Source organism: Condylostylus longicornis, unplaced genomic scaffold, assembly GCF_029603195.1.
Source record: "Condylostylus longicornis isolate FDR11 unplaced genomic scaffold, ASM2960319v2 ptg000194l, whole genome shotgun sequence".
Lineage (NCBI taxonomy): Eukaryota > Metazoa > Arthropoda > Insecta > Diptera > Dolichopodidae > Condylostylus > Condylostylus longicornis.
Genome location: NW_026578162.1, coordinates 332,522 through 476,700, shown reverse-complemented (window position 1 = coordinate 476,700; position 144,179 = coordinate 332,522). Strand labels below are relative to the sequence as shown.

At 25.0% G+C, this 144,179-nt stretch overlaps 2 protein-coding genes across 3 annotated transcripts; one reads left to right on the top strand and one right to left on the bottom strand.

Moving 5' to 3' along the window:
- Positions 1–3,545: 3,545 nt before the first annotated feature.
- LOC129616392 (uncharacterized) lies at positions 3,546–4,335 on the bottom strand. The gene is made up of 3 exons (XM_055532015.1): positions 4,319–4,335; positions 3,879–4,004; positions 3,546–3,795 (listed from the first exon to the last, which is right to left on the bottom strand). The coding sequence occupies exons 1-3, from the start codon at positions 4,333–4,335 to the stop codon at positions 3,546–3,548; spliced, it is 393 nt and encodes a 130-aa protein (XP_055387990.1).
- A 25,973-nt stretch (positions 4,336–30,308) lies between these two features.
- On the top strand, positions 30,309–119,168 carry LOC129616382 (homeotic protein antennapedia). 2 transcript variants are annotated; one of them, XM_055532005.1, is made up of 6 exons: positions 30,309–30,369; positions 36,517–36,547; positions 94,819–95,043; positions 95,120–95,770; positions 95,858–96,053; positions 118,675–119,168. In XM_055532005.1, the coding sequence occupies exons 4-6, from the start codon at positions 95,219–95,221 to the stop codon at positions 118,923–118,925; spliced, it is 999 nt and encodes a 332-aa protein (XP_055387980.1). In that variant the 5' UTR covers positions 30,309–30,369; positions 36,517–36,547; positions 94,819–95,043; positions 95,120–95,218; the 3' UTR covers positions 118,926–119,168. The 2 variants fall into 2 exon arrangements, with proteins under 2 accessions (XP_055387980.1, XP_055387979.1); XM_055532004.1 differs by having other exon boundaries at positions 95,858–96,068.
- The last annotated feature ends 25,011 nt before the right edge of the window (positions 119,169–144,179 follow it).

Genomic DNA, 144,179 nt, shown 5'->3' with positions numbered 1-144,179 from the left:
TAAAATATAGAAAAATGCGCACTTTAATTTTGCATTTAAAACTTAATACCTACAAAAATTGGATTTTCGTTCAAATAAATTATAATCTCGAATTAAAAATACCAAAAATTAAATAAAACAAATTTTATATAACTTTGAACTACAAAACGAAATACCAAGTTGTCTCTCTTCTATGGCTTTGTACTTAGTACAAAATTGATTCGTTTGAAATTGCTGAAAATAATTAAAACAAAATATTAATACTTCACGATTGCATTACCCTTTTTCGATTAATTCTGATATTTTTTTCCTAAAATATTGAAAAACAAATTTTTTAAGGACGGACAATTTAAAATTTCACAACATAATAAAAATATTCAATTTTGTTTTTATTAATTCATTAATAACAAAAGCTAAGTTAAATTCAGTTCAGTTTTCTTCATCTGTTTTGTCCTTAAGTTTATGGTGTGACAGCAGATAATACGAGTACCATGTATTTAGATTTTAGAAAATTTTTCTCTTGTCCTCTTTAATCCATAATGCAATGTTTTAACGTTTTAATTTTTATACCCGCTGATATGTATATGATACAAGAGGCATGTTCAGTTTGTCACAACGTATGGAACACTATCAGAGAAACATTTACGTTCCTATGAAATATATTATATTTTCTTACTTATAGTCAAATTTTAAGTTGATGTGTAGCTATATGTCCATTCGTCTCTCCGTGTTCTGTACATCTGTTATTCGGATTCTCATTCGGTTATCCAAATTCATGACATTGACCCACTGGAATTAGACTTAATATCAATTCATCAAAAATAATGATTCATATTGTTGAAACGGTCTGCGAAATCTGTTCAATGTTTTTTTCTCTTCAAAATTTTGTTTGGCATTTTTTTTCAACGCCGGTTCTCAAGGATCCAAAAAAATTTCTTTGAAAAAATAAAACTACGGCAGTCCAGTTTTAAGTTTTGAACTTTAAGTTAAAAAAAATAACTTAAAATAGGCGGGTATTCAATTTTGGTGAAGTACAAAATTAACTTTTTTACTTCTTTTTATTCTTTTTGCATTTAAAGTGTGCAATTTACAGTGGAAAAAATAAAAAATAAGATAAAAAAATGCGAACATAATAAAAGAAAAAACACGATTAAAATGCGCTGCGCATTTATGTGTACATTTGTTCGTACATGCAACTTGCTTAAACTATAGTACAATTTACATCATGTCATCACGCAAATAAAGTGGACGTAGAATATCAACACAGATTTGAGGGAACAGAATTCCAAAAAATTAAAACAAAAGGCAAAATAGCTGTATAAAAGTTAAAGGAATTAAAAGAATTTTGCATGCGCGTTTAGTTGAAGGCAAGAAGAATTACCATATTTAGTTTATATATGAAAATCTATTTAAAAAGTAAATCGTACCATTAAAAATAAAAGAATTTTAGACCCTACAGTATATTTCTCGTGGAATAGGTTTGTCGACAGAAAATAAGATGCAAACTTTATGCATAACCTTAGTAGTCAGTTCAACTTGTATATTATTTTAAAATTTCTGTAAAGAAAACTATACAGAGCATCTCAGTAGCGTACCGCGCAAATTTTTAACGAAGAACACATTTTTATTTGAATTTTTTGCTAAATTTATTTAAAGATTTAGAAAAACAAACTTTTATTTCAATTTAGGATAGTGAAGAAAAAAATGTCAAAATAGCTTTTATTGTTATAGTTATAGCTTTTAGCTTTTATTATTTTATTATTTATTTTATATGTATGTATATCAAATTATAAATTTTCTTCATAAAAGAATAATTATAGTAGCTGAAATTGGAAAAATTCATTTTGTAACATGACTTGTGAATAATTCCTCGCAACGCTCAAAAATTCGGATTTAGAAAAAAATTGTCTAGCACCGTGTAAAATATCGTTTTTCTAATTATTGTTTTGAATGAAACTTAGCTGTTCAATCTATAACATAAAGACTTTCAAAAACAAGATGAAAAAATTCGTTTTTCTTAACGAAAAACTTAAATAATTTCTTAACGAAACTATAAAGTGATTAGAACTAAAGTAAAGTAATCGTAGTTATAAGTGGAAGAAGATATCATAAACACAGGTAGCTCTCCTAAAAATTCGTAGATTTAGATTTTCGATACTTATAATTGAAGGCATAAAGTTGTAAAATTTACAACACATAAAATTGAAAATAGAACGAGGGCTGCTAGAAAACAAAAAATGCTCTTAGTAATCATGGTTACAACCTGTATATGTTTCATGCATGTAATCTTACCTGTTTTTTATTAACATCTTAAAATGCTATAAATGTACATTTAGGAAATTCAAAAGTCTAATGAAGGTAAATTAAATGGCATGTTGAATTTTATTTTGAATGTTTTCCATTTTGTTTTATTTTTGTTCTTTATTATTTGTTTTGCATTATAAAGGATTACCCATTAAATTGTGTTCTGGGGTATAATGTGTGAGCTTTTTCACAAGTTGCAAATCATTGAAATTGTATTTTCTTTTAAATAATTCATATGCTTATATATCTATATAGTATAATAAATGTGTCTATTTACATGGACACATGTTTATGGATTATATACTAAATCTTATAACGTATATATGCAGTAAAACGAAAGTAAAGCAGGAAAAAAATAATTTTAATAAAAGTTATCTGCACTAAAAAAAGATGTCAGATTGTAATGCATACGTAATGCATACTTATTATCATATTGCATAAATGTTAATTTAAATTTACGTTTAAATTTTTTTTGTTCGTAATTTTTATTCTAAAAATTTGAGATTTAGTTAGACATTAAAAGCATTCTCTTCAATTATTTGAGGATGTAAAGATTGAGAACAAAGTAATTAATACGAAAAAGGTATACATAAAAACGTTGTACAACTTCAAGCAGTTTGTAAATTCAATTATTGCCAAATAAGTAGAAAAAAATTTTTACTTCAACATAGTGTTTTTGAAACGTCAGTTATTTTTATTAAAAATGACACCGAAATCTAACACTTGTATTCTTCAGTTTATTTATTAAACTCATTCTTTGTTGATCCTATTCAGAGACAAAGAATAATTCATCAGATCCCGTCAGCTTAGACAGAATTCAGTTCAGTTATTTTAACTAAGGTTTTGAACTTTGGTACTTAAACATTTTTTGGGACAAAAAGCAGTCAGAGGAACAACGGATATTATTTTAAATTTGAAACTAGCGAGTGAAACATTGTGAACGCATGAATCGTACAAGTTGAATCTACCGCAACCAGGTGAGTGATGTGTCACGGGAAAATGCTACACAAAAGGTCCAGTTATATTAAATAACATGTATTTAGTTTTTTCGTTAATCTTTAAACCATGAAAATGTAACCAACGACGAAGAATGTGTAGATAATAGTTCAAGTCTGCAAAAAGATTGAAGTAATTCGTAGATGAGTAAGTAATCGCAGTATCATCTGCAAGCACAGTAATTTTTCCCCTGAAAGGCTGTCTGAATAAAGAATTTACATAAACCAAAAATAAGATAGGTCCCAGTACAGACCCATGAAACACACTCATATGAACAGAACACTCTGTACCCAAAATAACTCTCTGCTGCGACGGGCCAAGTATGACGAGAACCAATAATGTATAGGACCCCTGAAACCAATATTATGCAATTTATCTAATAATACGTTATGGTCTACCATATCGAAGGCCCTTTTGATGTCAATAAATAGAGCAACAGTAACTTTGCTAAAATTTAAAGATCTATATAATTCACCACAAAACTTAAGAAGCACATTTTCAGTACTCATATCATTCCTAAAAACAAAATATTGATTCTCACTAAAAGATCATTTTGACTCAAAAAAGATAAAATCCTATGCTTAATTCCTCTCTCAAACAATTTTGAAAAAATAGATAAAAGAGAAATGGGTCTATAATTATTTAAATCCTTTGCAGCGCTTTTCTTATGAAGTGGTACAACAATAGCCATTTTTAATACCTCAGGAGAAATTCCTTTTTCGATACTAAAATTAAACAAAAACATAACACATCTACAATATAAAAAGAAATATTTCTAAGGATCGAGGTACATATACCATCAAATGAACAAGAATTTGATAAACGAAGTGAATATAAAATTTTCTGAATTTCAAATGCCGTAAAAGATTAAAAAACAATATAAATTTGAAAAAACTATTCAATTGGAAACAATCTCCAGTGAATCAGAGCAATCAAAAAGAACGGTAATAACTGTATCTACCTGCTTCGAAATATAAGAAAAAAAATCATTAAATAATTCAGCCACATCTAGAGGATCAGAATAAATCACTTCATTTACTGTTCATGCCATATCATGATATTCTTACATTTTAGATTTTGCAAAAACAGCGAAAATTCATCTAAAAACTCTGTGAAACTATGACCATGCAATCTATACAGGGTGTCCGTGACTCAATGGTATTCCCGAAGCAGGGTGATAGAATACATGCAGATGAACAAAAAACACCTAGTGACATTTTCCTTTTTGGGCCCTTGGTCTCGAGTTATGGGCCCTCAAAGTTGGAACATCCAAAAACCGGCTTATTTTCACATTTTTATTTATAACTCGGGAAATGTGACAGGTAAATCCAATCTTGTACACTCGTTTTAAAGCTAATGAAATCCTCATTCTAACGGTTTACCAGCGGTTGCAAATACTTTTTTAGTTTCAGAGATATTCAAGTGCAAAGTCAAAATTTGTTAAAAAATTTTTTTTTAAATTTTCGTTTAACCGTCATTTATTCATAATTCCACGTTATCAACCTATCATTTTTTTTACAGGAAGACGAGCCCTATATTCTGACCTTCATTTTGATATGACATAATGTGGGAAAATTTTTAGAAATAACATGTCTATCAGGCGAAAACTGAGGCCAAAACCTTAGAAAATTAACTAAAACAACGTATTTTTCAAACAAAAACAAATTTTTTTAATCTTTATTAGGCAGTATATGCATTATTAACTTTTTCTTTTCCAAAACGAAAGACATTTGCATTACTTTTTTTTCTCCACAAAATATTTCCAAAAGTTTCAGGAATATCGTGTCTACGGGGATTAAATTTATAAAAAAATTAGTTATAATCGGTAAATTAGTTATAATCCAAGTAATGTTCACCCTCTGATCTTCTGCGTATTTTGATATTATTCTAAAAATCTAATTGTTGATCTTCAGGTATAGTTAATGTGGAAATTTTTAATTTTCATATTAATTACAAGAACGTTTTTTTGTAAGTAAACTTCTTTTTTTTATATCCATATATCCTTATAATAATACTATTACTAATACTTTTAATTGGTACTTTTAATATTCTTATTCACATGAAAGTAGAGTTATCAAAAAAATATTAAATACTTTTTATCATAACTACATTGGACCCTATTGCTCCAACCACTTTTCGCTTTTGTTTAAATCAACTTAAGTATCAAAGAAATTGCAAAATTTCTGTTGCATCAAGATTTAAAACACTAATGAATTTCACCTAAAAAAAGTACTTTTAATTTTGATTCATATTATTTAAACTATTAAGGGTATGACATAGAAAAATTTGTATAAATATAGCATTTTAGTTAATTTTGATTACTTTTGCTTTAATCACTTTAATTTGGCTTTCCTAATAAAAAACACTCTTGTAAGTAATAAGAAAATTAAAATTTTCTATATTACCTACAGGTGAAAATCACTAATTACATTTTTCGAATAATAATAAAACACAAAGAAGATTAAAGGGTGAACATTTCTTGAATTATTATTGATTTCATTAGCTTTAAAACGAGTGTACAAGATTGGATTTACCTGTCACATTTCCCGAGTTATAAATAAAAGGGTGAAAATAAGCCGGTTTTTGGATGTTCCAACTTTGAGGCCCCATAACTCGAGAACAAGGGCTCAAAAAGGAAAATGTCACTAGGCCTTTTTTGCTCTTCTACATGCATACTATCACCCTGCTTCGGGAATACCATTGAGTCTCGGACACCCTGTATACACCAATAAAATTCTAAGAAACTCCAGCAATACTACAGTCAACATGAATCAAATCAGAAGTAATAAAATTTAATTTCTTGACACATTGCGAGATATCACCACAATCCAAATCAGATTTGCAAAAAACAGCAACACCACCTGCAGCATACGTATTATTACACAGGCACAAAACTGTAATTAGAATTTTGTAGTTACACGCTTTAAAATCGTATATCCAAATGTCAGATAAGAAATTAAATAAGACAAATGATACAGAGCGGATATATTTTGATGCAAAACTAAAAAACCAGTACATGAATCCAAATTCAAGTGATCTATGCAAAAACATTTGGCGTCAGATAGTAAATCCTCACTATCCAAAACAAAATCATAAGTACACTTAGTATAACTAAAAACTTTATAATAATAAAATAAAAATAATTTTTATTTAAAAAAAAAAATAAACTAATTGAAAATTACGTATTAATTTAAATGCAAAACAATTTAAAATTAATTTTTGAATGAAATGCGCTGTATAGGCTATGTAGACAAAAATGTCAATAATAAAAATAAAATCATTTTTGTTCTGTCATAATATATAACAACAAAGAAAACCAAAAAAATACTATTAAATCACTTAAGTAGTTAATTTTAAACAAATTAATGAAAATTTAATAATACAAAATTATAAAGTGAAAATTTTGCTTCTAGTTATATTATTTATTAAAAATATTGAGAATCAAGATAAAAATAATGAATTTCTATTTGTTGCAACAACGATTTAATTATTTATTATCTAATTTTAATTGAATCTTTGACAGATCCTCAAAATTATTTATTTTTATTGCGTTTTCTCCTTCTTTCACTCTAATTAATATAGATGCATTTTTTTACCTAAGCGTATTTGAGTAGCTTATTATATTTCAACAACAATGCTTCCCTCAACAATCTCCTATTGTAAGATGTGAGACAGATTATCTCCTCGTAGAGTATGTAGAGCACTTTTTAAAGGTTTGTGATTTACTTTATTTTTTCCATAAAATTCTATTTCTTGCTTCTCTAATTTTGCACATTTGCCATGATAAAATTTCTTGCAGCTAGCACATTGAACTTTTAAATCAATTCGTTTTATTTCAATCAAACAGGTAAGGCACTTCATTATAATATAAATTTATATGAAAAAAGAAAGAATTTATAAATTTGTTAAGATGAAAAAATTTCTCCAATGCGTACCCATCAACGACAGAAAGAGAAGATCGGCCGATTACAAAAAAAAATATGCCTCATTTATCAATGCAATATAAAAGATATAAAAATGTAATTTTTACAGCTGATACTAATATATGATGTAATAATGATGTAATTTCGTGTACTAATAACTCGTTAGTACACGAAATTACATCGATATAATCAACATGTCTGCTGCACAAATTATTAATACAGTCGTTATTAACAATGTGACTATAAGGTTACCAGCTCCTCAGCTACGTTAATTTATAATAAAAAATTGCAGAATAACCAACTCTGACCTAACTAAAATGAGCTTCAACATATAAATGGAAGATATAACAGTTTTTGATCACAAGATAATCAAAGTTGAAATCAATAACCAAATAACATGAATAAAAATATCATAAGCTTTGTAAATTATAACAATAAATTATAAATATTTCAAAATCGTATAGTTGATGACATGAGTAGTTTTCTTCGAGACGACATCGAAGATCTTATCCATATTTTAAAAGACGCTAAAAGTAAAAGTACTGAATGTGAAATAGTAAAATCGCAAGGACATTCATTGATTAAAGATGAAATGCTGAACTACATTAAAATAAGAGATAATAAAAAAAAATAAAGGAAAAACTAAAAGCCCGATTTAAAAACGTAAAATATAAAACAACTGCATTTCATCTAGGCAGATTCATCTAAATATGGAAAATCGAAAAGCCTGTGGTAACAACAAAAAGATATAGAAGGTGATAAATCGTGATGTACTAAGTAAATAAGCAACTCAAAGAAGATAGTGACATTGAAGCACTTCAACAATTACTTCTTGACCGTTGGAAATAAACTGACAGCAAAAAGTCCACATCAGACAAATGAAATACGTGTAGCTCTGAATCCTAACTCATTATTTTGGTTTCCGATTGACTACTTAGAAGTAGAGGAGATTATTAGCAGTCTGAAAGTAGGCGTATCACCAGGCCAGGCAACTTTTTTGCAAAGGAAATAAAATTTGTGTCGAGTTGCATATCAACCATATTAACAAAGCTTAAATTAAAAAAGCTACGGTGGTATCCATTAGTAAAAGTGGTGAACAATTTCTATCCTCAGTGTTTCCAGTAAGATTTTTGAAAAGCAACAAATAACAGAATTGTTACATACATCGCTAACACATGTGGCTTTTATAAACATCAATTTTAATTCCAGAGCAACAGTAATACACAACTAGCCTTGCCCAAAGCCCTTAAATATATAAATGGCTCACTGTATCAAAATAAGTACGTTGCATTAGTATTTGTAGACCTAAAAAAGACATTTAATACTGTTGATCACAAAATACTGCTTGATATATTATACGATTTTGGTATCCGTGTCTGCTCTAATTATAGATGTTACCTCAGTAAAAAAGAAGTTGACACAAGGTTATTTAAACTGGTGTTTTGGAATGTAGTATACCACAAGGATCAACTTTGGGACTAACTCTGTACATACAAAACCATACGCAAAAAAATCAAACGGCTAAATAAAAATGTATCTTTGATGATGACACTTTCTTTTGTACAATGGACTCGCACATTATGACAACATTGTGGAACAAATAAAAACACTGTCAACAAATACCATTTATTATTTAATACATTGTATAAAAATTTCCTTGTATATGGAATTGAATAAAAATTGAAATGTAAATAAATAAAATAAATGCCTAAGATTGCATATTGCAAAATTTCTTCTTTAAACTGCCAAATATTGAAACACTCATTCAAGTCTAAATGTATGTACATACGTGTACATACATTTATGTACTCGTATGTACATGCGAGTATCTCCAACAGAATTAGATCAATGATTCACAACAAACTGATTTTTTGAAATCATAAGGGGAGAAAATGGAATTTCAACTCATCGTTACGTTACATTTACAGCTGCAAGTGCAGTTAATTAATATATACTTCTGCTTAATTTATTATTAATACATCAAAACATTAATATATACGGACATGTCAATCTATTTTATAAGCACATTTTATTATTTAAACGACAATTTCATAACTCCCATTTTTGGTTTAATTCCTGCTCTTGCATGTCTGACTCATCGTTTAAGTTTCATATATACTTCATATGCTTAAAATTTAGTTATCAAGTTGTATCTTAATATGTACTAAAACTTGTTTCAAGATCACTATATGGCATAGCGCGTCTGGTACAACGCGAAAGTATAATTTTTCATTAATACTCTCCTTACAACGCTGATTTATGACAATATTCGTAAATTCTACAAAACTATTCGTATATTATAATTTACTACTTTTGCATATATATTTATCCATATAGAATAGTTTTGCTCAACTATAATGCATCTGCAATTTTTGGTAGAAGAATGTTCTTATTATATAATATTGTATTATAAACTATCAAATATCTTAGAATGAAGTGGTTTACCGCTCTCATGCAGATTTTCATGAAACTTTTGTAATTCGTTTTTCGAGAAATAGCTTACTACTTAGCGCAAAACATAAAAAATTTCAAAATGTTATAGAGATTTCTTTAAGAAGTCATAAACATTTAATTGTAATACCTTTTAAACAAAATATATATTACATTTCAATACAAATTATTTGTTTAAAATTTTAACACCCAGATTTAAAGATATTTAAAAATATTTAACAAAAATAACAGATATAATTCGAAATTATCTTTATCTAACCAATGTCGTCGATGGGTAATTTAGGAACTGAATTTAAGAGAAAATTTATATTTAATTTTATATAGTTAATTTTTATAATGCTATGAAGTTGTATACTTCTGAATAAATGTGCCAAACCTGCCTTTATACTCCAATCGGAGTATTCACACTCCTATTTTGCGTCGTGCACTATACTTGTTTTTCAAATTTCCTAACATAACACAGTAACATTCGTTAACTCCTTTGAGTTAAAATGTTTGTTCATTTTGTTTTTGAAATTGGTAAATTTTTTGAATTTTTTCTTGTGAATATTTAAAAAATACTTTCACGCCAGATATCAGTTTAGTAATTTTTTTTGCATAATACTTTTCGCATGCAGTCTTTATTTTGTCAATCAAAATTACGGCGTTGCTGGTGTGGCATACCAATGTAGTAAACCGCTGGATGGGAATCCTAAATTTTAATCCAGTATTCGTTCCCGCCAGACTTTTAAAGGCTTTTTAAATGAGCTCCAATTTTTATTTTTTGGTGTGCCAGCCGCATACTGCGTCCATTGAGGTTGACCCCTCAAACCAGCTTCAATTTTTAATGAATGTCCAAGAGAGACGTCAAATTTAAAAATGTGTAATATAATGAAGAAGCCAGAAAAAAATAATAAAAATCAATATTAATGAAGTTGTATATTGAAAGCGAAATAGAGAAATCGACTTATTTCAGAAACTGTAAGTTCATACGATATATATTGTATAATTTATTTTGAAAAATATTAATTCCCATGTAATACATATTAATTAATGTTGCGAACTAATGAAAATTTTCTTTGGAGGGCAGGTTTTTTTCCTGACAAACTGTATGTAAATATATGTGTGTACTTCTTTCTACGCTGTATGATTTAAGTGTATTTTATGATTTAAGTTGAATTACTTCTTGACAACGGTCAAGAAGTAATTATTGAAGTGCTTCAATGTCATTTAAGTTGACTGTACTTTATGAACATTTCTAAAAATGGTTTGCATTTAAAAAAAATCTGATGTGATCAGCACATAACCGACCGCATTGTGTATTGTCTAGTTAAATGAAAGTGTTACAGAATATTATAAAAATGTCTGTTAAATACTTCTTTCCAATTTTTAGGACATTAGTAAGCTTATAGTTAACATACTTAGAAAAATTTAAATTTGGCTCTTAGTAGAGTTTCGCTTTGTGCTACCCGAATTCCCTGAAATGCTCGCCAGTTAGTTTTGGTAACAACCAGAACTCAAATATCAAATTTCAAGAAATTCCATCAATTTGTTCTGTGGATATGGTGAAAAATGTAAAATCGGCCCGCAAATCAGTTCTCGAGCCCTGATCTTTCCAAAAAAGTTATATGTTCAATGCTTTAATATGAGGAATTCATATATCAAATTTCAATGAAATCGGTTGATTATTTCTCTTTATATACACAAAAGTGTATGTTTGGCCCGTAGTAAACGTCTAGTTGCCGATGCCTGATCTTTCCAAAAAATTTACATGTTCATTGTTTTAATACAGGGAATTCATATATTAAATTTCAATGAAATCGGTTGATTATTTCTCTTTATATACACAAAAATGTATATTTGGCCCGTAGTAAACGCCCAGTTGCTGATGCCTGATTTCTTCCAATAGTTAGGAATTTTTGCGTATGATCGAGCAAAGCTTATATATGAAATTTCAAGTAAATCGGTTGAATACTTTCTTCAAAATGGTGAAAAATGTAAAATCGGCCCGCAAATCCGTTTTCGAGCCCTGATCTTTCCAAAAAATTTATATGTTCATTGTTTTAATACGAGGAGTTCATATATTAAATTTCAATGAAATCGGTTGATTATTTCTCTTTATATACACAAAAATGTATATTTGGCCCGTAGTAAACGTCTAGTTGCCGATGCCTGATTTCTTCCAAAACATACGAATTTTTGCTGACGGTCGAGCTGAGCTTATATATAAAATTTCAAGTAAATCGGTTGAATATTTTCTTCAAAATGTTCAAAAATGTAAAACAGGCCCGCTAAAAAGTGCAGTTCCCGAGGCCTGATATATACCAAAAGTTGATCGATCCGTGCCATGGTGGAAGCAAACTTACATATAAAATTTCATCAAAATCGGTTCAGCCGAACTTGAGATACACGCGTGCACACACAGACCGACAGACCGACAGACGGACAGACCGACAGACCGACAGACCGATAGACCGACAGACCGACAGGTTGCTAAAAATAGTTTATTTACACTTCCCTACTATGGAGAAGTATGTTCCCACCGAAAACTCGATATGCAAAATTTGTTGCCATCACATAACCTACCTATTGTTTACACAATACGGTCGGTAAAAAAAGCTTTTGTTATCCATGTACATATATTCCGAAGTGTTTTGTTGGCTAACAGTTTATACCTCTTTCTTTTCGAAAAAAACTCCATTTTTAATTGAAAAATTAACTCCTCTTCCAATAAATCAAATGGCAGCCCTGATATGCACTACATTAGGCAAAACAAAAACATGAAAATGAAAACAGTAAACGAGAATGAGAAAGAGATATAGTGTAAAAAACGAATTATTATCTCATTGTATAACAATAATACGTTGTCTTTGATTTTCTTTTAATCAAATTTTATGTATGTATGCAACCTGAAATACAATACACTTGCTTTAATATTTTAATCTTTAAACAATCAATAAAGTTTTAACGATTAATCTGTAGCAGCTCCAAAACAGTGGCCCGGTTTAAAGTTTCATTTGCTGTTCGTATTTGGCACTCTGTTTTTGACACAAAATTTCTTATTATACCTCTGAATTTTCATTTTAAGCTATGAACACCCTTTTACTCTAAGTTTTATGTAAGTGCATTAACAATATAAAGTGAAGCCCACATACAGCCCCCCTCTCTCATAACATAAATCAAGAATCAATTTTCAAAATCAATTTCCTCTAATGCGAATTAATTTTTTGCAAAAAATTATTTTGCAGTAGAGAAAATTCGTATTCTAAATCAACGAAAGAATTCGTGTTAAGGAGAATTTCGTCTTACGGAATTTAGTGTTACTATGTAGTACATATATAATTATACAACACTGGCTCCGTAGCAGGCTTACTTTCACCTTTTACTTTTATATTTTGTTTGAATTTCCTTAATGTTTGAGTAGCATAACGAATTATTAGTATTAAATAGTCCAATGTGATTATTTGAAATTTCGTCACTGTGCAAATTGAATTAAGTTTTATATACATATTTATGTATACATGTGTACATAATGATATATAGATTGAAATATTTAAATTTTGATTTTTAATAATTGAAGAAGTTATTCTAAATAATCTAATGTAAATCAAATTATTATATGAATAATAAAAATTAAAAGCTAGAAGATGAAAGGAAAAAGCAGAAATTTACAAAACAATAAATCACAAAAACCGTTTGACATATTTCCAAACACATAAATCATTCATATTGTGACACGATTTCCTTTGTCTTTCATAATTAAAAATGGAAAATATTTTTCAATCCGCCCTCAACAAGGACAAAAAATCGAATAATAAAATGTTGGTCTTTTCAATATTTTATAAAGGTCTATCCAAAAGTAGATCATTTCCATTTCTTTTGTAAAATGTTGCTTGCATTTTTTGACATTATTTACTTAAATCTACACATTTGAATAATTTTAAATAATAAAAAAATATGCAAAAAGAAAGCGTCCTTGACAAATTTTCTTGAAAAAAGGCTATTTTTTTTTAGTAAAAGAAAAGAGAAAATATTTGAAACCAAAATTTCAAAAAAAAATTTATTTTTGAAGGACAAATGTTTTTTTATTGACATATTTTTTTTTATTTGCAGAGCTCTTACAAAAAAGAAACTGATTTATACAATAAACCATAAGGATATATTTTTCTATAAAACAAAGAAGTCATTTTTAAAACAAAACTGTTCAAATAGTATTGTAAATAATTGAAAATATTTTACAGTCGCAACAATGGTAGTTAAAATTTATAAAAATTGGTGAAATTCAATAAATGACACATAACGGGAAAGTACATGTGTAGCCACATGTGGTTAAAAATGTTGCCAAAATTAGTTTATCTCGCATAAATTTATTTTATGATTGCATAAATTCATGATTGAACTTTATTTCACGAATTCTACCACATTTTTGAACTCATTTTGGGAACATGTTTTAAGGTCATATTTTCCTCTTTTAATTCAAATTTCGCAGAATATTTTTTAAATTAGAGACTTATATTTCAATTCTAAATTCAATTTTTAAGAAGTAAGTATTTTTTAACTAAATATTAGATTTGAAGCTTAAATAATTTTAATTTTGATATTATAACCATTATTAAATACGTGTTTTTATAATATTATGTAAGCGGGAAAACTCAAATTCTCTAATTGGAATTCTCTAATTGGATTGTCGAAGTATTATTACATCCTTATCAAAATGTGCTGTTATTATTTGCGACAGTTCAAAATAAGATTCTCGACGTTATTTTTTACTGGATGGAACTATTTAGGTTTATCTAACCAATATTGTGCTATGTATAGATTGTAGATTATATTGTAGATTTCAAGAGAACCCTAAGGGACCTAAGGGACAGCAGTTCCCCAAGTCCTGGGAACCCATGTCCACGACAATTGCTACGCCTTGAAGAAATTCGCAATGACGCGAAACCTGCTCCCGTTCATCCCAACAACTCTGCCGTGAATCCATCGGAACACGCCGAAAGAAAGACCTTTGCAATGACAACCTTTTGTGTCCCGCCAGTGAAGGCCGCATTCTCGACCATATGGCTAAGATCAAAGTGTATGCTATGTATAACTATTTTATAAGTTTTATATAAGCAACGTTTGCTTAATGGTTTTCAATTATTTTATATTACTTTGTCAATACTTAAGGGAACTTTTATTTTACGATGTAATCCATTTCAAATCACAAATTTGTATTACAAAATTTGATCTATTTATGAGTCTCACATCAATAAAATTTAAAATTTTAAAGTTATATTTAACATGTTGAAAATTTTAAATATTTTTTAACCACCTTTCGTTTGTTCCTTTCTCTTTCTCTGTTATTTTTTACTAATTTCCCATATAACATCCCTTTTTTATACAGTTGTATTCCAGTGGAATCATTTTTATTTCGTTTTCACTATCTTTTTGTTAAAAATGCTTTTTGTTCATTCTTACTTTTTGTTTTTTATTTTTGTTCTTTTTTGAGTTTTTGAGAAGGATAAACCCGTACCTTGGATATATTAAAAATATTTTACTAATGTCTGTCTATACAATTTCCTATGTGTGTCCAAAGCAAAAGCGCTATTTCTTTAATAACAAGAAAAACAAAGGAAAAAACAGCAATAAAATGAAAACATCAAAACCCGAAAGAAAACAAAAACTTTGCAAAGAAAATGTAAACCGTAAGATTTTTGGATCTTTTGGAAGTTGAATAAGAACGAATGGTGCCGATGTGGAGGTATTCGCTATTTCTTTAATAAGCAGCCGGAGCAATTGGATAGTGCGGTTGAAAATATTCTATAACATCTACGTAACAAAAATAATAATAACAAAAAAACAAAAAATGGAACAACACAAAGATATAATAAAAAAAAAACCTGAAAAGAAGAAACGAATTTTTGTTTCACTTTCTTACGAGGCTGTCATTTCCGTTTTTCAAAAAGGAACCGTCAAGACAACGAACAAGACAACCAGAACTGAAATGATAGTCTAAAACTGAAGCCCTATTGTAGAAGTTATATCCTATAAACATCCACATGCTTGTATATAAAAATATATATTTCAATATGCATACACATTAAATGTAACATATTTGCCTCTGAACAGTGCAAGACAAAAGAATAAGAACGAATTTGAATTATATAAAGTGGCAAAAATCGGTTCTGTAATATATCAACTATGTATTATCTTAGATAATTAATTAGTGAAGTAATATTGTCAGCTAAAATTTACCAGTGTTTCATCCATAAACGTATATAATGCATCACAATAATTTAAAATGTTGAAATCAAACATTTTGTTTAGGCAAACTTTTGTAAAAAAAATAAAAATTTAATATAAAAGAACCCTTGTTTCAACTAAATAAATCTTAAAAATTTAGGTTTGAAAAGCGATGGGCATCCTGACGAATTATTAAAAGAAATGATAAAAAAATTATGTTCAGATCTAACACTAAATTGTGTGGTATTATAAAGTGTTACTACAAAAGAATTATGGCATAGCTTTTAACTCAATGATCGACATTATGTGGTTTCAATAAAATAGTTGAAGCGTAGTTCCTATTTTATACAAACACCCAGGTGTCAAGCACGGTAGCTCAATGAGTTAACTGATTGTCGCACAGTCTATGTAACCAACATTTATGAATGAGATAATTTATAGAAACTCAACTTATAACTTAAATTCGTATTTTCATACGATTTGCAAATACATTTCTTTTCTATAATTAAACCTACTGTAATTGCGAAGTTGTTAAGCTAAAGTTTTTCAATATATTAAAATACCATAAACTCAGTTACATATTTAATTTCTGGTAAAATTGCAACAAAAATATGTAAAATTCAGTAAAATATTACATTATTTACTTCAGTTATAAAAGTGCATATTTCTGGGAAATGCTTAATATTTCACAGATTTGAAACTTTTTTCTAATATAATCTTAACTTTTTGGTGTGAAGTGTAGTTCTTCATGATATTTTATAGATTTATTCCATACATACCTATATATACACAAAAATAAAGAAGTATATATTCCTATAAATACAAACCTGTGTGTATCCTTGAAAAACATTGTGTTATTCTATACAAGAACAATAAGTCTGATATGCACATATATCAGTATATACATATATAAATGCAAGAAAATATTTTATTTTAATACTGTGTATTTCAAAGTTTAAATGCTTAGATACACATATAAACATTTGTTTCCATACCAATTTATCTATAACGAAATATTAGTAAAGAGAGTTTGTCTGCGTTTTCTGATTTGGATATCTTTAGATATTTTGAAAGCAAAATAAAAGAAAAATATGAAAACTACAAACGAATAAAAGAAACAAAATTTCCCTTGCCATTTCAAGCGTAACATAAAACTTGTTTTCAGAGTGACATACCCTCAAAGATGAGGGAAAGAAATTTTTATATGTTACACAATATAAACAAAAATATATTTGTGTTCACATGTAAACTATATGTGTGATATTGGGCTCTCATATACACATATTTCTGCATGCATAAATATCTATATACATACATATAGTATATTAATATACATATTATGTGTTCTTGTAAAATGTACATTCATATTAATAGTAACATGATGGTATTCTTTTTTGTAATATTTTTTTTTGCTTCAAATTGATGGTGGAGAATTCACTATTATTATTTGGTTGTTTTAAACTGAAAAAGCAGAAATAACAGCAACAAAAATAGCAGAAATAACAAAGTTGATGATTAATACAAAAACAATTGAAAAACAAAAAAAAACATCGACAGAATTTGTGCTCAAGATTAAAATCTAACACTAAAGCCGATTATTATTTTTCCTAGGGATTGAATAGTAGAAAAAAAACAACGTTAGAATTAAAATATAACAAGAAAAACAAAATTAAAATGTAAAAGCAATAAACGGAGCAAAAATTAAAATTTTCCGCGTGTTATAATTTTTAATTGGTATCTTTTGTAATTTTGAAACAATTTATGTAGGCTCGATAACCAAAAGGGGAAGAAAATGTAAGCTTCACTTTACCATCTCCCGTAAATAATCAAAAATTTCTAAATAAAACAAAATGATTGCAAAATTAAATCAAGTAATGTGCTTTCTCCCAATTTTTCGGAACACCACAGTTAAAATAAGTTATAGAGTCAAAAGAATTTGAATTTCAAAAATATGTAATTTAGACACACAAAATGTATATTTAATGCAAACTTAATATTAGTCATATTTCATCTCTAGGTGGGCTATTTTAAATTGTACAGATTTAAAATTATTTTAAATATATACAATGTTATTATAATATATGTTTGAGTTACAATCTCTTCAGAAGCCGGTTCATTATAAAATTTGCTTCTCTTAAAAGTTTGTTTTTGTTTTTTCCTTTAAAAGTTCCCTTGTCTTTTAACAATACATCTATAAAACTTGTACAGCAATCGAGAAAGAAAGATTAGACTTTGCATGCAAATAGATTTTAGTGAAAACATTATTTCAAAGTCGTAGCAATATACGGTCTTTCAAAATCGTAACAATACATTTTTTGACCAAATGGATTTTGCTGAGTAAATAAAGGCAAAAACACTACATAGGAAATGTTTCTTTTATCATAAGAAACTATCAACAAATATAATAAAGCATTAATTTTATTTCTAAAGTTAACTGCTATCTCAAATGCTTCTCAGAAATTCAAAATGTAATTTTTCGGGTCACTATTTCTTTCACATTAATAAATCAATTAAACTTCTTTAAAAAAGAATATTCTAGTAAATTTCCTATTACCCAAAAATACATTTGAACCACCAAAAAATATTGAATACAATTAAGTTTTTGATACTACATTTTAAATTGCAGAGCGTTTTTATTATTAAGTCTTAACATAAGCCTTCTTTACTTTCATTGCCTTCTTTTCCAAATTTTTGGTCATGAGTAATATGGTTAAAAATTTAAATTACATTATATTTGGGAAATTCTAACTTTTTCTCAGTTTCACTGACTAAAGCATTATTTTCTTTTGTTAAATTTTTACTTGAATTTCAAAGATGACTCTACCGCACTTTGGAAGAAAACTTCATTTTTATACGATAAGTATACATAATATTACATACGATAATTTCTGTGCGATTAGCACATAGTATTCTTTTAATATATGATACGATTTTAAAATTTTATTGAAAAAATTATAGGTTTTTTGGAAATTGAACTATTTCAAAAAAAAAAACCTTGTTTTTATAGATTTTTAAATAAATTTTAATACCGTTTTCTTTTTAATTTTCTTGCAAATTATATTTTTATTTAAGTTTTTACAATATCTGTTAAAATCTTTTCTATATGTATTCTGTTTCCTCATTCTCTAAAAACAGCCGTCATAATGTCGAAAAAGAATATTTTCTTGCCGTTGCGATATTTTCCGGTAGACAATGATATAATAAAACATGAATTAAAATATAATGTAAGAAGAACAAAAAGAAAAAAAAACTAAGGTAAAGAAAATCAAACAGCAATTATTACAAACAGCCAACAATATACTATCAAAACTACTTTCTTCTTTTAATTTAAAAATCCAAGAAAATTAAATGGGACATGGAAGTAAATAAATAATAAGATCCCCAACAAGATAATTGCCATATCAAGTTAGTAGAGAATTAATTGTTATGTGGTGCTAATGTAAATAATTGCAATATTTCAAATACACAAACTATGCGGTCTTACACCTTGCTCGTTTTGCTACTTTTGCTTACCTTTTATGTATAGGTAGGCATTTTGATTGCAGTTTCCTCTTTTTATTTATAAATGATTATTATAGCTGATACCAGATTATATGGGATATATTATATTATACAAGTATATACTTGTGGCAGTGATCTTTAATTCTATTGTTGTTTACTGTTGAACACTAATAAAAAACTAAAATGAAACTCTTCTTAAGGAAAAACAAAAAAAAATAAAGAATCGCATAAACATATACACTAACAGATTAACATAATAAACTGAGGAATGCATATTATAAAACTTATGCATATACATACATACATATGAAATGAGTTTAATATTGGTAACGTGTATATATATGTATTCAAAATCTTCATACCGAAATTAAAAATCCTAACACTTTATTATATAGTATAACCTATATAAGGTGTTTAGCAGACACTTTCATAACTACAAGAGCTTCGTTTATGAAAAGATTAAACAAGAAAACTAGTTTTGAAATTAACAAAGGCTATATAAGCAGCTCACAAATCAAAATTGTTATCGCGTCTTTAGACTTATTGAAAATTTTTTCATTCAATTTAATTGAAACTCTAAAAATCTAATTGTTAAATTGATTAAATTCTAGAAACTCAATCATTCAAATGACTTTTAAGAATTTAAGTTACACAACTCTTTATTATATAGCTACTGATTTCTTATAATGATTAATTCCTAATGCTAACTTGGGTTAGTTAATTCTCCGGTTTACAAAATATACTTTTTTGGCAAAAGATTTTTTTATTTTTGCAATTTAAAGTTAGTAGTTTTATAATTGTGCAAAAACAGACGTTTTAATAATTTCTTTCATTTTAAATTGTTATTCTGTAAAAATCAACAGTTCTAGATTTTGAAAGCAAAAAAAAGTGACGCAATGGAAACACTTCCAATGTTTCACTTATCTTGTTTTAACAGAATAATTGTATTCCGATACGTATATAAGTCACAAAAATTTATACCAATTGCTGTATAGATTTCAAGCTTTTACGTCAAATTTCTTCAACATCTTAAAGATAGTTTTGATTTTTATAAGATCTTTATAAGATTTCGAGTTTTAATACAACGTTACAATCCCTATTCCTCGTTTTTATCCAGAAAAATATTTCTATATCAACAATTTTTGCACGATTTATTCATGTGAATCGAATGTTTTCAGCTTGTTGCAAATTTGTTTTATATTTATAAGTTAAATGAATATGTGTACGTTGATATACACACATACGTGTGTCGTAAATATGGCATTATATGCATTTTGTTTTTTTGTTATTTTAAAAGCAGGGAGATAAAAAAATTTTTACTTTTTTGATCGAACAACAAAAAACAAATGTGCATACATATTTATCATAATATATTTCTTATATTATTTAATGTTATAATGCACATATGGGATCATTTATGTAACCGAAGATAACATGAAAATAAAAACATAATGGTTGTAAGTTTCACCTCTCGTGATCTTCTGGAAAATTGGTATGAATTTTTTATTTTTTGCTGTTCTGTGTAAAATTTTTTGTTTGTTTGTATTAACATCATAGAAAAGGAAATGAAAGCCGATCAAAAGCCGCGCTTCAAATTATAACGTTCTTTTAGCGCAAATTTTAATTACATTTAATTAAAAAAAATTTTAAATAATATTTTAATACCTATCGCAGTTTCTTGAATGTTTTGTAAGATAAATTAATGCTAAAAATTAATTGAACTTCTTTTATCTGCGTGTTACCTTTCCAATCTAGGTATAATAATTAACCGTTTAAAATTTCAAAATATATTAATTTTGTACATGTTTATGAAGCGAAAAATTAACCTTCATATGTGATTAACATAATGTAGGTACATGTATATATTTTGTCAAGCAAAGTGAAGCTACTAATATTTTTATTAGACAAATTCTAACGAACTATGTAATTGTTTGTTATTAGTGCTGGGCCGCATTTTATAAATTAATTTATAAATGGATGTCGGAATCCATAAAGAAACGAGTTTTCATTCAAATAGTGTCACGTGGATGCCAAATCTCATTTCTTTGTCTGGCGTTTATAGTAATTTTTAATCCTTATAATAAATCATTTATTTAGTATTCATTCAATTAATAACAAAGATTAACGATTTTTACAAATAATATTAAGAAGTTTTTTTTATAATTTGGCAACTCTACTATTATGCATACTTTCATGTTACTCGAACTTGTGATTATGATTGCGTGAGTGAAACTAAACAATGTATGAAAACTGAAATCGTTCTTGTAAGCCGTATTTGTAAGTTATAAATGTGATTTGCCTAAGTTTGCAGACAAAAATGCATGTTATATTCTTCATATAAATGCATATGAAGCGTAAAAAATATATTCATTATTCAAAACTTAAGAATAAAATAAAATAGAAATGCGAGTATTTGTATCGAACCAAATTATCTTCTCTTGTAAGCTTTTTATTCTTTCTTTCTTAATTTAACTTAAAATTGCTGTTTTTATTCACGAATTGTTATGATAATAATTTTAAGAAGCTGGTTTAAATTTTTTAAATATTCGCAAAATAAAAGTTATAACATGTTGTTTTCTACAATTGTTCTGTGGATATTAATCCGAAATAATTTTGTTGTAAAAAGCTATAAACGTTTTGACAAACAAAATCAATTAATTTATCATTAGTTTTCATTTAAATTTTACCAATCAAAATAGCAAAAAGTATTCAAATATTCCATTTAAATCTACCTTAAAATCGAATACAGCTGAATTTAGTTGACCATTTTTTTGGTTTTGTTTTTTGCTTTTTGTACTATAATTCTGCCCTCATTTAGCTTTTAATCGTTTTAAATTACATAAACGCAGAAAGGAAGCGAAATACTACTTTTTTGCGGTACAGCACAATCGAATATTGGAAAGGCCAAATGGCCGCTAAAATTAACCGTTTCCTAAAACAGGTTTTCCCAACTCTAACCCTTAAGTTATCGCCTTATTCCACAACGACAAGCTTTACAAATTTCCATAAAAGCGAAAAGGTAACGGTAAACGACTTACCAACCAAAAGTAAAGTTACTTATCTTCACTCACTAACTTAACAATCCAATTCAACTATTATGTTAACGCTTCCTTTAATTTTTTTGCTGTTTATCCGAAATCTATGCAATAAATTGACATGTCTAAAATACGAATAAAAGTAACTATCATAATTTAGTAGACTGTTTTTAAGTTTTTTATTAGCTTTTAGCTTGTTCAAGGTAAAAAGGCTTCTTTATAAACAATTGGTTTAAAGCAACTTTAAATTTAAATATTTTTTGTCATATTATAATTATGGTAGAAATAATATATATACACTGAGTATTGTGTCCATGGGTATATATCACGCCATATAATAAATTAACGCTTTCTAAATATAAATAGTAAAAAATTCTAATTTAAGATTATAATGTAGATAGGTATCCTTGCTCTAAGGTTTGGAAACCATATTTGATAATGCGCATATCTGAAACAGGAACAGAGTTTTAAAATTTCAAAAAGCAAAAATAAGAGCAGTTGAGATGAGGTTCAATAAAACGGTATATATAGCAGTGTCCTTGATAGATTTTTCTTGTATATAAGAAAATGATTAGCAAATTTTTAGAAATTTTAGAAACTTTTCAAGAATTTCGAATTCGAGTTCTTCGCGGTATCCAACTAGACTCAAAGATAGCCGTATAAAAATTAAACGTGATTTATCAGAGAATACAGTTTGTAACAGTTTGAACGTATCGGATTAAGTGTGGAACATTGTAAGAAATAAATAGAATTAAAACTAACAGCTACATAAATTGAAGTAGATCAAAAGTCTACATTTCTGTAATAATATTGTGATTCTTATATTGTGTACATGGAAAATATATTACATACCAATATAACAATTTCTTTTATTTATATTTCCGACAAGTAATTATATTTTTATAATATATATTGTAATAATGCATAATAATTATATTTTATAATATATATAACAATGTATATAAGCATACATAATAGAGTATATGTTTATATACATTATTATCATTTACGTTAAATATTGTGTAGAAGCTAACTTTGCAAAAATGTTTTTTTAAATGCCAAATACTTGTTGTATGCATACTATAAAATTTATATTATTTGAAAGTACATAATAAATATTATAAATTCAACTCAAAAACTCAAAAAATAATATCATAATTAAATTTTAACCCTTGACTAAAATAATACTGATAATTGTTTTATGTGTAAAAAATTTGCTCAAAAGTGAACAAAAATGAATAATTTTCGTCCAGATACTCGTACATACATACATTCATATGAATATTTATAAAAAATATCATATTGATTTTTATTTATGTTAATACAATTACAGATATCTATGTAGACATACATATATAGATATATACATAACAAATCTGTAGATATTTATATTATAGACATAAATAACCAATATATAAAATGTGTGTTCTTATTTTGAATTCTCCGGGAAATAATTTAATATTCAAAATATTAACAATAAAGTGTTCAAACAATAGAACTCTCCCGCCATTTATATAATAATACCCATACTCTTGGATTTGTATAGCTTACACTCTTAGATATGAACATATTTCATGTTTAGCATATATAACATAGCATCTCATTTTTGAAAAGCCAAAAAAGAAGATTTCTTGGAAGAAAAATATCCGAAGAAAACACTAAAATTACACTAAAAACCATTTAGTCTTTACCGTTATTTGTTATATCATAATGTTACAGTTATGATTGTGATATATGTTTTCATATCTACAAGCACAAAGTATTAGAGTATGTTAGCATCGCACACATTTACACATACACGTTTATGTATGCACACACTTTCAATAAATTTTTTATAAAATCATTTAATTAATTTAAAACATTGTTCATCACACATTGCTTTAAATGTTTTCATTGAATAATTTGTATCTAAAAATTGAAAAGCGTTCTTTTGAACTTTAAAGAAAAGAATTGAAATCAAAAGAAGTGAACAGGAAAAAAAACACCGTTACTAAGGATATTAACATAGAACATAGTAATAAATTGAATCAACAAGCTTTGAAAATAAAAGTATAAAAAAACATCTTATAAAAAAAGCTAGAAAAAGTCCAGAAAAGAACAGCAAATAAAAACTTTAGGAAGGTCATAAATTATACATTTTTCATCGTCAGTTTTCATTCGCATATTATCGCAAAATAAAATCTGCCATCACCAATCTTTAATTTTTCCTTGTATCTATTCTCACAAAGTGTCACCCAGAACGGGGACTGTACACCAATATAATTTAATATTAGCGGCACTTGGCTGTATTATGTTGTAAATGTGTGATAACTGAAATTTGTTGATTTTGATTGGCTTAATACGTAAAAATTTAGAGATAAACGCAAAATATCTTGATAAAAATTAAAATTACCATTAATTTAGTTGTCAATTTTGCCTAGTTACATAATCCGAATTTCCGTTTAAAAACCACCTTTTAATAAATTTTGTAAAATGACCATTCATCCGGTTTTATCATTTAAATCCATAAAGCAATATAAAATAATAAAAATTTTACGAAACCGACTCTACAATTTTGAAAAAACTATGTTAATGCGAACATTAAATCAAATAAGCAATATTATTTAAATATACAAGTCCTTAAATGAAAAAAAAGGTTAACTGAATAAATATTTTCAAAATTTAAGGATAATTTTTTTTAAATTTTCAAGTTCCAATTCAAATAAACAACACAATGATAGAAAAAGCTTAAAACTTAAACTATTCTAAAAATATGATAATTTAATAGCAAAAGTATTAAAGCATCAATCGGTGATCTAATTCCGCCTTTTAAGGTTTTGTTCCATTTTTACAATTGCTTACAATTTTGTTACAATTTTACAATAATATTTTTCATAAGCTTTAGTTAAAAATTTGCTTATTGCCATTGACATTATGTACTTCTTATATGTATAATATAATATATAAATATTATGTATACATAGGTACGAAAATATTGTAAATATGTACATATAAAATTCAATATGAAATTCTGTCTTCAAAATTATAGCGAAAGATGCGCTATCCACAGGTATCCCATATATTTTTTTGCAACTAATACCATAATGATTTCTTAATGCATCAGGAGTATGAGAGAAACTTCTATATGAAAAAAGGTAAAAGAATGAAAATATGTATTTAAAAAAACAACAGAAAAAAATGTATTAACAATATAAAAATTTATAAAAGCATTTTATTAAATTGATTTGCGCATGAAAATTGAGAAATAGTATACGTATTTATGTATGAACCTCTATATATATGATTCTATATGCAACAAAATTACTATACAAACATATTTATACAATAAATATCCACATTGAAGTTAAAAAAGTAAAGTAGAAAACACACTAATACTTTAAAAATTATTTATTGTAAAAACATACATACATACATATGTACATATATTAACTTTGTAAAACAAAAATGCTAAAAAACCTAATAAGAAAATAACAGAACATCCTTCATAACTACAAACGCCTTTACAATTTCGATTTCATTGCAGACTTAATATTGTAACCAGATTTGTATTCAATGTCTATATTTGTACATACAAAAACATCTAAATATAATACAATGATATGTAAATGTTCAGTCTAATAGATTATATGCATATTATATACAAGTCTCTGGATATTAGTGTTTTGTTTTATAAGAAGCTATTTATATGTTGATTCTCACAAAAACTTGTAATATTTTATTACTACATAATGAAATAAAGTTAAAAATTGAGAGCTGCGAAAAAAATATTTGTGGAACAAAACAATAGTATGGGCACATATTGTATGTATTTTTACTGGAACGAAAACGTGCGCATTAAATATATTTATTGATATTTTTAAAATGATCATATTTTCTCATCGGTATTGCATAATTTTGTAAAAATGAAAGATTGCAAAACATTTTCAAAATTATCAATACTTGACGTTACAAATGCAAACAAAATTTTTTTACTGAAATGAAGTTACAAAAACTGTTATTCTTAATTTGTAAATATGTATGAAAAATTATAAAAACAATTAATTTTATTTTTCTTAATGATATTCCACCCATTCAATAAAGCTGTTGAATTTTTAATTAAAAAATATGAATAAATTAAAGATATTTTATAAATCCTGTTATATAAGTAGAATAAAAGCTGTTCCGAGCTTAATGCTCATTGTTAACTTTTTAAATTTTGCAATGGAAATCGAAGTTGAAGAAATGCTTCAATTTCGATGTCAAAATAAATAATGCGCATAATTATATGTTACACATTCAGCTTTTTTTTAATGAAAAATGTAGAAGAGACAAACATAATCAATGATCAGTGTTTGATGTAAAAGTCCTGCCTTATTTTCTCCTTTACGTATCTACATCTTAAATCTCACAGAATCTGAATGTCTTAAAATATACTAAAAATAAATTAAAATAATTTTAGTGAATAATTTTTTTATTAGCACACTGTGTAAAATTGCATGGCAGATTTTTTTTTTAAATGCTAATAATATTCTAAAAAGTGATACGTTAGCTAAAATGGTCTTAAATCTTCGAATATGAATTAAACTTTTTTTAAAAAAGTGACGTAAATTAACTAAAAACAATTTTACTGGAAATGAGCAGTCACACGTAAAGTTTTCGAAACAAAAATCAAACAAACCCGACAAATATTTCTAATTTCAAATAATTTTTAACTCATATGTGTTTCATATTCCAATTTTTCAATATATTTAAAACTACTCCATAAAAAATGATGTTATATGTAAAAGAAGTTCATTTTTTTATACCAAATAATGCTAACATGATGATGTAAAACTTTTATTATCAAACAGATGTTGTTTGTTTACTATACATACATACATATTAAAAAAACTGAACTTTTGTTTATTTATTTTTACATTTCAAATTAAAAACGCACACTCATAATTAGTAGAATGATCGTGTGTTGTTATAGTAGACACAAATGGCCTTTGTTGGATGTCTTAGGGTGGTTTTATTCTATTTTACAGCCAACAATAATCTACTTGACTTAATAAAAATAAGAACTGAATAAAAAATTCTTGGTAAAAAACAATTTATTTTAAACTTTGGAATAAGTTTTTTTATACACACGTATATAACAAATAATTATTAAATTAACAAACAAAAGAAATTATAACAAACATACAAAAAGCTATTCAAACAAACTATTTTTATATACTTAAAATTAAAAATCAACAGTTTACAGAACATTTCCAAAAAAATTGAAAAAATTTTATGAAAATTAATTATTTGAATCTGTCTCTCCGTCTGTTTTTCAAAACTTCTAAATAAAAATATTCAAAATAAAAATATAAAGTTTTGAACAAAACTTTTACTTATGTGTTAATATGTGTTTTATATAAATGTACGTCATAAATACACAAACATTCTTATGTACATCACATAGTTTCATATATATTTTTTGTTATCATATTCTCAATTAGTGAATATGGCAACTCCAATATGAAGGAAGCACGTTTTGCTTCAAGAATGTATTCTAATTCATCATTTTATGTATATTTCTAACAAATTTATTCAGAAGTATTTCAGAAATTTCTTTACAAAAAATTGCTTATACAGCCAAACAGTTCCAACTCTGCTTTGCTAACTAGCTAGAGCTCTGCTAAAAGATTAAAATTTGAACAGTCCCAATAAAATTGAGTTTTTAAAAATCAGGAATCGTTTTGGAAAGTCATATTTCTATTTTTAAATTATTACGTATTTGTACGTATTTAAATATATTTATGAAGCCAGATTCTGTACCAATTTTTTACAAAATTCACTGCTTGCAGTTTTATACTGCAATATTTTTTTTATGTAATTGCATATTTTAATTAATAGCTTAAAGCTATTAATTAAAATATGCAATTACATAAAAAAAATATTAACTTTGGTAAACTATTCAGATTTAAAAAAAATTAATATTTTTATTGTAAATTATTTACTAAAGCTTGAAATTTTTGTTCTTCTAGTTCCGACTTCTGACGCACTATATTTCTGCTACAATGTACTTGTGATTTTTTTATTCTCTCTTTCTTTCTCTCTTGTTCTCTTTCCAGCATGTTTTTTGCAAAGAAAATTCTTACTTTTACGGAGAAAAGAACATGTTGGAGATTTTCTCATTTTTCCTTTTATTTATGTGTTTTGTTTTTCATATAATTTTCGTCGTCGTGGTCGTATTTCATTTTGCGTACATTTTTCCATGTTTATTATTTGAAATAAGAAGAACTAAAAAAAAGGGGAAAATCCAATTTTTCATTCACTATCAACATAAAGAGAACAAATGTATCTTTCAGAAAATCTCTCATAAAATATGTAGTAGCAGTGTTTTATTGGTTTAGTGATGTGATGTCTGAAATCATATTTTATAGAAATATATTTTATTTTAGTTATAAATCATAATATTTAAAATTTTTTGTCAAAAAATTAATAATAGTGAAAGAAAAATATTATTATTCCATATTGTGCAATTATTGTTTTAATTACGCCAATTAAGTAATTAGCTATTAAATTTAAAGCAAAAACTAATTTAAAGCTTGAAAATTTAAAAAAAAAAAACAAGAAAATCATCAAATAAAAAAATGGTTTCTCTAAAGTAAATAATCATAAATTACAAAAATTGTTCAATTAAGAATTAAAGCATTTGTAAAAAAAAGAGCAGCAATATAAAAGAAAAATATAAAATATGATATATGTTTGTATGTAGATATGTGTATAAGAGGGTGACAATGTTTTGAAAATGTGACACTAAATTTAAGCTAAATAAAATAGTGTTAATAAATAAAATGAAAAAAGCCGACGGCAATACATTCTCTAAAAAAATTATTTCTGTATGACAATCAAATTAATATACCAAAACTTAATATGATTAGTGAAAACATAAAATAACAAATAAGAAAAAAAAGAAGCATAAAAGAAATTTTTAAAATATTTCAATTTCAACACCACTTAAAATTTGTAATTCATAAGACCTATAACGTAAATACGAATTAATTTTATGGAAATGATAACCACTAATGCTCACTATGATTTTAGAAACGCAATTTTAATGAAATTCAATGAAATTAATACTAAAATTAATAGATATAATTACGCAAATGAATATAATTCATCAATATTAGCAAAAATTTTAATAAATTTTTATGCACAAAATTTATTAGTCCTTATAAAAAAAATTATACACAAAATTTTCAAGAATTTTTCAAATATTATAATGAGATCGTCACCACGACGTAAAAGAAGATGATCAAGACGACTAAAAAATTTAATTATTTTTATATTAATAAAAGAAGACGAAAAATTCGTATAAAAACTAAAAGAAAAAAAGGAAAGAAATATATTTAGATTAGAATACAATAAAATATTTCGTGAAATAAGAAATAAATTAAAATTTATAATTTTAATTTTAGTTTTCTTTTTTATTTTTCCGATTTTTTGTAAGCAAAAAAAATTATCAAATTTATTAATTTCCTGAATTTTTTAAAATTTAAGTATTTATGTGTATATACCTACGTGGTCGAACTCATGTGTTTATAATGAAAATTCGTAATTGTTTCGATTATCGAACTTTTTTTCGTTTATAATTTGCTTTAAAAATTATGCTGCTTTTGCTATATGTATATTATAAAATGAACTTTTTAAGTGAAACTTATAATTCTTTGGTTTGGTGACGTATATACCTATATTCCAATAATTAATTTAGCTTTTTCAACATAATCCTAATACATAATTCTACAATTAACTATACTCTTTGATTTTTAAAAACAAAATTGTCAAATATATAAGCAATTTAATGTTTAAGAAATTTAAAAAAAAAGGAATAATAAAGGTATTATAAATAATAAAGATCTTTTGTAACGCATTTATTATCTTCAATATATACGAGTAAACATATTAGAAAGAATCATCAATAATTAGTTTTTACAAAAAGTTTAATAAGTTAAAAGTTTAAGAATTTGGTAAGTATTGCTTATTAAATTTGAAACAAAGTATTTATTTATTTATTTATTAAACTATAGAATTAGAAATATAAAATAAATATTCCATAAATATTTAGTAATGGTACTTACATACATGCATACATATATAAATTGTATTGAAAAAAGAACAAAATACTAAAATTAAAGAAAAAATACATATGTATGTATGTATGTATGTCAGTCTTAAAAATGTATGAAAACTAACCATCAAATTATTCTCCCCACGTTTTTTTTGTTTTTGCCTTGTTTTTTTGTTTTTATTTTTTTGTTGCTGTTTTATTTTGATTTGTTCTTATTTTACTCCAATTTAAAAAAAAATGTAAACACATAAATCAATTTTGGGATTTTCCTTTTCGATACAATTCTCGTCTCTCAAAAAATTATTATATTTGTGTGTGTTTATAAGTATAGGTTTGCATAATATAGGTATGCTTGTGTATAATAATGGATGAAAGATTATTTATATAGAAAGGAATGTATATACATACGGGTTTCCCTACGTACGTGTACAAAAGTGTGTATCTGAAACACACAGTAATGTAAAATATTAACTGAAATACAATTATAGTGAACGGCCACGAATTTCAATAGATATAATATGTGTGCTATAAATATACATATGTAGATTTAAATGTATATGGAAGTATTCATGATTCGATGATTTCGATTTTGTTGCTGTTTCTTCTCTGTTTGAATTTATGCACACATATGCGTATACATATGTGGTTGTGAGAATTTCAAGTACATTGTTTTTGAGTTTTTTCTGTTTTTTTTATTTCTTTTATTCTTTTGTGACGTTTACTTTGAAGTAATTGTTTGATATCTTAATAACAATAATAAGAATGGAATTGAAAGAAATATATGTATGAATACATTATTTATGCACATATGTATGCATATGTATATACAGTAATTCACAAATGTAGACACAGCACTTATGGCGAACATTGTGTTTGAGGAGAATTATGAATTTAAAAATGAGTGATTTTTTGAATGATGACATTAAATATTTAATTTTAATGCTTTGTAGATACAAACAAGTACATAAAATGTATGTATGTATGTATGTATGAATACACCTATGTACATAAATTTTCAGTTGTTGTTCTTTAATTGATAAAATTTGAATAAATACTATGAATATACTATGTACATAACATGTAAAAACATATGCGTTACATATACATACATATTATATTCTATAATGTACTATGACATAGTGCTATATAGCATGAAAAATTATGTGTACATATATGCAAACAGAAGGAACATAGTTGACATAGTTATTACTAATTATACATATATACAAATTTATCCAACAAAAGAATCTTTACTTTAAGTTTAATTAATCCGAAACCAGTACTAATAATAGTGTTAAATCCCAATAAAAACTCCCGAGCAAACCACACTAACGTGTATTAAACTCTAAAAAATCAATAAAATAAAAACAGACTAACGTTCATAAATATTTTCATACAAATACCTAGAATGTTTCTTTGAAGAAAATGTTTTCCCTAAATTTGACTCCTGTCACACTGTCTGATTAAAATTTTATTTTGCAAAATAAAATGAAGTGAAATAATACACAAAAATCGTATTTTAAGAAAATAAGATGTTATTGCTACTCGGCGTGTACTCAGCAGCTACTCACCGGGTACTCCGCCCGGTATCAAAATGGGGAACAGATTTGGAGTGCCTTTCTGCTTCAAAATAACGTGCTCGTACTCGTAAAATAAACGTTCCTGTTTCGTCTTTGTGTAGGTTTTCGCACTTTATACACACATGTAAATTTTTTATACTTATGTATAATAGTATTGTTTTTTATAGTAATAAAATGAAAGAAAAAGATATTTATTCACAAAAATTTATTTTAATTTTTTGAAAAAGCTACTCTTTTCTCTTAAGATGAATAATTAAAAATATAAAATGTTAGAAAAAGTTATGTCTACCTAATATTATATTTTGCAAAATAAATATTATAGGTTTTAAGAAATTCATTTCTCGGATATTTCTCAATATTTTTCCACTTCGAGGAAAATTTTACTGATAAATATGACCATAAAACTTCCAAAAACAGGCGCCAACCAGAAATAATTATTTTTAACAAAAAAAGAATTAAACATTTTTTTGATATAAAAGGTTGCCGTTCTTTCAGTATAAGAAAAAGTTCAATCATTGGTAGCATCAAAGTTTTTTATGAACTAAAATTTTTACAGTTTAGATTTATTAATAATATAATAAAACGTAATAATGATGCTAAAAAATAAATTGATATATGTATGTATGTATTTGTTTAATCTAATTATAATTATAATAAACGATTCTAATTTTTTTTTTAATTTAAATATTTTTGACTGTTGTTTAAACATACAATAATAATAAATTCATACAACATGCAAATTAAATATGTTTATACACAACGATTTTGAAAAAAATTTTTTATTATTATTATTATTTTATTTCTGTATAAATCTATGAAGCAATTTCATATAACTTCCTTATTAAAACGCTGTTATGTTATTTATGAAATATTTCAGCCATCTATAATAATTGCTAATAAAGTAACATGATAACCCTTGCGTATACTGAATTTTGTAAATATAAAAATTAAAATGTCTACTACAACTTTTCGCTACATCATGGTAACCAAAACCGACCTTTAGTACAATGTGACAAATTGGATAAAGGAAGTTTCTGCAACGTAGCTTTGAGTCACAATATGTGATATGTCACTAAAAAGTTTTTAGTACCATATTGACCCACTTCGCCACCTAAAGTTTAAAAAGGAAAGTATACCTCGAGCGAGCGGGAGAACACGTATTAAATTTTGATTCACACTTAAAAATTATTGTTTGTGTTTTCATTTTGTATCATTACAAGCGCATCAAATTCAACGTATTTTTATTTTCTTTTTTTTTTAATTAAGTATTAAAGACTTAATTCAAAGTAGCTTATGTTTAAGTAATGTATTTTCCAGTTTTAATAATAATAGGAACGATAAAATTTTTTTATTAAAAGTTGGGTTGTAGTGGTTCCAAAATTAAGTAAGAATTTAGTTTTTGGAACTTAAACAGTAGCTATTAAAAATAGCAAAGAGGTTGTTATTTCTTTAATATTCACTACATAGACGCAATTTTTACTGACCGTATTGTGTATACAATAAGTAGGTTATGTGATGCCAATAATTTTTGCATATGGAGTTTTCGATGAGAATGCACTTCTCCATAGTAGGGGAGTGTAAATAAACAACTTGTCGGTCTGTTTGTGCACGCGTGTATCTCAAGTTCGATTGAACCGATTTTGATGAAATTTTATGTGCGAGTTTATTTCGACTATGGCACGGATTGATCAGCTTTTGGGATATATAAGGCCTCGGGAACTGCACTTTTTAGCGGGCCTGTTTTACATTTTTGACCATTTTAAAGAAAATATTCAACCAATATTACATTTTTTACCATATCTCCGAAACGGATTGATGGAATTCTTTGAAATGCGAAATGTGAGTTCTGGTTGTTACAGAAAGTAACTGGCGAGCATTTCCGGAAATTCGGGTAGCACAAAGCGAAACTCTGCTAAGAGCCAAATTTACATATTTCTAGGTATGTTAACTATAAGCTTGGAAAGAAGTAAGTATTTAACAGTCATTTTTATAATATTCTGTAACAGTTTCACTTAACTAGGCTGTATTAACACTGTATATTACATTGTGATCCGTTATGTGCAGATTTTTTTTATTTATTTGTTCTTACTGCGTGGTGGCAAATTTTAGTATTGCTGTTTAGGTTGTATTTTATATACCTATACATATGGACATAAAGTTTACATATAATATTGAATTAGTAAAACTTATACGTACAACGTAGAAAAAAAGTTTGTTTCATATTCAGAAGCCATTTAGTTGTAAAGTGGTCTATGAAGGTTTTGTATTTATTACAGTTTTGCATTATTCTATTACTCTTTCTGTTGTTATAAAAAAAGATTTTTGTCATTCTTTAAATTTGTTTGTCAAGCTTTTAACCGCTTTTAAACTCTGAGCGAAGGTCTACGCTAATTTTTTGACGTATAACTTGGTACGAAGTATTCCGGAAATATTTTGTACTTTTATAGTTTTCCAAAATACGATGAGTTTTTTAAAGATGAATTTGCATGCAAAATTATTTAAATGCTTATGTAACTGTTTTTTCAAAGAAAGTATGTTATACCTAGATATTTAATAAATTTTCATTGTAAAATTTACACAAACTGAAAAAACTTTAACAAATAATGTGCGAAAAATAGCTCTCCTTTTCCTTTACATTATTTTGCTGATTTTTTGAAAGGCGCCCCTAATAATGCCCCGTTTTATTTACCGTAATAAATCATTAATATTTTTTAGCGTCCTTCAATTACTTTTTCACATGAAACATTGCATGATTGATACATTTTCTAACATTTTAAGATTTTACATACATAATATAGTTTTTAATATTACCACAAACATTTATTTTGAGTTTCCTTCTCACAAAATTTTCATAATATTATGTTTAAGAATATCCTTTTAAATGCTTTTATTTACTTCGTTCGGTTAGTACTTTATGATACGCAACATATAAGTATATATATTTATAAGTATTTATATATGTGTCTTAAATTTTTCATAGTTTTAAACTAAAAATGGAAAACTCTGTAATTTGCTTATTCAATTAAAATATATTTATTTTATTTTTATTAAAAAGTCAATTTATAAAAATCAGGATAATTAAAATTTGCTAATTTATTGTTTATGAAGTTCAGTAGCATGTTGGAATACAAATATGTCACAAAAGAAGTGCAAGTGATTTGCATACACAATTTTAGACAAAATTAGCCTATTAATTTCACTTTGTTTGTCTTTTTATCCATATTCGTCTGTCTGTAATATATAAAAATGAAATTTTGTTCAAAGTCCAAATCAGAAGTACTTTGCAAATTTCATAAAAGTACTTTCCTACTTTCTCAAAAATTATTTATTGTATCGTAAAAAGGATAAGTGAATATCAGAATCCCAAAAAACTCTAGATTAACGGTTATTTTAACTTTTTTTCAGTAAATTTTCTGTATCTTGAACTAGCTTAAAACTTTGACAGTTCTAAGATATCGACATATTTTAATTTGCTGGCCAAAATTTGTTTGTAGATCGTAGAACAGGTAGTTTTTGATTCTTTTTTTGTTTAATACTATAATTTCTATCAAATAAACAAAAAATATAGTAACAGTAATTAATAGAAATGAAAGACCAATATTACTTTTTTTTTTAACCTAAAAACCTAAACTAAAAGTCAATGCTGCTCAACTCCATATTACTTCAAATTTTTTATAAGAAAACGATTACTCTAAGATTTCGCATAAATTTATTAAAAATATTACTGTAATAAGAAAATTATTTCAATTGATTTTCATTTTAAGTCTAAAATTTTATGAATAAAACCTCCAAGCTTAAATTATTAAAGGGAAATATGGCTATTTTTCAAACCGTGTGTTTGATCGACTCCATTTTTAATTAGTCGAAGTTTATACCAAATTGGGTAAAAAGGGGAATTTTGGGAAAGAGTACTTAATCTGAAACTAGTTGTTTGAAATTTCTAAGGTTTTATAAAAATCTGGTAACTTGTGAACGCAAATTTCTCCATGTTTACGCTTTGTATGAAGTAGAAAACAAATTTACTCTATAGCCATTAAAATGGTTTATTTTATGGTACTAAATTAATTCAGATTTGAAGACAATTTTTTCAAAAATTATAACGTTATATTAAGTGTAAATGGAAATATTTTATTAATAATAGTAATTTATACATAATTTGAAAACAGTTTAAAATTCTCATCTTTCTCACATAAGGGAAAAAAATTCTGGCAAACTTCCAACATCCTTAAGTGGTTTTTAATTTTTTCTTTAGATTTTAAGTTTAAAATCTAAGTGCATACATATAATATTTAATATTACGTACACGAGTAATTAATATGTTCTTACCAATCTTTTTCTTAAATTATTTTTTTTTTTTTTGTAGTTTGTGTGCAAATTATTTTATTGTACGTTTAAATAATTTATTATTTATTTCTAATTATAATAAGTATGTAATTAATTTAACTTTTGAATTTTTCTACTTTCAGGTTTCCTAAAATAATTTTAGACTTTAATCAGGTAATAATAATTACTTATAGTTTTAAATACTCATCAAATTTGCTTAATCTAAAAATTATAAAGCATTGTGGATTAGATTTACTATCTTGCTATTTTAAAATATACTACACATTTTACCAACATTAAGATTTTTTTTCAATTGGATCATGTATGGTTTTAAGCATTATGCACTAATATTTCGGAACAATAGATTTTTGTTATTTTTTAAGTGATTGATTAATTGTAACATAAGTAATTCAAAAGCAAATAAAATAACAGTCATTGCTTTTAAATATCACTTTCGAACTTATTTATCGATTAATATAACTTACGTAAATACCAAATAAACATTTCGGAAACAAATATTTTTATAATCCATTGAAATTTTGTTTGTTTTGATGTAGTTCGTCACTATTCCACTATGGCTTTACTTAATATGGATTAGTAAGAATATTATAACGATTAGAATATTTGCAAATATTATATTAGGTTACACTTTTTTTATCCCTGTGTTATTGCTTGTAATTTTTACGGCTCTGTTTTATATTTATACATCTAACTTGATTGTTTACATCAAAGTATATCTATTAATAAGTAATTCGGCTCGTTCCATTCCGTTAGTTTTTATTTTTATTAATATTCCATTTTTTATTTAGAAATAGATGGTAATAAGAGTTATGTATGCAAGAAAGAAACAAAATATTGTAAGCAAACGAGTGTATCAGAAACATTGAACTGAAATAAAATTAAATTAGGTTAGGTAAAAATTTTGTTATTTTTATTTTGATAACAAATTTTTTTTTTTCATTTCATAAAAGTTAGATAAAAACATTCGAATGTATGAAAGTAATAGTTATAAATTTCATACTTTGTTATACGGTACATACCTATTCAAGGTAGGTACACAATATGATGTAGTAATATGTATGTAACCCATTTACATGGCTGCTTCAAGCTTATTATTGTCTACATACACGTTACTTGACCTAAAGCCGGCTTCACTCAAAACTCCTACTTGACGTGAAATGTTAATAATGATTTAAGCTAACATAGTAAAAACGCAGCTTGAGTTTCGAGCTGATTTCACGTCAAGCCGCAATGTAGACGAGGCATAAAAATTTAGCAATTTATAATAAAAATTCATAATAAATATTCATAAGAAATATTTGTTTTAAATTTTTAAAACAAAATTGAAATAAAAATAAAAAATTCATTGCTTATATATTTAATAAATGTGATGGCAATTACTAATCTTTTTTATACCCGCACGAACGTATGTTCGAAGGGTATACTAAATTTGCCTTACCGTTTGTAACGTTGAGAAATAACGGTCTTAGATATAGACTCAAGTGTATGTTTTTGATCAGCGTCGAATTCTGAGTTGATTTAGCTTGGTCTGTCCGTCTGTCCGTCCGTCCCAACGATAACTCAAAAACTAATAGAGCTAAGTTCACCAAATTTTCACAAATGATTTACTGTAGTAAATGCCAGAACCCTATTTAAATTGGACATGATCGGGGTACCGGTTCGGATAGCCGCCGTACAACTTCAGAATTTATTTGACTATATCTCAGAAACTATAAAAGCTGTAATATTGATATTTTACACAAGTGAATATATTAGTAGGGCCGATGTGCTTGAAAAAATTCGTTAAAATATTTTGGCTCTTTCCGGTAGCTGCCATACAACTTCAATAGTAGTTTGGCACACACAGTTTTTTGAAAAACACAGTACTGAAATTTTGCATAAATTAATATGGTAATACGGCGATTTAAAGTCATTGTCTGTTCCATAGTCAGTTATGGCTTATTTATTCGAACATAGGATAACCAATTCGTACGGGTATCACAGAGTTGACAAGGTCAACTCTATTTTTTCTCGTTTTTTTTAATATTATTTGTCTTTTTCAAATTATATGCATATAATATGAAAATTATAATTTTTTTTATTTTAATAGTCAAATTTTGTTTTTAAATCGCGTCGCTTTTATAATATGGATACACCATTTCTGCCACCTTGTACTGGAATAAGTTCCAGAAATAAAACTCCCGCTTTTAAAATTCTTAATATTTTTCCTATATTTTATATACGAAAAAATAAATAACTCCCGCTTTTAAAAATACATTATAAAAAAACAGGTAGACATCTATTGCGTACTTTTTCTCTCTCCCAAAAATTCTTATGTGTATAAAAATTAAAATAAGAAGGTATACTGCTTAACTCTTTTAGCTAAGGGAATTTTTTCTATACAAATATTGGTGAGTGATTGCATTAGTGTGATGTAAACGGAGAGTCAAACTACTTGTTTATAGATATACTTTGCTTTAGATTCTCCAGAAGTTTTATGTTCTTAATTTTCTCCACTATTTGTCTAATCGTATCATTCATTCTCTAATTTTTCTAATATGACATACTAACGTATGTATCTTTCACTAAGTTTAGTATGAAAATATTGTAAAACTTTTTAATTCGTTTGTATTTCTCTGTGTTCTTCACTGTTTTTTTTTTTATTTTCATTTTGGTATGCATACAAAAAAATTTTTTTGTAAAATTTTATATTTTTTGATATAAAAGGACGAAAAATCAAGTTTTGTTAATATTATTATTATTTTTCGTACAATGTAAAAGTTATACAAAAGTTATACTGAAATGGCTTGCAATAAAACGTTTCTTTATAAACAAATAAAAAATAATTGGAATTTAATTTATATTTTCATTAAAATAACAAAATAAAATGAAAAAGCAAAGAAAGAATAGATATACATATATATATATGTACATATAAAATTTGACAATTTTGTACTTACTTTAACTTGCATAACACAATTTATAGTATTTCAGAATTAAAGATACATACATTCATTGTATATTTTTTAATATAAGATTTTTGTTGCAAAATATTTAAGAAAATTTATTAATTTTATAGTGAGCAGCAAAAGAACGATTAGAAGATACAGGAGAGTAAAATAAGAAATTTAGAATTGAACGAAGGACAAAAATGCTAAAATGAATGTTAAAAAAGACTGTACTCACCGATTTTGACACTCCTTCCTCTTTTTACCGATCGCATTCTGTATACAATAAGATTGGTTATGTGATGGCAACAAATTTTGCATATCGAGTTTTCGATGGGAAGGCACTTCTCTATAGTAGGGAAGTGTAGATAAACTATTTTTAGCAACCAGTCAGTCTGTGTGTGCACGTGTGTATCTCAAGTTTGGCTGAACCGATTTTGATGAAATTTTATATATAAGTTTATTTCAACTACGGCAGGGATTGATCAAGTTTTGGGACATATCAGGCCTCGGTAATTGGAATTTTTAGCGGGCCCGTTTTAAATTTTTGATCATTTTGAAGAAAGTATTTAACAGATTGACACGAAAATCTATATATAAGCTTCATTTAACCGTACGCGCAATCCCCGCGTAAGGCGTCTTCCTTTAAAAAAAATAAGGTGTCATCAACTAGACGTTTACTACGGACCAAATATAAATTTAATATTTAAATTCGAGGTTTTAAAACAATGATTTTTTGGGAAGATCAGGGTTTGAAAACTGAGCTGGGGGCCGATTTTACATTTTTTGTTTACTGAACTAATTGATATCTGCAGAACGAATTGATAGAATTTCTGGAAATTTAATATTTGGTTTTAATATTTGTTACCAGAAGTTACTGACGAACTTTTCGTATAATCCGGTCGGCATAAAATGAAACTCTACTAATATCCAAATTCACATTTTTCTAGGTAATTTACTAAAAGCTTATTAATGTCCTTAAAATTATGAAGAAGTGTTTAAAATGCATTTTCATAATCTTCTGAAATACTTTTACTAATCTAGACAATATATATTGTGGTCGGTTATGTGTTAACCACATCAGATTTTTTTGTGTTTTCCTCTTGTTACGAAAGTGTGAATGGGAAAGATATTTGAATTCTTATTACAGGCAAATTAACATATTATTTTAATTTAATATAGCAAAAGCTAACTATTACATATTCAGTTTTGAAATAAATTCATATGTAAAATTCATATTTAAAATTTTGAAAAATTTTATTATAAAATGCATAATGCAACAATATGCATATGCATACTTCATAAAAGTTTTTAAAAGCGATTTCCGAAACAAAAAACGAAAAAGAAATGAATTTAAAAAAAAATATTGCCTATAAAGCGTACGGAAAATTTAAACAAAATCAAGTACATAAGTAGCAGTCGCTTCATAGAGCACACAATCTATATAAAAATATATACAATGTATTTATTGCAAAATATCAAAAGGAAACACAGTTTTTTTAGCAATAATTCATTATATTGACATTGAAAAGACACTAGATATTTAGAACGTGGTATGTGGTTAAATTTGAATTAAAACCAAGGGTCCTTTCAAATATATATTTATACACACTATATAATCACACATTAAACACTGATTGCTACACAGATTTTATCATTTTTTTAATTGAAAATAGCATCTATTCATAATATCTTCGTGTACATAGATATTTACATATATACCAATAAATGTACATTGGTATATTTGTATACGTATAAATATCTTTTTTTGCATTATATAATGTACATATTTTTAGTAAATGCTATTATTTTATAAACAGTTACAATTGAAAATTAGGGGCGATGCAGTATTAAAGAATAAGGGTACATATTAAACTGTAAATTTTTTGCTTCCAAATGCGATAAAAAACACTTTCTTTTTTTTTTATTTTTTTGATTCGTGCTAAACGTCAATTTTTAATTTATGATTTTTCAGTTAATAAATTATTGTAAGAATAAAAAACCAAAAAATTCAATATAATTTTCTCTCTTCCTAATTTGAAAATCGTTTACAAATTATAAATAGTTCAAGAATAGTTTGCTAGATGTTACATAGGAAATAGAGGAATATTGGTAAAAATGGGGATGATTTAAAAAAAAAAGCTATCAAGCTGCTTTCCCTTTTTCCTGATATAACTTAAATATGAAATTTTTAATGTAACCAAGCATTTTGAATAAAAATTTTGAAATTCAACTGGCGAATATTGTTAAGTATATGTAGCTCCTTATTAAAATTTTAAACATAGCATAATTGCCTTAAAAATACTGTGTCACATGTGCTTATTTTTCATTATATTCAAAATCATTTAAAAACTAAGGTTTTTTTGCATAATTTTTGGTTACCTATACGTAGGTAAGTCTGCAATTTGTAAAAATTTATTTTGTTTTGAAAATTTCACTAAGCTACTATATTATATGTATGTATAATCGAATATACGTATATGCTTAGAAATTTTCTCTACAACAAAAGCGTTACAAAAAAAAGAAAGTTAAATAATTTTAAAAATATTCTTAGAAAATTTCAATGAATTTTTGTCTTAATTTTGTTGCACACAAAAATATTCTAAATTATCGTAAAGATATTTTTGTATAAAATAAATTTATTTGAAATGTTTGCTTTCAATATTCAAACAATAGCTAACAGGTATCAGAAGACAAAGTTGCGTAAAATATAATATTATAACGGCAATATCAAAGAAAATAAAATTTATATACACAAACACATTTAGAAGAAAAGTAAACAGCACAATATTTACTTCAAGGTCGAATACTACACTTTCTAAAAATGAAAAGAAAAGAGGAAATAAAAATACTCAGTAAGATACAAATTTGCTTTTTTGAAATTTATGTGTCTGATATAAATGGAGGATTCATGAAGGAATAAACGTAGAACTAAAAAGAAGAGCAAAAGAAGTTGTGTGTATTAATGTTTTTTTTATTAGCAATAAAAAGGATCGTTAAATTTTGGTAGATTCTTGTACGAATAATGATTTTCAGGATTATATTATGTAGGTGCTAAAACCAAAATTAATACCTTCTTCCTCTGCACTATACTCTGCACTAAAATCATATTTTAATATTACTTATTGACATTAATTATTTGGTTATTGATGTTATACAATTGAACACGAACAAAGAGAAATTCGACAAGACCATTCCATAGTACAATATGCGAATTACAGTTTCATGAATTACATATAAAATTCAAAATTTTAGTTACAGGAATAGTATACCAAGTTTATTAAGTTCACAAAAGTATAAAAAATATATGTTTCCTTTAATTATTTAAATTATGCTTATATAAATAATTTCTTTTTATTATTTATATATTTTAAATGAAATTTCAAGGTTGAACCCGTGAGTGTAACACTTAACTAAGTCAGCAGGTTCACGATCTCCTCGCCTTTTCAATTCTGAAATTCTGAAGCTTGAATCAAATCAAGACAATAATGTCAGCTTTTTATGTTTAAATAATTGTTTATGCATTTATAAATTTCTGTAGCATAGTTAAAAAAAATGACGACTTTTAATGGAATTAAAGAGTACCTACTCAGAATAAATATAAAAATCAAATTGTATATATCTTTAAAAAAAAGTTTAATAGACGTCAGAAAAGTAAATTTCGAAATTTGATCCAAAATTTATTCTAAGCGTTTAAAATTCTAAGAACATAGTCGAAGATATTCAATATTTTAGTTAATAATTATTGTTGGAATGAAAAACTTATGTTGCAACTTGATATTTATTTTAAAACATTTTTCATTTATTGTAAAAATTTCATTCAAAACTAAATCAACAACTTTAAATATCTTTCAATAACTATAACCGAAATTTTATTAAATGAATTGAAGAATAAAAATAGCTATAAATCAATTCGAAATTACATATCTGAAATTCAGTTTTTGTTTTCAAAATTCATTACATAATAATTTGAACAACGTTAAAAGCATTGGGTCTCTCCAAAAATCATTAGTTTGTTTAACAGATTTTCATATTTTATATTCGTATACTTAAATGCTCACCTAAATTCAGAACATACACGCATACGTCATATAGTTTTATATGATTTTCAATTTTTTCTATAAAATTTTGTTTTTTTTACCCTGTCTTCGTCGATACTACATAAAGTAAGAAAAGTATTCACAAGGGTAGGGGTAATAGTAAATAGCATTTAGATACAGAAAAAAATATTTCAATTTTTGTTTTCTCTTTTCTTTTTTTTTAAAGAAATAAATCAAAGTCATCAACCCTAGGCAAAAAAAATTTCAAGCCACGCCTGTCACTTTTCCATTACGCAATTGAATTTTGTTTTTTGTTTGTTGCTTTAGTTTTTGCTTTTTGATTGTAATGACAATCTTGCTTGATGTGTGCTTGATGATGCAAAAAAAAATTTTTTTAAGAAGGGAAATGCAATTTTCTATATGAAACTATACTATATACGAGTATCTAGTACAATTTAAATATCTAACAGCTTGTACCTATGTAATAAGTTTGTATGTAATAACATGTTAATATATAAATATTTGGTTATGTAGGTGTGTAGATATAAGGTTTAAAACACTAAAAATTAATTTATTTTTCGAAATTACTACAGCATGGGGACTCTTTTGTACAATTTACGACGCAATTAACAGAAGCGAGGGTCATCAAATCTGACAATGAATGTTATCAATTTGGTTATGGCTATTCAACGATCTTTCTTTATATAATAATACTAAAAATTTATTATAAAATGTTACTGAATAATACAAATGTTAAGGAAGAAGTACTTAAGAGGCTTGTGTTTTTAATATTTTAATTGTGTCAATATTAATTTGTATATAATACAAAAACACGCTTATATAAATATTACCTGTAATTTTCGCTCAAATTATATTAATTCATTTAATTCAAAATTGAAATTTTTCATGAAATTTCTAAATTTTGAAAGAATCTGCAAGAATTGAAATATTTTTGAATAAATGAAATTTATTACTATGAAATTTTCGATTTGATTAATAAAAGTAACACGTATTAAATATTTTATACCCTAAATAATGAAAAAAAATCATTTTATTATAGAAATATTCAAAAATATTTAATAAAGTATAATGCAGTCAATTGATCTCAATATTTGGAGTCAAAATTTTTTTGGTCGCTCATTTTAAAGAGCATTAGGTAATTTCTGAAATCATTAACAATATTCTAGGCGCTTAATAATAATTATATTATTATGTACTTGGTTCAAAATAACTTTTCTTACCATATTTCGATGTTCTTGTTATATAACTTGATTTCTATAGTTAAATGAAATTTAACTGACGTGCATATTTATGTATATACATATATAGTTATTTATGTTATAAATAACTATATATGTATCTACATACGTAAATATTTTTATTCTTTTAAATCGAAGAACTAATATTTTTTCTGTCGTCAATATGGTGTTGCTTATTTCTTTTCCCTAAAAAAACTAAAGTTTATTTTTTATTTGTTGCGTACTGCATATGCTTATAGAATTTCTTCCCTAAATGTTAATGTACGATGTATATATGTTATATATCCACATTACAATAATGTATATATATATATATATATAATGCTCATTCATTTTTATAAATAGTATGTACAAACGTATTGATTTAATTTAGAAGGACAATGGATAAATTTTTTTTTACAATTTAATTTATATCCCAAGTGTTCCCCCAGAACTATAGGTATTTGAAAAGATAATTCATGTATAATAAAAGTTAAAATAACAATTTTTTCTTAATACTACCATTGACACAAAATAAGTAAACATTTTATATAGACATCGAATTTGTTGATTTGCAATAAATTTTATGAAAAAAATTTTTTTGTATATTGTGAACAATCCAAATATTACGCTCTTTTCACGATATCCCGCAATTGAAAGGAACAACTTTAAAAATTAGAACAAAAATTTTACAATATTTTTAATTTTATCGAATAGATTTATGGGAATCTAAATGTTCAATAAAAATCCTCGCTCTTTGCAATTTTATTAAAAAATATCAATATGTCACTCTGAAATAATATAAAAGTTTAATAAAATAGTATAAGTAGCATTTAAATATAAATTTATAAGCTCATAGAAGTGGGTATTTTAATTTAATTAAAAATTACATGTAAAATGTTTGACTACTACAGATTTTTTAGAAAAACAAATAGATTTGACGGTATAAAAATTGATTTAAGAATTTTCGATTTGAAATGCTGGTTTTTAGGTTTTTCTGCAAACCACACTTTCTTTTAGATTGTTGAAAGTACACTTTTAAAAGTCTGTTAACTAGCAACTGATTTAGTCACAACAGCGTTCAAATCTAGGTAATAATATTTTAAAAGTAACTTGACTTCAATGTAAAACTTAAATGCTGTTTTTCAATATCATGAACTGGATTCCCCAGTTTCTGGAGTTTTTATACTAAAAGATTTGAATTCTATTAGGTTTTGTTTTTTTTTAATAAAAAATTTCCAAGAAGCCAAAGTTTTAAATAAATAAATATTTTTTATTGTTTTGTAGCGCTAATTTGTTTTATGTTAAGATACGTAACGTCACATAATTTTTTGAAAAATTGAAATCGATTTTGTTTTTAAAAAATTATTGTGGTTGATGAATTGTTAAAAATTGTAATATTAATTCATTTTAAAAGGTTTTTGCAAATATTAACTGAAGACACTTAAGTGCACGTTTCCCTGGATTTATCAGCATTTTCAAAAATGGTTCCAAAAAGTTGTCAACACACATTTTACTCGATCATTCAAATGACTTTTTTATAGTTCTTCACAAATTTGAAAACAAATATAACGTACAACAGTACATGTGCGTGTTTTGAAGCTGCCGAAATGATTTCCTGTTTTCATACGACATACATATATCAGAAGAGATTGTGTTGATGAAATAACAGCTTCAGACTTTGATTAAAAAATTTTTCGTTACTCATCGTTGCGAAATTAAGTTTTTTAAAATGAAATCCTAAAGAAGTTTTAAAAGAGAATGCCACATAGCTCATTCTCTTCCTTTTGTTTTTCATTTGGTGTATGAGAATATAACATAACCTTATTTTGTAAGTATTTTAGCGTCAAATACATTGAGAAAAAATAGCATTTTAGTTTTTAAAACACACATAAATAAAATAGAATAAAATATTTGACAACTCGTAATATTTTTGCTCAAGGTAGAAATACTTAATTTTCATTTTTATATGACATAAATATATTTCAATACTTCAACTATATGGGTTAAATAAAACTAAACGGAATATAATATATGTATGTATATATCAATTTCGTTGATAATCCAGTTATGATAGATATATATATGTATATGTAAATGTTGTTATAAAAGTGTATAAATCGCTCTTTCGGCAGTAACCCTTTTGTGTTTTTCAAAGCTGAATAAAAACATTAACAGCTGAATTAAAAATGTTTTCATGGACACATTATGTTCATCAATATTCAAATAAAAACATTACCCAATAAGCAAGAATTTGAATTTGGCTAAATCTACAGAATTATTGTAGCCCATTCAGAATTTTTTTTTATTCTAACATTTCTAACTAGATAATTTAATTTTATAAACGTCTCAAAAGTATAACTAATTTGAAAATAGTATATATATTTACAAAACTGTTTTGAATTACATTATATTCAAAAAAAAAAAGAATGAAGGAGTGGGAAATATATTTGTATAAAAATTAGCTATAAACTATAGTTGTCGCGTTTTTATATATACTTATGTATGTATTTTGTGTCTGCTTTCTTTAAAAGAAATATCTAATTTGGATAAAATTTTTCACAGTGCAATAAACTGAGGGTATTTCTATCATATATTGGATCTGATAACAAACAAAGTAACAAACTGGCAAAGCAAAGTTTTTTATTAAGAATAAATTAATGGTACATAAGTTGATTTAGTAACATCAGATTGTGTGAAACAATATAAACACATGTAATATCGTAGTTTATGTTACAATGTTTACAATTAGTTTGCAACGGGAACAAGTTAGTATGTAACAAACCATTTGATATGATCATTTCGTTTATTTTGCTTGGTAATGTATAATCAAAATAAATGAATGAATCTGAAAATGATCAAAGAGGTTGTCGTGACTCTTTGAACCAAAAACTGTAAAAGGTTGAGAATCATTGTTTTAGCAATGATTCTTAACTGAGAATAAACAGTTTTCATACATATTTCTTTCTATTTTTAAAAATTTTAAATAAAATTATTGCCAAAAATTTTTTCACGCTCCAGAGAATTATTGTATCAGAAGAAGATTTTTTAAAAGCCAATTATAAAACTATTATATTTCTGTAAATTCATATTCACATATTTTTCTTCAAAGGCAGAGGTACTTTGGAAATACAAGCCTATGCAATTGCCTTTTTAGGTAGTGATAAAATATTAGAGGAAATTAAAAAGTTTTATACCAGCTGCTCGTCTATGATAGAAGTTGCAGAATTTTTACATACTAAAATTAAAAATTTTGTTATACTCAAATGGGTACATAGGTATAAAATATAATTAAATTTCTTTCACTTATTGATATATCTCAAATTTTTTAGAGCCAAATTGAAAACATTTTTCACCAGAAAATGAAAACTAATTTAAGAAGCATGGAATATTAAAACAACATTTAACATACTTAGTATTTTGAATTACTTAATCAATAAATTTATTCTTCAGAATTCATTCAGAATTATTACGCCAACCTAAATAAAATGTCCTATAAATCAATCAAATCTTTCATAGCAATATGTCATATTAAGTTCTCGGAGGGTATAAATCGTCTATTAAATTTTGTATTTGCGATGAGGCAACCAAAAAAATATTCAAACGATAAAATATTGAGAAAAAAGAATAATCATAACAAAAATATATAAATAAAAGAACAAGAAAAGGCGGCAGCTTTCGATTTTAGCTTTAATACAATATAATCTGTAATAATGTACTTGCAAATACATTCTACACACATAGTATGTTCCCATTAATATTATAAATATTTTTATAGGTTCACATAGATTTGTATATACCTGCGTACATATCATATAAATGCATATACTCATATATAATACATAATATGATTGTTATACAATAAAGTAGCTAGAAGTGAAATACAAAATTTTCTTGCCTTCAATTTTGTGGGAAAATTGTAGGTCAACTATAGTCGTATGACATATTGATATATACATATTCATAATGTTTTTACATAGCATTACAATTTAAATAATATGTATTTTAGTGAGAAACAGTTTTGAATTGCAAAAGTAAGTAAATAACATAATAATATATTAGATTATTCCGGATTTTATCAAAGTTTCTTCTACCTTAAAAAACCGATTTGTTCCAGCTTAGAATAACTGAAGTATTAGCGGCTTAAAATACATAAAGTCTCAGCATACATTTTAAGTTGTGAATGTTTATAGTGTTGTGAGAGCTGATTAATAATATGTTGTCTTAAAAAAGGTGGCTGTTTTTATTATTTGTAAGAAATATTGCAAAAGAGATATACTTGTCTCTCTTTAAAGTTCTTTTAGGATTTTAGACAAAACCCGCAATACTGAAATAAATTTTAGATACACAATTCAACACAACTTAAAAAAGTAAAATCAAATTAACTCATTTGTAAAGCAATCATCAGTTTTTCTATCATTCTGATTTCCAATTTAAATCTTATTTCGACTCTTAACACCAATGTCCTTGCAGTTAATTGAATTTCTGCCTCATTAAGGATTATTTATCATAAGGTGAAGTTAATTAGAGAATTCTAAAACTGAGAGTTTTAGACGTGACGGTATTTGTAGTTATTCGGGCAAACTTTTGTTTTTACCTAAAACATATTGACTATTTTAAATAACGATAAAAAATAACATGGTGACAAATTCAAATAAGTTTTTATACAAACAATATAAAGTTCTATATTATGTAGAAAAAAATATATAAATATTTATTCTTCAAAATTTTTGAATCTCTTTTAATAAACTCATATGAATTTTGCAATTATAAATTTTTAAACTGAAATATAACCAATCATTATTATAAACTTCAATGTTATGAGAAAATCAGGAAACATTTTCGCACATCTTGTAGATGATAGCCAATTTATGGGTCCCACCAGAAATTAAAAGTGGAATGATTTTAAAGGCCTAATGAGTAAGGAGTTCGCATATAAACAGAATTTATGCTGGTAATATGAATTTTTCGAAAATCAAATTCAATTTTTGCATGCGGTTTCCAATTTTATATTACATCATAATCTGAATATTTTCTACCTTTTTGTAGTATTATATAGTTGCTCCCTTGAAAAGAAAAATCAATTGGATCACAAAGTTCTTATAAAACAATTCCTTATTTTTTTCGATAATTATCTAAAAATAATAACTTTAAGAATAATTGATGGCTCATTCAGTGAATAATTTTTGTTTTTAGCCTTTAGTATCCGTCATATTAATAATATTTTTATATAAAAAAAATTATGAAAATATTTCTAAAAGGATATTTTTAAATTTGGTTCTTTTGTAGGAGTTTCTCTATAAAAATATTTTGTACGCCATATGTTTGGAAATATGCTTCTACAGTCTTTAAAAAAATTGTGTGATTTATTACAGAATATTTTGTAAATATTTAAAATTTTCCAAAACGAATAATATAAGATAAAAGTATGGTCTCTTTATGAAAACAGGTCTCTTCAAAGTGTCAGAATTAAAAAAAGTTTTGGAACAAAAACGTACTAACTTGGTTTAGCTAAAAGTAAAGCTTGATTTTGATGTTCCGTTAACCTGCGAACCTTGAAAAATTCTCATTTTACGACGTAATGCGATTTTATAAAAATTTCTTATTCTAGCATTTTTTAAACTCTGCTTCTATATTTTTTAAAAGTAAAGGAAGGAAATTTCCTTACGCAGCAGTAGATAACGTAATCAAATGCCAAAAAAATAAGTCAAGGTAGAAAATTTAAACAATTTTTCTTTCTGAAGTAGAGTCGACCGAGTAACTACATACTTTTTAGGCGTACAATTCACCAACTACAGAAGTACGTAGATGTAACATAAATAATAATAAAAATAAAGTGAAAGTTGAACTAAACAAAAACAAATTAAAATTGCTTAAATGGTTTTACAAACATTGTCATATTGTCATTCAATATCCGAATTGTCATGTAGTTCGATTAATTTCGAATTAAAGTATAAGCAAATACATTCTAGTGAATAAATGAAAATTTTCGTTGAAACTTGGTATTATTCCTTAGAAAGGCACTTAATTTTTTTCAAAAGGTTTCGATTAAATTATGTCATCGTGTTTAAAATTTTTAAACTATTTGCCTAATTTGAAGCGGTACTGTCACCGTAAATTTTATAGAAACCTAAAAATGTAGACGAGGATGATCACTATATTAAGAATAGATGCCAATCTTGAAAATTTAAACTCTATGTTTTTGAGAATAAAATGTTTGTCTGACTACAATCAAATATTAAAGTTAAATTGGAGGATATTAATTTTTTTCGTAAATTCACTTTGATAAAAGCCATAAATCAATAAAATTATACTAACCCTTAACAAATTTTTTACTCATAATAATAGGTTTTCTTTTGTACATATCAAAGGTATATAATATTAAGCGAGTTCCACATGGTATGCATTTTATGTTTTGTTTTATTATTTTATATTTTTTTATTGTTTTAATATTATTCTTCGAGGTCTTCTTCGTAAAATGCAAAAATGCTCATATACATATATACCTATATTAATGTTATAAGTGTATACAAAATGAATATATAAATATATGGATTTTCACCTGCTCCTTTACGAAACGAATTTCTGAAAACGAAACCTTTAAACATCCACTCAGTACCTAGATATTTCCTTTGTAGCGTATTTATTTTGAACATGTTCGTATACCTACATATCTTTATGTACGATATTTATTTTAATATATTATGTTTTACATGCAACATTTAGTATATATGTAACATTTAGTATTATGCCGATAACATATTATAACATTTAGTATATTATTATATATACCTATATATATATATTATGTAGATATTATAAAATTTTTATTATATATGCCGATATCCATGTGGCACATCTTTGTGAAAAGTACACACATTTCTATAAGAACTGATCCAAAAAATCCAAAAAAATTTCCATTAAGAAATCCGTATATTTGAAAATATATTTAAGTATATACATTCATTTATATACAATAAATGAGTAAAGACGATAAGTTATTGAAGAGTAAATGAGATAGAAATATAAGAGAAGGCCACAGTAATTTAATGTTGTTTAATAATACTAAATACAACATTGTATATTTCTGCGTTATATTATTAATTTAAGTTTAAGTTATATTAATAAGCACAAAATTTTGTATATATATATAAATAGTAAGTTTATGCATGATATGAATATTAACAGAAAAAATTGCATATCAAGAGGGTTGTCCTTATAAATCGCATATAGTAATTACGATTACAAGTTTTCTTTTTTTTTAGTTTTATTATGTGTTACAATTTTGCCCTCAAGTTGTTACTGTTCCGCATAAAACTGCAACACAGGCAGTCAAATAGCTTTTTTTTATAACTGCCTGCATTTTAAAATTCCTCACGACTATACTTTTTTTTAAATTACTTAATCAAATCTAAAAAGGAGATTATTAGCGATATTACTTACTAGCTTGATGTTACTCATCATTTATCTTCCACAATAAAAACTGTGTTAAATAATTATTTACGCAAAATATTACTTTAAAACTGATATCCAGACATCCAATGAATATTGTTCTATAGCTTTTGTATTATAGCTACAAACAGTTAGCACTTCTTTCTTAATTGCCTCGAATTTAAAAGCTAGAAAATGTTGTATTCCAAAAAAATTAAGTTTATACCTATTTAAACCGAATTAACCTAACGATCTCAAAAACTTGATTGTGTTTTTACTTTTAAAATTTCTCTATTTCCAACTTATTATTAAATTTTAAAGTAATTTGAAACATGAAAACCCTGAAAGCTATACACAATTGACTTTTTACTGTTTCTCTGTATTATTTATAAAGTTGTATTTAGTATTTTTTCAAAATTAGTTATATAACAATTTTCAAATTAAATATTGAAAAGCAATCCAGTTCTTTAATTGATGCTGCACTTAAAAACATAATGTTTTATTAACGTGTTTCGTGTGCCTGTACATGTGGCGATTGAATTATGCAAATATAAAATTGGGTCACTTGGCCACTTGCATAGAATTATAGTTTTTGATTACTTGTTATAGAAAATCTTATGTAACTTTGTTATTTAGATGTAAATTTACACAGAAATATTCTAGTGCTTTTAAATTCATCTTAAAATGTAACAAGACTTGATAGTCTGTAATATTTTTAATATGAATACCTCAAATTTCTAAAGCACATGTAACACTTCGATGATACTATCATAATATTTAAAGAAACAGAAATTATGACATTATGAATTTTTTTAGTCGAGATTTAGTTGCATATTTACAAAAATATTTTAAAAAGTTATTTGCAAACAAAAACGTTCAATTTGCTTTGTTTTAAACTTTTAGAACAAATCTTTAATCAATTTTGAACTTCAACTGATAAAAATATAGTGTGTGCAAATATTTTTTAATTTTAATAATATGATTGATGTGAAGAAGGTAAAATTTAAAAATTTAATAATAATCTTGTAACATTGTGTTAAAGATATCGGTTTGATTGATTTTAAATTGATGACATTGATTTATTGATCATGCAGACAAATTTTTTTAATGCTTAAAACGTTAATTTTAAACATTTTATGTGCATACACGAATATGTAAATAAATTGTAACAGTCATATAATTTTATACACCTATAATAAACCGAAAACCAATTTTAAATTTTGACTCCTTTTTTTAAGAAACGTGAAGATTTCTGTATGATTTGAGTTATTTTAAAAAATAATTTCTAAAAATAAAATTGATAATTTTCAAAATATTTCTTCGGGTTAAATTTATTTAATTAAAACATTTTTTTATCGAAATAATAATTAGAGATAATAAGCATACAATATTTGCAGATAACTTGAAAAAAAAAATTAAATTGCTGAGTATAAAATGTCAAAAAATGAGATGCTTAGAATGACGGAAAAACAAAGAAACACCATTACCAATATAATCAACATTTTAGCAAGTCACTTAATAGATTCAGTCTCAAAAGTATACGGATGTGTAAATTCGTATAAGATTTACTACATTATATCCTTTTTGCACAAGCAAGTATGCATATTTTGTTGAAACCTTTAATGAATTTAGCTATTGTTTTCTCTTTCTACAATCTGACTATAGTGTTTCACTTTTTTATGTAATTTTTACCATGCAATTTTTAGAATAGAACAGAGTAATAAGAAAAAAAAGTAATCTACATACATGAGTAGGTATGGCAATGATAAATTTTTTTTACTTATTCTATTACTACCTTATATACTTATATTGCTATTCTCCGGATTTTGTTATTATGCTAGCAGTTACTGTATACAAGAAGTACTGCTAGACCAGCGAATTCCAGTATTGTGATCTACAGAACCCATAAATCAAAATTCACTTTTCCCTTTTTCATTTATTTATTTTTCCATTTTTTTTTTGTATATGTTTCTTATTTTTGATTCCTGTGTTATAGGAATATATAGAAATAACATTAGCGTGTATGAGAGACAACACAACCAACAAAAAAAAAATCCAACAATCATTGCCTAAAAGTACACACGAACATATATATAAAAAATATGTAAATATATCGGTAAAATGTATTCATAATACACATTGGAAAGGCTCTTATGTTTTACAGTTATACTTTACTTTTATCATTTAGGCAGAATAACCAAAAAAAATATTTAAGCAAAAATTTAAAAAGGCTGTAATATACAAAAATTGGGAAAAATGTTTGTTTTTTACTTATTTTGTTTTTTAAAATGAAAAAAGAACATTTTAATTTACACGATATTTCGCTGATATGAGTCCTGCTTTCAGAAGCAGGTTATATTTTTCTAAATATTAACAATATGAAAACGGTAAAACGTTGAGTTTTTTATTATTCATTTTTTACACTTATTTTTCATTTTGAATTTTTTGCTTTGTTTCTAGGTTCTCATATCCGTCTGCCTGTCTAATATCCTATGACATTTCATAATATCGACTATTTCAATCCAATATTTATTTATTCGTTTCTTTGTTTTGTTTGTATTATTATTACTTTCAGAAATTCTACTTTTTTATTTTGGATGTATGAAATTCAAAAAAATGTATTATGGATTTAGAATTTCTTTCATAAATATGTTAAACAAATAAGCAGGTCCTTTAATGCAGTCCAAAGGTAAATTGAATTATATATAAGAAAATCAATTATTAGTATAGCTTAAAAAAATTTTTCCCTGAGAAAAATAGTAATATCAGTAATGATGAAGAACTGTTTTTTATATATTTTAAACCAAACTTAGAATAATTTTTTTCATTAAAAAAGAAGTATAAAATGTTGTGGAATCACAAATATGAATTAGGGCATTGTAATACAACAATTGTATGTCAAACCAAGTGATGTAAAGTTTCAAGCAAACTTTACACGTTAAAAATTAATGTTATTGTAAAAATGTTTTTCGTTTGTGTAATATACAGCAAAGAAAAACCAATAATGATTTCTAAAAATAATAATGGTCTGAAATATAGACTCAAGTATATATTTTTGATTATCGTTGAATTCTGCGTCGATTAAGTTTTGTCCCAAAAACTAATTGAGATAAGCTCACTGAATTTTCACAAATGATTTATTAAATTAAATGCCAGAATCGCATTTAAATAGGTTATGATCGAGATGCTGGTTCGGGTACCATATTTTCTGGTAATAGTTTCTGGTACTAAGAAACTATTGAAAGCACAGGTATTGAAATTCCACACAAGCGAATATATTAGCAGTAGGGCCAATGCGTTTGATAAAAATCGTTAAAATTGCTTAGCTCCTACTAGTAGCTGATATACAACTTCAAAAGGTATTTGGTGATATCTTAAAACTGTTTAACATACAGTACTGAAATTTTCAAAAATAAAATACGGTTAAATGGCGTAAAATATATATTCATTAAAAGTTGTTGAGATGTCATGAGCACTTGTGATAGCTGCCATACAACTTCAATAGTAGTTTGGCCATATCTTAGAAAATATTGAAAACAGTACTGAAATTTTTCATAAATTTATAGGGTAATATGGCAACTTAAAGTTATAGTCTGTCCCATAGTCAACTAAATTCGTACGGGTTTCACAGAGTGGCACGGTCAACTCTTTTTTTTCTCGTTTTATATTCTTCTCTTCTTACATTATAATTTTTAGTTCTGAAATTAAGAGAAAAATAGAATGAACAATTCACTCTCTTTTGAATCTAATTTTTATTTATATCTAAAGCAAAAGTGCCGGACCCAAATATTGCGAAGCTCTTCGCTATTAAACTTTCGAAAAAAGAAAGTTGCTCCATGTTGATTTTAGTCTTCGGTATATAAACTCTGGAAATTTAGTTAAAGACATTTAAGCTCATATAAATTAATAAACTGGGAGTTATTTATTTGGAAATTAAATAGAATCTTAATTTGATTTGGCTAATAATTTACTATTTCTAATTAAATTATCATAAGAAGAATGATATGTGTCTCATTATAAAACATAATAGCGATTTATGAATTTAATTAAAATTACTAAACAATTATAAGTAGTAATAATGTGTTTATATTTATATGCACACATAGCACTATATTGAATTTATAGATCTTTTTCATAGCGAATTAACACAATAGTTTTTTTATAACAAACAATTTACATTAGAAACAAAACAAGTTGATTATTATTATTCATAAAAAGGTTGACACAAATTACTAAATATTTGTATAAATTTTGTAAATTATTAACAGTGAATTTAAGCTCTGCAAGTACATAAATTTGAGCGGGGACACTGAAATTTCTTTTTTAGTGGTTCTTTTGGATGTTGGCCGTTATAACGTCCGTGGATTCTGTTTATAATTTTTTTTTCTCTTCAATATAAAATAAAATTTTTCTATTAAATTATCTAAAAAAGAGTTTTATTTAAATTCCGGGTCTAAAAGTTATAACACTGAAAACGTCTCAAAACAAAGGTTATTATAGCCGACATCATTATTTTTTGTGTTCGTCCTAAAATTATGCATTGGGGCCACATTATGATAAAAGTTGTCCTAAATTGCTGAAAAGGAAATTAGTTACTTTATAAATCATTAGTTTCGCCCCCAATTCAATTTAATTGAAATTTTTAAATAAAACATGTTCATTAGAGATTTCATGAACGTTTCGTTTTTAATAATTAATTTATAATTTAACTTTTTAATTTCAATTAATATGGTAAATCTAAAGTAAAATTTTGGTAAACTGAGATTTACCTTTATTTTTAAAGATTTTCAATGATAAAATATTTAAGGTGGTGTTTTACAGAAGAGTTTTCTTCTTTGCGAATTAATTAAATTGTAAATAATTATTAAAATACTCGTAACTAACATATAAACCCTGATTTGTGCTTTGAAATAAATTGGATTAATTTATTTTTTAAGAGGGATTGAATTAAAATTTAAGGAATAACTTAACGTTGCAGAAAGGTAAATTACCTTTATTTTTTATACGAGCAACTTACATAATCAATCCTATTGTTTTCCTGGTGAAACATTTCATTCTGATTTTTTTAATGTTTAAAAAAGTCACCATTTTTATTATAGAGAGTGAGAATTCGATTCTTTAAATATGCGTTTTTCAATTTGTGTTATGGATTTAACCGATCATCGTACATTTCATTTGTTTATCTACAATGTATTGTTTTTTTTTTTGTTGAGTTCTTCGTCTGTGCACACGTATCACATGTATGTATGTAAGCTATAGTTTTATATTTACTTTTGAATATTAATATTTATGTATACTTTCCATATGTATACTCATGTTTATTTTTGCCACTGAAAGGGTTATTTCATTTATTTATTAATTTTTTCTTTCCATGTTTCAAAAAAAAAGGGTTGACTTCCTGGTTATATGCAGATTTTTTCAAGCTATTTTCGTTTTTCTGTATTTTTAATATCTGTAATAATCTTTTTGTTAAAATCATTAATATAATCATCACTTTTTGTTTAACATTATCATTCATGAAAAAAATACAAAATAAAAATATAAAATTGAAAATTAAGCTAGACAAGTCATGTGTTAGCCCGATGGCGGAAAACCAAATAAGAGAAATAATTATTATTAAAATATTGTATAAAAAAAAGAAATCATATTTTATCCTAAAACCAATTTATTAATTGAAAAAAATAAAAAAAATAAAAACATTAACTATATATTCAAATTATTAATAAGTCTCTTAGCACCTAACTTATTTTCAATAAAATTTAGGTATATTTTATAACAAAATTCATATACCAGTTTAAAATTTATTTAAATATATTACAAGACATTATAATATTCCATCCAGATTTTAATACTCTGTGAAAATAATTTTAAATACGCTTTAATAATTTATTAAGAAATTAATTAATAAATATTTTACAATATTAAGGAACTCTATTCAATGTATTGAAGTTAATAAATAAAAAAAAACTTCTTATAAATTAGAAAGAAATGTTTAAAATTACATAGCTGTTTACAAAAATTAACGAAAAATTTACCTTCTTCTCCAATATTTTCACAAGTTGTATAATTTGCTTTTACAATCTGGCAAATATAAGGTAAGTGTCGCTAATACTGACAGTGGAGGTAATACTGACATATATGAGGTTTTTTATAATTATTAAGAGATTTTCTCTATACGACATATATATATTTTTTTATTTCTAGATTAATTCAAATTATCGCAATACTTCTTTTTATTTAATTTTGAAATAACTCCAAAACATTGAGCATAAATCAGTTTTGTTTCCATAGACATAGCAAACGCGGGTTACATTGGAGAATTTCTTATACTTTTTGCTTAATTTTTCCGATTTTGTTTTTATTGTTTTTTGACTTATGTGAGGGTTAAAAATATATGTATTAATATTAAATTAAATATTTTGATTATTTTTTATCTTATTTTATAAGTTATTCGGAGTAAAAATGTTAAATTAATAAGAATTTTAAAAAATAATTTCTATCAGTATTAGGAACATCTAAAATTCGACCCTGCTTCTATTACTGACATATGTGTCAGTAATACGTCAAATATCCGTATTTTTGTAAATGTCGTCATTTTTAAAATATTAAAATTTTTATTTTTGTATTTATTTAATTAAAATCGAATTTGAATTTTCTTTCTAATGTCCGAATTCTGACACTAAGAATTTACTACAGGTTCGGAGTATTTTACCTTTAAAAACTGGTGTCAGTAATACGATCTAAAGAGGGTCAATATTATGTACAAAATTGTGTCAGTATAAAGTTTTAATTTTGAGATTCATTTTAATTAATTAAAATAATTTCTTTATACTTTAAAATTGTTTTAACTATTTCTGTCGAATGAAAATCGATTACATTTGTGAAAACCTATATCTGACTACGACCTTTTTAGCTTTTTAGTAGTGATATTCGTCTATTAAATTGTGTGTCAATATTGTATACAATACTGTCAATAAAACAGTACAATTCGCTTTCTAAAAAAATGCTTTAAAATTAATGTAAACATTAACGTCATAACAAATATCACAACGGAAATGGCCCTCTTTAAATAAGAAAAGTAGCCCTTTTTAATAACCCAAAATGTTCTTCTAAAAATTAAGAATGGGTTGCTCTCGTTACGTACTTAATACATAAATAGTCTTTGTTAAAGCAAAAAGCAGCTTTAAAATAGGCTTATTAGCAGCTTTAGAATGATTTCTTATAATTTCGTGTGATATGGTACATCATAGGTATTATTTATAAGAAAATATTTGCAGCAAATATTACTTATAATACTTTATAAAACATTATGTAATTTCGAATTAGATTTTCATAAATTTCTTTTAAAAATTTTTATTTATTCATTGTTGCATATTAAGACTACTATAGTAAAAGTACATTCTACAGTAATAATAAATTCAAATCAGCTGAATTTCACATATTTTTACCTTTAATTCAATAAAAAATATGTTTTTTATTTTTGTTTGAATTATATTTTGATTCATTTTTAATTTTTTTTTAAATAAGTTGAAATATCCATGGAAATCTAAATTATTATTCCATTTTTATTGAATAATATCATTTTAACCATTTTAAACCATTACTCATATATAGAATATGGATTACAGCATATAAAATTACATTGTCAGTATTAGGAACACAAACTGTCAGTAATAGACACAAACATTTGCGGATATGTCAATATTAGGAACATTTTTTCTTTTCATCTTTAATCGAAAAATTATGAATTAAAAAATATTTTGATTAAATAATTTTATAAAAAACATTATTCTCAATTATCCAAACTATTCAAAAAATCGGAAACACGATCACTTGTTGTGTCCCACATATAAAATATCTCACGCCAAAGTTGAATTTGTTGCGAAATATGTCAGTAATAGGGACACTTACCTTAAATATTCTTATTTTACTAGATTGCGTGATACTTAGGTTAGCCGATGGAAGAGAAGAAAGTGAAAAATTTTTATGTTTCCGATAACAATAAACTGGAAAAATATGTTATGACATTTCTTCGTTTTTAAGGCATAAATTTTTTCGGTTATTTAGAACACTAAATGTGTGGTATTTTATTCATTTAATTATGCATTCTGATTAATATGAAATAAAAAAGTTCTAATTTTTCATACTTACTTAATTAGCAACCAACATTTTTTCTAAACTGTTTTTTTTATTGCAAGTAACACAAATATTTATTTATTTGATGGTAATTTTTCTTTAATTTTCATAAATTATTATAAAATGAAGCCAGGGTAGGACTAAAATAATATTAAATGTATATGTAAATAAAGTGGGTATAACTTATAAATTTTGTGTTTTATATATAATTCTTGTAACATAATAATGCCTTTGATTAGCATAGTGTTTTAAAGTACATGTCTAGTTCGGGATGATGAAACCGTAGAAATAATTTTGAAACTGTTTTTTAATTTTTATTTTGCAATTGAATTCCGATGAACCAATGTAATGCTTCTTATAATATAAGCAAAAAAACTAAAAGTATAAAATTCCAAAAAAAAATTTTTAAAATTTAAATTATACATTTTAATTATAAAACAAAATATTAAATTTCAAAATAAAATGTTAGACTCCCACTCAAAAATTTCAAATTATAATTTTAAAATCTGTCAAATTTTAAGTAACGAGCAGTAAAATATTCAAGTCTCTTATAGATACATGCCTTTTTTTAATATAATACCATAAAATAAAACTTTTAATAGAAAATAGATTTCCGAATAGAAAACCGAGTACAAAGAATATTTTTTCTTTAGATGCATATTTTCTAAATACAAATAAAAAAAATTATTAAAATCATATGAGAAATCATATTTCTTATTATTTAATGTTATTATAATTTTCGACAAAGTTTAATAAAACTTTGGCGGTGTAAAATTAATCTGAAAATTTTAAAAATTCTCTTTTTTTCATATTAATTATAGTTAAGGTGAAACTTTGATGTTCTACACCTATATTTATGTTATTGTACACGCATAATTGCCACGCATAATTTCTGCTCGATTTCAAAGTAATGACTTTTATTAAATTTGTCCGTATAAAGTTAATTAAACATTTCCCAAAATCATCTCGATTTTTCCAGCATTCATTTTGCAGTTTTCACATTTTATTAAGTGGAGTTACGAAAAAGAGATACGAAACATCAAATCCTAACTTTGAGAAAAGGTTTTGGATTCGTTTTTATTTGGATTTTCACTATTTTTTTGTATTTTTTAGAAAATTACTTAGAAATGACACAGAAGTACATGATATTGCATAGATTCAAACAAAAAAAATATAAAATTTATAAAAATAGGTGTATAATAATATTTGTGAAAATAAAAAAAAAAAATAAAAATTAAGATAATTTTGAGAAAACTTCAAAAAAAAAAACAACAACGGACTAACAAATTAACAATAAGGCAATTAACAAAAATTTTCCCCCAAAAAAAAATGAATGAATAAATGTTGATTTTATTTAGTGAAATCTTGGGAATTACTGTACTTTGACATCCGCTTTTTATATTTTTATTGTTAAGTTTTTTTTCATTATTTTACTTTTGTATTATGAGTTTTTGGACAAGTTCCAGTTCTTTAAAATCCAAATGTCTAACCTGAATGTTGAAAACTAATGTTTTTTTTTTCACTATTGTTATTTTCCAGGTTCTAATTTTCTATTTCTATTTCATGATTTTGATATTTATGTTTGTATTTTCCTTTATTTTGGTTGCTTGATTGTAATTTCCAAATATTCGTTCATGTTTTTGTTTTTATTTTATGTTTTGTCAAAAGAGAAGAATGCTAATTTAGACATTTTTGACTCGTTTTTTTGCTATTCAAAAAAAAAATATTTTTTTTTTATATCATAGTACGTATACTTAGGGTTATTTTATTCATAATTATGGTCAGTGTTGCGTAATAAAATAAAATATGAAACTAATTTGAATACATTTATTACTTTTGAAGGTTTAAAACAATCATATGAAAAAAAAACAAATATAAAATAAAAAAAATATTTTCATAAAAAAAAACAAGAGGAAAAACTGACGAAATAGCTCGAAGGCATTTTCTTTTCGTTAATTTTTTTTTTTGTAAAATTAACAGTATTCATGGTTCAAAGATTTTAATTAAGAAAACTTTCATAAATTTACAAATTTTTGTAACAAAATTCACTCATTTGTTTACATACATTTAGAGCTTGTGTGTGATGTTTCATATTTTCTCAAATAAACTTATAGATGTTTGCCTAGTTTTATACAATATCAAAACATTTAAATTAAATATACACGTAGATAGTACTAAATTAAGATCATATACAAACTCTTTGTCTTTTTTGAAATTTCAAAACACTTTTTTAAAATTTATTTCTTTTTATAATCAAGCCGTAAACATTGAGTTGCTGGTTTAAAAGAAATAATTAAATGTTGCAAAAAAAACAAAATTGTAAAATTTCAAAAAGTAGAATAATAAAGTTGGGTCAAACCAATGGTTTGTATTGTAGCACTTTTCCCTTCAACAAGTGAAAATACTGCTTTGAAAAACAATCTATGTATACCTACCACACTAATAAAATTGTTTTCATTCATATATGAAACTATTTCTAGGATTGCATACAATTAGGATACAATTTACACAGTCTTTGAAATAAAACAAAAATTAATATAAAGTAGGGTTAACATAACAGGTTTAATTGTGTGAGTTAAGAAAAATAATTATATTTTTTAATGTCATGGAATTTACCGTTAGCTTTTTGCGTATATAGAAATTTGAAAAAGCTTACGGTTTAGGAAATATAAGGCTTCAAAAATTCAAATTTTCAAATTTCAACAGGCGATAACTCTAGAGGGGGTGGAGATGAAAAAAAATTTCTTCTAATAAAATGAACTCTTTCTTAGTGTTTAAAAGCTGCTGAAATTTCAGGCTCCTACAACCTAGGGTCTAGAAGAAAAACGACATCGAAAATTTGGAAAAAACGGATTTTATATAAAGGTAAATTTTACCGCCATTTTCTTTTTTTAAAATCCAAGTATAGTATGCCGCGATAGAAGAAGTAACCCACTGCTTTTCTGTGTTTGTAAAATTTGAAAAATGCATATGGTTCTACTACAGTAAGTAGTTGAAAAATGGCATTTTTGGGTTTTGTGGGGCTATAGCTTCAAGAGGGGGGGGGAGATAGATGAAAATTTTGTTTTACGGAAAAGGGTTTCTAGTAAAGATCTATGTACATGTAAAATTTCAGCTTTCTATCTTCAAGGGTGTAGAGTCTTGTAAATAGACACACGGACCAACGGAGACCAAAAGCATCAGACCAAAATTTGTTATATTTTGGCCAAAGTTAAACGTAAATAATAACGATTCTCACTTCATGAGTTAATAAAAGTTTCTCTAAATCCTTTAACAAGTTAAAATATTTCAAAAGTTTTAATTTTTTCTTTGAAAACTGATTCAAATCATTCTTATTTTACGAAAGTAATGCATCAGATAGTAAAATTATTAAAATAGAAATGTTATTAACTAATTCTGAACTGTGTGTGTAAGTGTTACTTTCTAATACCTATCAATCATTATTGTATATGTATGTTGAATAAAACACTTGCTAAATCGCTATGATTTTCCCACTTTAATGTACCTAGAATTAGCTATTTAATATTTTCATAATCAAAATTTTTAATTCATTCAAATTGAATTCATAATTATTCAGATTAAATTTGTAGTCAATCAAATGCTCATTAAAATTAAATTGCCGTCATTTTTATCTAGTTAATAGAAATCAGATATAAATCATTAATAATTTGTTCAGATAATAAGTTATATTAATTTAATATATTTTACCTTATATAGGTCAATGTTGATTATTTCAAAGGTTATAAATCAAAGAAAAATAAAAAATTAATGTTCTTTCAATAATAAATAGGTTGGTTATAAATGTATATAGGATATCTTATGAATGAAAGATTGTGATGAAGTACATTATAAAATATCATGAAAAGTTTATTTTTTATTGTCGTTTACATATTTAATTTAATTTAAATTCATAAAACGTAAACGGAACAAATTCAAACAAACAAATTCGAGATAATAACAAAATAAAAATTATTGTTTTTTTTTTTTGTGAATGTGTGTATCTATGTACAATTTTATACCTATAATAAAAGTGGAACATGAGATCCTAAATAATGTTATGTGTATAGAACGAATTGGTTTACTTTTTATTTCATTCTATTTGCAAACGATTTTCCCTTATAAAAATTATGTTATATAGATATTTTTGAATTTGAGCTGGAAAGGGTGCATTTTAAATTTTATATTTTTAATTTTGAATTACTAATGTATTCTATAATATAAAACTATAATCTACAATAAGATGGTAAACCACTCTGTGAATTTTATGTATAAAAATTATATTAAAAAAAACAAGATACCGAATACCTTAAAATCTTTCAAATGTTTTCTCACCTTTTTTCCATTTCTTCTTTGACTTTTTGTTATACATATGTTCAAACAGCTGGGTAAATTTATTATTATATACAAATAATACATATTCAAGTAGAAAAACCATGCAAAAAATTTGAAAGTGATCACCTGACGAACATTTACATAAGTATCGTAAATACATACAAGTATACTTTTATACAAATATTTAACGTTTGAAGCATTAAACACAGATCACAGACAAAAATTTTTGTGATACAAAACTTTTATGAAAGTATCTAAGTCAATGGTTTAAAAAGTAGAATATGTCAGTCGTTTCCTTAAAAGCAAAAAAAAAAATTCTTTTGCTAAAACATTTCTGCTACGTCTGAAAAATTGCGCGAAGAAAATAGGAAAAATATTTTTGAAAAAAAGAGAAGCCAAATTATTACGCACTTTTACCGAAATTAAATCAAACTTCAACTTTCAAGAAAATAATTGTCAAATATTTAAATCTTTGTAATTTCAAAAGAAATTAAATAAAATCTGTTTAAAAACTTGAAAACAAATAGAATTTGAAGAGAATTGCTCTTACATTCAACCGCTACACAATACAATACGTAACAGTTGGTTTTTCGTGCTTTCATTTTTCTTAGTCAATTCACTTTACTGCAAAACGGGAACCGCATTATATTTCTAGAGTTTGTCAGTTTTAAAAGTTCCACTTACAAAAGTTCATGGTATTTTAAAAAGGAAAAATCATAGATGGCATAAAGGATGGTTTGGCATATCAAATGGGTCATAGAAATATGCTCTGTGTCAGCCATTATTTTAATCCCTTTTATTATTAAAATTAATTAGATTTAAAATTGTTTTGAAAATACGAAGAGAACTTGGTCATTTATATTCAATACTCAATATTGAACAGTGTAGTCGAAATATTTTTGTTGATTTAATAGCAGTTAACATAGGTAACATGCAATTACTTTTACATAAATAACTATAATACTTTAAAAAAATGAATTGTTATTAAAATAATCGAACGAATTAAAGTTTTCTTTTGAAAATAATGAACGATTAAAAGTTTGAATCTTTTATTGGTTGAGACACAAATTACTTTGACAATTAAGGATTACAGCTTAATTATATTATTATGTTCATTCTTGAGTAGATGGCTATATATAAAAACGAAACCTGCTTCATTAGTCGTTAGTGGCATAGTTAAAGTTTTAGCTATTTAACACATTGATATGTCGTCCGATTTTGAAACAGTAACCTGAAAACAAAAAAAAATTAATGTTAAATAAATTTTTAAATTACTTGGTTGTTTCAGAAAGACATCAAGAATAAATTTCAGAGGACATAAGCAATTTACTTTAATCTTGTAAAATATCAGCTTTCGAATACAATATGGATGAAAAATCAAAAAGCAAAACATAAAAATAAAAATGATTCAAGTCTCTGAATATCTAATTTGTTGAAAGCATAGAACTGTGTTAAGGTGTGTCATTAAGATTTTTTTTTTTAACAAAAAATTAATAAAACTTTTGACTGCTATGCTTATTAGAAATTTTCCAAAAAAAATTTGAGTAAAAAGTGCTTATAAGTTTCACTCAGTGTGCCGGTCCGTCCGTCTGTCTGTGTTCCTGTTTACAAAACTTATATACCCTTTGAGATAAAAAGCTGCAATTTTATATATAAATATATCTTAAGTAAAAACTTATTTCTGTAGAAGAAGATTTTTAACTACTTATTTCTCTTCCGATTTCAATTTCGATACTTGTGCTCATTCCAAAAGTGTTATGTTAGTGTATGAATAAAAGTGATCAAAATAATGTAAATTGTAGAAGGTAAGATTAGACAATTGTAGGATAAGATTAGACAATTGTAGAAGTCAAAAACATTATTTTGACTTGTTCAAGGGAAAAGTGCTTCATTACAAACCATTAGTTTGATCAAACTCTATTTTAATTAGTATTAAATTATTCTCGCTTTTAATAATTAATATAGTGTTTGAAAAAAAATGTCTTAAAATAATTTAGTTGTGACACAAAAAGTAAAGAAATAATTTTCGTGAGTGTTTTATATAATATTTTTATGACAAAAACACATATATTTACATTTTAATTAATAAGTATATAGAAATATAAGTATAGTATAAAATTCTCATTTCTATGTGTGTAAGTAAAACCGTGTTACATGTTATGATTTAATACAAGATATAACAATTCTCTGTATTCTATATATATTTTATATGGGTAACAAACTTTGCTTTATAAATGATTTGATTTTGTTATTTTGTTAGTTGGTGGAACCCTTATATAGAAAAAATATATGACAAAAAAATTAAGAAAACGTTGAAAGGAATTCAATTTTACGTACTGCAAATGTCGGTATCGTCCGAGTGAAATAATCGAATTATTTTCATTAGAATAATTTCTAATTGAAAAATATTATGTTATGTACATATGAACACACGTACATACAAAATATATTAGATATTTTCGTATATTTTGTGTGTAAGGGAAAAGTTTTGTTTTGTCTGAAAACTTATTCTTTAACATCCGACTGTTGGAACGTAAGTACAGATTCATAAACACTTTGCAGTGTTTATGAATTACATTATTATTACATAAGCACCTATTTACTATATATATTATTTAATTTATTATTTACTTTATATTATATGTTATACATTACATACTATTTTTGATTATGAACATAAAAATTTTTGGTTAGAAAAATTTAAATCATTTTTTTTTTTCATATTTTCTAAAGATTTCGCTAAAATATTTTACATTTGAAGTTTTTGCTCTGTTTTAAGCAAGAAATTAATAAAGAAAAATAGTAATGGAAAATATAGTTAAAACTACGAAAAATCTTCCGCTAACAGAAAATTAGATAAAAAGAATCTTATCGGCATATCGGTTTACAAATAATTTTGATTATATTTCTATAAATATTTTATAATGAGTAATCAATTTAAAGATCTCAAATAATTTTCTTTAAAAATGCTTAGAAATTTCTTAATATATGTATATCATACTTTGTTCAAAAACTTCAAGTCATTTCCATTTGAAATTTCACATATGTACGTAGTTTTAAGGATTTTTCAATTTGATTTGTTGAAACGAATCTTTGATTATTTTCTTATATAAAAGTAGGGTATGAATCAAAATATTGTAAATTAGAGACATATTAAAAGTTTTTCTAAGAATTACTCGTCAAATTTTCGAGCATCTTAAAGTAAAACAAATTCATTCGGACTTACTAAACAAAAATAGATTTACCATAATATGATTAAGTTATTTAGCCAAGGTTGCACTGTTTGGTTAATTGAAATAAAGAATCAAGCAAATGACTTTAATTAAAACCAAAGCGTAAATTAAGTTTTAGTGAGCAATATCGTGTTTTGAAAGCTGTTCAAAAAATTTTCTAAATTTTATAATAATATAGGAAAACTATATTTGCAAATTTTTCGCTCAACTGAAAATTAGCACCTCTTGTTATAATGGTTAACTTTTTTATTATAATTGCAATACTTTAGGTCTGCACTCAAAAAATTACATCAAAATCATCTATACATCTTTTGCGTTTCATATTTTTACTGTAAAACGCAAGGAATCGTACTACAATTTTTTTTATACATATAACTGCAAATACATATATGAAAAAATAAAACAGAAAATTAAGCATTTTAGAAAACTAGAAAAAAGTGAAAGCAAATATCCTTTTTATACTAATAAGAATAGTAAGATCTATTATACTTATAGCTTTATATAGGCACTTTATTCATTCGTATACTATTAAACTAAAACTGAACACATACATACTGTTAAACTCAAAACTGAATCCATTCAATTCACGCATACAAAAAATTTCTTTTCATGACATTCGATAAGAAATATCTAACGCACATCTAAACCTAAATAAACTATGAGTATTATAGGACTATACAGATTTAAAAAATGTGCATGCAAACATGCATACATACATACATAAACACATATCTTACAGTATTAATACAAATTTATAAACTTACATATTTCACAGCTATAGGGCTGTCACAGTTGAAGAAAAGCGTGGCCGTTTTATTTTTGCTTATTGTTTATTTTTTTTTGTTTTTTCATACTTTCGTATTGTGCAGCTATGAACAAGGATACAAAAAAAATATTTGAAAAAAAAAATAAAAACCATAGAAATGAAGATGAAAAAAATCGAATCGCCCTCTGCCTTTTTCCATTCTTTGTGTGAAGGTTTGTATTTACTTATAAGTACGTAGTATATAGTATTCTACATGTATATTATATATACACACATTTCTACTGTCGTTTGCGTTTTCTGCTGCAAGCCATTTTGATTTACGATTTTCATACACGATATGAAAGGACCATCACACAGTGACGTGTATTCATTTGAATTGTTATGGGTTCTTTTTATTATTCATCTCAAATATATATATATATATGGGAATATGTATGAGATAGACAAAGAGAGAAATATTCAAACATAAAAAAATAAAGGAATCAAAAATAGTAGCCATCATTAGAGATTGAATGTCAATGTTAATGACTTTATATTGCATATGGGAGGTGAGTAAAATAAATGCAACAACAAAATAATAAGAAAAAAAGAAAAAGAATTTATATTCAGTACGACTTTTTAGTATATTCCTAGTAATAAGAATAATGGCTTAAAACCGATATAATACTGTTTTTCTGATAATTTTACAAGGTGTTTACAACATTTTTAGTAGATTATCAAAAGATATAAAAAAAATCTTGAGTGAAAAGGTTTCTTCTACCGCTGATTCTATTTGGAGCGGTTTATACCTTTTTATGGTTCATCATTTTTTAATGCTAAAAAAAGGGAAAAACGAAATAACAGAAATTTTAGAAACCCTCCCTAAATTGAAAAAAAAATGTATTTTTTAATGAATCATTTGATAAAAAATAAAATCTTAATTAAGAAAAGGGAAAATTATGTACGCAAGTAAAAAAATAAATTTATTTAATACATATGTACATAGGGTATAAAAAATATGGTGTATTAGCTATTATATTAAATTTTTATAAACACAATATTTTAGAAAAATTCAAAATCAATCATCCTTTGCTTAGAGAATTTTTAAAAACAAAATTGTGAATAGTCTCACTAAATGAACTATTGCAGTTTATAAAAAAAATTTAAAAATTTTTGGTAAGTTACTGTTTGTTTTTACTCTATAGCATTTCTAACACACTAGACAGCAATCATACTACAGCATTTCATATTGAATATATTTATAATTTAACGTATCATTATTTAGTTTATATACTATACAATAAAATTCAAAATTTAATTTTCTTAAGTGATTAAAAAATTCAGCGGAGCACTTTTCTTTTATGTAATGTAGTGCAGTTCCAAAAGTTTTGAATGAAAATCCCAAATATTACAATGTAACAGAGTTCCTAGTAATTATAAGAATCATAAAGGACAGGTATTACAAATGTGCAAGAACAAAACCGTACAAAACCTGCTTTAAGCTACAAAGGAAACTTGCTTTAACATACAATAATAGCTAATGTATTAATTTTAAATTTGTGTGGAAAACAACTTTGTCTGACAAATAGAGATTACCAAATGTAATTAGCATATTTATTGACGGTAATTAAACGTGTAATTACCCATATGTACATCAGCACAAATCAAATTTAACTGTACTGCATATAGAATTATTTGCAAGAGTTAACACATTCGATTTTAATTCTCTAAATGCAGTAATAATTGTGAGAAAAACATTTCCGGGAAAACTAGCAAATATAGCGAAAAAAAAAATATTCTAAGAATCTCTCACAAGTCGGCAGTAATAGAACGAAAAATCAAACTTTATTGCATACTTTTTTTTCGAATGATACTGAAATCAAACAACTGTACCAATAATTCAGAAGAATGAATTTCTTAAATTCTATGGCAACAAAGTACGCCTTTTGTTGAATCTGTAATGGCAAATCATCTTATAATTCAACAAATACGTAATTTATATAAGCTTTCTCTCATACACTTTTTGTCACAATATTGCTGCGCTTAAAGTAAAATGTCTTCTATTAAAGTTATTTGCAATATTTCAGCAATTTTTTGAAATTCATACAATGAATTTGAAAAAATTAATATTTTAATATATCAATATCAATTTTATATTAATTCATACAATGAATTTAATTTTTAGAACCATGTGTAATTATAGCATATTTTGGTAATAAAATTAATAATATACTATTGAATCATTAATCTTCCCAAAATTTGCTAATTCACCATGCCTGTAATGTATAAATATTTAGAATTTATTTTAATATTTTACAGAGTAAACTTTGTGTAGGCTTAGAATATAGTTATAAGAAAACATTTCAGTCACATGCTTTAGCCCAGAAAAAGTATTCCTTAAAGCAATCTTCTTTTCAGTGTCGTTAATTTGTTTTTTTTTTTTTATATTTTTATTCAAAACATATAATCTTAAATTTGCAGACAGCAAAGTTTTGATGTTCTAATTTCCTTGTTAAAAGAAAAAACTAAAGACAAAAAATAAAGACGAAATAACAAAAAGAAAAATTTCAGTTCTAGACAGGAAATTTATTTTACAGAAAAGGAAAAAGAAAAGAATATTTTCTGGGAACTATAATCGACCATCTTTAATCTTTTGTAAAAATTTTGCGTTTATTACTTATAAAATAAATATATGTAATTGTGTAAATATTTATATTATTAACAAGTATAAAATAATATACATATCTATGAATCAAAATTTCAAATTATATAAGCATAAAGATTTTACATAATTTTAAAGAGGACAAGTTGTTATTTTTTCCTTAGTTGAAATATCGGATATTACTGTTAATATAAATGTGAAGTTTCACAAAGTAGTGCACTATAATCATGGAATTTGAGTAGGTACTATGCTACTTATACATACATATATATAGGTATATATATCTATAGGTTTAAGATAATAGGAGCATTATATACATATCTACATATGTACATCTCATATTGTTAAAGTATATAGCACATATAGTATGAACGTTTCACATATTATCAAAGAAAAAAATATTTCTTTATTATTTCCATTCTCGTCCTGAACACCACCACAGTGCAAAGTATAATGCTGAATGCTTTCCACTATAAAAAAGGAAATTGAAAAAAAATGAAATTTTTATTGATTCAAAAGCTGATATCGAAAAAAAGAAAATTAAAATAAGAAGGAAAATAAAGCAAAAACAAAAATGCAAAGTTATCCTTACAATAATAATTTCATACCACATAAAAAGCTATAAATCAAAATTTTTAGTAAACATTTATGTACATATAAACGTGTTTGTACAGATTTATGTGCACTTCCACATACATAATGATATATACCTACATGTTTGTAGATATTTTTATTTAAACGAAGTAAATATTTTATATGCAATTCAAGTTCCCACATATGCTTTGATTTTTCTCAAATTGATTTTATTATTTTATTTTTTTTTGTCTTAATTTCGGGAAAATTTTAAATACTGTAATTGAAGAAAAATATGACTCAAAATATGACCAAAAAGTTTCAAATGCCCTAAAATTTTCATTTAAATTAAATTTAATAATTTTAGGTTATAAACAAGAATTTGTTTTTATTTTTACATAGCAGTTATTTTCCCTTTTTTGTTAACAATTAAAATTCCTATCCTTAATAATGCAATTATTTTATTAAATAATAATTCATATTTTTTAATTAAATATACATATTTAATGCGAGATAAATTCTTTTGTGGGAAAATAATGTGGTATATTTTATTTGATGTTTTCCATGCATACATACATACAAATGAATAGAAATTTATGCGTAGATAATTTACATATTATTAGTGAGTGTTTTGCATATTATATTTAACAATGAATTGTTTTATGTACCACTTGTAATTGTAAATTAATTTGTTAAAAGTTAACACGCATGTTAGAGGGGAAGATTTTATTATTTTGTTGTTTATATAATAATGTACATTATACACCTATGTATATATTATGTGTGCAATTTGTGTGTATAATCCACTAGTGAATCCTTTAATCTTTTTAGATAAAGTGTGTTAGATTACAAATACAAACAACGTTCGGATTTATATAATTTGTATTTTGGTATCAAAAATGAAAGATTATTAAAAAATTATAAAAAATGTAATTCCTAATGAAATGCATATAAATTTATTTGTTTACCTTGCATAGTTTCATTACTCTTGGTATAATTATACGAGTATAACCTAATACAATATGACTACATTATGACAAGATTTAAAATTTTCTAAAAATAAAAAATTTATCATATTTCGTAATAAGATTACCTCATATTTTGAACATATCTAGATTGCATATAAGCAATCAAACAATTTTTGGAGAAAAATCTAAACAAATTATTTTTTAAAATTAAAATGCACAACGTTTGTTTAACGTGACACTTTTGTTGTCCGCCTTTGTGTAAATTAATTAGTATGAGAATTTTAATAGCTGAAAATTGTTATTGTGATAAACATAAATTACTTGGTAGTGATAAGACTTAATTGATGTTTTTTCTGTGTCCTAGAGATTCTCCTCGTTTTAATTTTATGTTGCACTCTTCTGATTATAATAAGATTAGCTCTTTTAGTCATGATTATTCTAATGTTTGTATATTATGCTTTGTTGTAGAAATTGTGAGCTAATTTAGGTACCTAGGTGTGATAATCGATGGCAATGGATATTATTTGGTTCAACAATCTTCCTGCTTCAATACGAGTCAACAGAAATTTGAATATGCTTTTAAAAAAATGTTAAAACTTTGTTAACCTAAAAAATGTTTTCTTGCGTTTGAGCACGGAGGAGTTGGGATTCTTTAATAGATAGTTTATTTAGCCTTCAAACCATAAGTTGCCTTGGGCATTATGTTATTATTTGAATTATTTTGTTTTAAATATTCTTGAACTAATTATTAATAATAACATTATATTTACAAGTAATAGGTAACTATTTTTATATAAATTATTGTTTCTGTATATGAACAATTTATTTTTAAAAAACAATTTATTAATCGAACCCACCATAAAATTTATAAAAATTTAAAAAAGAAGTTTTATATTAACATTAAGTTTCTTCTAGCAGCATCAAACGCTATTTTATTAATTTGAAGTATCTTAAGCCTGTCTTATTCCTTAGTACCTTATTTGATATTTTTTGATGTATTGTATATTATGAAGCGATGATGTTTATACAAAAGAAATTAATAATAATTATAAAAATAATAATAAAAATAATAATAATAATAATAATAATAATAATAATAGTAATAAAATGTTATCCTTACATATGTATATTCAAAATTAATTGTTGTGAATTCTAAAAATAATCAGTACTGGAATTTTCGTTGCCATAAAAACTATTTATTATCTTATTGTTTTTTGCGAACCTACATGTTTACGCCTTTTTGCACAAAATTCTTCTAAAAGTTTACATTTAATTCCGATTTTTAAAGAAAGTTTTTACAGAAAAAATTAGGGGCAATAGAAAAACAAATTTTATTGTATTTTATTGTATTTAAAATTTTTCCTATGTTCCTTTCCAACTGTGCCGCTAAGTTGTTTAAAAATTCAATAATTAGCTTAACAATTCAACTTCGATATCAGCACAATTTAGTTTAGTGTCTCAAATATGTTATTAATCAATAGAAAGTTTAACAATAGAATAGACGATATTGTTGCGGCTGCCTGTATGTAAAGAATTGTGAATTTTATTTATTTTTCTTTAGTAAAAATTCAATTTATGAATTAGATAAAACATTGTAAAAATAATTTTAAATAGTCAAGTTTTTTTTTAAAACAAAGAAAAAAGTAGAGAACGAAATAAGAAATGTGATAACCTGTGTTGACAATTTCGAAGTTTTTTCTTATTCATTTTTAAAATTGACCAAAAAAAAAACAAAAATATTATGTCAAATTGCAAAAAAATCATTTCATTCAGTCTTAACACCACGTTTTTGGAAAAGTAAAATAAAAAGAAAGTGAAAATTCATTGTAATAAAGTTACAGACAAAGTGGAATTATGAGCATTATATAAATATTAATATTAAAACAAATTGTAGAACTATCGTTTACAATTCATTTAGAAAAATTCACAAAATGTTAAACAATAATACAGTACAATAATTTGATGCACCGAATACACTGACATGAACACATTGTGCAAAATAACACATTGTCAATTTCCAACAGAAAAAATCAGGTGCTAAAATCTGTTAACAATTGATAACAGGTGCTTAAAATCATCAAAAGACAAAGACAACCTAAAACGCACTTCAATGGTCATAAAGACCCAAAACTTGTCAAACTGACTAACCATTAGTTTTGTTCTATCGTATTTTAGCGTCTACATTCCGTTAAGGAAGGCACTTTGGGATAAATCGAGAGGTCTTGTTGGCTTCAGTCTTTTTGTCCAAACTCTCTCCCCTATATTTCAGGATACAGTTCCGTATTTCCTCCCCATGGCTGCAAGTCCATATAGGCTTTATCATTTGGTTATATGTCAATGCCTCGTTGTATGTGCCAATCTAGACCTACAACCTTCTAGTAAATAGTTTTCTCTATATTTGTTTTCTAATTCAATTCTTTTCTTCTTTACATTTTTTTTTAGCTGAGCTTGACATCCAAATTCATAACTAGGTATTTTACTGGGTTTTGGGATTGATACTATAACACCATTCAATTACCCTTAGTAATACCCTCTAAATCTGGCAAATCGCATGTATAAGGTACGTATAATATAGGACCCAGAATACTTCCTTTAAGCAAATCAACCCTGATTTCATTAAGCGTGTTATTCTGTTCTAAATTTGTCCCTAACTTTATCATTTAGTGTTCTCGGTCAATTGTTGCATACTGTGTTCTAAAATCAAATTTGATAGTTTGGAATTAATTTTATATTATTGACATCAGCTTTGTTAACAACAATTTTCTAAAAGTATTGATATGATTGGTAGCAGAGAAATCGATCTATGTAACTTTGCCTCATTCAAGGGTTTCCCCGGTTTTCCTATCATAATAACTTCCGCTATCTTTCAAGCACTAGGAACCTACTTCAGCTTTGCTGCATCATTAACCACTTTTTTCAAAAATGTCAATTTCTTTCTCAGCAATTCTCTTAATATCTCAGCAGTATAATGATATTAAAACCAGGGCCTTATTCGATTTAAGCCAATTTATTTCTAGGCAATTTTCGTTCTTTGTAAATAGAGCCACAGTGGTTTTATCCATAGCAAAAAACAAACACTAGAATTCAGTTCATTTGGTTGACAAAATTCTTTCAAGTGACCAGCAAATAGTTCAGCTTTCTTCCTATTACTTTTATTCCATCAGCCCATATTCCATCAGCTTTTTTTAGTGGGGAAATTCACTTTATTCGCAGCTTTTTTCAGTGGGGAGATTCGCTAAAAGTTGGTTTCTTTATCATTAGCCCTAGTAGAATATCGCCCTAGTAGAATATAGAATATTGTGGTAGATATTCAGTAGTAAATTTCGCTCTAATATAGTTGTAATATATAAAAACAAATAAAATATAAGGAGAATAGATAAAATATCTTTAATTTTGGATTTAGTGATTTGTTTTAATTTTGTTTTCATTTTCATACAGAATATGTTATTATTTTCATTCACATTCTGCCAAATAATTAAAAATTCTAAAACATAAATTTAAAAAATTTTACTTTAAAAAGTTTCATTGCGTAAGAAGAATTTTAGAATTTCATATAATGTAGTATATATTAAGTGATAGTTCTATTTATCTACGTCTCGTGATACCTACATAATGTAGATTTTATATAATATTGTGTACAATGTATTAAATATATTATGCATTATTACATATATGTATGTATTATTACTCATGTATTCAACAAATGTTTGTGTTCTTAATACAATTCATTCAATAAAATTTTAATAAGAAACATTTTAATCTTATTTGGCTTTTCTCTTATAAAAAAAATAATATTACTGAAAAAAACAATTTTTCTTGCAGCATAATAAATTTGATGTACACATTGCAAATCGTAAAAGTATATACTTATATAGGAACAAATTTCTCTTAAATTATTTTTTTAAGTAAAAGTAGTAGAGACAAACCTCAAATATTTCGCATTTTTTAAGATTTTGAAGATCTATGGATATATACATAACTTTTCGAAGTTGTAAAAACGCATGTTTTTAACACACTACCGTGTACAAATCAACAAAGTTTACGAATTCTGTAAACGAACAAAAATAAAGATTTATTTGGGGTAACCATTTGATTGGTTGCGAGTATTCAAAGATCTTCTCGGAGACTGTGACCCTCCTGCTCATAGAAGAAAATGTGAGAAAAAGAAGGAGACTGAAATACACCTTATATGTTAGAGGGTAGAGGTTTGATCTCTAGCCGAAGAGACACATAAGTTTCTTTTTATAGCATTTGTTCCAGGAGAGTAGTGTAGGCGTCGAATACAATGGATGCAATAGTTGTTATTATAGTGGATTGAGGTTGCGGACTACTTTCGCAAACCTACTTCTATCATAAATAATTTTAAACAAATTTCCCGTCATCTTAAGTCAGTTTTTTACTTAATTTTGAAGTGTATTTTATTTTACTATAACAAAATTTCTCGTGACTTCTCCAACCCTCAAAATTGAAATGTCAATTGAAAAGTTTTACTATTTCTTAAATCAATATTTTTAAGTTTGCAATTTCTTATTCTATTTCTAAATCCTTTGTAATGAGATTTTGCTTTTACAAACGTTCAGTTTATAAAAGCGAAAATGTCATTTTAGGCAATACGAGCTCTAATTTTAAGTATGTAGTTAAAGGAAAATGTGCTATCTTACAAAGCATAGCTTTGAAAACTATAGTTGTTTTTAGTAACTTGTGAAAACAATATTTAAAGAAAGTGATAATAGTAATGTCGCAACATTTATTAGGACATCATTATTTTACTTAAAGTTGAGGTACTAACTGATATATCGAAAAAAAATTTAACTGCACCGCTTTGAGAAATTATAAGAGATGGGAGACCATAATATCTCAAAGAAAAACGAGCATTTCGCTATTATATTATTAATAAACACTTAAACACAAATATGATGGGGTCGCTACGCTACATCATACAATGGTAGAAAAAACGAATGTTCGTTTTAAAATATTTTTCATATCGAAATGTTCTCCTCTATTATTTTTCAATGTGGATCTGGCTGTAATTCTGATTATTATTATTATGTGGTGATTATTGTTGCTGTGGTAGTTGCTGTTATGTATTTGATATTGCCATATAAATTTTGCCAGCATTTATTTCGTGCAAACAATGAGTCAATAAGGTTGATTTTTTTGTTTGTTTTTCTTTCATTTTTTTTACTTTAGTTGATGTTTTTTTCACTATTATTGTTGCTTTGTTTTTAATTTTGTTGTTGTTCTTTACATTACGTTTTCCATATGAACAAAGTTTTTGTTGTTATTTTTGTTGTTTTAGTTTTTAGTATCTTTACGGTGTTCGGTATAATCAGACATGTTTGTTGGCGTTGCGTCGTTATTGTGTTACAACGTTAAAATTTTGTGCGAATTTTCGAAAAGAATTTTAAATGTTAATACGACATAATATGCAATTGTATAACTTATTCCATTACGTGAACGTGGTATTTACATATTTAAATTAATCGCGCTTTATAATAATAATAAGAATAATAATAAAAAAATGAATAATAAGAAAACGTAGTATATTTTATACATAAAAATTATGTACATATTTTTATAAAATAATCAGCAAAGCTGAATTTTATTTTTACATTAAAAAAATAATAATTAATTTTTATTTTTTATAATATGAATTTTATATAACGTATCAAAAAATGCTAAAATTATGAAAAATTAATAGGTATAAAAAATAATTATGATAACGATAATAAAAAAAAATTATGATAATGATAGTAATAAAAATTCATATGTAAACATAGAAAAATGAACAAAGTTAAAAATAAGCTAAAACAAAAAGGAAAACAAATTATGTATTTGTATATATTGGGCAACAAGAGTGTGATAATTCCAAAGAATATATTAAATAATTTACACATATTATTATAGCGTGTTGTGTTAATATAAATTTAAAACATTACCAACACAAATGATTAATCATATAAATCATTCATATGAGGTTTATACATACATATATTCTTCTTCATTATAATTATCAGTTTTTATTCTTAAAGAGATTCTTTAAGCAACGTACTAATGTATGTACACACATACTTTATATTCATTTTCCTTCACACATACATATACATGAGTTAATAAGTAAAACATATTGTTAACAGTGATAATAAATTAATTACGCGGACTGTTTAAAAAAAAATTCGTTTATTAATTCAGTTTCTGATAAGAATTTTGAAAAGAAAATTAAATTCGAACAATTTATTTTTTTTTGTGAAATAATTACTTTACTAATGAAAATATTTAATTTTTCATTGATTTCTAATGTAATAATTTTAAAATAGTCACACTTTAATCAAATTAGCAAATAAAATATCCAATTTTATAATTTCATAACCACCTATTATGTAAGAAACTATTACCATTCATCAATATTCAAAAGTTAAGAATACAAAGATAAATTATTGTCATATTAAAGAAAATAAAATGAAATGTTTACAATCAAATAAAACAAAAAAGATCATTTTATACTGTGATAGGACGAAAACATTAAAAGAAATCCAAAAGTAAAAAATTAAAGCATTTTAAATTTTATTAGTTTTGCTTGAATTAATTGTTACCATAAGATATGTTATAAGTAATTTTATTAAAACATTTCCTTATAAAATCAATCATTCCGAATACTAAGATGAAATCGAAATTAATTGTATTCAAAAGTTATAATTTATGTCGAACGAATTTTAAATACAAATTTTCGTCTGTTATTTTAAAGAGGTAAATTTTTAAAATTAAGTACATATGGTTAATGTACCTTAAATTTATATAGTACTTTTAAAATTGAAGTTTTGGTATATACTTAAATATTATCAAATTTATTTATTTTTTGACTATAAATATAATATATTATGATATTCAGTTAAGCTAATTTTACAGAATGGGCAATAAGTATTCAGTCACATCGACATGAATGAGCGACGGCAGGAATTACAATATAATTAATTCATAAATAGGTACCTACACATATTTTTAATGGAAAACGTCTAAATATAAGGAAGACGAAGTATTGAAATAAATGCATATGTAACTCTCTTCTTACTACACTTATACAAGATTTTGCATAAATTTAGGGAAAAACTTAGAATAATAATATTTTTAAAAAAAAGTTTAAAGTACATATGAAATAGTACATAAAAATGTAGTTAGGGTTTAAGAGTATACTTTTATATAAGAGAGCAATTCCTGAAACATTCTTCCTAAGTGTCGAAAAAATGGCAAACTGGAAAACTAAATTTTGCAATCATGGAAAGTTATACAATATTAAAAGAAATGTGATTAAACCTATTCAATATCGACATTTTTTACTTTAAATGAAATACAGTTATTTTTAAAAACACTAAAATTTAAGTCGCTATTATTCAGTTGAGTATCAATTGGTTAATAGGCCAAAATATTAGGTTTAGGCCAAAAAATATTTTTCTTTATACTAGTAACGGAAATAGTAATACAAGAAGTATTAATATAATATTGCAATATAAATATAATTATGGTAAAGGTACATACACTTACAAAACAGTTGAAATTTTCTCAGAGCCAAAGTCAAACCCACTTTGGTTTTTAAAAACACTTAAAATAAGAACAAGCCAAAACATTTTTTTGTCAAAAAAAAATACAAAAGACTATTTTGGTAGCTTGAAATATATTTTACAGAGTCTGTAGATCGTACATGACCACCTTAAGCAATAAAAAAAAACACTTTTTAGTGTATTTGTTACGCCACATTAATTGTGAGTCACTCATTTATGTACTGTAATTTTTGAAATTGTTCCTACAGTTGCAAGCTAAGAGAAACGTTATGCCGAAAATGAGCGAAAAAGCGGTTTGACACAGCAGTTAATTTGAAGAGTTAATTCAATAAATTGAGATTATTCTTTATAGTTTTGTGTGATACAAAAAATATCTCACTTTTTTGCTGGCAAATTATCGCTTTGGTACAATGTTTTATAAGTATGTAATATCTGGTTTATAAAAAACTAGTTTCCTGATTTTCAAGAGCCATAACTTTGAGAATTTTTTTGATGGAGATAAAAAAATTGTCCTGAAGGAATGACATTTTCACTGAGATCTATTTGCTTAAAATATTTCAGTTTTGTAACATCAACGACGTACAAATTTTGTAAACAGATAACAAACAAAATGATATCAATCGGTATTTATTTTTTCAAAATTTTTCATAAATGTGCCAAAACTGGATTTCCAAATATTATGAAAAGATTGCCATACTGATAAATTTGTTTATTTGACGGGTTAAGAACGTCACCTGTTTTAAAACTTTGATTAATGTTCTCTAACTATTATGTTTTTAATGTAATAACCTTCAGCTTCGACAATATACAATTACGAGTATTCTTTACGAGTACAATTTTCTCCTTTAGTGACAACTCAGATAAGTATGTTTAAAATTATTTTATTATAAAAACCGTTTATTTTATTGGAATAAAATTGGTTGCCTTTTCTAGGTCCTGCCTTTGCAATTATAAAACCTCAAAATAACACTGTAAGCAAGCCCTGTCAAATTTCCAAAAAAGTAAAAATTTAACATTTTCATATGTGTGTATGTAGAAATATTTTACTGTTCTGATTAAGTAACTTCTATTTATCACACATATGAATATATACTTATTTTAGATAACATTTCACTAAGTACTTTTTTCACAACAAATTATAAAAATGCATTTTCATATTAACGAAGTGTTAAACTGTTAATAACTAAGTTTAATTTGCATAAATTTCAGTTTATATTGTCAAAAGTATTTTGTAATTACTGTTTATTTAAAATAACAGCTGTAAATATCAGGCAAGTTTATAAAGTAAAAGTCACGGATTTGTATGAAAAAGTAAAATTTTTCATATTATTATAAAATTTAGAAATTCAACTTGGGATAAAAACAATGATTTTTTTCAAATTGTCGAAACATTTTTTTATTAATAATTGATTTTTAGTTTAACTTTTTGTTTTAGGTTAAGAGCAGGTTTAATTTCATCCTGCCATATATACGAGTTGTATACGTACATATCTTAAACTAATTTAAAATAATAGTTATTTTAACAAATTTGTGAATATTATTCATTTTAAAAAAAATGAAAAGGATATTTAGATAGGGCTATATTTGGATTCTCCATATTCAAATTAATAATTTGGAAAAATTTTATTTCCATTTATTCAATCCAAAAATGTTTAAATTGTAGTGCATAAAAACGAGCAAAAAATTCCAAAAAATTTTACCAAATCATTATTTTGTACAACAAACTGTACATACGAGTATACCTACACATCTACGTTGTGTATTGTGTACAAATTTTTACAGATCTATATTGTGCAGTGCATACTTCACATTATACATGTAATGTACAGTATATGTACCCAGTGTATGTTATATGATGTAATCTATGAAATTATCTAAAAGATACATACTTATATTTTTTCATAAATTTAAAATGATAAAATTTGAAGGGCATCCTAATAATTTCAGAGTACATTTTTAAATTTTAAAAACGAAAAATGACAAGAATCATATTAGAGACATTAGTTTTTCTTCTTCTTGAATCAATGTTATTGTTTATTATTATACCTGTACGATACGGTCTGGGATATAGACTCCGTCCCATCGACGAGTGGAAAACTAACTAAGCTAAGCTCACCCAATTTTCACAAATCACTTATAATAGTACGTTAAAAAACCATATTTTAATTGGGTACGATCGAGGTACGGATTAGGGTAGCTGCCATAAAACTTCAATATTTTTTTTTTTATATCTCAGAAATTACAGAAGCTGTAGTATTGAATACATATTAGAGTTTCAAAACTGAAATTTTGAACAAGCGAATTTGATGATGGCCATTATTTTCGGTAAAACTTTTTTAGATTAGGTTTGTATGGTAACTACCATATGTATATAAAATAACACTAGGCACATAAAAAGCAACAGGTTTCATTTCCGATATTTAATATAATTTATTTGTGCGGGTATCACAGAGTTTATACGGTTAACAATATCTATTCTCGGTTTTATTTATTTTTAATTGCTTAAATTATAATTTTATTATTTTAAATCACGGCTTATAAGACGTATTCGAAAATTTTAGTTTTGTTCAGTTTAGCCTTTTAGTGGACTTGGTGAGCGTTCATAGGGGCACTTACTTCTATAAGTACAAATACATTTTATACATTTATGAATAAATACTTCTGAATTCTTTTGAATCAATAAAACATAATCTATCGAACAGAACTTACAAACTAGGATATGATTTTTGTTATTTAAGCTTTCTTTAGTTCCTCACAATTCTTGTATTTTTTCCAATAATTATAAAAGTTTGTGTTTTTTAACCTAATTGTTAATATATTTGCTGCTGTTATTTGTAATAAAAAACAACAATCTAGGAAATAAATATATTTAAGATGTATAAAAATATTATTTCATATATGCATATACATATGTATAATTCATATTATACACTTACATTATTTTATGTTAGTACACAAAAAAAAATGTTACATATTTCATTTACGTCCAATCATTCTATAGAATTTTTATATTATTGATTACAAATTAACTCTAATGATTTTCAATAAATTTAATACCTTAATAATCTTTTTTTTCGTTTGCTTAACTAAACTTAAGAATAAAGAGTCAAACATTTACGTAACATACGAAATCCCTTACACAAAGGTTTTTATAAACAAATGCAGCGCATTTTTGTCTTCAATATCAGATGAAAAGCAATGCGGTAGTCATGAATTTAGGTAAAATCGAAAAATTAATAACTTCCAAGAAAAAAAACATTCGGATTCTTTCGAAACTATAACGATTCGTTGATGTTTTAATAATATTTTTATAGTTTTTAAAGATCATTTGGCGATTTTCATGTCTCTCTTTGTGGTCACCTTCTTTTCATCGACCTGCTTTATTTTCAGTGCTATCATTCTTAACTAAAATAATAATTTTGTCTTGAGTCCTTTTCATAGTTGTACTTTAAGATTTTTTATTATCTCAGTAAATATTAATTTTATATTCACTTGTATATACATACTTACAATATACATACATATACAACACCATGTGAATGGGAATGCAGGAAATTTTTGCTTTAAATTATTGCAATATTTTCAACTATATAGTATAAAATTCGAAACTTTCTCTTTTCTAGTCCTGCTGTGTGCAGAAATTTCTACAATGGATATACTTTATATTGTATATATTTTGTAGATAGTAGATGTTTAGGTCTAACTAATTATATATATTATGTATACATATAATAATTAAAATAGGATCTTGTTGTGATTTTTTTCCCTTTATTTTAATTTTTAAAATATTTCAAATATTTTTGAAATTATGCAATAATAGGAATTGCAGGTGTTTAATGTATTGCTTGTAGGGTTTTTATTCTTTAAAATTCTATGATGTTTTAATTGTGTAAGTTACATTGAGAATTTGCAGATGTGCACAAAGTGATACAAACGTATTGAGATAGATCATAGACATCACGCTTATATAATACCTTTAAGACTTTATTTGATTTAAAAACATAACTACTTAAAGGGTCTAGCATTTTTCCTTGCAAAAGCAACAAATTTGAGTAATTCAATTCTTTTTTTTATTCTCAGACAAACATTTTTGTTTAAATTTTTATTAAATTTATTTAATTTAGAAAGTATGACTAAAAAATATCACAAAATGATGCAAAAAATACCAAAAGAGTAAGTTGGCGAAAATAATATTTGATTCTTTCACGCAAAACAACATCAGTCCCACAGATTGTGAGTGGTTTAAGAATTCTATTTTTAATTAGTCCGAAGAAAAGAAATGTTTTGAGTTTCAAAATCTGCTAGAAGCTCTGGCTGATGGAAATCTGCAGCAGCAAATGTAAAACATCTTTCAATTACTTATGTAATCCATGAAGAAGTGCATATTTCCGAGTTTTTTTATGCTGCAATGAGCATGCAATAAAATTAAGGGTTCTTTAAGTCTAAGTATAAGAATGCTTAGCATTCAAACTCGTGCAGTCAATCTGAAAATCTGCTAATTTTACCAAATTATGCACAAGCTATAAACTTAAAAAAAGGCATACAACTATTGTGCAATTAGTTAAAACTTTTATTTTTTAAATATTTTAGTTTTATCACGCTAAATTCTAAAAAAATTGTAAATTGACCTGTAAAATAAGCTCGTACACGTTAATTCTTTATTTTTTTTTTTGATTTTTTTTTATAAATTTACCAATATGTATTTAAACAAATAATAGTTTATGCGAAATTACATATTTTATGAAGTGACATTACAAACTACAATTTTTTAAAATTTGAATTTAAAAGAAAAACTATAAAGTTAAATATACAGTGGGTCAGTAATCAGTGACGTAACATATACCATAATTTAGGACTTTTGAAAATGAAAAAATTTCATCTTTTTTAAAGTTCAAATGCTTGGTACTCCGAAAGTACATCAAATACGAAATCAAAACATATATTGCTTTGACACCTAACCCTTTTAAAAAATATTTATTTGAAGGTTCCATATTTTTTATGACTGTTATAAGTAAAAAAACTGCAACAAGTAGAAATTTCGTGAAAATTCCTTAAAATCCCTCTACCTCAAAAACCGTTAAAATTTGGCACCTAGTTCTGTACAAAAATTCTACTTATTTGTGATGCCCTAAATAATGGTATATGTTACGTCACTGATTACTGAATCAACCTGTTTAAAGTTATATTTTTAGCTTATAAATATTAAAAATATAATAAAGAGTGCCTATATTTCTTTTAGAACCGAGTTATCAAAGAAATTACATTACTATATATGTGCCCTAAAATCATAATATGCAATTAAATCGCATAATATGCAATTTAAAATTATGTGATTAAAAATGATTTGAAACCATGCTCTTAAGTAAGATTTAGGATGCTGGTTATTTTCTCTAGAGGTTATAACACATTTATATAAAACAAATTTTAATTTTTTAAGTTCACATTTTGGCTGTTAATGAAAAATTTCCTGAAATATTGTAAAGCCTTTTTTATTGTTATGGGAAAAATTTTTTAATTGAAATTTATATCCTTAAAAAATTCCTAAAAAAATTCATTGCAATTTTTTCTGACAAGGAAAAATGGCATTAATTAATTAATTTGAAAAATCTTTTATAGTGCACAATAACGGGTACTGCCATAATAAAAATATAGAAGCGGTAGACGTTGAGTAAAAAAATATAGAAAATGCGCTTAAAAAAGTTCTCAGCCCAGTTAATTAATAAAATGATCAAGATAAAAAACATCCAAAAATTTTCTGTAATTTCATAAACAGCTCAAACCTTAAATATCCAAAAGGATAGCCTACTTTCTTTAGTATTTAAAGTTAATATACAAATTTACTCAAGGTAGCTTATACAAGTTAAGTATATCCATAGTCTATGTGCATTATTAAGTAATACTGAGTTAATAATATTTGCTAATGGTTTCTGTTAACAAACAAAATTGATAGGAAAATATTTATTTTTTAAAAGAGATAAATTGCTTGTGCTTTGTATACATAAGTGCGTATGCTCACATAAAATTTTAAACTTTCAGTAGAAATTTTAACTGTTTAATTCACGTCTCAAGCATGGAAGGTTCTTAAACCGATACTTTTATTAAACAACTCATTATGTGAATAACGTTGTGAAATTTACTAATTTCTACACTTTCTTTTCTTATAAAAATCAAGAATTACAAAAACTCCAATAAAATATTTTTTATCCTACCGCGACTGAATATACCTTATATCACCTTTCATATATTTTTCTTCATATACTTACTAAAATACGAAAGAAATTCAAAAGTCTTAAAAAAATACATTTATCATTTTTTTATTTACCATTCAAAATGTTTCTCAAAATCTAAAACGTATGATTTTGAATATACTTTGAAAAAAGGGAGAGTCTAGACTGAAAAATAACCCTAATTGACTATATAACTGTGTTGTTAGGATAGGTCACCAAAATTGTTCAGATTTCTAATATATAACCTTATTGGTTCGAAATCGAAAAAATAATACACATAAGAAAGTAGTCATTAATTAACAATATTGAATTCAATGATTTAAAGAAAATCTTTATGGGGGAGACTATTTTTTTAAATTCTGTATACTTGTCCTGTATTTTGTTTGGAAAATCCTTGTACTATTTAAATATGCGTGTATTTACAACATAATATGTTAAAGCTCATTATCGTGAATTTAAGAAAAATTTCTCGTGCACTTAAAGTGTTTACTTAGCCACTTTAAAGTTTTCAAATATTGTAATCAAATTTTATTGTTTATATACGAGTACATAGTAGTTTGTTAATCATCTTCATTAATTAAAAAATATTTCCATTTCAATTTAAAATAAAAAAATTCTCACCTAATTTTTTTTTTCGAAGTTACTTTTGAAAGCTAAAACCTTTCCGGCATTGGTTACAATTGATTCTCATAAGTTAAACTAAGTACGCAGAACTTTTTTTTTTTTTAATTTTCATTCAATAAGTTATATTTTTATAGTAAAATAAATAGTTTTCAGCTTGAATATAAAATATTGTTAATATTTTTATTTAAGAATTATCTTATATAAGAACAGTGTTTATATCTTATATAAATAATCGTAAGAAATTTAAGACTAATAATGACAGAAATTAATAATACGAGTTCATATTAATTTAAATTTTTTTATACTTTACTTATAACATTCATTATGTATACCTACATAATAATTTGATGTGATCAGAAGATAACTGACCGCATTTTTAAAGTGTTATAATGCAAATTTCTGTTTTTCAATTTTTATGTAAGATCGAAAGTAGAATATAGTTAATGAACCTAGAAAAATGTAAAATTGGTTCTTAGTATAACAGTTCATTTTCCGTAATTCGATTTTCCTCCAAAGTTCCGCCTTCACTTCGTTAACAACTAGATCCCAAATATTAAAAAAATTTATGGTCAAATATGTAAAATCGGTCCTTAGAAAAGTTTCCGTTTCCGGGTTCTGATATTCTTGAAAAATTTACTAGTTATTGGTTTAATAGTCAAATTGCATGTCAATTGGTTGATTATTTCTCTGATATATGCCAAAAGCTGACCGATCTGTGATATAGTTATAGCTAAAGTAAATTCATATATAAATTTTCATCAAAATCGGTTAAGTCGAACTTGAGAAACTGATCTACACAGACAGATCATCTGACATCACTTTAAAAATGGTAAGCTTAGTTACACTTCTCTGATATGAAAAGCGTTGAAACCCGAATGAAGGTTCCGCGAATGATTTGTCACATAACCAAACCCCAAGCAAATGCATATGCGAAAAATACACAACTGTATGTAAAAAGTAGCCGGAACCGAATTTTCATATTAATTCGTTTCCAGAAGTGGAAAGCGGCTGTTATATTAATCAATAACTAATCAATATTAATTAAAAACTTAATATATTTGAGCTAATTTTGCTGTATTTGTTAACAGCGGTCCAGTGAAGTAAATTCAAAATTTTCCGAATATTTTAATAGAATAAATTATTAAAAACCGAATTTGAAACAAGATTTGTAAATATTAATAGATGTCAAAATGAATTTAACCTATTTACTATTACATCTTCTGTTGATATTGAAACACTTGATTTAAATTTACAATTGAAATCGAAATGCTGTGCGATTCTGTGTTAAAACAAAAATTTAGATAATTGGAAATTACTAATTTTTAGCCCTTTTTCAAAAATTTTTTTAAAAAACTGCTTATTAGTTTCACTTTGTAGTCCGTCCGTGGACATGTGAAGATACACATGTATCTATAAATGCAGAAGGCTAACGGTAAATACCATGCCATTAAAAAACAAAATTATTTTTATTAACTCACGCAATTAATCCTTAAAATCGAGCATTATGTTAATCCCTCTTTAAACTTATTTTTGCTTTATTTCATAAACTGCATAAATCATTCATTCTAAATGTATGCAATAATAGAAATAGTAGAAATATATTATTGAAGATAATTTTAATAGTGTAATAGGTAAACTTTATTATAATCATTTACCTATAAATCAATTAAGCGTGTTTTAGGCTTGTTCGGAAGAACATATTTGTGTGAACAATTGTTTTCGATATTTAAAAATCATTAAACGGCTGAAAGATCAAAATTAACATATTGGCATATTCAATATTAAAAATATTAAAAATTATAACTGTGAATTAAATTCAACCAAATTTTGAAGATTTTGTAACAGAAAAACTTTGCTATATTTCTTTTTTTTTTATGTTGATAATAAAAACAAAATTTAAGTATAATTTAGTAGTTTAAGTTTTTTATTGCGCGGCCCGAAACAATGCCTAAAATGGCCGGTGATGATAAATGAGTTTGACTGTTATCTGCATGATTATTAAGTATTGTTTTACATTAAATGCTACATGCAATTTTCTTTCTGAAACACACAAATACAAGAACATATAAATAGGTATTGTGCCTATTACACACATGATATTACTAAATAGGTAATACAACGTTTTGTGGTTTATAATTCATAATTAATTTTTCATTTCATGGAAATTTCTTCATACAACTGCAGAACACATGGATGACTTAATTAAAGGAACGTTGTATTGCCCAATTAATAATAAATTGATCATTTCAGTTAATGTTTATCATTTGGTCTCTTGCGATTGCTGTGTCATCTAGCAACCATTTTGTTTTTTATAATTAGGTTTGTGTCGCAACTTGATTTTTTAACGAAAAGTAATCGAAGATTCACAATTTTCTGTTGTACATTTGTACTAAATTCACAATCTGATTGTTGATACTATCTAATTCAAAAACCAAACAAATTCAGTTAAAGAAAAATGGTGTTTACCTAACGTACTTATCTAAAAGATATTATCCTTAGTTTAAAAACGAAAAATTACTTTCAATTAATAATAATGTCTGAAATTACCGGTATTACATTTAAGTCAAGCACATATTTTGTTGTACTGTATTTCGAAAAACAATATTAATATATGGACTAATGTGAGGATAACAAATGTATAAAAGTTATTAAGTTGGAAGAGTAGATAATGACTTTCGCATAGCACAAATAAAATAAGAGTGAGGTACCGTTCACATACAAGACTAAATCTCAGATCTAATTTAAGTTGGATGAGAATCGTGTATGTAAACATTATTTGACATCAGACTTTGTTTGACGTCAAAAAATAGAAATTACTCTATTTTCATCAGATTTCATTTTAAATTTTTTACAAGTTAAATGGCAACATTTTAATTGAGTTTTTTTCGTTGTTTTGCAGCACTCAGTTTATATTAATTTTTTCTAACTCGTTTATTTTATTTTTTATATTCTACTCATTATTAAAATTATTATATCGCAGTGTTTTATTATAATAGTCACTTTTTTGACAACGGATTGTTTGTGAAAAAAATTCATGCATGTTGCGGCTTTTTCTGAACACATTAAATGATAATGGTATTGAAAAAAATTAAAAATTTTATTGTAAGCGAAAATTATCACATAAAATAAAAATTCGTGTCTTCAATTTGTAACATTGAAACTCCTACAATTTTCACCTCTTGCTATAATTATATGAAGTATACACTTGTCACTTAAAAGATATAATGGCATCAGAATTTTAGACAAAAACATTTAGCAAAGCAGCAAAAATTGGGTGCAGGGTATTACATTGCCATACAAAAATTAAAGATGCAGGGTATAATCCATTTGATTTATACCGATTGAAGCCTTTTTACTTGTTAAACATAAAATGTCCATTTTATAAATACAAAACGATAAACTTAATTTTGAATAAATCTGCAAAATTTGATTGATTTACCTAACAAAACTTACGCATTAAATAAGGTAATGTGGCCACACAAACTATAAACACGTGTTTATTTCATTTTGTCAAAATTGTGCTTTTCATGTGAATTCACAATGAAATGTCATTACGTTTTAACTTTGAAATAAAATGCCAAAGAATAAAATGAAAAAAACGTAATATAAGAATATCTAAAATAGCAAAATTAAACTAATACAGGTATCCCTTCCTTAACGACGTTTTTGGGACTGAAAATTTACGACGGAAATCGAAATGACGTTATTCGAGGTACATATAAAAAAATTTATATTAAACACCTACACACACATTTCTTTTTATCTATGAAATAATAAACAACAATTATGTATGTCCTATAAACTTATAGGAATGAAAACTACTTATGAAAATCGATTTTCTGGCTCAGACAAAAAATTTAATTTTCAAAATGAAAAAAAAATTTTTGTTTTGTAGAAATTTACTTCGGAAAAAAAAAGTTAAAAACGAAGGAAACGACGTTATGTAAACTAACGGTATTAAAAATTAAAAGAGCGTAAATCGAAATGTCGTGCATTTAGGGGCATAAATAAAAGATAGGACAGGATACCTGTAGTTAAAAATTGAAAATTTATGAAAAAATTGTACATATGCATATTATTATGTACGTACATAACATAATTTTTCCCACAGATATTCGCTCAAATACTTTTAAATTATGATATGAAGTAGTGACACGGCATATTGTGCCTTTCATACTGCTATCTACCGGAATTTATATTAAATTATTGCAATTTTTTTATTTATCTTATTTTCTTACCATTTGAATTTATGTTTAAATCTTTACTAATAGATCAGATTGTACTAAATATATATACTAAAGTTGATTTTATTCTAAAATTTTTATTCATTTTTACATAATATGTAGTTGTATTTTTTAATAGTTATGGGTTGTTGTTTTAGCTAAGGGCATTCAAAGTTTTTTATCTGTTAAATCGGTTTTAAATACAAAAGAAATATTTCCCTTGTTCACAAATTAATTTTGTGTTTGTAGGCAAGTAAATGAGACATATTATGTCAAGCGTAGACCCAAGAGTCGTTTTATAAGCACAACTATTAAATTAAATTTGTTTTCATTTTAACTTTATTTTCTTGGTACGCACGAAAATATAACTAGTATCTACATACATTCTAGTAAGTAATTTCATTTTTCGCTCACAGAAACCCAATGTAATTTATTTACTCACATCATCATACGAAAATCCCTGCAGTTAAAGAGCCAAATATGATGTACTACATTTCCATTTGCTAAATTCGCCATGTGTAGCAATTGTTGTAAGAAAGATGACGTACGCTATAGATGCCTACCAAATTTTTTTGTATGTAATGCTTTTTTCAATGTTCCCATGTAAACAAAAGGTAAAAATGCAATGCAATGTATAATACGATAATACACAATTTGTAGCCAGATTTACGATAAAAAGAAATAACGTATGTTCTACAGGGAGAAATAACGTATGTTCTACAAAGTGTATACCTAGTGTATATAGATTTTGCTCACAAATTGAATAATTCTGTAATGCTGCAAAAGCGATTACATAATATTTAAATACTCTTAACTAAATACATATTATTATTTTGTTATTATAAAGATATTTGAAATTTTCTGCAAACTAAATAAAATATAATTTGTGAATGATTCATATACAAACATATTATGAAATAAAGTTCCATTCAAAGATGAGAACAAAGTTTTGCAAAACTTTCCCCAAAAACACTATTCAGAAAAGAAAAAAAACATACACTATATGCGTAATATATCTGACCATTGGTGCAGTGGTTATGGCACCGGTCCTTTAACCGAAGGGTCTCGGGTTCAAACCCCGGTCAGGTCACTATAAAAATTATATTCAATATTATTATAACTTAATATACAATACTAATAAAAAAATATTATACAAGTAATTTTCAAATATTCCTAATATTCTATATTAAAAAAAAAAACTAAGAAAAATAAACAGTAAATACTAATAACCTCAAATAATTAATATAAATAAAACTACGACAGGTTAGTCACCTACCTAGTTAAACTCTATGACGCTATGAAACTAGTGCATGAGAAATCATGCACTAGCCCTATACTCCTTCTAGGAGTGAACAAAGGAAAAAAAAAAAAAAATATGCGTAATATATTAAAAGCATTATTTGTCTCCTAATAGATTATCAACATTAAGTAAAATCGATAACGATCGAAATTACAAATTCACAATTTTTTAATATTTCAAATAAGTAAACGGGTGGTCCGGTCCAAGTTCTCGGAAGGTGATTCGTTGGTGTGTTTTAGGAAAAAAATCGTATGGATATGGAGAGGGGAGAGGACACACTGAACGCTGTTCAAGCTAGAGTAAAGTTGTTTTCGGATTTTTTTTGTTATTACATAAATTATCACATTAATTGCAAAACGGCGATAGGTACTTCTACTGTATTTTAAATATATATACATATATACATATCGTATTTATTACTCATTCCTAGTTACTCAAATTTAAAAAAGATAAATTAAGTTACCATATTAATTTAAGCAAAATTTCAATACTATACCTTTTATATTTTCTGAGATATAGCCAAATAAATTTTGAAGTTGTATGGCAGCTACCCCAACCAGTCCGATCCGATCATATCCAATTTAAATAGGGTTCCAGCATTTACTATAATAAATCATTTGTGAAAGTTTGGTAAACTTAACTTAATTAGTTTTTGAGTTATTGTTGGGGCGGACCGACGGCCGGACGGGCAGACAAAGCTAAATCGACTCAAAATTCGATGCTGATCAAAAACATACAATTGATTCTATATCTAAGGTATACCCTTCGAACATACGTTCGTACGGAAATAAAAATAAAAAAAAATATTTGAGGCTTTGCCTACGTTTTCTAACAGTTTTGTATATGAGGAGGATAATTTTTTCATCGTAATGTATGGGAGACATTATATTCCAATGTTCGGCGTGGGATTTCTTTTGGAAAGAAATAAAAATATTTATGTTACAAATCGAACATGTAATACATACATGTAATATATATGTATACATATATATATACATATGTATATATATATTTTTACTTTATACAGTATTGTAAAGAAATACGTACATAATATAACACGTAGCGTAACTCTTTCTATGAAAACGAAAACAAGATCAAGACTTGGTAATAAATTTTTGTATCTAGTAAACAATTGATTCGAAAAAGTTTTTTCTTTATATGCTTATTTTGCTAAAGAATTTAAACACTTATAACAATAAAAGTGTAAAAACGACTGTTCCTAAACCTCGCTAAAAACACAGGAAGTTAAAAAAATTATTTTTTTTTAAAGTTCTTTTATTTTACATGATCGCGGAATCTCTTTATTCCCGTACTAAGGGTATACTAAGTTTGTAACGCTGTATGTTTTTGATCAGCGTCGAATTCTGAGTCGATTTAACAGTAGTAAATATCGAAATCATGTTTAAATTGGATATGATCGAGTTACTGGTTCGGGTATTTATTTGGCTATATCTCAGAAATAATATAAGCCATCAGTTTCAGTAAAACTCTTTTTGATTATATTGGTCTGTATGATAACTACCTTAACTAATATATGTAACATAGCACTAAACATATAAAACGCAGGAGGTTGTATGAACCTGTATGTCAATTTTCTGTGACATTCAAAATCATTTATCCGTACGGATATCACAGATTTGATACGGTGAACTATATTTTTTCTCGTTTTTAATTAAGTCTGCACAAGTTGTTGTACACAATATATTACAGCTTCTTTAATGAGACCAATTTTTATACATGTATGAAAATTTAAATTTCTACTACAATTGCACTTTTGTATATATAAATGTGAACTAAATTTTCTTAAATGCATATACATATGTACATATGTATGTATTTTAACATTTTATTTGAGAATTCAGACTACATGTATATAAAACAAAATTTATGTAATTTTCCCGTAAATAGTTTACTTATATTTTTTACTTTTAAAGTATAAAAGTATACTCATAATTTTATAATTAATGGGAATATAAATTTGTAATTACTGGCACAATCATAAAATAATTAATTTTCATATAAACAGCTTTAAAACTTAATTTAAATGGCTTAATAGAACTTAATTTTAAATAGCAGATAAATTTTTTAGTTATATAATGTAAAAAATTTTGTAAACAAAATATTGAACTATTTCATATAGGTAAATTAAAAAATTTCCAATTAAAAATAAAAAATTAACAAATTCTTCTATTTGCGTTTTTCGTTTCAGATTAAAACATAATTTATTTTTAAGAATAATTTACTGCTGTATAGTCATGAGATCAATTTTTGATGTGCAAAATTAGCAGATTTATTTTATTAAAATTCATAACAATCCCACAAGAATTACATCAGGTGATAACGTTATCTGTAGATTAATACAGATTTCGCTAATTAAGCTGTATAGAAAAACGTGTTTTATACCTCATTAAATCGTACTTAGTTAAGTTTCAGAGTAAGTGTATATGGCAATAGAATTTTCGAAGTTAATGTTTTTAACAATAAATAATATTTCTTGTTTTATATTTCAGCTTATTTATTCTGTAAATTTATTATTTATAAGGAGCATAATATTATTATATTATAAAATTTAAATTAAGGAAAATATTAAAAATAAATAATCTTTCAAAATGACTATGAGTACAAATAATTGCGAAAGTATGACTTCATACTTTACAAATTCATATATGGGCACCGATATGCACGGTCATTATCCTGGAAATGGTGTTACTGACTTGGATGCTCAACAAATACATCATTATGGCCAAAACCCAAGTCATCAGGGTAATATGCCCTATCCTAGATTTCCACCATATGACAGAATGCCTTACTATAATGGACAAGGATTAGAGCATCAAGGTTTTTCTAGACCAGATAGTCCATCAAGTCAGGTAAGTGTGAATGCAATGCAACAACAGCAACCTCAACCAAATGGAGGACAATGTGGTCCACAAACACAACAAGTTCAACAGCAGCAACCCTTACAGCAACAACAACAACAACCTGTAGTATATGCCAGTTGTAAATTACAAGCTGCTGTTGGGGGATTAGGTGTTTCGGGTGTTGGAAGCGTTGGTATGGGCTTAGAAAATGGATCACCACCTCTAGAACAAATGAGTGGAGTTCATCATATGAATTCCCAAATGGCAATACCTTCTCATATTGGACATCCTCAAGGGCAGGTAATTTCAGAAAGTTTGTGCTGTAATGGTATTATCAGATTATACATATTTACAGAAAACATTCTTATTTAAAACTAATTATTTTAGGTTCATCAAGGACATCATAATATGGGAATGTATCAACAAACGAGTGGAGGACCCCCGGTGGGTGCTCCGCCGCAACAAATGATGCACCAACAACCTCCACAAATACATCAACAACAACAGCAACAACCGCCAAATAATCAAAATTCAGGTTCTGGTATGCCCTCACCGCTGTACCCCTGGATGAGAAGTCAGTTTGGTGAGTTCAATGAGAGTAAGGCTTGAATAAATTACGATTCTAATTATTATTATTAGACTAATTATAATAATTATACTTCTAAACGAGGTTTGCCTTATTCAGTTTAATTTTAAGGATCAAAGATAATGAAAAACTAATTTATTTCCTTATCTTTGCTCGGGCATAATGTACAGATTCGATAAATTTTATAACTTATAAAAATTATCGAACCTAAATAAATTATTATAATTTTTATTTCAAATTGTGAAGCTCAATATTTTTTTATGGGATCGTTAATTGTAATTTTTTTGGTATTATTAATGTTAATTTTTTGGATTATTTATGAAGTTTAATACCCATAAGGAAATTTTTATTTTAATTTATAAGTTGTATCTTCCATTTCGTAAACGGCATTGCATTAAAAAAAAAATATTTTTTATTATACATATTTAACGTTATACATACCTCAAAATTTGTTCAGAAATCAAACCAAATACTTATTTAATAAAAGCCAATACGACGCAATTGTTTCTTCGTTAGTGCTCTTAATGCGAGTTCCACATCAGACTAAATCTACTGTTTCATCTAAGATAAAATCTGATTAGCTTTTACACATCAGATTCTATTTATACTTTTATGTCAAACTCTTGACGGCAATGTTTTTAATATTTGTAATAACAAGCAACAAAAATTAAAAAAAAAATCAGCTAGTCTTGGTAACACTTTTTAAAAAATTTATGTTTCGCCATTTTTTTTTTAAAATATGACAGAAAATCTGATGATAATCGGTTGTTTCTAATTTGCTTATCAGATTTTATCTGATGTCAGACCAGACTTATACATCAGGATCTTCATAAGATTCAGATTTATAACAGGCAACTTAGGCTTTTTCATCTCGGAATCAATTATTTTGTTTATTAAAAAGTTAATTCACATTGAACTCCAACCCCAACCTTACATCTCTATGTTAATTTAATAGGTATTATATTATATGTATAAACTTTCTTAAGGAAAGAAAATAATATGTGTAAATTAGCCATCTATTGTGTTGTAGTAGAAACTATTTTGAAAAGAATAAAATTGACTAAATTGAAAACTTTTTTAAATTGGTTTTGAACTAGGGTTGTCACCAAAACTCTGTACCTTGTATAAGTTTTTTATGAATATCTTAAAAATTTTTGTTTCGTTATTCTTTTTAATTATAAACATACACATAGATATATACATACATTAATAATTCTTTATTTTTTTTACAATAAAAATCTAGGGTTTTTCATCAGAATATTGTATCTACATTTTTGACAAAAAAAAAAATTTAATGCTGTATTACTTAAAATTTTAAGCGTTTTCTAATGCAAGAAAAAAAATTACATTTTTCCAGTAAATAAAAAAAAACCTTGAAGCACATTATAACTACCCCAGTCGTTCCAAACATTTTTCTGAAAAAATTAGATATCAACAATTATACATTTCAATGAAGGCATTGAAATATAGATATGTCATGCCATCATACCATACCTTTTGAACTAAAAATGTATGTTAGTTTTTTTACCATTTTGTTTCAAGTTGAAAATGAAACATCTGCACATGTTCACTTCTACATTTCATATTTAAATCTTCATGTTGGTTATTTTCATATAAGTGAAAAGCACGTCAAAAATATTTAAAATTAGATAAGTGAACTTATTCAGTTCTGACTGATACTAATTGCAATTAGAAAATCCCCTTTTTGTATTTATGTATGTATATCATATTTAATATAGAAAAAAAGATATTAAAATTTTAATACTGTATAATATTTAGTAGCAACATTTTAAAATTCTAACTTTTTAAACCATCTTTACTAAACTTTAGATAATGTTATTGAAATTAAGTTTTACATTGTCGACCAGTCATTGCTTTTTTGCGAATTTCGTATATGCAAAGCTGGAAGTCAAGTTTATCAACTTGCAAAACTTAATTTAAAATAAATTAAGAGAAACCAAATTAAAAAAAGAAAACGCAAATGTGCAAATTTAGCTGAATATCGCAATCTAAACTCGTATAATGCCATTCCTCAACATTAATAATTATTGTAGATTAAACAATATTTATTTTGTCTCTTTTTATAATTGAATATGCACATGTTCATATATTATACATACCTACATATTAGCAATTGATTTAACAATAATGTACAAATAGCAAGAGCATTTGTAGAAATTTAAGTTTTAATTATTTTGCCGCAAATATTTAAAATAAATCAAATGTTATTTTCAAATTCAAAAATGTAATTCAGAACTGTATAATGTATATTTCAATTCAACCTTTTGTAGAAAATTCGCAAATATTACAATAGACATAATTTCTATAACAAAAAACAAGCCTGACAGCCTAATAAATTAAACATTTTCTTTAAAATTTCTTTTATTGTCTCAAACGTATATCATATTAATTACACTCAATAGGATGAAATTAATGCATGGTCACCTTGTGATAAGGTATTAGGATAATAAGAGTTGCTTAGAAAATTCATACCAAACATAAAATGAATTATTGAATATAAAAAGTGAAAATTCAATAAAAAGAACTGCGCTAATTAGTTACTTATTAGAAACTAGTACTAATAATTAGTAGAATTTCAAATTCTAAAAAGTAGAATACATTGAAACGGAGGAAATGTAATTTAACTCCTTTTAATTTATTAAATATTTTTAAATGTTTAAAATTTATATTGCTGGATCTATATTGGAAATCGAAACTTTATCTGGTAAATAAATTTAGGGATAATTTTAATAAAACTTCTTCTACTTTAAGAACGCTATATTAACTCTTTATTGAAAAACAAGTATTTCCAAATTAAAATAAATTTTTATTGTATACGATAACTTTTGAATAACTGGCAATTGAAAACAAAGTAAATTTTATCAAAAATAATGGTTTTTATAAATTAATTTAAAATAATGAACATAAATCTAATTTATAGTACGAAGCGATAGAATTAAAATTCAAAAAATTTTAATATTTTAATCTCGTTAATTTTATAAACCATTGAATTGATGTAACAAGTTCATATGAGTTAGCTGAGCAAAACAAACTAATAAAAAAATATGCTGAAACTGTTTTGGAACCATTATATAATTACTAATCAAATATGTACTCCAAAATTTTGTGATTTATAATTTTAGTAATTTTATAGTAATTTTAGAGCAAAACAAACCAAAGTATTGTATATTCAATTTCATAAAATAAAATCCCACCATATTCCATTTTTATTTCAAAATAAAAACCGGAACATCATAAAATGTGAATTAATATAATTTTTAAATTTCTAAATATTATTTCCATTTAAAAAATTATTTGCAGACGTGAACAATATTTTATTTATGTTATTTGAAATTTTTTGTCTAGATATGATAAATCATTTGGCAAAACGATATCTTCTGTTATTTTATGCAAGTATAAAAAAACCTCACGCTTCATATCATTTTTGTATTCCTTAAATTTTAAAAACGAAAAGCAAAAATATAAATATTGGCCAAATAATAAAAAAAACATACTTTAAACTCTCAAATATGCTGTTGAAAATTAAACATAATGAAATTTATAACAACGTCTAAAAAAGTTTCGAAAGATCTTCATCTAATGAGAATGAGACCTACAATAATTTTTGATATTGAAATAAATTGAATTTATTTTAGAAACTGTTTAATCATATATTCGTATTATAAATACAGCAAACATGTGAATGTAGTCATACCTCCCAATGATAAGAATGCAATCATTTTGCGCCTGTATAAATTAATTTAATTAAATAATTCTAATCAATCAGATAAATTCTTAAGAATTAATAAAATTTTAGCACTCGCTATAACTCTTTGCTGTTTTAGTAGATTGGCAATATGCCCATATTAATTTAGACGCAAAAATTCATATACCAATATTTACATCTATTTTGATAAAAGGTAGCCAAAATTTAAAAACGTGAAACTTAAAACAAAATAATAAAATAGTTCAACTCGATCCTTATAGAGACTTTAGTTTCGGTGCAGTTGAAATTTTTTCTTGCCAAGATATTTAATTGCCATTATTTTTATAGAAATTGGGCAGGTATGAAATTTCAACAATTCATGTGTAGAGTTGTGTTGTATTTTTGAAAAACTTTAAAAGACTGTTTTCCCATATATATTCCTAGTGTCCGTTTTTTTATAATTTTTTACGTATTTTGTTTTATATGCATGAAAGTTGTTTGTTGGCAAGCACAAGAACTAATTTCTCACAATTCAAAAATTAAGTAATATTAACCAATTATAAGGAATTCCATAATTTTAAATACTCAACTTATACTTATGCTAGTAATATTAAATTTAAAATTTTTAAAACAATTTTAAAACAATTGGTTCAACTGATTATCAGGTGAAACTTATTTCGTTTACACGAAAACTGCTATTTTCTTTACGAATGCTGCTGCAGTATTCGTCAAATGTTTGATTTAGCCACTTTTTCAATAAAAGTTATTTATTAGTAAGAAATAGCTTTTGGTAATGTTATTTCTTGGTTTTGGAGGCTTTGTTTTTAAGTTTACAATTTAACCTGTGTAGGAATAACTGAAATTACAAACTCAGGTACCAAAATTTTATAAAAACACCCTTCTAGTTTTAAAATATGCCACTTTGAAAATTTTACGAACTAATAAAAATTTATCAAGAAATAGATACTGTCAACCATTCTTATAATTTTAAAATCAAAAATTTTAAAATAAAAAGGATCAAATTGCAAAAATAATAACCTGAAGGTTATTGCGAAATTGCTTTGCAAAAACACACACTATACCAAAAAAAAGCAGAAATTGCTTAGATATCACACAGCCTCATGTTTATATGCTCTTACATGGTTGTAAAAATTGAACAATAGAAATTGCATTTAATTAGATCCCTTATCCTTAACCAGGAAATTACATATACAAAGTCAAAGGATATTTTTTAACATACATGTATAGTTACATACAGAGGCAAATTCGCAGACGTTTTGAATGACAACGATTGATGTTATGTACTTTTTTTTTGCATAAATTTTTGTTGTATTTTTTTACTTTTAAATGCTTTTTATGGTCTAAAAATGATCTAGTTTTCAGTTTAATATTTGCAAAATTTTCCAGTTGTTTTTGCAACAGGGTCATAAATTATTTTTAAAGTTTAAATTATATTTTGTTGGATAAATTTCTGGAAATATATAGAACAAAAAAGATCAGGAAAAGGATGAAAACGGGATTTGTAATATAAATGACAATTCGATGCAATCATTCCTGCTGTTCTTTGTGTTCGAAGCATTGTTTGTTTAGAAAATGAAAGTATGTGTTTCAATAAAAATCACGATAACTGTTGCTTAATATCAAGAAAGTTATATTGATGCAATCTGCTTAATAAACATGCATATAATAATAGTAAAACTGTGAAATTAGATTGTTTTTGCAGATTTTTAGAAAATTGACCTATTTCAAAATTGTTCTTCAAAAGTTATACTCAATTTTTATAGCCAGATAATTTTAAAGGATACATGCATATATAAGATATACATATGTGTGTACAATGCTATCTGATATAGGTTTATAACGTATTATATAGAAAATTACATAAAAAAGAATTTTCGGACATTAAACAATGACCAAAACACTAAAGTAAGTTGTGTATTTTACAAGCAAAAAATTTCTAAGTACTGTAGCTGCCGCTTTTTTCAAATAATACCTATACAAAGGTATATGTATATATTGTAAGGTGCTCCTTTGGGTTCTTTCCAACACTTTCAGTAGCGTATTGGGATAAAACAATAAATATAGATTTTATATCTAGCATAAAACTAATTTGCTAAAACCGAAAAATGAAGAGTTTTAAAATTAAATACTTAGTTTTATGCTTTAAACATATTTTTCTTTTTAAATTTTAAGATAAAATTAAGTTTCATCTTCTTTCACACTTCGTCGCCGTCCATTGTTTTGCCGCCGTTGTTGCTAAAATTTTTATGTTAAATTAATGCAAAGCAAATTTTGAAAATTTGTTAACTTACAGATTATTTACAATTTTTTATTTCAATTAAATTTTGTAATCTCTATTGTCATGTTAATTGCATAATGAGTAGCCGACGGAAACCAATTAACCGAAAAATATGAAATCCACATGGAATGATTTAACAGAAAATATTTTATTATGCCAAATGTGTTGCATGAGTTAAACACTTAAATTTTTTCATCTATTTTCCATCGACATGGATTACGCTACAAAACGTTAAAACTAAATTTTTCTTTAATGTTATATAAAAGATTTTCTGAATCGTTTAAAAAGAATTTAATTTTAAAAGTTTATTGATTTAAGCAGACGTAGCCTTTTCAATTACTTAAAAATATTTTTGCTTTTTAGCTATTATGTAATATAAAGGTAGCATTTTTTAGTTCAGTGCGTCCTAATGTGCATTTTCGAAAACAGTACCATCAAAATATGTAGGAATAATTTAATAGCGTTCCTCAGTTATTAAAATAATGATTGAAAAATGCTGTAAGGCGAAAATGAAACGAACAATTAATAACATTTTTTTATAATCAAAAATATTTTCTACTAAAATTCTTTGAAATACTGAATTTTCACGTTCATATTATTTTTTTGTTTTCGTAGCTATTTCCAAAATAGTAATTCCAATATTTATTTTACAAATTTACAGGAAACTGTAGGGGGAAAGTATTTTCAGCCACGATTTGTGATAAATTTTTGAATAAATACTACTATTATATTTACTTTTCTAACAAAATTTTTGTTTTAAAACTAAATATTCATTTAAAATCTGAATCAAGTCGTTAATATATGTTTTTCGAATAAAGTATGAGTTAATTCTCAAAATGCAAAATTTCAATAGGTTTCACAACCTTAAATTGTTTTACGTAAAGTTAACTAAAAAAAAGAAAGTTTTCGTTCTCTCTCAACAGAATTATTTTCTATTTAAGCTATAAATTAGAAATATTAAGATTTTTCTCTAATTCTTCCGAAAAAAATATAATTCAAAAACAACAATCAATGGTAAATGCTGAATGCCATGCATATGTAATAAGACATACATTGCCGGGCACATAATTAGGATAAATAAAATTTGAAATCAAATTTTTAGAAAAATTAAAAGCTACATTTTGTTTGTTAGAAGGTCTGTCCATTGAAGTTAACAGATATATTTATGCATATTATCATCAGAATAATCAAGCCTTGATAATATTAGTGCAAGTCAAATTTTTTTTTAAATTCAAACTAATGTTTTAATTATTTTAAACTTAATTTAATATATTCATAACTCGAAAGTTCATACACTGTGAGTAATTAAGTATTTTCTTAAAAAAATTTTGAAATTTTTTACAATTTTTCAAATTGTTTTATTTAACTTTTTTTCTAATTCAAGTACATTTACTAAATCTTGGTTTCAGATGGATTTTGTGAAATTTGACATAATTATTATTTGTTAATAAAAATTGGATAATTCAAATGTATTTAGTAAAATGTTAATTAAAGATGAGAATTATTATTCAATATTTTTTATTTATTTATATGAAAATTTAAGAATCCCGACTCCATTATTGTGCTTCAAATATCATGAACGTTTTAGATATCTATTTGTATTTTATTTTTGGTTATTTATTTTTTCTGAATTTTGATTATAAAAACCTAAAAGAAATAATATGTGAACGTTAACAATTGTTATTAATACTAAAAAGTTTGATTAATGGTTATCAAGAATTTTACTTAATTTGCTCTATATATACTTGCTTTTATTAATTCACTTCATTACAAATTCATGTGCAATTTTATAATTATATTCATGTATAAAATAAAACTACCTGAATTCAATAAATTTTAGACAAAAAATAATATTACATTTTTAAATTAAAAAACATTTAAGTTAAATATTTGGCAAAATGTAAATTAATTTTGTGTTTCACCTCTACATATTTTAAAATTATTGTCTAAATGCTGGTAAATTATTGGTAATAGAAAGTATTAGTTAAATCAGTTTAGAATCAATTAAAGATTCGATTATTAAAGTTCTATGATTATTACATAAAAATAATTATAATACCTTTGCAACATGCACTCATACAAGAACGTTAAAAGAATAAAAGAATTTCATGCATAATTAAAGTCATAATGCAACGAAGCTGATTTATAACAGTGATCTGCTATGTATGATCAATGCCATTATCAAATATATAGCATTGTATACATGACTTATACAGTAAATTTAACAGTTAACAAAAATAGCCTTAAATTTGTAAATGTTCTTTGCATAAATATCTTTTTATTGACTATAGAGTTTATGGTTTATAATTATAAAGTAATTATTAAGTAGAACAGAAATTTATGTAAAAATAATATCTTTTATATATAGTTGACACTGTATATTTAAAATTTCAATCAAAAAAGACTTCCTTTTTAATTTTCAAATGAAGACGTTTAAAATGCATATGTATACTCGTATATACACATTTGCATATATAATAAAGATATACATTAAAATTTATAACGTATAGTATACATACAATATTTCTACCTTAAAAGTTAAGATAAAAATTTAAAAAAGGTTTTAAAAAATTATAGGTCCCAAATTCATTTTTGAAAAATTTTCAATATAAATGTATGTTAAAAAACAAAAAATTATGGGGAAAAATTTAAGTCAAACTTTACATAAATTTATTTTTAAATAATTAAGCTGCTTTGATATAAAAAAGTAAAAATATAAAAAGAATAAAATTCATTTGGAAATTTTCTAGTTAATGTGAATTCAAAAAAAAAAAAAAGAACCTTAAAACTAAATGAAATAAGAAGGGAAAAAAAGATCTGTTAAAGTTTTTAGACATCATCATATAAAACATAATGAATTAAAAATGTTGAGGATTTTTATTTTTGGCAGCAAAATATATCACTTGTATTATTTTGAAGTGTATGTACGGGTATATTAGAGTTAAGATATTAACTAGCGCTATTTAATAAATAAATAAAGTTCTGTCTTAAAAACCTAGCATATCTTCTTTAGGATTTAGCAAGAAGCCGCTCGATCTTGGAAAAAAATAATGAAAACAACAACTCCATGTAAAACTTAAGTAAGATTAAAAAAAGGAAAAAAAAAATAAATATAAACGATTACACGCACAAACTAAATATATTTAAATAAGATAGAGAAAATAAGAACTTCTCACTTGGAATTTTAAGCCAGATTAATAAAACTAAGAAAAAAAAAAGGATTCAGAAAAGAAACAAGTTTACATGAAGATAAGTTTTCTCTCTCATTGCCATCGTTTTTCCGTTTATTTTTCCTTTTTTGTGTATTTTATTTAGGCTTTGATATCACGCTTTATTTTTTGTTTAACAACTACGTTTTTTTTTTCATTCTCCTATACATTTATATGTATATTTTTGTTGATATTTCTGCCTTTTATTATTTTTTTTTTGTTATTAAAAAAAACGTGTAGTTCAAGTTAAATAAATTGATGGCTTCCATTGCATTCATATAACGTGTAACTAATGATGGCAATCAATTATGCTTTACATCTCAATCTCTTTTTTGAAACCATTCAAAAGTAAAAAACACAAAACATAAACAAAAAAAAATACTAAACGAAAAAAGAGCAACTAAAACAAAAACAATATTCATTCAACGACTCCATCCCAGTTACAAATATCCTCATTCTAATAAGGCAACATGTATTTTCATTGGAGTTACCATCTTACTTCACTATTGCTTAAATATAAAAATTATATCAATTATAATTGTTAGTGTGTTATGAAGTTTCAATTCCTGAATATTTTGACTTTAAATGAGAAAATTATATCTCGGTGGAAAAAAATTTTAATTGGTAAATTACTAAATAATTACACATAAAATTATTTAACCTAAGGCAGCGTCCATGTAGTTTAACAATAAATTGTTACGAAGTTTTATGTGGATGTTTCATATGCTAACAAAATAGTGAAGCAGACTTGCAAATCAGAATTCAAAAGAATAAATTCCCAAGAAGTGTTGCGCAGTTTTACCGCAGTAAAGTTATTTTTCAAATTTTTCTAAATTTATTTTTGGAATGATATACATATATATGTATATGGTTAGAGAATAGACATTCGTATTTCGATTGAAATCATATTCTGTTATTACACAACTTTTATATTTTTCATTTTAATTTTCAATATTAAATACAGCAATTGCTTAAAAATTTACTTAGAACTGGAAAAGACAATTTTTTTTTAATTAAGCGTTACACAATATCTGTTAGCATTTATCTATTAAATACCATGGTTAATCGAAATTTTTATTTATGAAACAACTTAGGATAGCTTACTTGTAATACATATTAATGCTAACAACTAATGAGTGTTACCTTGGTTTCAAAAACGAAAATTATTAATTCCGTTTAGAAATCATAAAGTGATAATTATTTTAAATGTATAAATAGTACACACAAATACTGTAAATGTATCCTAATCCTGTATACCAATTCTAATTCAATATGTAAGAGAACTAAAACATCGCGTGGCAAAGATTTGTATCATAAAAGCAATATCCCTCTAGGAAAGAGATGTTAACACGATTCTAAATTTTAGATGGTAGATTTTACATATTCGAGTTAACTGAATCCTTTTCTCCAAATCCTTTATTCCAAAAATTAGCATGATTAGCATTTTAAGAAAAGTGGTGTAGTATTTATCATTATTTTTAAATAATTTAGAGTACCAAAAAAAAAGTGGCGAAGAGCAATAAAAATTGAAAGTAAATGTAAAAAACTAAAAGACAATATTTTCCTTTAACACTGCCAACTGTCACTAAAATCGACAAATTATTCAATCTTTTCTAATTTTTAACCTTATTTGGGTACAAATATTTTTCTTTTTTGAAAAAGAACATAAATTTTCTACCAGCAAGCAAATTAATACGCAACAAAACGTTTCTCGAAAAAAGGACATAAGTCAAGCCTAATTTTTATGTTTCAATATACTCGTACTTACATATAAATATACACCCTTATATGAATAGTTACGAATTAATAATGGCTGTATAGGAGTTTGTACCTATGTATATATAACTTGATTGGTTGTAGGTATCATAATGGCTGGGGACAACAAAAATTTTCAAAGAGGAAAAATGATAAATATAAGAAATTCTTTTATTAAAATGTAATAAGCGTACAAGTTTCGTAGGTTACCAAAAAAAAAGTAAATAACAGAAAAAGAGTATACACAAAAACAAAATTTCAAAATGAGAAAAAAAAATTCTTGAAAATGTTTCGAAAATTTCAACTTATTAAAAAGATGGAGATAATCAAAAGAAGTTTTTTAGTTTTTAGTTTCCCCATATTATTTCAATTCTTTTGATTTTGGGCTTTATAATATATTTTTCAATTATTTAATGTATTCTATAATTTTTTGTTCCACTGTTGTTGTTATTTTTTGGAAGGAGATTGATATTCTTTTTTCTTTTGTATCCATATATGTCGCAGTATAAATACGTATACAGTTTTTTCAAATATTCCTTATTAGGATATCAAGATAAAATTTAAATTAATTTTCTTTAACATGAATATTTTACAATACTTTGCTAGTTACACTGAAAAAAAAGTCAACAAACTTGCAACAAGTTAAAGAAATCTTACAAAATTTTTAATTCAATATATGTATATGTATATAATTGTATATTTATAAATACAGATTAAATTATATAAACCCACAGTATAGGTACGTTTAATATTAACCTAATCGCTGATGCTAAATAAATAAGTTTTCTTTAAGAATTTTGTTCACTATTTACGGTTTAAAATATAATTTTAAAATAAATACTGTAAAATGCATAATATACATAATATACATGTGATGATATGTGTATGTATAAATCAATTTGAAGTGCTAGTTTAAATTACGATACAATAATTTATGATATTTGCAAGCAGATAAATTATTTATAATACAAAAAAAATTGAAATAAACTCAACAGTTTGCTTTGTAAAATTGAAAGAAAAAAATTAGAAATATTTTATTTTAGTAACATACAATATGTTTAAGAAAGTATGATATAAACATTTTAAAAATTTTTAGCGAAGGTAACCAAAAAAAAACTTTTTAAATTTTGAATTAATATAAAGTATGCAATTGAAATTGATTTCGTAAGATATTGAAAATTTGAGGGAAGGAATAAAGTAAATTTTTGTCCTTTCATGACATTGATTATAAGATTATTTAACATCGATTAAGAAATTTACCATTGATGCAGTAATATATTGGGCTGTATTAAATATTCTCCTTGACTTGTTAAAATTCTGCATTCAAAAACTAGCTTCCATTTAAGTCTAATTAAAAGGAAATTTTTATTGTGCTCCAACGTATTTTAAAAGGTTAGCTTTCCAAATTGAAATGCGTTCTCGCAAGTTCCACTATATCACAATTACTACATCGGGAAATCATGTTAGGAAGCTGAACATATTAGTTGCTTTTAAGAGCTTTTAGCGTTTCATATAAGTCAAACAATACCGCAAAGTTTTCGAAATATAGAACTTGAAGTGTTAAAAGCAATTTCACCTTACGCCGCTTTACCATCAATGCATTGAAATGGTAAAACTTATTTTCGTGGAAAAAATGTATTTAAAAGATTATCTAATCCAAATCCTTATATTTATTGTTTTCACGGAAATTTTTTAATTATTTCAAAATACAAAATAATTTCCTCTTGTAGTGAAATTTCACCATTAAGATTTTTTTATTTACCGTGGAACAAGTTTACGATGATTAAACGGGTAGAGATGATAGAAGGAAAACTAATATGTCGGCAGTTGTATACGAATGTCTTTAATGATAATTATTATAAGCCTGGTCAAATGTACACACTTTTTCTTTTATATACACATAGGTGCCTGTTTATATTTACATGGAAATATGTGTCATACAATGAAAAATATCAAATCAGCCATTGTATATAATATTTAACGAAGGCGTATATGATTGGGAAGAATTTTAAAATAAAAGAAATATTTCTCAACAAAAAACCTTCAACCAAATTATACTTAAAGAAAGTAATAGTAACCCATTTCAAATTATTTGACAGCTGTCTGAAATACGCTGCATCGGTACGTTAAACTGAACAAAACACAAGAAAAAAAAATTTTTTCATAAAGAAAATAAAAATAAAATTAAAATACATTTAAAATAAACTTTGAAACCACTAGAAACCACCGTTCTATTAAATGCTAAATAATTAACAAAAATTCCCCCAAAATCATACGAGCAGCTTAGTTTTCTTTTTTTTTGTATTAAGCGAAAAATTATTTTTGATGAATCTTTTTAATTTTTTTTTAAATATAATTTTTAAAGATTAATGAGCTACAACAAGTTATTCTTTGAGAAAGGAAGGAAATGACTGAATACACTAAAATATAATTTTTCAATATCCAATACGTATGTAGTTGCACATAATTTTATATATGCACATACATGTTCATAAGTGGTGATGGGTATGGCCTAATATTAAAATTATTGGTTCTCATTTTGTGAAATAAGATGAACAAATTCTAAAAACAAATTATATAACGATACTAAAAGAACATTATCTTGTTTTATAACTCAAACAGTGTGGAATGTTGCACATAAGCAATTGAATCCTGGAATTATGTTTAATGTTTTCAAAAAATGTTATACATAATTTTTTTAAATAAAATATTTTATTGTTAAATAAAGAAAAATTCATCATATAAAAACATGTTAAAATTTTGGGTGCACTCCTAATGGTATTTCAAATTCTCAACTCGACAACTTCAAAATAAGATAGAATATTATGCAAACAAACAAAATAGTTTAATTTATTTGTACTCGTATACTTGGTACTTTATGTACTGAGATATATCTAAAATTATATAATTTATTATCCATTAAATAGGACGTAGTCTAAAACACGAGTACTTTTTATAATCGTGAATTTATTTCTTATTTTGGGCATATATTTATCGAAATTTATAAAAAACCGAAAAAGGGAAGTTTCCCAGAAACATATAAAATTATTTCAAGAAAATACAAATTTTTTTCGAATTATATTATACCTAATAATTTTTGTAAAACAATGTCGAAATTTTCGAAATTCAATAAAAAAGAAATATTGAATGAGAAACGTACATATACGACGGTGGCGCCTACCAGTGCTAGTATAATTTTAATATGCAAAATAATTCCCAAAATCATAATATTTGATTTTATTGATTTAAGTTTTCTTCTATATACAATACTTAATTATAGATTTTTATTAAATAAATAAAAATCATTTTTTTTTTCAAATTATAAGATGCATTTTTAAAGTTTTGTTTATAAACAAAAGTTCTTCTTGGATCTTATATTCTTGAAAACTTATATGAACAAATTAAATATGTTTATATAGGCACCGAACTTTCCAACAATATAATGACAGAAATCAAGTTTATTAGCTTGATTTAAACAAATAGTAATTTACTTTGAATATTTTGGTTGTATATGTTGAATATGAAGTGTTATAGGTACTGTTCAAAAATAAAAACTCGATGACGATCAAAATGACTCATTGACTCATGCAAATTAAACAGCATTCAAATGTTTTTAACACCTTATCATATTTTTTTAGGTGAAAAGCTTTCTAGCTTTCCAATCGTATAATGATAATGATTAGTGAGACACCTTGAGACATTAATAATGAAATCAAAAAAATGTATATGGGGTATGCTTTTAGTTAGAATTTAAACTGCAATGTAGTTAAATGTTTAACAATTTGTTAACATTTAATATTTATTTTAGAATCGAAAACGTAAACCTACTCCATAAACAAACAAACTTGAATATCTACCATTTTTTAATTAAATTTGATCAATAATGGGAAACGGTTAGTATCTAAACCGAAATTAAAATATTGTAACTCAATTAATTTACAACGAACAAGTAATCTGATAACTAAGTTAAAAAATATTTTTCGATTTTATTTCACGAGTATGCAATTTTAAGTTGCAATTAAAAAAAAGTTATGAAAAAGAAAAACTTTTCTTTTCATGTTTTTTAAATAATAACTGGCTTGTAATTAAACTATAGTTTTCGTTTTTAATACTTGTTACACACATGTGTAACCATGTAATTGATATTTTGTAAATTATTTATTTTCATTGTTAATATATGTAAATATAATATTTTATAAAATGAAAGTGTTCTTATACAAAATGAACAAAAAAGAGGGAAAGATTTCACATTATGTGAAACAACATTAATTACACGGTTAATAATCGGCAATGTAAAGTACCCAATCGATGCAAATTTTTCACACTCCTCATTTTAACTGCGACATGAATAACGTAATTTTAAATATAAAACTTAGTTGCTTTGCAGGAAGGAATAAAGGAGTGATTATTTCTATTTATAATTTTATTAGTATATCGTGTATAGACATAACTATATTCCTTTATGTATGTCATAACATATACTTTTGATTTCATCTAAAAAAAATCTGATGTAGTCAGCACATAACCGACCGCAATGTGTATTGTCTAGTTAAATTAAAGTGTTATAGAATATTATAAAAATGTCTGTTAAATACTTTTTTCCAATTTTTAGGACATTAGTAAGCCTATAGTTAACATATCTAGAAAAATGTAAATTTGGCTCTTAGTATAGTTTCGCTTTGTGCTACCCGAATTCCCTGAAATACTCTCCAGTTAGTTTCGTCAACAACCAGAACTCAAATATCAAATTTCAAGAAATTCCATCAATTCGTTCCGTAGATATAGTGAAAAATGTAAAATCGGCCAGCAGATCTCTTTTCGAGCCTTGATCTTTCCAAAAACTTTATATATTCATTGTTTTAATACGAAGAATTCAAGTATTCAATTTCAATGAAATCGGTTTATTATTTCTCTTTATATACGCAAAAATGTATATTTGGCCCTTAGTAAACGCCCAGTTGCTGATGCCTGATTTCTTTCAAAAGTTAGGAATTTTCGCGGACGGTCGAGCAATGCTTATATATGAAGAAAATCGGTTGAATATTTTCTTCAAAATGCTCAATAATGTGAAACAGGCCCGCTAAAAAGTGCAGTTCCCGAGGCCTGATCTATCCCAAAAGTTGATCAATCCGTGCCATGGTTGAAATAAACTTGCATATAAAATTTCATCAAAATCGGTTCAGCAGAACTTGAGATACACGCGTTCACACACAGACCGACAGACCGACAGACCGACAGACCGAAAGACCGACAGACCGACAGGTTGCTTATAAAATAGTTTAAAAAATAGTTTATTTACACTTCCCTACTATGGAGAAGCGCATTCCCACCGAAAACTCGATATGCAAAATTTGTTGCCATCACATAACCTACCTATTGTATACACAATACGGTCGGTAAAAATTGTAATTTTTTTAAAAATAAATTGATAACAGCAATGAATGTTAAGTGTTGTATTCAAATTAAAAACTTTACGTACGATTATATGTACGTACATTTCAACATAGAATCGTACATTCTTTAAACTTTGAAAATTGTATATGGTATTACCAGAAAATGTTTACAGTTCTAAAGGAAATTTTTATTCAGTTTAATTTTTTTCTAAAGAAGCTTCGTTATCTCAACTAAAAAGGTTAATAAAGAGTATGGTAATTTGAGTTAGCCCTAAAGCAACAGAAATAATGACCAAATCAAAGAAATTGGTAATAGTTACAAGTATTAATAACAGCATACTTTTAGTGTACTAACAGAATACTTTTTCAATTAATATTGCTGTTTTATAAAAAGAAATTGGTCTTTTAATAATGGAAGAAAACTAAAGTAAAACATTAGGCATTGTCAAGCCAATGTCAATGTAATTGAATATAAAAATTGATACTCTTGCATTTTAAAAAATAATATTTCTCATTAGTTTCATCAGTCCTTACTTAAACAAAAGTATCAACAGTTTTATTGTTCGTTGTGTTCTCCATTCTTGTATTTTGATTAAATTTGGTAATTTTTTAATGCATTATCATTCATTTGCATTGAAAATCGTCTATACAGTCACACGTTGGTTGAAAATTATTATTTTAAAATGGAAGCCCAATTAGTCCTTACAAAAACGAAATCAAAAAACCATTGAAAAGAGTTTTGTGTAAGGAAGTTTTTTCCTGTGAGTTCTACTGAAATATGAAAAATTTAAAGCTTTGAATTTCGTTTTCGTCAATTTCTTTCTTACGTTCAATTACGTATTTGTAAGGCATTTATTATAAAAATATTTAAAATGAAATCATAAATCTTGAAATCGTGAAATTACTCATAAATAAATCTCCATTTTGTTAATATTTTTTGGTTTCTTTATATAACATAATTTTAAAATTGTGATTAAATTAATCTAAGAAAGACACGTATGTACATGTGAACCAAGCGATTACTATTAAAAATATATTTCAATATTTTTCTATTGATTTTTAACAAACCTGTGAATTTTCTCGTAAATGTCAAAAACAATTAAATATACATTAATATTTGTATGTAAATGTTTTTTTGTTTCTTATTATTAAAATTATAATGTTTCATTTTTTTTTAACTAAATTAGTTGTATAAAATATTATTTACACAACCAAGGTATATACACATATGTATATATACATATACATATGTGTATATTTTTTGTAAACATAATATCGTTTGTATGAAGCAGTATTCATTATAGTTGGATATGTTTGTCATTTGTCTAGATCGTTTCAGAATCAAGATATTGAATTCGATGAATGTAACACAATGTCCATAATGTTGGAAAAAAATAAAAGCAAAACTTAACTGAATAAAATGAAAAAAAAAGTATCATTAATAACCACTCCCTTTGTCATGGCGTTAATACAATATTATATATAAACTTTGTTTTTGTTATTTTATAAATTTTTATTTTGCTGCTTTTCAGTTTATTTTTTCCTTTTCATTTAGTTTGTTTTATTCAAACACGAAATCATGGCATCATCATCATTAAAACAAGCAGCAAACTATAATATTTAAAAAAAAATAATGAAATAAAATAAAAATAAAACATCGAATAAAACTGAGCCTAATGGCAATTTAATCGTTCTTCCATGTTTGTGAAACATATTTAATCGCTTTGGGTATAAAAATATTACCCCGCATGTGACTACTACTTGATTATTTAGAAATTTCTGAAATATCAAAACCTAAAAACTTCAAGGTTGTATTATTTACTTTTGTTTTATTTTATTTTTTTATACTCATTATTATTATGAAAAATAATATATAATGATGAATATTATGTATATTAAAAAAACGTAGGTACATTATTATTTATTTTTTTTATATACCTTTGATATTATTTTCCTAATATAAATTACATATTTACATGTACATACTTTGTACATTTGTATCAGAACTACGTATCTAAATTGCATCAAACTTCACACACTAGTCCAAAGATCTAATATAAAGAAAAAAAACAACTTAACGAAAAAACAGAGTATAATTTCATCTATTAGTTAATAGTTTTATTTCATTTTTTTAGTATTTTTCTACATATATGTATATATGTATGTACATACAGGCTTTTTATTCTAAGCTATTATTTTGCCTTGTTCAATAATAAAGTAGAAATAAAATATAATGAAATAAAATACATAATGTAATTATAATGAAATAAATGTAATAAATATAATTGCGCAAATGTACATACATTAAAATATCAACTTCAAATGTTAGTACAGTAGGAACAGAAAATGTACAAATTCTTTAGAGAAATCCTAATAAATTTAAATTTTAACTAAACTCTTATATTGTGTTTAAAGAACTACAAAATTTTGTTGATAAAGTTAATAAAAATAATAAAAATATAAAAAAAAATATCATCAAAAATAAAAAGAAATGCCAAACAATTTTCAGTTAAGATTCAATTTCACCTACTATATGTACTCGTATAATAAAATTAATTCAGGAAATAAAACTAATTTTAGAAATTCGATATACGATTTAATTTTTTAATTTGAATGTGCTTTGTAAGTTATATTTCATATATTAATTATATATTAGCTATATATATAATTGCTATATTGCAATTATAAAATTGACGTTTTTGCTTTTTTCTAAGTTTTGTGAATTACAAATTCAGTATATTCAAATTTATTTTTAATTTCAAAATATTCATACATTTATTCATAAATATTTCGATAAAAATTTATTTGGATGATAAAGTCTACATATAGTCCAGAAGGGAAGTTTTTTTTTTTTAGATATAGAAAGTATATTCAATTATTATAGAATATGTTATTTAATATGAAATTTGTGGCAATTTACCCTGTTCTCACATCGCTTTAATACCAAAAAGCATCGAACTTTTAGTAAAACTACCTGGCTAATCCTTTTTAACATATAAAAAAAAAATAAATATAGTTCAAAATTTAATTTATTTTTATACTCTGTGTACACCACGAATCACCTTCATTTAAGAATATGCACATTACTACATACATACGTACGTCACATGACGTGTGTGTATACAAAACTTAATGTGAAAAAGACTTTTCCGACATATTATACTTTTTTTCCTTTTAGTGTTTATGAAGACTTATTTTTTGTTTTGTTCGCTTATGTTGGTATATATGTATGTATATGCAATGCTTAAGAAAGTAATTTGAAAATTATAATCAATCATTCAGTCAGGGAAACAAGGTTTATAGAAAAGTATTTTCTCCTCCCAATAAAACATGTTCATTATTATTACACTTTTTTTTACTTTCAAATCAGTTTTCCTTTTATTTTTCTGTTTTCTCTATGTTGTTGATTGTAAGTGTCCACAAAAAAGAGAATGTATCTATAGAATTTTGCCCATAACAGAATATACACCTGGAGGCTTCTAAATTTATCTTAAGTTCAAATTATGACGAAGATTAAATATGGCGTCAGCAAACTGACAGATTTAAATTTTTTTCTATATTTTTTTGTGTACTTTTTTTTTAAATTTTTCTCTGCAAATTTTACACATTTGTTTCTTTTTTTTATGTAAGATTTTATTCGTTTGAAATGTTAAATATATTATATATTTCTTTATATATTATACTTAAGTATATAAATAGTACTATGCGTTTAAAAACATCAGTGTTTTTGTACTTTAACGTTATGTGCAAGGTTATTAAAAATCAATTTACGGATTTTACTATGTTTTTTGAGCCAATTGAAGTTAATGTTGTAAAATCATAAAAAAAAATAATAATTTTTTTTAAAGTAATATAAAATTGAAAAAAAAAATATGAAAAAAAATGGGAAATAATTTTGTATTAATTTCATCGTTCTTTTTATACAAATTTACAAAATTTTTCTTAGTTATTCCGTTTTTAGTATTGTAACACTTAATGACTGTGGTGAGTATTGAGTACTTAATTTTCTTTTTGAAGAAATTCATTTATTTTATATCGGCCTTCTAAATTCGCTTTCACGTTTTTGTACTCTAAAATAAAATAAATTCTATTTACGAAGGACAATAATAATAATATCCTTAACAATAATGTAAAAAAATTAAAAATATTAACAATACATATTTCTTTTAATACAAAATTTTTCGAAAAAAAACTAGACACTCTTGTAATCTGACCTTTATCAATTAATTAAAAAGTCAACTCTTCAGAAGTATTTAATGTGAATGCACGGCAAAACTGCAATGCTAGGAACTGTTGTAAAAATTTAACATTTGATCTTTTAATAAAAACTTTTTTAGGTCTACCGTATTAATTTTTTTGGCAAAAAGAAAACAAATATGCACAGTATGAGTGCAATTTGTATATTTGCGTCAACCTCAAAAATCATTTTAGTATCATTTTTATCTATTAGCACTTTGATTGACCTTATGAATAGGATTTTGCTTCTGTGTTTTACTTTTTAATTTATCTATGTTCACAATAAAAGCAATTATAATTTCCTTTACAAGATTTTTAGACATTTGCATCAGCGTATAAACATATTTAATATTATATAAATATCTGTAGTGTATGTATGTAAAGTAAAATTAAAAAAAGTCAAAAAAACATTCTTTTTTTGGGTCTAAGCAATTACGTTGATTTTAATAACCGCAATTATTTTGTTTTCTCCGTTACAATTTTCTTTTTTGTTCAATTTTCTTGTTTCTTTTTTTTTTAATTTTATGTTTTTCCTTAATATTTTTCTTTATGTATTTTCTTTTTTTGTTAATTTTTTTTTTGTAATAACTATCAAAAATATTTTTTAATGATCATTTTGGTTACTTATGAACTATAGATCTATTTATGGATGTTGTTTATGTTAAGATATGTGCATGCGTAAGATTTTAATAATTTCTAAAACATGGCTTTCAACATATTTTATATACATATGTAAGTGTATATATGAACATTTGTATTGTAACATGTAGGTATTGTAACCTAGCGAAGTATAACAGCAAATCATTAATGCTATGAAAAATACTAACGCTTTCTATTTAATAGACATAATTTAAGAATTATTACTTAAGTATGAATAGTTTATATTTTTCTTATTGTAAAATCTTACAAAAAAACAAATTACGCGTGTTTTCAACTATAAATATTTTTCTTAATTTGACTTTGGTTAATTTAAATTTAAAAATGTTATAATAACTCTTGAAAACACCAAAATTACTTTTGTTCCTAAAGTTAAATTTTAAAATTAACAGAAATTACCCTATTTTTGTTTTTAATTTTCATTATTTTAATGTATTTGGTTCAATCGAATAATTTTATGAACAATTAATTTCAAATTGTTTAAAACTAGACCACTTGTAATGATTTATACAGCTGAGAATTTGCGAATATGGATGAAAGAGTTTCTCGTGTATCAATCTTCCTTTATCAGAATGTCGGAGTTTTCCTCATATCTTCTAGCTCAAAATCATGTTCCCGAATTCCTTAATTTGTTATGTATTAATTTCATTCAAATTCTAATACGTGCAGAAAGAAAATGTAAAGTATTACTTTACTTATTTATTTTTAAGAGTGATATTGTTATACAACTCATATACATTTTTTCTAGTTGTTTAATTATTGATATGCATAGTAATTTACTTTAAAACTTAACTTTTCGGTCAATTTCTTGTTAAGTAAATGGAAGGACGTTGTTAATTTAACCTTCTTCTTTTAAATGGACCAATATCTTTACCAATTTTCAAAGTAATATTTCTGTTGCACGGCAATTCGTAGAAGCCCGAAATTTAGATAATTTATACGAAATATCAAATTATTTTGAAAATAGTATGTTGAAAATAATATAATTAGTTTAATCCACATTTTATTCACCGCCTTCATAAAAAGTAAAGATTTAAATGTTGCTCTCCTATTTTGGTCACAGATCTTAAAGGTTTTGAATAACTAGATTTTTATTAAAACATTTTCCATTTAAATATTATAAAATTTTTGTAAATTAAATGAACTTGTAATAAAAGTGACTGCAACATCTATTAAAATTAAACTTTAATTTTTTTTACAAAGTTATTTATCAATATCGATATGTAAATTTTACGATTAAAATTCTATGATCGTTAAAATTAAATAAATATTGAGCTAAATTTTAGTTATTGTATTCTACTATTCAAAAAATTCTTTCAATACTTATGCATATTCTAATTGTTTTTTGTTTTTGAATTTTCAGAAAGAAAACGTGGTCGTCAAACATATACAAGATATCAGACATTGGAATTGGAAAAAGAATTTCATTTCAATCGCTATTTAACAAGACGTAGGCGTATTGAAATTGCTCATGCTTTATGTTTAACCGAAAGGCAAATAAAAATTTGGTTCCAAAATCGTAGAATGAAATGGAAAAAAGAAAATAAAACCAAAGGTGAACCAGGATCAGGCGACAATGCCGATGAAATGACACCACCACAAAGTCCTCAATAGACGCAAAATTAAATTTAAAAATTTAAAAAATAATAAAAAAGGAAACGCGAATCCAATTAAAAACAAAAAATAAAATAATTTAATAAAAAGGAAACAATTTTAATTTTAAGTAGTCAATATTTAAAAACAAAAAAAAGCGAGAAAAAAATTGTTTTTTTTTTTCCTATTTCGTTCTATATTTTTGTTTAGTTCTTTAATTAAAATAAATTAAAATTAAACTCTAATAATGAAACAATTTTTGTGTAATAAGAATCTCAAATAAAAACAATAAAAATTAAAATTATAATTAATTTTTTACTGTATTATTCTGAAATACGTAATAGTTTTTAGTTAATCAATAATGTAAATTTAAAATATATACTATTTGTAAAGTTTATTTATTTAGCTTTAACATATATTATATTTAAATAAGTATCAATTAAAAAAAAAACAACAAAAAATAGGGAGAAATAAAATACATATATATAACCAAATATTAATTCGTACGATTTAAAATTAAAGTATAAAAAAAATAAAACAAAAACATTATTACATTTATTTTAAAGTTGAATATATTTTATTTATATACATATTATAATAATATGCTTCCGTCATCCGTTAAAAATTCAATTAAAGTCATAATCAAAAATCAGAAAATTTAATAAAATAATTCATTTGCATTAAAATATACGAACCCTGTATGAAATTGTTCTAGTTTATATCTGATATACATATATTGTCATAATTATTAAAATTTTATTTTGGATTTCTCAAATTGAAAATACATAAGTTGTTTGTTTTACCAGGAAAATTTAATTTTCCAGTTTTAAAATCATTTTCATTACAATCTTGGATTCAATATTTTTTAAAAACGATTTTGTAGAGTCCAATAATTTTGAAATAGATGTTCCAAAATTTTCATTTTTTTAATAATTATAATTTTACTTATAATTATAATTTGTGTTCTAAGGAATATTACTAATATTCCTTTTTGCTACACTATTGTTATAATTCAGATTTGCTCAACATTTCCATTTAATTGAAAAGACATTAACTTTAGAATGATATAATTAATACATTGAATATTTGAATCCTACAAGACTTCCGAATTTTTTTGCGGAACGAACTTTATCGACAAAGAATAATTTTTCAAAATTTTAAAATTACAAATATTTCTGGTTTGTTTCATTTGTTAACCAAAATGTTGTCTAAAGTTTTGATTATTTTAAAACTTCGAATATAATAATGTGAGTTTGCACGTCAAAGCACTATTAATATAATTTGGAATATACACCAAAGATTGTAATGAAAATATTCTCCATAAGTTTATTAATAATTAATCATAATACTAAATTTTGGATCTAAATTACCATTAAATAAAGTTCTTTGATTTGTTATAAAGGGTTTTTAAAAATATTTTAACGAAACTTTTTTGTACACAGAGTATGTAGATTTTTTATGCTTTATGTAAATAAGAAAAAAAAATACCAAAGAAATCGTTTATTATACAAAGTAAAAAATAATTTTTATGGCAGGGTTGTATAAAATATAGAATGCTAATATAATCTTCTATTGAAATAACCATTAAGGTGTTGGAATATATGCGATAGTTGCATGTATTGTAGTTCAATTTAATATTATGTTAGAATTCGAGGCAAAAAATAATTATAATTTTAATTTATATAGAACTTTTATTATATATGTGTTTTTGCTACAAATCAAAGAAAAACAAAACCAACTCATGTGACCTCAATATATAGTAAAAATTGTATTAATAAACAAAAAAATTAGATTTAAAATTCTATACGTAATTTTAATGTTAAGTGTTTCAAAAAAAAAAAAAACCAAAAAAAAAAACAAAAAATATTAATAATAAAATAATTATGCGTCATATTGTAACTAAATAACGATATATAGAAAAATAATAATGATAATAGCAATGATAACAATGATAGTTTTTGCAATAAAATTAATAATGAGAATTGTATAATAAATATTTGTAATTATGAAGATAACAATTATTATAATAACAATAGCAATAATAGTCATGTGAATAAAGATATTCATAAAAATAATAATAATTATAATAATAATAATAATAATAATAATAATAATAATAATAATAATAATAATAATAATGATAGTAACAATAATAATGCTCTGGTTACAAATTAAAAAAAATTAACGATAATTTTCAAAACTGTAGAACAAATGGAAGACGCAAATATTTAAATGAATGTCATAGTAGAAAATTTAACAAATTTTCCTCCTCGAACTAAACTTGTCTTCAAAAAAGGCACTTTTTCAGTTTAGAAGTAAAATTCTACTTTAGAATGAATTTAATGTCTACGTTATCCATATTGTTGCTATTTCTGTGAAATAAATGTTAATATTCCGTACTTAAGGTACACTCTAGCAATAAAAAAGTAATAAAAAATACATTCAAATGTTAATACAGATAACTGAAACCAAAATTGGGATACAATCATTGAATATAAAATAGTTTTATTAGATGGTTTTTTCACATAATTATTATTGTTATCATTACGATTATTCGTTATTAATTCATATAAAATGCAATATTTGTAATTAATAAATTATGATGAAATTTCATTTGATTTTGATAAATAATATATATCAAATATTAATAGAACTATATATTATGTATATATTTATATTTATACTTATGGATATATTTATGTATGTATATATATAATATAATGTTATAGAATATAAGAATAATTTATTTAATAAAAGGCCAGTGATACGAAAATAAAAATGAAAATATGGAAGAAAAGTTGGAATTATGAAAAAAAAAAATGTATACGATTTTTGAAATGAATGTATAAATAAAACTAATTTTCCATTAATATAAAAGTGCAATGAAGAGTATGGAACAATATAGAAATTATTTTCCAGCTCCTTATTTTTTCGTATATTATGGATTATAAATTATTTACCAAAATAAAACTACCAATAAGACAATGATTAAAATAAGATTTATATAGTATATAAAAAATATTATTGTATAAACGGACTTACACTTCAGAAACTTGTCAAAATTCGTATACGTATCTCTAAAAAATAAATCAAAATCATTCTAGAAAATCATAAATCAACATATAATTTTATAGAGCTTCGCCTACCAATTTTATAAATTAAATTTAAATAAATTTACCATTAATTTTGAATTTTTGAACTATATTTTTCAAACACTTTTCTGATACATACCTATAAATTATTAAAAGTCTTTATTTGTTGCCAACTTTAATTAAAATATATAAAAATCATTCTACATATATAAAAAGCTAATATGTAAGTTCTAATATTGTTTATATGTATTTGGGAACTCAATATTTTTTTTTTTTCAAATTAAAAAAATATGATTTTCAGAAGATGAAGAGCAACATTGTATAAACTTTTCTGTCTTTACGGCAAACACAAGTTTTCCAAAACTGCATATAAACGGTTATATCGCGAATATGTTGAACTTTTGCCATAATTGAAAATGTTTGAAGCATACTTGAACTTCATAATTTGAAAAACTTGAAATGATTTCGTTTTTGCTACAAAGGAGAAAAAAATTCGGGACAAAGCGTGTACGCTTTTAAAGCTCTTATTATTAAAAATAATAGGAAATCGCTTATAACTTATCAGAAAAAAGGAACCATCTTTCTTATCAAACTTTTCGAGCTTTCTTTAGCCTGTACAGGGTATTCAGATTTTTCATGTTAAACAATATATGTACCATTAAACCTACATATCTAATTCAAAAAAAATATAAATTACAGTTCTTTTCATATTTACACTATTTTGTCAACATTGAAATCACAATAAAATTTTTATGTGGCCACATGCTGGAACAATCATTTCTTTTTTTAAAATTATTAAAACAAAATTGAATTTTAATGGAACTATGTAATTAGTTTATAAAAAGAATAATATGAATGTATTTAGGAACCTATTATACGACTGTACTACCTTAAATATGCATATACAGAAAAACTTAAGGTCCGATACGTTAGCTTTTACACAGATATTAACAATATTTCATAAAATATTCTATTACAATAGATCTAACAAGCTCTATTTAAACCTAAATTCAAAATAGATTTTCTCCATACCTTTGTGAATCTAGGTAACCAAATGCCTGCCATTGAGTGGATTTCTTTTATTTTAAAATCAATAACTCGCATGTTTTCACATTTGTAAAGCCATGTTTGTGAATTGTGATTGCGGAATCATGAAGAAAAACCCTATCTTAAAGGACATTATTACTTGCTCTTCCTTCAGTTACCACTACACGACAAAAATTAGCTAAAAAAATTTATTAAAAACTTATTTAAAAATGTGAATTAAGATTGTTATTAAAAAAATCAGCATCGGTTTAATTTTAAATATTTAAAAATCATATAGAAATAGAAACGCCTATACAACAATCTTTAGAGTAATTTGTAAATTTTTGTGAAATCAAGTTCTTCCAACAATCAATACCTCTATATTATATTTGAAGACATGGTATTTGATTATCCTAACATAAATATAGGAATTCTGTTGTTAAAATAATATAAACGAATCCTGTACTTCCTTCAGTTATTTTCTTCAATGTAAGAGTTTCGTAGTATGCAAGAACGTTTTTTTGCAAAATTCATGAATTTTTACTGATGAACTATGTCGAATTTTATATAGATTTGACTATATATATCTGATTGTCTGTTTAAGTGACTACTCAAAAATTATTTGATCTAGACCAACCAAAGTTTCATTTGTTTTATTTTTGTTTTTATGTCGACATTTCTGATGTTCTGAAAAAATTATGATAAGATAATAAGGAGATTTTCGATAATTCAGATATGCACTTAAAGTTCTAACTAAAATCCTAAAAATCTTTTTTTTTGCATCATTACAGATCTACCAGAACTAAATAGTTTGCTTTGTAGATTTTTAGTATCTTATATTTTTTTATGTGATTTTTATTCTCAAACATATTTCTAATCTTATTCACTTTTTTCTAATTTATTTCTCCATTCACTTACTTCTATTGTGCATTTAAACATCGACTTTTGTATCATGTTTACGTATCTTGTCAATTAATATAAATTGAGGCGAAAGTGACTAGAAAGCCAATGTTTTTTAATATTTGTTTTACACAAGGAAAAATTGCGTAGTGTAACGAGCTCTTTTCTCACAAAATGAATGGAAAACGAGATACATAATTAGGCTAAAAATTTTTCTACAAAATTCACCACATTTTTAATTTTTCTTAATTTAAATATTCCAAAAAAAATTCTTTCAAAATCTTTTGATTTTCTTAGGTATTTGGCATGTTCATATCATAATATTGCGTATCAGTTATCGTGAGTTAACAAATGCTGCAAAATTTTCTTTAGTATTATGCAACTGAGAATCGAATTAAGAAGTGAAATAAGAGAGATAAAGTTTTTTTCAAAGTTATGAAAGAGAGATAAAGGTATTTTTAATTTATTTCTTAGTTCTCATGTAATATGTTTATTAATTTTAATAGTGTATTTATTTCTTTTGCCATGTGGTAATTGTTATTTAATTGAGAATAAGTGGTTAACTGAGAGTATTCAGAATTATTTTCGAAACAGTTTTAAATTTTCTTTTTCACCTAAAAATGAGTCTTCTAATTATTTTTATTTGTTTGGAAAACTTGGGCTTCTTTTTAAAACAATCCTTGGGCTTTCTGTTTTGACGGCGCAAACCGATTCGCACTATGTATTATGACAAAGAATATTTAAGATAATATATTAATATATATTACTATAGAAAGTCGCCAAAAAATTGCGGGATATTTAATAGGTCGAAAGCATAAAAAAGTTAGCAATTACTGTTAAAAATGTAAGAACCAATTTATTAATTTTAGCAACAGATGTAAAATATACAGTAATCCTTGTTCGTTCAAACAACATACTTATTCAAATTTTTTGTTTTTCGTATTATATACCCTTATTATGATCCAAATTGTTGCTACCACAAGGCATCAAAAAATCTACCGAAAATAATGAGGTTAACACCATACATAAATTTCACCAGATATGTACATTATTTATTGGCTTTTTTGCGAAAACAATTGAATTTTCCTATCCCTTTAGCAATGTTGGGGTTATTCTCTATTAATTCAATTAAATGCTCGAATTGATTTTGTTTCGTTTTTTTTTCACGCTTAAATTAATTTTACACAATCATATTTTTTACAATAATCTGTAGAATTTTATAAACTTACTTTAAAGATATTTTAGATTTTTTCATTATATTTGTATAAATGCTATAATATCAAATAAAAAAAAACACTTATGTATTATTTTAATTGTTGGTTTTATTCGCCAAGCTTGTCACCCAGAATTTTAAGTCGACAGATTTGACAGGTCATTCGCCTAAAATTTAGGCGAATTCGCTGATCATAATACCAAAAATTTCATTCGCTTCGCCGATCATAATAAGGGCCATAATTATGAAGTTGAAGTTCCTTTAAAAAATTTATGAAAATTTCATATTTTGAAATTTTAAGGTTCTCTTTAATGTAGTTCAAGAAAATGTTTGCGAAATTCTATACTTTTGCACAAAAAAACATTTTAAGGAAATAAGAATATTGTATGGTTAATTATCAAAAATCAACGATTTAATAATTGTTAGAAATTGCTTTTACATAATTCACTTTAATATGATTTTCATTGAACTTCTGCCGTTATGTATATCTGGTAAAATTTAAATTTTCCTTATTTTTAAAATCAAAGACCTAATTTAAATTCACGTTTCTTTAATTTGTAATGTTAAAAGTTAATCGTACTAATAGTTTTCAAAATTTTTTAAAAAAATTGTCGTTAACTGGAATATGTTATATGTAATATACATATACGTATATACCTACATTAAAAAGGGCGTAGGTGAAGAAACGAAAACATGAAAACATAAAGATAAAATAATAATCAAAATAAATAATAAATATTTAATACATAATAATTTTATGTTAAAATAAATAGTTTTTTTCTGAAATTATATACATACATATAGATTATAAGGAATGTATAAATTTGATTTATATGTATACATACATATGTATATATGTGTATCATGTGTTATGTATATTTATTTACATGATATGTGAAATATAATATGTATAACTTTTATATATACACAAATATACATACAAGTGCATGTAAGATCTATGTCTGTATATATCTATATATATCTATATATCTATACAGATATATATGTATATCTGTATACACATACGTGCATATAAATAAGAAATTTGTAAAATTGTGATTATTTTTGTTAAATATATTAAAATGTAAAATATTAATAAAGTTCCAACATAAATACGTAATTAAAAAAAGAAAAATACAAAAAAAAAAATATAAAATATTTACAAAAAAAGAGAAAAATAAATGAAAGTAACGATTAAATTAAATGAACAATAAGTAATTTATTATATAATAGAAACATATTAAAGAAAAACCAAAACAAGGATAATTATATATTAATTTAAAAATGAAAATGTTCTTATAAAATAAATGTAAAAATTAAATATATTTATATATATATATCAAATACATACACATATACGTAAACTTACATATAGACATATACTATTTATACAATATTCTTATACATTATACAATTACTAATACATATACGTAAAAATATGTTGTAAATTGGCATAAATGCTCCATAAAAACAAAAACAGAAATTATTGTCAAATCTGAATAATATTACTATGTAATTTCAAAGTGTTTATACATTATGTTCTACCTAAATTTAATATGAAATCTATAAAGTATTCATATGCATATACATACATCCATATATACACATATTTTATTCAAAAAATTTTTTTTTTCAACGTAAATTATTTTTGCAAAATATAATTTTTATTCTACATACATAAAACAAATTTTCTATAAGAATTTATGCAGAAAATCTCAAACCATAAGACACAGTGAATAAAATATGTACATAATATATAAATATGTATATATATAAATATGTATGTAAAAATTACAAAGGAAACTATTTCTTTTTGTTTTTGTGACAATTTAACTAAAAATAATAATATGAAAAAAAAAAAAAAACAAAAATTAAATCCAAATATACGTATTAGTAGGCCATTCTCTGTAATTGTGTAAGAGGAGAAAAGAACATAAAATTTGTTGTAAATAAAATTTTTAGATTCAGAATTTAATTATAAAAACAAAAGTATAACCAAAGTGTTCTTTCATTGCTAGATGTTATTTAACTTTTTAATGATTTTTTAATTTATGATTGTTTTTTTTTATTGAATTGTTTATAAGTTCTTCAATTAATTTTTTGTTGTAAGTTATTTTTTTTGTATTGAAATCAGGTTGCAATACAAGTTTCGAAATTCACAGTTGACATCTCGGTTTCAAAAATTTTTTGTTGAACTTTTTCTTTTACATGGTTTTTGATAAAAATGTAAGCTTTTCCACATTTCCATAAAAGTAAAAGCATAACGGGACACTTTCTGGCATCAAAAAATAAAATACTTATCTCAAATGACTTCGTATTACAAAAAATGTTTTAAATAGATTTTTGCTTTTATATGAAACATATTTTTACTTGTTGAAGGGATTGTAAGTGTTAGATTATAAACTAGTTATTGGATCCGAAATTATTCATAACAAAAGAAGGAACGATGAAAAAAGATAAGGTAATTTTTAAGTAAATATTTTTTTAAATTTCATATAAGTCCTAATTTTGAATAAGTCTTACAAATGTCATAATTATTATTTGTACTTCACGAAATTAAGACAAAATTGTTTCTTCGAATTTTTAAAGTCCATGCTTTTTTTATATATGTATGTATAAATTGCCTACAACAGAAAAATTCAAACTCAGGAAAATATTAACTTGCCTGTAGCCTATGTCCATAATTTTACTTATAAAGAAGATAAACAAAATATAATTTAAGTCCTGAAATTTTATGATTCGTTTTAAGAAAGTTCGAAACTCTTAAAAGTGAGTACTTTCGCATAACTGTTTTGAATTTACTAAAATAACATAAATTTTTTATGGTAATTTTAAGGTCTCATGAACGTGAGTTTCGTTCAATTCAATTATTTAAGAACAACAATTTTACAAAATTTTTTTAAATAATAGTAAACAAAACCTTATTGCAGCTTCTGTAAAGTGGTGTGGATATCACAAACTAACCAATTAAAATATTTTGTTGTTTTTTAAATTTATTCGTGTTTAATTTTGATGTTTTCAAAATTTGTGTTCCTACAATTTTCGTTCGTCCAATTTTAATACGCTTATCTTAATACCTAATTCTAAATATATTATTTGCAATAAAACTACAAAAAATATTGAATAATCTTAAAAAAACCAATATATATTAAATTATTAGAAAAGCTTTAATTTTCAACGTAAAAAAATTGAGAAAATCTTGCAAAAAAAACAGTAATTAATTGAGTGAAATTTTTATTGTAATATGGTTAGGTAAATATGTATATAAAAAGTTAAGTATTAAAAATTGACAAAAAAATTAACAGATTCATTTACAAAAGAATCTTTGTTAACAAAAACTAATCATATAAAACATATAAAAAAAACATACAAAAAAATCCTTTAATCAATTAACAAATTTGAAAGAAAAACCATCAACCATCATAATATGTGTATGAGTCCGAAGAGTTAATCGACAAAAAAAAATATTACTAATAACGTTTAGTAAAAAATAGTAACAAACTTACTATTGTAATATGAAAAAAGGCAAATATACTAAAACAATAAATAATAGGTTTTAAAACAAGAGAGAATAAAAACCTAGGTTTATATTACCTAATGTTGAATCCATCAAAAATAATACAAGAATTCATAGAGATGAGATGAAGTAATAAATTATCACCCTTGATGTATTTTCTGAACTTTTTATTTCTTCTTTTTTTTTCTTTCATATTGTATTCTTAGACTTTTTTCCCCATTTTGGACGAAGGCGAGTATAAAAAATTATCTTATTAATCTGTACATCAAACAAACTCATTAATAAAAATGTAATTCCACAATTGTACACACATAAATTTCATATACATATGTAGGTATGTACTTGCATACATATATGTGTACAATTAATAACTATATAACGTATATATTTATGTTATGTGTGTAAGTAATTTGAATTAGTTCTTTGAGTACCTATAATCCTTTTTTTTTCTTTGGAATTATTTGTTTATTTAATATTTACATACACTGACAGTTTTTATCAAATAATAAGAAATTCAATAAAATTGAGAATATTAAAGTGATATCTCAATATATATGAAAATTATTAACTGCATTATAATAATATGTGTTCAAACATGGGGTTATTATGAAGTTTTTATAATATTTTTTTATACGTTTTTTGCTTTTTTTTATTTTTATATTCTGATTATTTGTCTCTTGTAGCTGTGTGAAATCTAATTTATTTTTATAAAATTTTTTATTGATTACACTTCAAGGAAATCGCTCAGTATGTAGTAATCAAAAACGTATGTGTATATGAATATGTTTTTATTATAAGTCTTTTTTTTTATTTTACTTTTAATTTAAGTTAATCAAATATTTTCATAATGAATACAAATATGTATATAGGGTGAGTAACTATTTCGGAATAATATTTAACTACTATAAATACGTTTAGGAGTACAAAATTACATTTAATATAATAGGTACAAAAGGTATAATCAAAATGCGTTATGTAGTATATTAAGCTTATTAAAATCAATGAATGTTTTCTTATTGATTTATTAGTCATATCGGGCATTTTATATCTGGTATATGCATGTTGGGTAAGTGGTAGCTGTAATATTGAAATGTTAAATAGTCCAAAATTATAAAATTAAAAACTTTGAATATACTATAAAAATTATTAACCTCTTTTCTTAAGAAATTAATAAATCTCTTAAATATTAATTTGTAGCACAGGATTCATAATAGTCAATCACTTGCATATTTTACATCAATATTTACATCAATATTTATGGATATCAGTATCCCATGTTAGCATTATTTTATGTTAGAATTCATTCTGTATGGCAGTATGACTATTTAACATTAATGACTAAAGTCCTAAAGTTAACCTTAGTTTGTTGACAAAATAATTCCTTTATTTGATGCCACTGTACTGAGATAATACCGATCGTTTTTTGCGTATTATTAAGATAAAAATTTAATTTAAAAATTATTAAATACATACGTTCTTCAAAATATGGATACTTATTTTGTGACACGAACAATTAATTATTAAAGTTCGAAAAGATTAATATACATACTAAAAAAAAAAGAAAAATTATAATTAAAATGACGAAAACTTTAGAATTTTTCAATATGATTTAATGTATTTCTAGGTAAAAGAAGTCTTTTGCGACTAAATGTGGCTTTGAATATATAATGCAAATATGTATTGTGCAAATCCTCGTACACATAAGATTTCTTTACATGATTACAATAATTGTACGATTTTGAAATTGAACTTTAATGAATTTTCTTTTCACACATTATATGTATAAAGATATGTAATGAAAAAAATCGGTATTAAATAAAGAAAATCTATTTTTGATGTGAAAGCGATAAACCCGCTATGAAAAGTATTAGATTCCTCATTTCTCAAATTCCTGAAAAACAAACAAAAAAAATGTTTGAAATAAAATAGAAAATTATGTTGGCATCAAAGAAAAACACAGCAAAAACTATTTTAGGAATAAAATTCATGCAGATGTAAATATGCAATAGCTAAAATGGAAAAAAAATTATTCAGATTGAAAATTCATATGTATAATAACATTTTAGACATACATATATATTATATCATGAATTCATATGTATGTATGTATTTATATAATATTCCTGTGTTTCAAACGTTCATATGTTAGTATATTACGTATTTTTATTTAATGTAAGGGAAAACAATAATATAAATTCAGCCACACTTTGTTTACTACCCTTAGCAATTTTTCTCTGTTATTCCTAAGAGAGCAAATTGTTTCAAAATTTTATAACATTCACGAACTCTCATATATCTCCAACAATCTTCTCATTTACGCGCATAAATATTTCTACATAAATTACACATATTTTTATTTACTTATATACAAATATTATACCAGAGTGTAAAAATAAAACTAATGTCATGATTGACAGCAACATTTCCAACCATACAATTCTCAATACATACTTATATAATATGTACAACCCCATTTACATTTTTACACATAAACATAATTTAGTTTAAAAAAAAAAGAACCTGACGATCAAGTATCAGGTGTAAGGTGAAAAAAATATTTTGTTATTCTTCTTTTGTTTTGTTACTGCTTTGCCAAAATAATAAGAATAAGCAAAATCACAAACCACATTAAAATATATTTTTTGTCTCTATCTGTTCAAGTTATTTTAGGCTAATTTACACACTTCATTCATTACAAAATGAAACAAATATAATTTCTAAATATGGCATATATAGTGGACTTTGTTTAACTCATTTATTTCTTATGAGATGCCATTTTTATGTTTTTGGTGTTGTATATTCTTCTCTTTCAAACTTTACTATTATGGGGTACGCCCTCAAAAAAAAAGTGTTGTCTTCTTATTCCTTTTCATTTTCGAATTACACATGACTGGTTTTATTATGGCACCCAAAATGGTTGTGAAATTTTTTCGAAATTTTTTCCATTTTTGTGTTTTTTTTTCTTTAGTTCTTACCAAAAATTATATTTTTAGTTCTTTTACTCAACAAAATAAAAATAAAGAAAATTATTGTTTCTGCAATTATAAAAATATTTTTAATTTTTGAATTTCGGGATTGGTAAAATTGTTCAAGTAATTTGTAAGAAGAAAAATATATTTTAAATAAAAATGAACGTTAAAATTTAAAAATACTGTCCGGCGGTTGATAAAAATTCCAATAAAGTTAAGCAAAAATTTTGTTTCGCTTTAAAAGTGACTCTAAGTTAGCAAATAATTGAATTTTTAGTTTAAACTGTTCTTAAAAAATTTATAAATTATATGCAAATCAAATCTCTTCAAATGCGATCAAATTTTTGTAAAGGTTAGATATACTGCATTTTTGGTACTTAGACACACAATGTAAGAATATATTTATGTACATATGTAGATTAAAACAACCATTCACTTAAATTCGAGCAATAGATATACAATAAATTTAAGATGTGAGCTGAAAATTGTTTGGTCGTTAATTTATGGCGATTCAAAGTAATTTATAGAAATTCAAACTGTTTTTGCAGAAGAAATTGTTGCAATAAAATTTTCGTATTTACATAAACTATAAAAATTATTCGACAAACTGTACGTAGAGATTTAACTGAACTTCAAAGTGTTATATTAAAGGTAATTAACAAATAAGATCATCCCGAAATGCAGTGTCAAAAAATTTAAAAAAGATACATACGTTTTGACAGAAATGAATGAGAATAAAAGTCATCTCTACTCCTCTGCTCATTAATTTATTTCTGTTTTATTCTTATAATTTTTTTATAAAAAAATTATTCAATTATTTATTGTTAGATTAGAATTATGTAAAATTTTTTATTATATATGTACATATACACATTTGAAATGTAACTAAAAGTATTAACAAGAACCCTATCCAATATTTTTATGTACTTCTAAGACTGATTTTGATATTTATAACCGTGGTGTGATTTGATGATATTTTGAATTTATTTTAGATTTTGAGAGCTTTGAAATGTCGTACATTTGTTAAAAGTCAGGGATACATGGACAAAAAAGGTCGTTTTTTATAAATATTGAGATGTATATATGTATGTGAACATAAATAGATATAAAAATTTCGGCATTGTATTATTACTAGCTATGTTTTTAGTATGCATGTAAATTTTTGTATTAATTACACTTTTGAGAAACCATGCGAACGACAAAGATATAATATACAAGAAATTACATTATCGGAGAAAACGGCGGTATTAGAAATTTCCAATTAGAATGTAGGATCAAATTGGCACAACCGAAATGCTTCAACCGTTACTTTCTTTTCAATTGCATTGTAAACTTTTGAATGTAAAAACAGTTTTAATATTTCATTAAAAACACTAATTTTCCACACATGAGTAGTAGAAAGGCATACAATTACATTTAAGTCACTTTATTATTTTACAAATAGGTTTTATGTAAAACAAAAGCACTTTGGAACCAAAGTAAACTTGATAAATTTATACTTTTAATTTGAATTTAAATTTAACAAATTCAATAAAATAAAACTCAATTTCTCATCCCTAATAATGTAAATTCTTGAATAACCTTCTTAAGTTTAAAAAACTATGTTGTCGGCTATTAGGATTCAAAGTAAAAAAAGAAGATAATATTGTTTAGTTAATTGAAAGTACATACATTCATCTTATGATGAAAAGTGAGTAAACTATTTATGTGTAAGTTGGTGTTACTAAATCTGACAAAAATAAGCTGTAGAAGTTAGTGTTGCCGTTGAGTTAAAAAAGTTTGAAAGTGTTGGTTTATCTTTACAGTTGTACTTAAAATTTTACTTATTCACATTTCAAACTTTGATTTTTTATTCTAATAGCATAAGAACTTTAATTTAAAGTAGTTGTTGTATTCTTGGATTTATAAAAACAATTCTTTTCTACTCTTTAAATTTTTGTATAATAATTTCAATTTAATAAAACTGAAATATTTAAGTATTCTGCCTTTGAATCGTAAACTTACCATTTGAATTTTGAAATTTTATAAATTGTAACCGTTATAACACTCTTAAACCTTATAACTTGATGCTATTCTTACAAAAATTTGCTTTTTACCTCCATGGTGCAAAAATTAGGTATTTTATTTTAATTAGGTAATAGAGGTTTACATTATATATGTGACAAGTAAGTTTGCTAAAGCTATTATCTTTTAGAAAATAATGCATAACATAAAAATGCAGTTAGATTTGTTTCCCATAAACAACTTTCGAGTCTGTGTGTAGTTATGCTTTTTAAAATTTGTTTATTTATGAAAATTTAATGTATCATTTAATGATATTTATTTTTTTCACTACTGTTTTTTAATAACTTAGTTCCTATATTATGCATAATAGATATATTATGTAGATTAAAATTTTGAAATAAATGTTCAAATTGGCCTAAATGTAATACACATTCGACTTTAAATTTTTATGAAAGGCGGCAAAGGAGGAAAAAAGAAAAAATACATGAAGATACAGCCTGAATCATACCTCAAAAAAATTGAATACCTTTATATACATATATAGTAACACATATCATTATACTTCTACTTGCACAACGGGTGGTAAACTATTTAAAAATAAAATTAAGCGTATCTTTTTTTCTTTTAACTTTTAGTGCGTATATATGAGTGGAATATTTGAAAAAAAAACTCTTACACAAAAATGCATTCAGAAAAATATAAAATTAAATAAGCAAATAGATTGTTCTTGCTAGCTGAAACTGGAAGAAAAAATTTAGAGTGAAAAATGTCTTCCTTCTCAAAATCTACCTAGTCAATAAAAAAGAAACGGAAAAACGATAACGTTTTTTTGTTTTTTTTTTGTTAAATTTAGTTTAATTTCTATAATTTATCATGAATGCCAATCAAATATGGAATAAATTTTATAATTAAGTTATTATCATTTTTCTTTTTAATTTTGGTTTTCAATTTTTTTTTAGTTTGTAGGTTGGTAAAACATTGCCTTAAATAAAACGTGATTAATTTATTATCAATCAAATCTGACTTTTGATGAACTAATTTTTAAAATTAATATGTATGTGTTTAAAATTAAGGTTAATATAGTTTTTATTTTTATATTTTATAAATATTCATTAGGTACACAAAACATTGCTGCACGTATACAATTAATATCAAATGAATTTTTAAACTTCTAAATTTTATAATTATCCTTAAACAAAAAAGGAACAAACCACTTTGTTTTAAACCTCATATTTTAAAATTACAGTAATTTCAACTGTCAATAATTTTAGTTGATCACACTACAATCTTTTAATAAGGAAGAAACCTTTTAGCGTATTAAATTATTTTTATTTATGTTTAATGGAAATTTTAAAATATGTTTTAACACGACTGCTAATGCTCTTATTATAACATACTCCTAAATTATTATTATGCAGGTATTAGATATTTAATTGCATCATACTATATAAAAAATATTGATAGGAATTTTTAAATTGAAAGCAAAAAACTTCATATCATTTTACATCAGAATTTAAATTTTTTCTTAATTCTTAAAGCAATCACATACAAAAATCAAAAAGATAAGCGAATGTTAAACCGTTCGTTCAATCGTTTTTAATATTTTATATTTTGAGGTTTTTGGGCAGGCTATAGGAAAACGCAATTGAACATAATAAAATATCAGGCTTGCAAACTATTTTCCATTTGAAATAAAATTTTTAATTAATTAAGTAAAACAGTTTTTGAATTTATTTCATTGTAAGGGACTAAAGTCAAGCGGCACTATTTATTTTTTACATATTCTTAAACAAAAATCGTATTTTACATAATGGACGACAGATTTTCGAAAAATTAGGAAAAGGACAAAGCAATCAGTAAAAACTCAGCAATGTTATTTTTCACTAAAATATTATTAATTGTAATGAAAAAAAATTAAAAATATCAAGTCACTACTGTAATAAATCAAACCACTAGCGTTCTTTTTAAAAACGAAAGAGGCTTATTAGGCATAGAATTTTCCATGATCCTTATTAAACTTCAATTTAAATATAACGAATATTACTAATTCACTGATCATAATCGCCTTGCCTTCACTGACGATTCTCAAGTTTTCAAATATCTATATTAAAAGAGAATTTCACTCAATTTGAATTTAATATAATGCATACTAAATATATGTATAGTTATAATACAGGCCTGATATTCGCCACAACTGATTTTTCTAAATTGGAGAAAATTTTCTTCTGGAAATTGCTATAGCTTGCTTGTAGAAATATTTTACATTTTGTTGATTGGAAAGCATGAAACTAATAAAATACAAAGTCGTCTTGCATTTTAGGATTGTAGAATAGTAGAAAATTTTTGTAATTGTTTTGTATAAATAATTTCCAATACGAAGATTTCCTAGACTTCCCATTTGCATATTTTTTACAGTCTTTCTAATTCTTTTTTTTTAGTTCGAAGAGATTTTCAGCGAATTCGCTTATTAAATTACTTTAGTATTTAATTTTTACCATTTACTTATCACTAATTAAATTTCTTCATTTATAATTAATCATGTATTTAATATATGTATTCGTGCACACATGCATACATACTAATAACTATTTTTTAAGTATGACATTGTAAAATGATATTTTACGACTAAAAAGTGCATAAAAACTCAAATATTTTTAAATTTCACATTAAGTACAAATCATGCATTTTTTAGCATCTGCAATACTTGTAGCAAATGTTCTAAATAGCTTACATGAGAATAAATAAATCCATTTCGCAACCATGCTATTCAAATTTAAACCGGAGAATAAAAATATAAAAATTTCAAAAGAAGGAAATATTTCTAAATAAATCTATATCTCATATAAAAGCATCCCTGTTGTATAAATGCATGTTGCTTGTTTTAAGTATAATACTTTTGCTTTTATCCTTTAAATAGAAAAATAATAAAAGAAAATTAAAAAAATATATCAAAAAAATTCCTTTTTTCCTTTTAATATATATTGAAACATTTTTACCACATAAGTGTACATTTTAAAAACATTATCTGCACAAAAGTTTATAAAACATAAAATATTATATACAAAATGTATAAACAATACAATATTGCGCATATAAATATGTGTGTACCTATATATTAATCCCGTTAATAAATAGAGAACACAGCTAGCTATAATGGTAGTTTTCTTCCGAAAAATTCATGACATGATAAATGTGATGAAATATTTTATATTCGAGGATTAATCTGGTTGACATTTTCTGATTTTTGCGCTCCATTCTACTTACTTATCAATCAATGTCATTAGATTTTTATAAAGGAGAAGAAGAATATATTACTGTGTAGGAAACTAGGGTTGACACGTTTTTTTCTGTATGTTTCTAATAATATATTGAAAATAATAATATTGAAAAAAATAAGCAAGTCAATTGCAAGTAAGGAAGTTTTCATATCATATATATACGCACATATTCTGTGAAACCCTCCTGATGATTGAACATTTATTCATACATACCCATGGAAAATATATTTACCAGTAACTTCATAAGATTTGATACATATCTGCAACATCACATTTTTTCACAATAAGTTACAATTTATTTATAAGACACAAACATACAAACGTACTTACATTTGTACTTGAGGCATACATATCTATACCGAAATAGATCTATGATTATTATAAAATTATCAACGTAAAAGTTATATATATATACATATATATATATATGTATATATACATACATATAAATGTACATAAGTTTTTACGTGCGTTTTCAATTTTCTTTAGATCACAAAGAAAAAGCAACAAAAAAAAAATTGAAGAATGACAGCTTTTTAGGATTTTCCACAAATTGATTTCAGAGGCATACACAATATACCAATGGTAATCATATAGTGTGTTTTATATAAAGTACTTTTCACATAAATATTTAAATATAGAAAGGTACATACATTATACGTACGCAATATACATTCTTTCACAGATGGAATTAAAATTTTTATAATTAATTATACTTTTAATGCATTTCGTAAAAGGAAAAAATCTTCCTTATAATAAGTATAACAAAAATGATGAATTTGTAAAGTATGAGAATATTTCACTTTTTCAACAATAGAAATTATTTTTATATATACTTGTATGTACAAACAATACACATAAATTTATTTTGATAGTAAAATATTTATAAAATAAAAATAAAATAGATATGTAATTTACCAGGCCTTTTGTACTCGTATTTAGAAATATAATACAATTTCCCTATGTGTATGTGTTTAGTAATGTACATAATTTTGTAAATAAATGTTTAATTCAACATTATATCTATTAATACAGAAATTTTTTAATTTAATTTTTAAATTAACGTGAAATCTTTAGATTATATAAAGCGTTGCAAAACGAAAAGCTCAAACGAGCAACATAGTCGAATAACCGCCAAACTGATTTAAATAACTATTAAATTATAAATAACTATATTAAATAACTATTAAAACAATGTTTTTATTTTACATTGATCTTTCCTATAAATAAAATTTATTTAAAAATTTTTAAATGACTTTGCAGATTATTTATGAGCTCACCATATTTCCACGAAAATTTCTAAATCCAAAAACACCAAAAAAAAACTTTTTATGTAATCTCGTATAAAAGTATACCCTACACTCTACAGCATTTAAAGCGAATTTTATGGAAAATAAATATTCAAATCAAATCAAATAAAAAAGATTTTGTAATCTCAGAACACTGATTAAAAGCTAAACACGATAAGGTTATTCTTGTACATTCTCTAAACGAACGCTTTAAATTTCGATTTTCTTTTTTAAAGACGTAGAGTGTGATCTGAACGCACTCTAATTTTAACGTCCTATCTAATTTTTGCAAAACTAGCATTCATATACGAAAATAATTTGATTTTTAGTTAAAAAGAAAAAAATAGGAAGATATGAGTAGAATATAAATTCTCACATTTCTTTTTTCTGAAAATTTTTTTTTTAAACACGTCATAATCAAATCTGTTTGTTTTTTGATTAATTCTCATATTTCAATTTTTATCCCTTTTAAAATTTTCGCAAAAAATACAATTATTAATTTATCTATTAGTTTTGTAAAGTTTAATATAATTTTAAAAATATAAAGATGGTAAAGTGCTAGGTAACAAATTTTTCAAAATGAGTTTTGCACCAATACTAATTGTAAACGCTCCTATTTCGAAGTAAGCGCATGATTAGAAAAAATTTGTTAATTTCACTTAAAAATTGTTGCCCAAATCGTATAAATTTGGCAAGTCACAAAGTTTAAACTGAAATTAATTATTACTATTGTACAAACTTTGTTAGGCTAACAACATCTTTATAGTTTAATTACGAATCAAAATTGATTAAAAAAAAATCGAATAAATAGTGTGCTAGTTCAACTGATTACATTTTATTTTTTCACTTTATTTTATATACCCGTGCGAATAAATTTTCGTAGGGTATACTAAATTTGCCTAAGCTAAGAAATAACAGTCTGAGATATAGATATAGGTGAATGTTTTTCATCAGCGTCATATTCTGAGCCGATTTAACGATGTTTGTTCGTCCGTCCGTCCATCCATTCCAGCGATAACTCAAAAACTAATTGAGCAAAAATCACCAAATTTTTACAAATGATTTCTTATAGTAAATTCCAGAGCCCTACTTAAATTGTATATGATCGCGATATTTGTTCGAGTAGCTGCTATACAAAACTTCCTTATTTATTTGGCCTTGTCTTAGAAATTATTTAATGAAATTTTGTACAATATAATAACGAAATTTTGTAACTAAAAGTGCACTACTATGTATATGCCATTGTATAAGTCCTCGTGAGTAGACAAAACTTTTATATGGAGGCGACGTTCACAGCTCAACATGTTCGGAGCTACCGGGGTTAAAATTCAATTCCGACTGATTTTTACTTTTTGAAATTTTAAGTGTTACTCCACAACTGTGTAAGACAGGCGCGTTAACAAATATGATTTGCAAACGTCAGAGTAAGGGCTTTCTTATGAATATCTATATAAGTAATAATCTGTTTAGATTTCGGAATTATGTTACTTTTATTAAAGTTAAAAAAATTTTAAATTTCAACTTATAATTTTTAAAAAACGTTAATATTCTAGGTGACGTAACATTGGAGCTTTTTTCAATTTTGGAACAGCTGGCAACCTTGTCAACTGAGCCTCAATTTGGTATATGAGTTATTACGCTACGTGATCTGATTTAGGAGTTATTGAGAAAAATAGAGTACTGTAAATGCTATTTCATCTCAATTTTGTTTCTTTAAGAAAAGTGTGCAACAACCGTTCAAAACGGTGTCTCTGACGGAGGTCACATTGTCAGCATAATCCCAGACACCCGCTCCGGAGCCCCAGAGCGCAGCCACTACAATGAACCACAGAAGGGCTGAAAGAACCTCGCCCTGCGGACATCCTTTTGCAGCGGAGATGAAGAGTGTGGACGACAGACCTAATGATCCTATCCTAATGAATCGTCCGCTGGACTTAATGATGCTAACGTGAAATGGGATGTTATCAAAAACACCCCTAACATCAAAAAAGCGGCCAACTGCTACTTCCCGCACGTCTAGTGAGTTTTCGAGGACCCCAAAAGGTTCCTGCAGAGCGAGTATAGTAGATTTCACTGATTGATAGGCATACTGAGTTTCATGCAAGGGATTGGTTCCCAGTGCGCAGTCCTTTATAAATCTATCAAGCACTTTTTCCATTACTTCTCTCTTTCCTTATTTCCCTATTGTATTTCGTGAGTGAGCTTTTATACTCTTCCCAAGATCCCGACGCCATGACTTTATAAGAAAGCCCTAACTCTGTCTTACACAGTTGTTAAAATCAGTTGAAATTGATTTTAAGCTTTTTTTTTATTGGTGTGAAAAGAAAACTTCCTTTTATTCGGAATAAAATACTTTTTTTTTTTTTTTTTATTTTTCGCTAATATATGTCGTGCGCTACATACGCACTTTATCAAAGCTGATTTTCTTCTAATTAAGACAACAAACAATAAAAATTGAAATCTATTAAAATTAGGAATATTATAACTGACTTAATATAATCTACCTGACTTAATCTAGAATTTGATTATTTATTTTTTTTGTTATTATTTACAAACTAAATTTATACCTTGATTTTAAGCTCCTGTAACTCCGAACCTGTTGACATGTGAACATCATCTACATACAATACTCAGTTTTGTCTACTCATGAGGGCCTATACAATGCTATATGTAGCAGTGCATTTTGTCACGAGACATTCTGTATATTTTCCTAAAGTGTTTTTAAACAAAAATTGGACTAAATTTGAGAAAAATCTTTATAAATTTTATATAAGAAATAATTAATTCGTTCAACATATACATTTTTTTGCAGTATTTATAGGATGTACAATTGTGGGCTTTAACTGTAAATTATTATATTTAAGTGCCCCAAATTCGATATTTGTAAATTTATTTAAGAAAAACAATAATTCTAAAGGAAGTATTTAGTGCCTTGACAGTAATTTGCATAAAAATTTAGGTGCTCGATAGACTTTCCAAAGATTACAGCTTTATTATATAATAAAAATATAACCACTACTTAATAAGTCGTTAGAGTAGCAGATTTTGTTTTTAATTTGTCATGTTTTATTTCGCTTTTTTTAAAAAAAAAAACAGCAATTCAAAATTTCGAATATATATTTATTAATGTTTTGTTACACGACATTGAATTCATATCAAAAATTTGTATATGTATTTCGTCCCGTTTGGTAGCTAGATTTTTAGTAAATATGTCTTCAAAATGCAGTTCGTTTTCCAATAACGCAATTAAATACATGCTTCAAGTGTAAAATTTATTTTAACAATTTGGATTAAAAAGTGGATTTGTGCATTGATTTTGGATAATTGAACTAAATAAAAAGTGCTTCATTTTATTATTCAAAATGAAAGATATCTGATTTTCTATCTGATATGAAAATTATCAAAATCTACAAGGTTTTTAAAATACTTGACAAAACAAAAAAACCTTTATGATTTTCAAACTTATTGTACTTATTCAAATAAGAGTATTTCAACATATAAAAAACAGACATTTTCTTGCTAATGTTAAAATATTTGAAATTTTGTAGACTTTTCGTAAATAAGAAAATAACCTGCAGGTTTCTTTAAAATTTTAAATCTGAATAAAACCCTTTTTCTTGAATATGAACATAAACTTGTAGAAGAATCAGTACGATCAACACCTTCATAAAAAATATTTCCTGAAGCGAAAAAATCATCATCATTAATCATTTCTCAAAATGATAAGCGTATCTAACAATCAAATAAACTTGAATTGTATTTTCAATTATTATATTTTCAAAATATAAGGAAAAATAATAAAATTTTAAAAATTATTTTCTCAATATGATAAAATTATTCAAAACAATTATTTCTGTTTTGTTATTTAATCATTTAAGAATTTCTATTTTGTATAAATTTAACGCTTCACGGAATAAATATCCTTTATTATTCATGTGTATAAAATATATGTAAGTGTGTTTTTTTGTTGAAAATATACACGTGTAATTTTGTAAGTGCCTATATAGGAAAAACCAACCGCCTTGAATATTCTGAAATAATTTGAAATTTCAATAAAACAACTAATTTGAAAAATCCTTGTTTGTTTTCATTGAAATTAAAGGTGGTGTATAGTCATTTTACAGTAACAAAAGGGATAAACGTAATTTCTAACAGTATATTTTGTACAAATGTTTGAATGGATGTGAACAGGTATGTGTTTAGATGAGGTAAATAAAGTTCTTTGACAGCTTATGTTTTATTAGCTTCCATCATTAATTTTAAGTGTACATACATACATACAACATCAGTTTATATTTGTTATTCTGTAGCTATATGCATGCATTTATATATTTATGTTTTTATAGTGTCTTTAATGTTATTAACGACATTTGTTTTTCAATTATGTTTCGTTTATTTTAGAAAAGCAAAAGCAATGAAAATTCGGTAAGCATTATGCACACCAAATTTTATATTGAATTAAAATTGCATTAATCACCTTAATATTAATTGTTTGAACATGATTATTTTGACACAACATAATAAAAATTAAAACAAATTTTTCTTCTTTTTTTAAATTGATTGATGATTCTTACAATACTTTTATTTTTTAAAAGTTTTATTAATTTTTGGCAAGAAATGCTTTCTTATACATCTTATAAGTATGTATGTGTTTTGTTGTCGTTAAGCAAACATTGGTTTTCAATTTGGAGCTGAATTCAAAATAGCTAATAACAAATTTTTAAGGGCTTGTTTTTTAGTTTAACATAACATTAAAGCGTGGTAGTGATTAGACTAATTAACATGGAAGTGCACCAGCAATTTTTTTTTTTTTTTCGTTATTGCATAATATAGAGACAAAAGAGAATTCGATATTAATGCATTTTCGAAGACAATAAATTGTCGATTTTTCAAACATTTCTTTAGCAATGTACAGAAAATTATATATCTATTGCCAAATAACGGCTCTTCATAATCAGGTTTATTGAACAAAGTAAAGTAGCAATGTATAAGTTACTGAGACGAGCAACTTTTTCAAATACATAGCACATTTTGCTTGTTGCAAAGAAAAATTTTTTAGAAATCACTATTATTGTCAATTGTTTAATTTCCGTTACATGTTAAGTATTTTTTATTTGTGAAATAAAAGGCGTGTTACTTCTTACTTAAATCAATTTTAGTAAAGTAGTTTGTTTAATGTTGACATTTTCAATATTAAACTTTTTTTATGTTTGATCAAATTTAATTCTAAATTTGTTTAACTTTATGTCAAATGAAGTATTTCATTTTAATTGGAATGTTATGAATTTAGAATATAAAAAGTATAATTCTTCTAATTTTGAATCTTAGTGAAACAACACATAGATAATTGTAACATAGGAAAATATTACTCAATTCTTAAGATAAAGCAAAATTTTATAAAAATCTACATGTTTCAAAAATTTTGAATAATTTTAGTAAAAAGTCCTTGGAGCATTTAATTTTGTTCTGAAATAAATTACTTTTTTCTTTTTATATTTTGTATTTAACCCATACTATGAACATTACACTTCCAAATAACATTACTTCAAAGAAACTTTTAACCATAAAATTCGTTTCGAATTCTCTAGATTATCATCTGCTTTTAATTATTTTATTGTATCATGAGGATTTCAACGACTTTAACGAGAAATGAGAAAAGAACCATCAATCAAATAAGATATAAAAAGTTTTTAAGTATAATAGTTAAATAAAATTAGTTGTTTACCCGGAAATGTTATAATTTCATTAATAATAATTCATTTCATTTTCCATAATTTCCTGACTTTGGTTTTTTGAATTGGCATCATCAGGTAGTATGGTTAAGTTTTAAAAAATGTTCCCCCATTATTTTTGAGTGATAAAATATTTAAAGATAATATTTAAAGGTTTTAATTAAATAAAAATTTAAAGTAACTCTTGAATATTATAATTTTCAGATGATAATACTTAACAGCTAAAACTATTGGTTAACTATTCTCTTTTTTCTT

What these genes read in the sequence shown, in the direction of transcription:
- LOC129616392 (XM_055532015.1), bottom strand. An exon ending in TTATCTATTTTTTCAAAATT is followed by an intron (nt 3,796 to 3,878) that starts GTTTGAGAGAGG and finishes TTTTGTTTTTAG; the next exon opens with GAATGATATGAGTACTGAAA.
- LOC129616382 (XM_055532004.1), top strand. Translation starts at nt 95,219, where the DNA reads ATGACTATGAGTACAAATAATTGCGAAAGTATGACTTCATACTTTACA. An exon ending in TTGGACATCCTCAAGGGCAG is followed by an intron (nt 95,771 to 95,857) that starts GTAATTTCAGAA and finishes TAATTATTTTAG; the next exon opens with GTTCATCAAGGACATCATAA. An exon ending in GTTTGGTGAGTTCAATGAGA is followed by an intron (nt 96,069 to 118,674) that starts GTAAGGCTTGAA and finishes TTGAATTTTCAG; the next exon opens with AAAGAAAACGTGGTCGTCAA.